The 112332-nt window shown below is 34.8% G+C and overlaps 12 protein-coding genes and 1 pseudogene across 22 annotated transcripts; 2 read left to right on the top strand and 11 right to left on the bottom strand.

The window, feature by feature from the left end:
- Positions 1-3832: 3832 nt before the first annotated feature.
- Positions 3833-15057, bottom strand: LOC144848498 (uncharacterized). 3 transcript variants are annotated; one of them, XM_078705276.1, is made up of 9 exons: positions 14845-15057; positions 13801-13956; positions 12009-12267; positions 10665-10831; positions 9135-9328; positions 7261-7572; positions 4913-5092; positions 4365-4553; positions 3833-4245 (listed from the first exon to the last, which is right to left on the bottom strand). In XM_078705276.1, the coding sequence occupies exons 2-8, from the start codon at positions 13937-13939 to the stop codon at positions 4368-4370; spliced, it is 1437 nt and encodes a 478-aa protein (XP_078561402.1). In that variant the 5' UTR covers positions 13940-13956; positions 14845-15057; the 3' UTR covers positions 3833-4245; positions 4365-4367. The 3 variants fall into 3 exon arrangements, with proteins under 3 accessions (XP_078561402.1, XP_078561401.1, XP_078561400.1); XM_078705275.1 differs by having other exon boundaries at positions 3833-4553; positions 14849-15057; XM_078705274.1 differs by having other exon boundaries at positions 3833-4553.
- A 1305-nt stretch (positions 15058-16362) lies between these two features.
- LOC144848481 (baculoviral IAP repeat-containing protein 7-like) lies at positions 16363-74243 on the top strand. 2 transcript variants are annotated; one of them, XM_078705243.1, is made up of 5 exons: positions 16363-17863; positions 18937-19142; positions 19438-19531; positions 19923-20290; positions 74229-74243. In XM_078705243.1, exons 1-5 carry the CDS (start codon positions 16717-16719, stop codon positions 74229-74231), a joined length of 1818 nt encoding a protein of 605 aa, XP_078561369.1. In that variant the 5' UTR covers positions 16363-16716; the 3' UTR covers positions 74232-74243. The 2 variants fall into 2 exon arrangements, with proteins under 2 accessions (XP_078561369.1, XP_078561368.1); XM_078705242.1 differs by lacking the exon at positions 74229-74243 and adding an exon at positions 20724-23111 and having other exon boundaries at positions 16595-17863; positions 19923-20285.
- Positions 23518-33642, bottom strand: LOC144848503 (CAAX prenyl protease 1 homolog). Its single transcript, XM_078705284.1, has 10 exons — positions 33512-33642; positions 32156-32302; positions 31565-31651; positions 30929-31045; positions 29267-29419; positions 27983-28124; positions 26489-26664; positions 25912-26034; positions 25388-25531; positions 23518-24671 (listed from the first exon to the last, which is right to left on the bottom strand). Exons 1-10 carry the CDS (start codon positions 33599-33601, stop codon positions 24453-24455), a joined length of 1398 nt encoding a protein of 465 aa, XP_078561410.1. The 5' UTR covers positions 33602-33642; the 3' UTR covers positions 23518-24452.
- Positions 34390-43466, bottom strand: LOC144848533 (transcription initiation factor IIB-like). Of its 3 annotated transcripts, none has more exons than XM_078705322.1 (10): positions 43350-43466; positions 42615-42696; positions 41778-41882; positions 40766-40952; positions 39716-39802; positions 39080-39209; positions 38714-38823; positions 37966-38060; positions 36991-37067; positions 34390-36498 (listed from the first exon to the last, which is right to left on the bottom strand). In XM_078705322.1, the coding sequence occupies exons 2-10, from the start codon at positions 42629-42631 to the stop codon at positions 36365-36367; spliced, it is 942 nt and encodes a 313-aa protein (XP_078561448.1). In that variant the 5' UTR covers positions 42632-42696; positions 43350-43466; the 3' UTR covers positions 34390-36364. The 3 variants fall into 3 exon arrangements, with proteins under 3 accessions (XP_078561448.1, XP_078561450.1, XP_078561451.1); XM_078705324.1 differs by having other exon boundaries at positions 42615-42720; XM_078705325.1 differs by having other exon boundaries at positions 42615-42727.
- On the bottom strand, positions 43760-50579 carry LOC144847856 (uncharacterized). Its single transcript, XM_078704393.1, has 9 exons — positions 50281-50579; positions 48404-48735; positions 47912-48013; positions 47548-47658; positions 47142-47258; positions 46438-46560; positions 45492-45614; positions 45112-45280; positions 43760-44664 (listed from the first exon to the last, which is right to left on the bottom strand). The coding sequence occupies exons 1-9, from the start codon at positions 50457-50459 to the stop codon at positions 44649-44651; spliced, it is 1272 nt and encodes a 423-aa protein (XP_078560519.1). The 5' UTR covers positions 50460-50579; the 3' UTR covers positions 43760-44648.
- On the bottom strand, positions 51302-55933 carry LOC144847773 (uncharacterized). Of its 3 annotated transcripts, none has more exons than XM_078704288.1 (7): positions 55658-55933; positions 55039-55331; positions 54316-54792; positions 53780-53887; positions 53366-53479; positions 52967-53126; positions 51302-51778 (listed from the first exon to the last, which is right to left on the bottom strand). In XM_078704288.1, the coding sequence occupies exons 2-7, from the start codon at positions 55235-55237 to the stop codon at positions 51757-51759; spliced, it is 1080 nt and encodes a 359-aa protein (XP_078560414.1). In that variant the 5' UTR covers positions 55238-55331; positions 55658-55933; the 3' UTR covers positions 51302-51756. The 3 variants fall into 3 exon arrangements, with proteins under 3 accessions (XP_078560414.1, XP_078560413.1, XP_078560415.1); XM_078704287.1 differs by having other exon boundaries at positions 55033-55331; XM_078704289.1 differs by lacking the exon at positions 52967-53126 and having other exon boundaries at positions 55033-55331.
- LOC144848278 (uncharacterized) lies at positions 56868-61431 on the bottom strand. Its single transcript, XM_078704990.1, has 8 exons — positions 61376-61431; positions 61161-61274; positions 60807-60930; positions 60604-60720; positions 60180-60263; positions 59307-59444; positions 58321-58437; positions 56868-57620 (listed from the first exon to the last, which is right to left on the bottom strand). The coding sequence occupies exons 2-8, from the start codon at positions 61224-61226 to the stop codon at positions 57430-57432; spliced, it is 837 nt and encodes a 278-aa protein (XP_078561116.1). The 5' UTR covers positions 61227-61274; positions 61376-61431; the 3' UTR covers positions 56868-57429.
- Positions 65032-66532, bottom strand: LOC144848279 (uncharacterized). Its single transcript, XM_078704991.1, has 3 exons — positions 66357-66532; positions 65851-66161; positions 65032-65738 (listed from the first exon to the last, which is right to left on the bottom strand). Exons 1-3 carry the CDS (start codon positions 66530-66532, stop codon positions 65245-65247), a joined length of 981 nt encoding a protein of 326 aa, XP_078561117.1. The 3' UTR covers positions 65032-65244.
- On the bottom strand, positions 70477-79529 carry LOC144848511 (uncharacterized). Its single transcript, XM_078705294.1, has 9 exons — positions 79409-79529; positions 78606-78980; positions 77257-77365; positions 76578-76727; positions 75843-75948; positions 75556-75697; positions 74198-74380; positions 73597-73684; positions 70477-71959 (listed from the first exon to the last, which is right to left on the bottom strand). Exons 2-9 carry the CDS (start codon positions 78971-78973, stop codon positions 71864-71866), a joined length of 1242 nt encoding a protein of 413 aa, XP_078561420.1. The 5' UTR covers positions 78974-78980; positions 79409-79529; the 3' UTR covers positions 70477-71863.
- Positions 79530-79630: 101 nt separating this feature from the next.
- Positions 79631-93644, bottom strand: LOC144848483 (uncharacterized). 2 transcript variants are annotated; one of them, XM_078705247.1, is made up of 15 exons: positions 93510-93630; positions 92878-92965; positions 92282-92495; positions 91917-92017; positions 91075-91140; positions 90264-90406; positions 89216-89274; positions 87950-88062; positions 87701-87793; positions 87017-87118; positions 83998-84090; positions 83179-83510; positions 82538-82599; positions 81722-81888; positions 79631-81083 (listed from the first exon to the last, which is right to left on the bottom strand). In XM_078705247.1, exons 3-15 carry the CDS (start codon positions 92479-92481, stop codon positions 80836-80838), a joined length of 1779 nt encoding a protein of 592 aa, XP_078561373.1. In that variant the 5' UTR covers positions 92482-92495; positions 92878-92965; positions 93510-93630; the 3' UTR covers positions 79631-80835. The 2 variants fall into 2 exon arrangements, with proteins under 2 accessions (XP_078561373.1, XP_078561372.1); XM_078705246.1 differs by lacking the exon at positions 92878-92965 and having other exon boundaries at positions 93510-93644.
- Positions 93645-93753: 109 nt separating this feature from the next.
- On the top strand, positions 93754-97742 carry LOC144848212 (uncharacterized). The gene is made up of 3 exons (XM_078704923.1): positions 93754-93799; positions 94330-96067; positions 96175-97742. The coding sequence occupies exons 2-3, from the start codon at positions 94336-94338 to the stop codon at positions 96774-96776; spliced, it is 2334 nt and encodes a 777-aa protein (XP_078561049.1). The 5' UTR covers positions 93754-93799; positions 94330-94335; the 3' UTR covers positions 96777-97742.
- Positions 97743-98245: 503 nt separating this feature from the next.
- LOC144848280 (uncharacterized) lies at positions 98246-106075 on the bottom strand. 2 transcript variants are annotated; one of them, XM_078704993.1, is made up of 9 exons: positions 105886-106075; positions 104394-104463; positions 103715-103786; positions 102761-102946; positions 102137-102176; positions 101338-101544; positions 100653-100755; positions 100012-100185; positions 98246-99412 (listed from the first exon to the last, which is right to left on the bottom strand). In XM_078704993.1, exons 1-9 carry the CDS (start codon positions 105957-105959, stop codon positions 99262-99264), a joined length of 1077 nt encoding a protein of 358 aa, XP_078561119.1. In that variant the 5' UTR covers positions 105960-106075; the 3' UTR covers positions 98246-99261. The 2 variants fall into 2 exon arrangements, with proteins under 2 accessions (XP_078561119.1, XP_078561118.1); XM_078704992.1 differs by having other exon boundaries at positions 100012-100188.
- Positions 106076-108727: 2652 nt separating this feature from the next.
- Positions 108728-112047, bottom strand: LOC144849006 (lysosomal proton-coupled steroid conjugate and bile acid symporter SLC46A3-like; annotated as a pseudogene). Its single transcript, XR_013613944.1, has 6 exons — positions 111958-112047; positions 111108-111915; positions 110547-110678; positions 110349-110432; positions 109833-109992; positions 108728-109721 (listed from the first exon to the last, which is right to left on the bottom strand). The product of XR_013613944.1 is annotated as a lysosomal proton-coupled steroid conjugate and bile acid symporter SLC46A3-like (transcript).
- Positions 112048-112332: the final 285 nt, after the last annotated feature.

Consider the following 112332-nt stretch of genomic DNA (forward strand, 5'->3'; position numbering starts at 1 on the left):
CAAATAAAGCGCAAGTCAAAGTTGGTGATATTGTAAATAATATTTCTTCTTTTTTAATTTGCTGATGATCACACCTTATCACATCCTATAAAAATAATGATTGTATAATGCTTCAATTAGATTATATTTAATTGCTAAATGAGCAAATGTCAACAATCTTAAAACCTTAAATCCTGTACAATGTGCCATAATATTCTCTCAAACTATTTACATACACACTGTAACTTAGTGAACATTGTCTGATTCTTGAGTAATTCCACTTGTCTTTACGTCTTTGTTACATGCATTATATAAAATATGTCTTGGTCAAGTTGAACAAAGCTCTATTACTCCTAGTGGTTAGATTGTAGTGTGGGCACCATTTGAGAAATATTATGTTTAGAGAATAAAAAGTATACAAAGGAAAACAACAAGGAGTATACAAAGGAAAACAACAAGGAAAGTGATTTTAGACACACTTGGGACATAGGGCCTACCTTATTTTTATAGTTTGAAAGTGCTAGAAATATTACCTATTGGTTGATTGATCACTTATTTCAGAATAAAAATTTCATACAACAATTTAAAAAAACCGGAAAATCACACTTTAATAGGATTTTTTCTCTCAAAACCTATTTGAAGACTCTATTGAAGACTTGTTTGAATTACATTTAAACTTTTATTAGGATTTAAGGTGTTGAAGGGTTATTTTTGGTTTTGTTGGAATTCAAAAGGCAATTCATAATTCTTCCCAGAAAGCAAATTATTATTTACGATACAACTTTCCTACTATTAACTCAGACTTGGAGGCCTATAGGATATAGGCCTAGGGCCTAGGCTAGGCCTAGTTTAGTTAGTACTTGGTTTGCCACTATCTAGCCTATACCATCCTATACTAGGGCCAGGCTACTTTAATTACTAGTCTACTATGCTATGGAGTTTCCTACACAAGTTACACATTACAAAAATCACCTATTATGGACAACATAATGGATGGCACACTACTCCAATAAAGTCCCCTATTGTGGACAAAAAGTCACCTATTTTGGACAGCCAATTATGGAAGTCACCTATTATGGACAAACAACAGCGCCCTCTAGTCCCTATTGTGGACAGAAAGTAACCTATTATGGACAGAAAAGTAACCTATTGTGGACAGATTTCACCAACCCCGCTCAACGTTTTGGCGTTCATCCAAAACGGAAATACTTTTGTACGGGGCGCCGTTCGGGACATGGTTAATTTTGCCGGCATAATGCAATTATGTGACACATATTGATTCTAATTCTATTCGGACAAAAACAATTCTGTGCAGACATAATTTTCAGTTACGCACATAGTCATGTCATCTAGGTACATAATTAATTCTGTTTAATCACAATATTAATTCTGTCCAAAAAAAAAAAATATTGACAAAACCGTACTGAAGACGTCATTTCGCAGTATGTCTTAGCAAAACCGTCTGACGGCACCGGATTTAGCACTGTCGCCATAAATTCGTATACTGTGGTAAAGTTATCGTAACTATCGTATCTCCATCGTGCGACGAGTCGTAACAGCAATTTACAACGTAGTTTTTAGTACGAATGACTACGATTGTTGTAAATTTCTAGTTGTGTTCATTCGTAGCCAAATTCGTGAATGTGGGAAAGGGGCATGTAGGGAGAGTCCTAAACAACTTGGCGATTTGTTCGCGTGAATCATCGAAAGCGTCAGCTTATACGCATGCGTATTCAAATTCCCATCTTCCAAATCCCTCTCTACTACGCATGCGTATAAGCTGACGATTATGAAAGAACCTGTGACGTTTATCATAATGCGACTGAAGCAACAAAGTATAACGATAATTTAAACCAGGAAAAAGTAAAATTATTTCACTCTTTCCTGATATAAACCAATAAAAGAAAGTGAATAAACTTCAAATATCCAGATCAGTGAAGCGTGTAATTTGTTGAATCAAAATTTATTTAGTTGCGCATGCGCATTAATGTCATACCAAAACCGACACAGACGTGCCTCCTGCTCACGGAGGCATCATTTTCAACTTTTGTCAATGATATGTTTATGTTGTTTTTTTGTTGGCAATAAAAATCAGTCAGTTAAATTTTTTCTCCCATGAGATGAAGGCGGAAATATTAATAATTCATGAGATTAATTATGACATCATAGAGGTCACTATTATTTTATTTGCATTGACAGAGATAAAATACCTAATAGAAAAAAAGAATGGTCCTCGGAGAAGATTTTGAGCATATTAGTGGTCTAACATTTCAAATATATATTAATTAGACATTTTTCAGAATAGAATTTCAGTCCTTTAAGTTGGCATTCTTATTATATAATATTTTGTTTAATCAATATATAAAATTATACATATTCTATGAAAATCTTGCATGAAACAAACAATTACAGTTATTATACAGTATAAGGAAGACTTTGTATTAGGATTTTTTAAAAGACTACTTTTTTTGTATTTCTTGAGCTTATTTTAATTACTACAAACTTCATTTAATTTGTATAAATATTTATACATTTTTAGATTATTACATAAGTAGGTCTGGAGGTCTACATTTTGGAAAACTACAAGTGATTTAATCCTGTTTCACCATACAAAAACTACAAGGGGTTAAACACAATTATTTGGCACATCTATCAGTAAAAAGTTATAAAAAAAAAAGTTGTATTCCCAACTGGTAACTCCGTGCAGGCTCACCCAAAATAGTATTTAGTATGAATTACGGCATGTTTTGGATTTTAGCAGAATTTCTGGGTTTGAAACAGTTTTATTGTTTTGGTGAAGTTGACTCTTACCATTATTTAGTCATATCATGCATCTTATCTTAGTTTTCATTATATACTATTTTTTCCTATATCATATTTTCCTTATTTGGTTTCTCAAACACAAAATTCAGTATATTTTACTTGAACATAAACTAAATCTTAAGCTCTGTCCACACTATTAAACAAAATGTGTTGTGCCCATATATGGACATGATGATGTCAAATCACTACCATATTTGGTCATATCACTACAATTATTTGGTCATATCACTACAATATTTGGTCATATCACTACCATATTTGGGCACACTTTTTTGTCAAACTAGTTTGATAGTGTAGACAGAGCTTTACTGAAGGCAATCTACATCTTCTGTACTTTGCAAAAGTTTACTTAATAAAGACAGCATTCCAATATCTAAACTAATAAATATACTTCTTTATACAGTATTATAAAAACAATTAGAAAAATAGAGAAAACATTTTGAGTTGACTGAAGAATTTTCTAAAGAAACATATAAATTGCACTGAACTTGCATTTTTGTTTTGATTGTCATAGTATTTCTATCAATAGTTTTAACAATTTAATTTAATTGTTATTATGTGGCATTTTTTAAAAACAGTAAAATATGTACGTTTATAAACATTGGAATTACATCAGTTGTGATATATGCTACCTATTTAACTTATACAAAAAATTTGAATAAAAATAATGTTTTTATTCGCCTTAACCACTAAAGAATGTTATTCAATTCTCCCTCCACTACCTAATTAAAAAAATTAAAACAATAAAGCCCATTGTATCTGAGGTGCTGTACAATGCCTAGCCTAACTAATAGAGACTAAGATACCAGAGGTGTTGTAATAACCTGTAGCGTAAGTTTAGTGACAGCTCTTCTATGGTATCAATGGTGCTGTAACAACCTGTAGCTTAAGAAAAATTTAGAGACAGTCCTTCTATGGTATTGAAGTGCTGTAACAACCCCTAGCTTAACTAAAGTAAAGTGACAGCCCCTTCTATGGTATCTGAGGTTCTGTAATAACCCATAGCTTAAGAAAAGTTTAGGGACAGCTCTTCTATGGTATCAATGGTGCTGTACAAACCGTAGCTTAACAAGAGTTTAGAGACAGCTCTTCTATGGTATCAATGGTGCTGTACAACCCATAGCTTAACAAGAGTTTAGAGACAGCTCTTCTATGGTATCAATGGTGCTGTACAACCCATAGCTTAACAAGAGTTTAGGAACAGTCCTTCTATGGTATCAATGGTGCTGTACAACCCATAGCTTAACAAGAGTTTAGAGACAGCTCTTCTATGGTATCAATGGTGCTGTACAACCCGTAGCTTGAAAAAAAGTTTAGTGACAGCTCTTCTATGGTATCAATGGTGCTGTACAACCCATAGCTTAACAAGAGTTTAGAGACAGCTCTTCTATGGTATCAATGGTGCTGTACAACCCATAGCTTAACAAGAGTTTAGGAACAGTCCTTCTATGGTATCAATGGTGCTGTACAACCCATAGCTTAACAAGAGTTTAGAGACAGCTCTTCTATGGTATCAATGGTGCTGTACAACCCGTAGCTTGAAAAAAAGTTTAGTGACAGCTCTTCTATGGTATCAATGGTGCTGTATCTCTGTTGTCTTCATTTACAGTATAAATATCATCTCCGTCTTCACTTTCTTCCTGAATAACTTGCACCTTATTTGGTATCAAATTAGTCACCAATGTCGGTGATGAAGCTTCGTGGTATTTTGTAGAATGACCTAAAGAAGTTGACCTCTGTCTCCTGGGATACTGTAAAAAATGTCATGTAAATCATCAAAATTTATCAAATTTGCTTTGCAAAAAAAAAACACTTTCAACTGTGGTTTATGTACAACATTTTGTTTAAACTCGGTCAGTTTGACTGGTATCACTTCCCGTTTATGTGGTGTTTATAATTTGGGTCAGTAGGGTGAAAAAAAAAAAAATGATTACTTGTCCCACAAATAACATAGTACAGTTTTGTCCTTCGCATATGTGTTGTTGTGATACAGTGTCGTCGAGTCATGGATTTAGGATCAAAGGTCAAGGAGGGAATTTTTTTGGAGTAGTAGGCACTATATGTACTAAAATAATGTTCTGAAATCTGTAATCAATAATTTAGAACCAACCTGTCTTGATGACTGTATCAAAGGACCCTGTGGAACTTGTACAGAATTAGCTCTAGACAGCCTAGCCCTGGCTACTTTGATTCTGTTGTGAACGTCAACATAGATATCAGTTTCATCTACGATCTCTTCCTGTAGTAGTTCTTCTAGAATGTCTTCAAGCGTTACGATACCAATGGCATCCTAAATATGAGAGATGTCATTCATGACAGATGCAAAATATATACATAAATAAAAAAGGTAAACTTTATCTAAAAATGAATTGCTTAAATTCATGTTTGCAGGAGTGAATGATTGTCAAATTGCTTTAAGTATGTTTGGAAAATCAAGAGTCAACATTATCATTCATTAAAATTTCATATTTTGAAATGTTGTCATTTTTTCACGACCAAGTTATTCTGAATACTGTACTGTTTTCAGAGCAATCCTTCACTAAGCAAATTCCTCTTTCAGTATCTCTAAACAATTTTTACTTAAAAATTTACTATTGTGAATAACATTCATAAAAACCAATCATGTATAACGATGAGCTTTACTTTTACATACACAGAACTTCCAAACAATATTGTACTGTAGCTCTGAACTTTGAACTTGATTATCACTGTACTGTATTTGTATTGCTGTTATTGGGCATACTTGCATTATTTAAATAAATACAATTGACAATAGAAACGAACTGTTGTCACGACACTAGTCTAAAAAGTACCTGGAAGTGTCAGATATATTGGATTGGACTAAACTTGTTTTAGTGGACCAAACAGAATTAAGTAAGTGTTTAATAAAGTTAATTTCTGGGTAAAATGTAGGTATCTATAATCAGAAGTAACTGTATATAATGACTGAGAACTGAAACACGAAAATCTAAAATTTACCTGACTAGAATAATTAGTTTATTCTATTTTTTAACAAACCACAACAAATTGTTGGATACACCCTTTTTACAGTCAATAGGAGTTTAATTTTCTTTTTCAATTTGTATTTATTCAGAAAAAAATGTGTGTATTTAGTCTACTAGACAGGCCCTACTTTATTAAAAAAAAAACAGATATAATATATAAATCCAAAGGCAAATTACTGAAAAAATGACAATGCTGTGGGTCTATACTAGTAGTTAGATAAAGCCTAGATTCACCAGGAAGTAAAGCTGTGTTACGAAAGAGCTTATGAATGCCAATTGTGAACATAATATAAGGCAAAAACGCATCAACCCACGGAGCATTCCCTTTCAAAAGTTATAATGTACAAATCGACCAATCAGATGCCAGTTTGAATACCAATCTCTTATTCAAGGCCACACACTACTATTTCCATGCCAAGAAAATCCGAGTGTAACATAGTGGATTATCGCCCGTATTCTTAAACCGGACTTTAGTCGTAGTTCGAAGTTCGACTTGAAAAAGTCGTAGTTCGAGCTATTACTTCAAATTCGATTCATAAACGAAGTAGTCGAAGTTTTCAGTTCGACTTAATGAAGTCGAGCTTTTAGTCGAGTTGCACACGTCTGGGTAACAAAGGCTAGAGAATTTGAGGAGCAAATTTTGCGCACTGATATCACTTTCCATTTTCTTTCAAAACTGTTTACGCATCAGGACTATATACATGAACAATAATTGTAATGGTTAATTATTAGAACAAGATCAGCATTAATTTAACAGTGCAGTACTTTTGATTAACAACAAACAAAATCTTCAAAATATATTTAGGAACCATGGCGGTACGGTAACTTTCATATTTTCTAGGCCTCCAACAAAGTATGATCGTGACGAACTACGCACTTCATAGCGTGACAAGAAAACGCTAGGCCCCCTATACATTCCATCGCATAGTGAATTTCCGCATCTCCCATTGGAGATGGCGTGACGTATTTCAAGTCGGACTTGCGCGAAGAAAATAATGTAATTTGTATATGGTTGTAAATAAAGATGATTTTCATTATTATAACTTATACCAATGTATATTTAATTAAGCTAATATAAAAATAGATATTTTATTCTTCAAAATCTGGCCAATATAACAACTCAATGACTGTTACGTTTTTCATAAACATCGTTTAAAAACCATTTAGTCGACCATTTAGCCTGCCCCCTCCAGGACTAAAAAAATTGATCAAAATCCGTCTCGATTTAGTCGAGGTTGGCCTGATTTAGTCGGCGATTTAGTTGAAGTTCGGTTTATGAATTAAAATGACGTCATTTTTAAAGTTTTAGGTTGAACTACGACTAAAGTCCGGTTTAAGAATACGGGCGTATATCTCATAAAGAAAATAAATTTTACAGAGAAAGTTTCATTGCCATTCTCATATGGAGTTAATATTCAACAAATTATCAGTATAAAAAAAAAATAGAACTCACCACTTCCAGGTCTTTATCATTCTTTGTCACATTCTGGTGACCATCAACTGACAGACGTGTTGCTGAAATTTCATTGGTTACTAAGTTCATGTGATTTCGGCCATCTTGCATTGCGTTCAGTACATCATACAGCGGCATATTAGCTGGTATCGTTTCAATTGGTCGACCTAACTTAAGGAACACTTCCTTTATTGTTAAATTTTTCTGTAAATCAACTCGGAGTAAACTTTTCGTCAGAAGAATTCCAATAATGTCTTTCTTTTCATTTGTCTCCTCAAAAATTGGTATTCTTGAATGACCTTTTCTAATAATCTGAAATGTAAAAAGATTTTCAGATGACAGAATGTAAAATCTGATGACATGTTACTTGTAGCTGTATTCTTCCGCATCAATTCTCCCAACAATGTCAACACAAAGGTGTCAACTTGAATCCAAAAGAATTAGGATATGTTCAAGCTAAGAATCATATTGAACCCCTTCCAGCAGATTTACCATCAGCTCCAAATTCTCTTATTAGGTTATTCAATGCAATTGAAAAACTGACTGCAATACAAGGAACTTTAAGATGTTATGTCGAGTCATAATCTTTGGTATGCCTAAATAGTTCATACATAAAGCTGGTCTGATTATAAGGTTTCACTGAAATGTATTTTCAGGTTTAAATCAGGTTTCACACAGAGGTTTTTCCCGTTAGAAACTGCCACCGCCAGTGTTTTATAACCGATTTTTAAGCTGATGAAAACTACGTACTGTATGTGATCTGATTGATATGTAATTTACAATGGCACCAAGAGCAAAGGGTCTCCGTGTTTGGCAGTCAAAGTGTTAAGAACTATACATCTTTCTCAAACTTTTCCCTTTGAGAAAAATGGCAGCCATTTTGAAGTACTGTATATTTACCATCTTGAATTTTTTTTTTTGAAAGTTGAACAATTTATTTGTTTTATCTCCAGTGATAGTTTCTTGAAATATATATGTTTTAATGACCGTGGTTGAACAAATATTTGCCAAAATCGGATACTAATATTTGGGTAAAATGGAGAGAAAACGGCCATTTTAATTATATGCAAATTAACAATTTTTCTTCATTTCCCTTTTTTCTTCATTTTTGATATGTTGTTCAGATTGGTCTTAGGAAGTACCTACAACAAAAATTAATTCTGTTCTAATTTTGTAGTAGTAGTTTGACTGGAATAGAAGACATATGGCTGTCATTGATGTATACATAGTATCAGTTGATTTCACTGCTGGTGGACTCAAGATCTACGTTTATACCATGCTATACAGGTTTATTTTAATTTTTGATTTATATGTTGGATAGCACAATGGAAGAATGTGCCAAGGCCAAGCGGCATAGCTATAACATCAAGGCTCATTCACTCCATGATTCTGATGGTAGAACAAGTCTTCTCTAGTGTACATAAAATGCACTTTAAAGAACCTAGTACATCTTTCAAGAAGAGTAAAGGTAACCCCGGTGTACTGGTACACACAGCCACTGTCATGGACAGAAGGAATAGCGTTGGCAGCAGTGACATGAATGTTGTTGAAAAGTGTAAAATCTAAAGTCCACAGCGCATGCCATTGAGATGACGTTGTTTGTGGTGCAATATACATTAACATTAAGAATCTAAAAGATGGCATGAAAGTGTGTTGGATAGCCAAATAGGAATCAGATTTTTGAGAATTGAGAATGCTTATGCTATTATGTTTGTTATTGCCTTATTTTTCAGAAGGAATGTCAAGTCCTTGGGGAAAAGTTAAACTTCAATTGTTTATGGTTTTTGAAAATTCATTCTAGAATATTTCAATTTTTACCGATCACTTTTTTACTTTTGACAATTGTTTTATTTGGACTGGCTCAAAATACTTACTTCATCTATTTTTGTTCGGTCTAAAATATCATCGATTGATAACATGTAAACAAACTTGAGCGGAGTAAAAACATCTTTAGCGCACTTGTCTCTCATTGTGAGGGCACCCTTTATGATGAGGATTTCATCCTTCGATAATGGATTTTCATTATCTTCAGAATCTTCACCATGTAAAGCCACCAATGCACCAAGCTCTATAAAATAAGACACCTTGAATGTAGATTATGCAAATCACATCGACATCATGTTGGGTTACAACAAGACACCTTGAATGTAGATTATGCAAATAACACAGACATTATGTCAGCAGGTTCAATTCAACATTCATCCTCTTTCTAATTTAATTATCAATTCCCACTTTAAAGATGTATTGTCCCCTGACAAAATAATTTTTGTTGTTGAATATGCCATTTTAATGTCCCATAATAGTTATCCAAGTTGACCAAAAATCGGATTGAAAAAAAAATGTATTTACCTGAAAAACTGTAATTTAAAGGGAAAATAGTGAAATTAGCTGCCACCCAGTCAATGGGTTTTTGGTTGAATTTAACCATTTATTTTGTCTTTTTCTAAGTGACAACATAATTTTTTTCCCGTTTTTTTTCTACTGATTAACTTTATTAAAACTACAAAATAACCTATTGAAAGTCTGACTTAATTTATCTTCATTTTTCATGTTTTGGGGGACAATACATCTTTAAGCAGAATATTGAAAGTAATAAATGGCCATTTTAAAGCTGCTGAACTAAAAACGAACCAGTGTCGTCATGAATTCTTTTTTATTATACATTATTGAGCAGCCTGGAATGACACATGATGCATGTATTACACTGCCACCTTGTGTTATACCTTTGAATTACTGTAAGACTAAAACAATTTGAGCTGTGTGGCCATACAATTGGCATAGGTTCAAGGCACTCCTCGACCATTGTTCTGGTGGTAGAACAAGTCTTCTTGGAGAAGGACCTAAAACTGAGAGCAGACATGTCAGATGGCAAAATGGAAGGAATGTCAGATGGCAAAATGGAAGGAATACGAGAGATGGTACGAGAGTGTTGGATAGCACAATGGAAGGAATCTAAAAAGGTCCAGTGTACACATCTGGCTTGTGTGCAGAAGCATTTCTTGTATTTTTCTTGTAAGAATCTTCTGGAAGAGTAGGAGGCTTACAAAACAGCAGAAAGAGCACTGTTTGGTAGCAACTGTATGGCAAGGAGGGACCCTTAGGATAGAAGACATGTGTCGTCCACACCTTTCAGATTCAGATAAAATTTATTCAGATAATAATGAATGAACATATACAAAATAGAAAAAAGATATTAAACTGAACATAGATAAAGCAATTTATGCCAATAGGCTGCGAGTCACAGGTTATTCCCCCACTTTTTCAAAGACTAAACATCTTGTATGTACTGTACTGTATCTTTACAGAAGAAGACCAAGACAGATCTCAAGCTACTTCTCATGCGTAATTCTGATAACAATACTATTGCACCATCGCGCTCTGTGAGAAATATATGTCATACTAACCTGCTCGTCTGAAGAAAGTTCCGTTTTCTTTTCCAAGAAGACAGTCAAGAATCTTGGCAATTGGGAATGATATCGGGAAAAGGAGCAACATGAATAGCCAGACCAAAGGTGATAAGGTGGCACCTATGGCCAGTCCATATCTGGTACAAATTGCTTGAGGAACCACTCTAAAGAACAGAAAAGAAAATGAGCCATTTAAAACATCATGGTGACGTGATCATGTGACCTTTTGGTAGAAATTGCTATACAGTATTATAACACACCTAAATATATTCATTCTTGTCATTTGATTATATGATTGTGGGTCACATCACATGATGTTTGAATAAAAAGACTATTAAACAATCATGCGATAGTACTTTTTTCATTTTTTGTAACTGCTATACAGTATATTTAACGAGGCAGATACCAGTCAATCTTTCAACTCATTGAAATGTTATGCACCATCTAACTCATTAACATTCAATATTTGTATACTGATATTAATTTATGCATATTATTAAAGATGTATTGTCCCTTGAAACACAAAAAAATGAAAGTCAAAATATTCTAAATCTAAATTGACCATATCAAAGTAATATTAAAGTTATTCTCTTTAAGTCGAAATTCGAGCCAAAAACAACAAGTTTACGTAATTAACAGGTAAATTAATTTGATTACATTTGGTCTGGAAAATCGTCGCGAGCAAAAGTAAACAAAGATTTCAAACCACGAGTATGCATTATGCATGATGCTAATTAGGATTGTTTACAGCTCGTCACGGTTGAGAAGGTGTTCTTACACAAATTGCGAGGAAGTTTTATGATTATGCATACAGAGTAGCCAAACAAGCGCGTTGCATTATGAGATATGTTTTGATCAAAAACTTTGACTGGAAGTCAAAGTTATTTTTTGAACAAAAAAACGTCTGTATTTCAGTTAAATGATTTTTTTTCCAGCTAATTTTTGTTGAAAGTTAATAACTATTATGATACTTCAAAATGACCCACTTTTTTTCGAAATATTTTATTTTTTATTTTTGGGAATTAGTCAGAGGGACAATACATCTTTAAATGTACTGTAACCACAGTACTTTTGTGTAGTGTCTCTCTCATGTTTCCTTTTTTTTTTAAAAAAAGAAGCTTAGAAACATATTTCTGTATCTGTCACTCTATTAAAGATTATTTTATTTAAAAATGTAATGATTATTTTTTAGGTCTATTTAAATATGTTTGCTTCAAACTTTTCGAAGGGAAAGAAAGCATGGGAGGGGTGTGAACTTGTATATTGACTGGTAATATAAAGACAGAGTTATACTGATGATACAGTACATCGACTGGTAAACTGCATTACATTTATACTTACTCCCCAAATATAAGGACGGCAGTTACTGATATAACAATCGCTAAAATAGGATTGGTAATCTTATCGAGAAAAATCGGCATGCTCTCCACAGCTGCGGCGTTTGCTAGAAGTAACGTTACAAGTAATAGGTGGTGTTTCTCAACGATTGGGATGATCCTCTTTGCGTAACGTTGCTCTTTAGGTTTTCCGCTGATTTCAAGAACTTTTAAACTCATGATGTCCAATGATAGAAGTCCCATTGTGAGACCAGACATCAAACCTAGATAGAAATAAAATTATTAGAGTTTTATTATGATAAGAATTTATGGACTCCTGGTAAACTGTATGTTGTTTCGAGTACCGAATAAAACAAACAAAGAAATTGTGGGTATCGCAAGTGTTCCCTTATGCGCTGCATGTTCAAATTTCTATCTACTATTTGTAATAAGTATTTAACAAACAAACAAAATTAATAATGAAATCTGTTTTAACCCAAAAACTTTATACAAAAAATAACATTCTTGAACATTATATAAATCCACTCTTACTTTTTGTTATAATTCTTTTTTTTATTGTCAAACAAACAAACAAAAACTTGGCTTTTATGAAAAAAATGTTTTTCATTTCAGGAGAAAAGATGCATCTTTAAAACAAAATACTGTAGCCATAAAGTCTCATGCAACTCTGTGAGTTTATTAATAATTATTTATCAAATATTGCTTTTACACTTAGGTCAGAACACTGCAAAAGTCTCACAATGATTTTCTGGGAATATACAAAAATGCATTTCAGTTAAATAATATTTACAAATTATTATTATACATTTTAGTAGCACACCAGTGTACTGTATAATTACACATTTCTATTGCTAAAACTAACTTGTATGTTTTACAGTAAATTTTTCAGTTTGAAAATCAGACTTGAAATCAAACAGGAAGACTTATTCATGTAAGTTTTTTATATTAAATTACATTTTAAATACTATAATCCCACAGGCCAAACAAAAAGTCAACTCAAAAAGTAAGATTAAATACTGTACAAAAAATCAACTTAAAAATGACCCTTTAGATTTGCTGTCATACAGTAGATCAGTACACTATTAATCAAGGCCTCGAACTATTAAAAATGTATGGTAACATTTATATAGTAGAACAAATTTTAAATTATATTTTGATATTTAAAGCTCTTAAATCGGGCTCCCTGATGTTGGATAAACTGAAAAAAAAACACCTGCTGTCTAAATTTCACATTGTTAGAAATTCGAAACTTAAAAAAAGTTGTGATATACTGAATAAAGAGAAAAGTACAGTTTGTCTATCTTCTTATTTATGTACAGTACCCCTTGGTTTAAAAAAAACCCCACAACATTTTGGAAAAAATGTAGCAATGGCATCATTGCCACAACCAAATGAATTTCCCCAGGGTTTGGAATAATACAGTTTTATTGAATTGAAAACCATTGGTAAAATGAGATGGTTGATTGTAAGCAACACAATTAAGGTACAATTGTGTTATTGATTATCATTATATAATACGGTACTGTATAAATTAAAGCACATGGTAAAACATTAATAATTGAGGCCAGGTCAAAGGTTGACTTTGCTTTGAAATTGTTGTTGTAATTTATCAAAAACTTTAGTAATGTTTTAATTAGAAAACTGGACTGAAAAAAAAAGCTTTAAAAAATGGTGCGAATGGGAAAAAAAAAATAATCAAGGGATTCCCGGTCAAAGGTCACATAATGGAGGTGAAAAAACCTCTATGAGTTGACTGTTTTTCAAACTTTATTGTAAACAAGAAATGGTGTATTTACCAGCAAAAAGCACAAGGCCAACATATATACCCAGGTATATGTAGAACTCCATCATAGTAATATCCTCAGAATTCTCAGAGCTGTAAATCTTTCCATTGCATTCAATGGTTGAATTATCTATTCTTGTACAGTTCAACATTTTTTTTGCAGTTTGGTCTACAGTAGAAAGAGATAAAACATGTATTTTGTTATTTAGATATCTTTCAGAATCTGGGGTCAACCATTATTACAATATTATTTCACTTGAAACTTAGTATCACCATGGAACTATAATATAAGATAGTTCCACCATGGTATCACTGGGGGTAACCCTGTCCCTACTTTACCAAATGATCGTAGGAATGAGTTTGTTTTCAACTTGAAATTCTTTTTGCGTTCTCTTCGATCTAACCTGCCCGAATCTTATCTTTTTACTTTCTTTTTTATTTTTTCTTATTTTATTTGTAGACTAATTTTATTGACAAATTTTTATGACATTTTTAAAATGTATATGATGGGTCGCTGGCTCATTTATTCGAGTTACAGTGATGAATTTTGCTTAAAGCTGTTAGTATTTTTATAATATAATAATATGGTATTTAGGCCTATATTGTATTGGTTTTATGCTGGTCGATCATGTATTTACTCCATGGATCGAATAAATAAACGAAACATATTTACTACTTATATTATAGATAGTATAGCCATGGAGGTATAGAATCATATATTTTAATGTTTATACCTCCACGGTATAGCCTAGTAGTAGGCCTAGGCTACTAATAAATAGCCTATTATATATAGGCCTATCTAGGCTATACTGTAGCCTATAGAATAGGCCTAAGACTACAGACTGTGTCTGGACACCGTCTGTAGTCGATCTCTAGTAGGCTACAGTTATAACATTTTGATAATGATAGGTACTGCTGTAATACTAATAATAGAATACCTTTTAATAGTTGATAATAAAGTCCCCTCGTTTAATTTTTGTCTTCTTTAAACAAAGGTTAGTTAGGCTGGCCTACTAGGCTAGCCTAACTATTATTATAATTCATATGCCCTACTTACTTACTCTTCCGATCGCTCGTTACTTGACACGAACCTTAATACAACTGAAATTAATAAATGATGCTATTTGTTTTGTAGTTTATGAGTACCGTCCTCGACATACTGTGTAGGCCAAGGTCTCAACAAACCACCGGCGGCAGACTGGGACACTAGCCTAGCCTACATTGGTCTCGCAAGAGTTGATGGTGCCGGGGTGACATTAAGCTGCGTCCGCCTGCGCCTAGCCTCTCTTGTTGTCGCGAAAAAACAAGCAGCAGCAGGCCCTGAAACGGTAGAGGGCAGTATCTACATTTTACGGTTTTTCCTAGCTCTGCATCAGCTCTCTCTCCCCCCGCCGGCCGGATCCCCTATAATTTCATTTCAACCGCTGGCAACAACTGGCCGTTGTCGAAATGGTTTTTATTTAATATTGGAGGAGACGTGTTTCTAATAGACAAATAAGAAAACGTAAGCAAATACTGTACAATCAAAAAGTTAGGTGGTAGGTAAAAGGCTATTATGCACACACTCTCAGTCGTTTCTAATAATAATAATAAGTATTTGAAATAGGTAGACCTATAAATTACGGTTAATACTAGTATAGTATAGGCTTTCACGTACGTAATAGACAGGATGGGTGGCAGCCATATTTATAATTTAAAAATGTTTTTTACAAATTTAAATGTAGGGGCCTGGCCCTAGGGCTAGGCTAGGCCAATAAAAAAACCAACAAGCAAGCAAAGTATAAAGTAATAATTAGCATCCCGTTTTACTACAGTATAACAAAAACAAATTGAATGGAATTAGTTTTTATTTTATGACGAATCACGGGGGTTTTACCCTCGGCTTCAATTCTCTCTGTTGACCAATCATGGCATCACAAGACATAACCAATAGCAATACAGTCCTAATATTGGGAAATTCTGTGAAACGTTTTGCAAGAAATTCAGGAGATATTCAAGTACAGTTCTGTCTATAAAAATGTTTAACTAGGGCCTAAGTAAAAATGTATAGTTTAGTAGTTTATTTAATTTTGTTTGTGTGGTTGTAACAAAATATAATTAATTTAATTCATTTGTTTTCTATTCTATTTTAAAAGTACAGTAGTTTAATGTAATGCTAGTGGTTTACAATTTGAGCTATCAGTTATCTCGCAGAAGTCATAGACTTATTAATCGTTCTTGGCAAAACAACTTCTTAAAATGTGCTGATTCAACAGTAGTAGGTGGGGTACAGTACACCAGGTAGAGACAATGGTATTAATATCAAATCTTAACATTCCTTCTGGAAAACTAAAGTATAAAATGAATTCTTTTTTTAGTATGAAAATCAACACTCCCCATAAACTTGCTCTTTCTTTTCACAAGCCTGATTGTAATATTATCCAAAATTGGAATATTTTTATATTGAAGATTATATACATTTAAAGAGCACATACAGTATGTCATGGTTCCTAATACTATTTTCTTTTCAGTTCAGAGTTACTGTATGATTGGTGTGGATAATGGTGTAATTCTTCTCTTCTTTTGCAACACTTCCTAGTGGTAGGAAGTACCACAAGAATTTGATAATAATATAATAATTCACGAAAGCGATGTTTGTATTATGTAGTCCTATTGACGAATTTCTGTCAATTTGTTTAACTGTTTGTGTTAAATTTATCATTACAATAATAGTTTATGCGTCGCTATTCACAATTCCAATAGTGAAAACAGCTGCTGTAACAAACCCTTACGCAAATGCAAAACGCTTCAGATCTTTATTCACTGAATGGACGTTAGAAAAAAAAAACTGTAAAATATTTTAAACCATTCTTTCTCAAAATTTTGTGTAAATATTACCAGGCGCTGTAATTGTTATTTGCTTACATAGAAATAGTTACATTTTTAAGTAATGGCCTATTCTGAAAAAAATCGGTCAACATCTGTAAAAGTTCGCGATTTACTTCGTCAAGTTAGATCATTAGATGAGATAGAAGATACAAATAATGTCGTAGAAGACAACAGAAATGATGGTGTTGATGAAGTGGATTCTTGTTCACTATTAAGTATTGATGGTGTCGCAGTAGCAAGTGCTGCTGAAGCAGCAGTGTATAAAGTTCAACCAGAAATAGAAAATGCAGGCAATAAAAGTTCAGACAAATTAGGACGGAATATGTCCATCGAAGTCGATCGCTTAGCAACCTACAAGAATTGGCCAAATAAATCGCCAATGAATCCAACCACTCTGGCAAAAGCTGGATTCTTCTACTCTGGTAACAAAGATATGGTTGAATGCTTTTCTTGTAATGGTAAAATCCAAGAATGGGAGTTTGGCGATTCTGCTATTGGAGAACATAAGCGATTTTTTCCAAAATGCAAGTTTGTTCAAGGAAAGGATGTTCAGAATCAACCTCTTTTGCTTAACCAGACGTCCCCACGAGAGAAACCTGAAGTAGCGGCTTCCAAAGAAGATGATCTGTTCAACCCAAAGAAAGATACTCAACCCAAGAATAGATCGGAGTTTTCTGATGAATTAAAAAGTGAATATCGTCGTCTGTTAACCTTTGAAACATGGCCAAGAGTTAATCCAATGTTACCACGATCTCTGACCAAAGCTGGGTTCTTCTACACTCAAGTAAAAGATGCGGTGAAATGTTTTGCATGTGGTGGTGAGATATCAAATTGGAAAGCTTCAGATGTTCCAATGACTCAACACACAATGCTGTTTCCAGATTGTCCTTTTGTGCAAGGTGAAGATGTTGGAAATGAGAAACTGACAACAACCGATGTCATGAACGCCCAGCATGCTTCTTTATACCAACAACCTTCGACTAGGCTACCACCTACTCAGAAGGTTGGTCTCGAGAAAGGTCAAGTGTCACAGACGGCTAAAGTGATGGATCAATCTCCATATCCTGGTCAACCCACACGCAGACAACTGACAAGAGCACAGCATCCTCAGTTTGGGATTGAAACGGAAAGATTGAAGACTTTTAAATCGTGGCCTCCTAGTGCACCTCCGTATCCACTTCTGGCAAAAGCAGGATTCTTCTATACAGGTTTGTTGTTCATTTACAGTTAACTTTAAAATAAAACATCAAATTAACTCAACCATGCTATCAAAAGTTTTCACCAAATGCAAAATTATCAGAGAATTGTTAAAACTCTGAATGTTATCCATAACAATCAAAGCCTTCTAGTAAGTTCATTAACAGGTAACTTTAAAACAAAACATCAAAGTAACTCAACCATGCTATCAAATGTGTTCACCAAATGCAAAATTATCAGAGAATTGTTAAAACTCTGAATGTTATCCATAACAATCAAAGCCTTCTAGTAAGTTCATTAACAGTTAACTTTAAAACAAAACATCAAATTAACTCAACCATGCTATCAAATGTTTTCACCAAATGCAAAATTATCAGAGAATTGTTAAAACTCTGAATGTTATCCATAACAATCAAAGCCTTCTAGTAAGTTCATTAACAGTTAACTTTAAAACAAAACATCAAAGTAACTCAACCACGCTATCAAAAGTTTTCACCAAATGCAAAATTATCAGAGAATTGTTAAAACTCTGAATGTTATCCATGACAATCAAAGCCTTCTAGTAAGTTCATTAACAGTTAACTTTAAAACAAAACATCAAAGTAACTCAACCACGCTATCAAAAGTTTTCACCAAATGCAAAATTATCAGAGAATTGTTAAAACTCTGAATGTTATCCATGACAATCAAAGCCTTCTAGTAAGTTCATTAACAGTTAACTTTAAAACAAAACATCAAAGTAACTCAACCACGCTATCAAATGTTTTCACCAAATGCAAAATTATCTTGACAATGTTATCCATGACAATCAAAGCCTTCTATTAAGTTCATCAACAGTGAGGTAACTTTCAAACAAAACATCAAAGTAACTCAACCACAAAAAATCAGAGAATTCTTAAAACTCTGAATGTTATCCATGACAATCAAAGCCTTCTACTGTATTAACAGTGAGTTAACTTTCAAACAAAACATCAAAGTAACTGTTGTCACAACCACGTTATCATGTATTTTCATCAAATGTAAACTTATCAAAGAATTGTTCAAAGTCTGCTTCTTATCCATGACTTTCTGCTTCTTCTAATAGGAGAGAATGACAATGTGAAGTGTTTTTATTGTAACGGAGGACTTCGAAACTGGGAACCCTCAGACGATCCGTGGACTGAGCATGCTAAATGGTTTCCAAAATGTGATTGGCTTCTTCAACAACGTGGAGAACCCTTCGTTCAATATGTCATTACCAATTTTCCTGTACCAAACCAGAACCTACCCTTGCCACCACCTTCACCAGCTGTAAGTTAAAAAGTGAACTTGTTGTTGTGGAATCCGTGTATTATCTATAAAGCTTTGTTCCTTCCCACTTGGAAGCGTGAGCAACGCAAGTGATTTGACCAATCATAAGTGACAGCTTGGGTGATCCATTATGTGTGATTGGTCAAATTATTTGCGTCCTTGCGTTGCATCCCAGTGGGAACCAAGATTAAGGATGTTCAACTACACTGTATCTCACCGCACTGTCTTCAATCTGGTATATCCAGATATTTGTCCAGGGATTGTCTAAATACATAGTTGTGTTTTTGTTTTCTAGATACCAAGTGGAGGTGCACATCAAGGAACAGCTAGGCCAGTGTTTAACCTCAACACTGAACAACCTCTTCACACATCAACAGGTAATCGACGAGGTAAATGCCATTTCAGAATTCTCAGTTCAATTAGATTTACAATTAAACAATGTTTTAAATGGATGGGTAAAATACTGAAAACATATTGTATTTACAGGACAATTCTAATCATTTTCATCATATTTTAGGAGTACTACTGTGCCTTTTAAGTGACTAACTTAAAGCTCCTCTTTACTTATTTCTATGCCAACTTATGAATATTCATATCTTAGAACACCAGTTATAACCAGGGATCTGATTTATCTCATTTACTTAGAAAAAAAATTGTTTTAAGTTGATGCTTTTGTTGAATCAGTTTTTAAAATAAACGATACTTTTAGTTATTTTGACGTAATCAAAAAGATTTATTAAATTGTCATCCCAAAAAAGTAAATATTTTGTTTTTTTTAAGGTATTGATGAAAGAATGCAGTCTGCTATTGTAAGGTCTGTTATCGAAATGGGATTCTCTCCGAGAAAAATACAAAGAATTATTGAAAGACAGATCAGAAACAATGAAAATGAATTTAATTCCATTCAAGCGTTCGTTGACGCTATCCTTAATGAGCCGGATGAACGAGAAGACAACGAGGAAGAACCAACCGGAAGTGGCAGTGGCAAAACTGCAGACTTTATCCCCAAGACTAAACAATTTGAAGAAGATGAACAAGCGAGGGCAGCAGATAAGACTAGAGAACTTGAAACTAAGATGTCTTCATTAAGTGTTGGTAACCCTGGACCAAATTCGGAATCTGGTTTCAAAACCCTGGAAGATGGTATGCTATATTTTTATACAAGTAGAATATTTGGTTCGTACTTTCAGTTGCAAGAATAGCCCTACTTAAAAATGTTTTGTTGTCAACCGCCCCCTTGCTCTCAAATTTATTAGACGATAGAGGTGGAGATTTTGAAAAACATTTTTGTTTAAAAAAAAGATTAACTACATGCCAAACCTGACAAGACTAAAATTTTAGTTTGGGACCAAAAAAAAGGGTGTTCAACTTAGAAAATTAAATACTGTATAAAAAGGTTTTATAAAAGCATGTTCAAACCATAGAAGGTGCTATAACTTTTTAAAAAATAGATCAAACCATAGAGGGCGCTTTAAAAAAAGATATTAGCAACTTGGCTCTGGCTTACAACTCATGACACTATTCTCCCATTCATTTTATTTATAAACATTTATGTATTAATTTAAAATTTTTTCCTGACAGAGTCTGAACTGCCGTCGTCCATCCAAGATGAGCTACGTGAACTTCGTGACAAGAGGACCTGCAAAATCTGCATGGATAACGAAATCAATGTTCTGTTTATCCCGTGCGGACATTTAGTTACGTGCGAGACTTGCTCGCGTTCAATTCAGATGTGTCCGATTTGTCGTAAACCAATCCAATCATGTATCAAAACATATCTGTCTTAAAATCCTTTCATGATGCCATGTGACTATTTAGCAATTGTGTCTAAACCTAAAGTGGTGTATCGTTTTATGTATGATGGTACTGACATGTGTAACTTTTTCTTGAAAAAATAAGAATTAATTTAGTATCGTATTGAAAATGGTATAAAAGTAAATATAAAAGTAAAAATAATAAATACTGTTTGTTTCTAAGAATTGATCTTCATAAGACTTTTAATTATAATCCAATAACTTCACATAATTTAGAATTTAATACTAGAATGTATTTGAATCTGTAGTGAAATACAATAACATAGGAATATGACCACTCCAGTGAAAATTATAGTAGTAAATTTTTCACTTATTTCTCTGAGAGTAAATTCCAAACAATATTATTCATAAATTAAAAGGCTTGTAATAATTACTAGATTCTATATCGAAATATCTTTTAAGCCAGATATGAAACCTTTTCAATGAATATTATGTATTGTTAGAATTGTTGGATTTTTTTCTCCAAGGGCTGTATGTAACTTTAACTATTATTATTATATTATATTATCTTCAATATAATATTAGAAATTAGATTGTCAGAATTGAAATGTGGTTGCCAGGATGACTCATCATGATTATGCACTATACAGATTTTCTGTTTGCCAACAAAGCTGTTTTCTTCTGGAACCTATCCCAAGTTCTGATTGGTTACACATTTTTTCCACATCCCTAAAAAGTAGATGGAAAATATGTAGCGGAAAACAGACTTATAAAGGGCACAAAACTAAGCACAAGATTTCTTATTTTGACTTTCGAGGTCCGATTCTTTTTTGCTTGCTTGCTCTATCAGTTGTCCACTTCAACATCCTCTGGAAATTGGAGTGGGAAAAAGAAAGAGCAAGACTATTAGAATTATTTAACAGAAAGAAGAAACATTTTTGATTTTGCTTTGGTTTTATTAAGTATACAGTACGTAAAAACCCCCTTTATTCAGGTTTGCTTGTAAAAGGGGAAATATGTTATGTTTTAATATAACCTAACCTCTAATCAGGGGACAACCCTATTTTGTTGGGTTTGAAGGTGTTCCTTAAAGAGGTGTGTCCTACTGTAATTTGCATAAGTGCATAATATCTAAAAGTATCAGTCCTGTCAACTAGAAATGACTGAATTAGATAACTGTTGTTTAGCAAAATGTAGAATGGTTATACAGATACCCATTCTCTGTCTGTATAAGCTACAGCTAAGTGTTATGACCATTTTGACTGACAATATTGTATATAGCAGCAGTAGTAGTAGTAGTACGGGTACGGTAATTCTTATAATGTATTTGAATGTGTATAGTAGTTTCCTTTTTTTCCCCTGTACTATTTTGTTAGGGATCATGTCAGCTGCAGTTACTACATTTTTTTCACTTCACTAACAGTATGATTTTAGTTGGTTTCTATGTAGCAGTTTATGAGGCAGTCGTCATAATAAACAGTGTATGATCGGATTACCAAAAAATTATTTCATAAACAGGTTAGTGAAAAAAAGAAAGAGTATTTTTCTGCAGTAACTGCAGTAGAATGTTAGTGTGTATGATTAACCAAAAGAAAAAGAAAATTTTTTGAGAATGAAAAGAAGCTTGTATTAAGGTAAAAGGTTACAAAGTTACTGAAGTAGAATAATTTTGACATGGTTCCTTAAAACATTTCATGCTGTGCGTATTAAAATCTAATACAGAATAACTATCCCATTATGAAGTATAATATTTACTATCATACTATGTGTATATCATATTATGTGTATAAGTACAAAATAATTACTATCGTAGTATGTGTATAGTACAAAAAGTATAATGGTGTTATACTATAGTATCATATTATATTTATGGTTGATTCAGTGTTATGTGCCGTGCATTATTTTCTTTCAGGCTCTGATTTTTTAGCACATTAGAATTTTAAATGGTAAAATTTCCTAACTTTTTGAGTTCAATTTTTCTATTTTAATAATGAGTATCAAATAAGATTTGTTAGATAATAAGGTTATTTCTATTTATCTTCTCTATTTAGTGTTACCATTGATTTTTCCAACACTTTCAACTTGCACTTATATATTACAATTTTTGATTTTGATATTTGTGTATCAAAATGCAATTTGTAAGGTATAGAGTTAAATTGTACATTTTTGCATAACAACACCAACATTGGAAATAAATGTTTAACTGTTTAATCTACTCTTGTTTGTCTGTCAAATATCTTGTAAACATAATGCTTGATATCAAACTCAAAGTCCAAAGGTCAAAATACGACCTGCCCAAGAAACGTTAATTTACGAAATGGTATCAGCCAAACAGATATGGCATCCCTGCTCTGTGTCGGCGCCTGGGTTTTCCTGACAGTGGTTCATTGTGACGTCACACGAAAATCAAAATAAACATTTAACAACAATTATGCTGCTTTTATAGCCTGATAAACGATCAGTACACTTCAAAGTTTTCCTATAAATTGGGCGCAATATACACCACTATGCCCGCATATAATGAGATATTTATTTATTGGTCATCATAAAAAAAACCTATATTCTATTTTTTTTTATGCAAAATGTAAGAATTTTACAAAGAATAACAATACTGTACTGTATTGAAAACATAATTCTGTATTTACTTTATGACTGATTAAGTTATATTATGGAAACATCAGAATTCAAATTCAGTTTCAAAGAAGACTGTTGCAATTACTGTATCGAAACAAAAAAACTATTAGTTTTATGTACTACAGAGGAAAGGTATCAAAGGGCAGATTTGTTATCCTATAGTATACAAATATACTTTGCCTTGAACATTTCTGGTTCAAACTATGGAGTGCCAGAGGTGCCTTTAAAATATATATTAATCAAACATCTACTGTGTAAAGTAAACTTTTATTCAATCTATCCACTGCTTTCATCTTCTTGTCAAAGAGACCAGGCCACGTAAACACTTAGGAATTATAGATGGTACACATACTACTATCCTAGATTAATATTTACTCTTTTTTCCAACGTACTGAAATAATAGAATCTACACTTTATCACACCTTCGACCAATCGCTAGATGTTTGAGCCATAACATAATTTCTACTCTTACTAAAAAACTGCTATTGTTGGTAAAAGGAAACAAGAATAAGAAAAACAGAATCAACTTTACTTTTCGATTAAGTATTATTGTACATTTAAACTCATTGACAGAATTCATTGCTTCTTTAAATAAATGCTGCTTTAAAAAACAAGGCTGATTTAGGCATGTGTAAGGTTGAACCAATTCCACATCACAGGCGAAATACAAACAGAAATTAAGACTAATTGTTTTAGAGGATGTTATATATGCTCTACAGGTCTTGGTCCCTTGTTTTTTTTAACTGTTTAGATGCTGAAAGTGGGTAATTTTTTTTTTTACTTGCAAGGGGAAAACTCTTCTGTCGCCAGTGCCTGAACCCAGTACACCAGTCTTGAACAGAAAAAATAGGTATAAATGATTTCTGCACATTTTCATCGGCACCTATATGCTATACGGAACAGAAGCAGTATGCAAATAAAGCTACTCTGTCTTTCCCAATGCCTTTAGCCGTTCAAGGAGCGGCGGATGAGAGTAATGCCAGGAGGAGTAGAGCCAGTCATCAACTGGAAAACCCAAGTTGTCCACGTTCAGTTTCACTAAAGCCGATTTGAGGAATTCCGTCCTCTTTAGTGCCTTGGCGAAAGCATCCGCTTGGAATTCAAATCTTCTGCTTAGCCTTGTCATCAAGAAACTCAGCAACTACAGAGAAAAGAAAGACAGGTTTAGGTATTATGGGAAAGTAAGGTATTATAGGAAAGTAAGGTATTATGGTAAAGTAAGGTATTATGAGAAAGTAAGGTATCGTGGGAAAGTAAGGTATTATGAGAAAGTAAGGTATTATAAGAAAGTAAGGCATCATGGGAAAGTAAAGGTATAATGGAAAAGTAAAGGTATTATGGGAAAGTAAAGGTACCATGGAAAAGTAAAGGTATCATGGGGAAACAAGGTATTATATGGGAAAGCAAGGTATCATGGGAAAGCAAGGTATAATAGGAAAGCAAGGTATCATGGGAAAGCAAGGTATCATGGGAAAGCAAGGTATCATGGGAAAGCAAGGCATTATGGGAAAGCAAGGTAGAGACAGTTGCTCCGTAATACAAATTCTTTTTTTCCGAGGATTATTATAATACTCTACAGTACATGAAAATAATAGAGAAGGTAATAACCCATGGATTTAGTTGACTCTCTCAATACCGAACCCTTTGAAAACCGCAAATTCTCCCTACAGGGAGGTCCTAAACGTCCCAAATATGTTCAAATACAGAAATTTACGAAAAACCAGACATATTATTCTTGCCAATGGTTGTCCGGTGTTGTCAGAATTAACTATGACACGATAATTCAAATTGAATTTACTTGTAACTATACTAATAATTTATATGATATTAAAAGAGAGGTCACCTTTCCTAACTCACCTCATTGTATGGATGAAAAATGAACTGAAAAATAATCATTAAGCCAATAAAAGTTGGACTGATGTTGTAGAATCCAAAAGCATCGTAGAGAACTTGTTTGTCCATCAGGAGACCAAATATAAAAAAGTTTAGGAATGTGTTGACCTAAGGAGTTATAGAACAAAGCAGTTACAATACTGAGGCAAATTACATGTAGGCCCACTTACAAGCCCACTCTAGTACTTTATTCCTGTTTCACTCAAGCATAATCCCACCATTAATTTATAAATCCGAGTGTAAAATAGTTGGTTTTCTCACTAAATAATGTACATTGAATGGGTTGATTATTTTTAATTGACAAGGGGTGTGGAACTGATCGTGTCGCAGCCACAGATAAACCCTTTGATCTCCGGAACTCGGCATGCTGTTCTTAGAATTGCTATGGCAATATTTACAAAAAATTAGAGGATTCAAAAATATTTCCCAACCAACAGTAAATACAAACAATCAGCACTTCACACAAGGGAACACAAACAAAACCATACCTGAAATATCAGGATATTTTTAAGAGTATGATTAAGTTTCCAATGGCCGAGCTCGTGGGCCAAAACAGCAAGCACTTCCTCGTTGTTACATCCTTTGCCCCGCGGTTTATCCTCACTAGTATTCTAAAAAAAAATACAAGAATTTCATTTTATGCTTGATTACCTTTGCAATCTAAAGCTCCGTCCACACTATCAAACTTTATGCGACAAAAAATGTGATGTGCTCTATATATATGGACACAATAATGTCATATCATTACCATATTTGGGCATATCACTACCATATTTGGGCATATCACTAACCATAATTTGGGCACATCACACTTTTTTTGATAGTGTCAACAGAGCTTAAGTGAGTATTATTTGAGATGAATACAGGTTTACACTGGTGAGAACTGGTTCACAAAATAGCCCTGTATCAGGGGGATTACCACCTATCTGAAAGGACAGTGATTAATTTACTATTGGTAGTCCTTGCCCACAATACATAAAATAAATAAAAATAGACAATTACAGTACTGTAGATAAAACTCTGTAACATGATCAAAATACTCAATACTAAGATTTGGAATCTTACTTTTTCTTCTAATAATTCCTTTTCATCATCCGTCTTTTCTTCTTCTTCATTTTCTGCTTCCTCTTGTTTCTTATCACTTGGTTCATAATTTTCTAACAGTGTGTCAAATAACACAATTCGTTTATTCTTGTAAAATCCATAAAAGTAAGCATTGCTATGAGACGACCTCTTGGAACCTAAAACATAGAAAATACAAGGGACAGTTAAACCATATACATGCACTATACCAAAGAACTTATAACACAAAGATCTCCTGTTCTTCAATTTGCAATCAAAACACAGTGTCGGAAGTTCAGGGTTAAAAGGTTGACGCCATTTCACAGCATGGAGCAGCGCCCTCTCCAAACAAGGAAGTCAAAGCTATTAATTCCTATAGAGGGCTCAGTCAATTATTCTATCCCTCCTATAGTATAGCAGATCCCCTCTACAGATTTTGCCTTTCTAATTTGATAAGGGCGCGCTGCTACTACATGGCTCACAATTTCGCCACCCATTAGCTCTATTCTATCCCACAATGCCTTTCGAAATTGTTACACGCTTTGGACGAACAGGAGATTCTTGTGTTATAAGTTCTTTGACTATACAGTAGAACCTCCATTTTACGTACGGTACGGGACCGAAAGGCGTACGTAAAACAAGGGATTCGTAAAATCAAGGTTGACCTTAAATTGACCCCCAAATACGTAGATCGTAGCTAAAAAGGCTGCCGTGTTTGCCTACAGCATGCAGGTGGTCACTAGCTTAGCTAGGCCCTCCGTAGGCCTAGACTAATCTAGGCCAGCAGGCCTAGCAAGGTGTGAGGCCTAGAAAAGTACAGTATATACAGGCTGTGCGATTTAGTTTCAATAAAGTGTTATAAATAAAATATCAATGTTCTTGTATTTTCTATCAATAAAAACAGTCGCTGCTGTAGGGGAATGCACATGAGTTCCTCACACAGCCATGGCTTTGTGCTTTGTTGTTGTTAAATTGCGCCCTCAATGTAAGAAAATGATGACGTCATCGGTCATTAAAGCGTACGTAAAATCAAGGGAACGTAAAATTAGGGTACGTAAAACGAAGGTTCTACTGTACATTGTATATAAGCAAGTCATGATAAGGGACAGTGGAATATGGCTGATACATGACATAAGCCTGTTTTCCTGTCGACATTTCCCAAGAAATGCTACAGTCTATCGTTTTATCAACAATAAAGTTATTTTATAATTTAAACTGTACAATACTGTGTTTATTTTATGAGTTATTTTCTTTTAAATATATTAAATAAATTTCCATTTTTTTTGTTGGCAATATCACAAAACTGAATATTAAATGTTATCATTATTATTATATTAATTATTATATTACCTTAAAAAATCCAAAAAAAAAAGATTGAAAAACATGGATGGCAAACAATTAGTAAAAAGCTAAACTTTTCACATGCACATATTTGCTAAAAAACGCACAGGTTGGCGAACACAACAATGAGTAGCCCTCAAGAAGAGAAGATATTACCTTCAACTACATACAGTTTATAGAGTGGAAAGTCAATGCTCTTGGCAAGTTCTTCAATTTTACATCGTAATTCCCCCTCAGGCAGAGGCGTATATTTATCAAATAACGGAGCGATGTAGTCTGCGTATACTGTCATGAAAACCTGAATTAAAAAATGATAAAATGTGTTCATCAAGTGTCGTCTTATTATCTGAAAGTTAGATATTTGGTGATGTGGGTAATAGGAACAGTAAGACCCCAGAATTACTGAAACACCTACAGGTGGTACAGTAACACTCTACTGAACACGAGGTACAGTAACACTCTACTGAACACGAGGTACAGTAACACTCTACTCATGAGGTACAGTAACACTCTACTGAACACGAGGTACAGTAACACTCTAATATCATGAGGTACAGTAACACTCTACTGAACACGAGGTACAGTAAAACTCTAATATCATGAGGTACAGTAACACTCTAATATCATGAGGTACAGTAACACTCTACTGAACACGAGGTACAGTAACACTCTACTCATGAGGTACAGTAACACTCTACTGAACACGAGGTACAGTAACACTCTACTGAACACGAGGTACAGTAACCCTCTACTCATGAGGTACAGTAACACTCTACTGAACACGAGGTACAGTAACACTCTACTTATCATGAGGTACAGTAACACTCTACTGAACACGAGGTACAGTAACACTCTACTTATCATGAGGTACAGTAATACTCTACTGAACACGAGGTACAGTAACACCCTATTGACCACGAGGTACAGTAACCCTCTACTTATCATGAGGTACAGTAACACTCTATTGAACACGAGGTACAGTAACACTCTACTCATGAGGTACAGTAACACTCTACTGAACACGAGGTACAGTAACACTCTACTGAACACGAGGTACAGTAACCCTCTACTCATGAGGTACAGTAACACTCTACTGAACACGAGGTACAGTAACACTCTACTTATCATGAGGTACAGTAACACTATACTGAACACGAGGTACAGTAACACTCTACTTATCATGAGGTACAGTAATACTCTACTGAACACGAGGTACAGTAACACTCTATTGACCACGAGGTACAGTAACCCTCTACTTATCATGAGATACAGTAACACTCTATTGAACACGAGGTACAGTAACCCTTTTTAAATCAAGATTAATAGTGTTTCCTAAATTAATCAATTATGTGTCAATTAAGACATGAAAAACAACAACCAATACAATATATCCAAATTTAACCATTCAAAATAGCTCATCAACAAACTGTGTTTACTTACCAAAGTAAAAATAACTATGAATATCCAGACATAGACGAAAAAATATTCGCCTCCCCATTTGATGATGTAGATTAAGCAAGCAATTAGTGGGATGCTGATCGCCTGCGTCAACACGAACTTCTTCACCTGATCCTTGGCATAAAAACCTGGTGTCTAAAATCACAATATATTTATCTTAATAGGTAAATTAATCATTTTTAAAGATATATTGTCCCCCTAAAAAAATATTTTTTAAAATTTTTTTGTTGAATATGTTATTTTAATGTCACATAATAGTTATTCACTCTCACAAAAAATTGGGTCTGAAAAAAAATGTATTTACCTGAGAAAAATGTAATTTAAAGCAAAAAATGGTCAAATTGTCTGGAAGACAATGAGTTTTTGGGTAATTTAACTGTTTATTTTGTCTTTTTATAGGTGAAATAATTTTTTTCCCCCGTTTTTTTTTTTATGGAAGTGAACAACTTCATTAAAACTGCAAAATGGCCTATTCAAAGTCCGATTTTAAAAATCTTTATTTTTCATGATTTTGGGGGACAATACATCTTTAAATAATAATAATAAAATAATAACAACAATATTAAAGAAATTTATAAAGCTTTAAACAATGTATCAAAGGCACTGGTTTTTTTAACTTGCGTTATTGGTAATCCCATATTTATTCACAATCCCAATTTTACAACATCATCCAACAGTACACCAAAAAAAGAAGCGAGTACTTGTCATTTTGGTGACTATTTATTTCAATACATCTACATGTACTGTACATACAACATAAAAAAAAAATTATGTACAAAAAAAAATAAATAAAAAAACATTGGTCGGCCACGACCGGTCAGCACCTCCGGTGGGGCACTCATTGTGGAGAACGGGGAAAATTTCCCTCTACTTTAATAGTGACCACCACAGGTGAGGTATAAAAGGACAAAAAACAGGATGAACCCTGTTTGTTCCCCGGAAGCACTATGCCGATCGTGAGCGACTCAGTAGGCGTATAATAGACTTAATGTTTTTGTTTATTTTCTCCTCTTTTCTTTTCAGTATGTACTCAATATCATTTCTTTAGTTAAGGTTTTCTATAGTATTGTAACAAGGCCATACCAGCATCAACTAGACCTGTTCAATCAAGATTTAGTAATATTACTGGTTACTACTGTATACCAATAAATAACATTTTGTCCCGACAGTTATTATTAGGCGGATATTTCTCGAACCTTTCTCACTGGATTGTTAAACTGTAATCCCTGGGTATATTCCCGATCCCTGGGTATATTCCCGATCCCTGGGTATATTCCCGGGACGATAAGAATAGATGCCGGTGAGGATGCAGGTGGCGCTATTATAAATATTCTTGAAAATGTAACTGTATATTTTTGTTTATAAACCCGGAAGTAGCCTCATACAGTATACAATGTATATTGTAACTAAGGCACTAAGGGCTTTTTTTTTCTGAAGATTAAAAACATTTCTATCACTACACCAACAACAGAAAAGAAGATATGTATACAATCTTTCTTTATGTATTTTGCATACAGTATCTGTATTGTAGGGGCCCTCATGAGACAAGCTATTGCTTCTAGTGCGGGCCCCAGTTATTATTGTTAAAAATAACAAATGTGTGTATGAATAGTTCTTTTTTATTTATAAAAAAAAATATATTACTTGTTTATTAAATCCATGGCGTTCCTCTATTACAAAGGTACTGTACACAGACCATGGGAGACTGCTGAATGTGGAGTATACAGACGCCAGTAATAAAAACATACATGTTTGAGTAATCTGAAAAAAAAAATGAATTGAATCATAAATTTGCATAGCTTAATATATACTTACTGTATTAGTGTACAACAGGTTAGAGGGCGCTATTAAAAGAGTGGGAAAGTACTCAGAGTACCGAGAACCTCCTATTGTGGGACATCATTTCATATATTGCCAACACTCCCGTTTTGGCCGGGAGACTCCCGTTTTTGCCGGGAGACTCACATATTTTTGGCTCCCGGCCAAATATTGAGCTCCCGTTTTTCCTTATTTTCTCCCGTATTACAAAGATAACTGAATTTTGATTTATATGTGTGGTTTTTCTATATTAAAATATAACAAAAAGGCAAAAATGTACGATATTTAAGGAATGTACGACCATATCGAGTCTTGACAATAGATAGAGGGCGCTGTTCACCTTACAAATTACCATCTCCCGTTTTTAAACTTCAGATGTATGTCATTTATACATCGCTATGAGCTAACTTGTAATATTTTATTAATAAATTGTACATTACACTATCATTCATATTGTTTTACCTCATACTCCGGTGAATAGCCAAGACGGGCAGTAGCGTTACCGGCGGTGTTCCACAACCAAGGAATGCCACCAAGCACTAGAATCAGCTGGGTGTTTACAAAGAAAGAGGTTAAAAATAGTTTTTACACAAAAAAAAGTTAGCGAGAATGTTAGATTTTCATAGAATATGTTCACATTTATACATAAAGACACAATTAAGGTTAGAAATATATATTTCTGTTTAATATCAACATAGTTTTAGGCACCTGATCTTTATGACATTTTTAATTTAATCAATTTAAAAAAAAAGTTATTATGCTCATGCTAAATTGTTATTCATTCAAAGTATGTGTAATTTTTATTTTTTAACATTTAAAAAAATTGTTTTTCTGAATTTTTGTATTGGCATATGGCTACTATTTAACTTTTATTTTGTTTCTGTTTGGTATTTAGAACCGAACAAAATCACTTTTTATTTCATATGCATCCAACAGCGAGTAACTCGTGAGTCACAACCCTGGCACTAGGTCAGGATTGAACCCCGGACCTTGGGATAGGAAGGCAAGCATGTAAACCACCAAGCTACAGCTCCACAACCTAAGATAGCTTACAGTAGTTTCAATTTGTGAGTATATCCCAGACCACATTCCAAAGTTGCTTTTATCCAATTGGTATAGACGAGCTTTCTCAAATGTCTCCTTCTTCAGGATTCCCGCAAGCGGCGCAGGAACTGTAGTTGCGGTTTTGTATACATTTATCTATATATAAAATGATTCAATAATATATATTTATTTCAAAATAATAAAACCAATTTCATAATATAACACAATTATAATTAATTTATACACAAAGGGATAGGCTTAGCCTAGTAGTAGTAGGCTAGGCCTAGTAATTTATTTATTATAAATGTTATGCGCGATTTGAACGATTTGCGCAATTTGAATTGAAACATCTGTTTCAAATTGCGCAAGCAACGTATTAAATTGCGCAAGTAATCTGCAAATTGCGCAAGGTTTTTCGACAGATTGTGAAATCATGCACACCCATATTTTTATAGTAATTTCTAAGAATGATTAAAAATTAAAGATAATATCGCATTCCCTTATTTTAATAGTGAAAATGTTGTTATTGTTAGCATACCAACGAAGACCCGACAAAGGAAAACGAAGCGGTGGTGTTCCCCGGCGGGCGGCTATACTACTCTAGCCTACTACTGGCTATGTTTTGATAGCAAGTCTAAATGGTGGTGGCGGTAGACTATGTTGTGTATTACTGCCTTAATTTTTGTTATTTTTACATTCATTTTGATTTATTTCAAGTTACAATGAGTGATAATATTATTTAATTGTGTATGCCATTTATGTTGTGTATTATACACATGTTATCTTCGCATTTATTATGTTTCATTTTGAGTTATAGTTTCCAATAAATTATTATTGTTAACCAATCGTCGACGTTAGCACGCATTCTGGTAGAATTCTGTTGCGCAATTTGACAATTTTACAAATTGTGCAGCGCAATTTAATATTGCGCAAGGATTTTCTTGCGCAATTTCAAATTGCGCAAGAATTCTTTGCGCAATTTCAAATTGCGCAAGGAATTTTTTGCGCAATTTCAAATTGCGCAAATCGTTCAAATCGCGAATAACATAAATATTAATTGATTAATAATGTATTTGATTGACACACCCAGCCACGCACTCTCTTAGACCTCTAGCCTAGTCTTTTTTATAATTTTATTTATAGATTATAGGTCCACACATACTGCCGATCTAAGTTTGTAACCTGTAGGCCCCCAAATGCCTGGCGGCCGAAATGATCAGACACCGCCTCGGCCTACCAACCAACCCCTGCTGCTGCTGAGTCCGCTGAGTCGGAGAGACACTTTTTTCTCTTTTGGTGCCGCCTAACTAGAACGTCATAATGTTTTGCAATAAACATAAATCTACAGAAAATATTTATATTTACCTGTCGAAAGGAAAGATATGTTTCCCATATATACGCTAACCATATAAATGCAACTATTGAATTAAATAGAGATTCTGGTGAAATATCCATTCTGATTTCCTAGGCTCTTGCGCTCTGCATGTGCTGCTTTTCGAATCCTGCATGTGCGGGAGGTGTCCAAAATATACCAAATTGGTAGTTTGAGTAGGGTCGATTTTCAACCACATTGCGTCTGTAGGAAAGGCTACACGGCGGCGGCGTACTATGAAGGCCAATACTGCCTTCAATAAATATACATCCATAATATTTTACTATAACAGTTTTGTTTTCTCTTGTTTCTTCTCTTTTATTCTTTGTAACATTGTTATGTAGCTTTTTTCAGTGATATTTATGTACCACAATATTTCACGTAAGCAAAAAAGAAATTTCACTTACAGTGGGCCTATTACATGAAATTTGTTATCATCCAAGGAACTTGTAACAGGCCCTACCATGTTTTGGGTTGATTGATTGATTGATTTTATTCGATATTCATACACAAAAGTTAAAATATACAATGTACAAAAAGAATACCAGGATAACCCATTAAGTCGACAAATAAAAAGTAAACTTATTTCCAATGGGGTCCAATCCGTATGGTAACTGAAAAAGTGAGTGGTTGGGCCTAGTACAATATATAATTATCATTAAGTTGGACGCAGTAAAAATGGAAAAACAAGAAAATACATATAAGACAAGACAAGATAACATTACTACTCAATTGATTATTGTTGTTTAGAAAATGCATCGTTCTAAAGTTGAAGTGCATCTAGAATAAATAATTCATCATTGACGATTACATTAAAAGTTTTTGTGAAATACTTGCATTTTACACAATAAAAAATAAACAAAATAGAGAATTCTGTTTGTGCAGCACTATTTATTAATAAATACATATACAAAAACAATAATAAAGTTTATTGCCAGAGATTGCCAAGAATAAAAATCAATAACAAATATATTTGTTGATCAATTTTTGAATGTTAAAAACATACATTTTCAAGTTTTTTTCAAGACAAGGCATTACAGTATTTGAATCTCCTGATAGTAACCCGGAAACAATTTTTGAATCAGTGGGGTATTTATAGAATAAGGTGCAATCATTAATTCTAGTCAATTTGGTAGTCTAATTAAAATCTACTGTACACTCAACCTATTCTCTGTACTGTATCTCTACATATAGCATTATTGTCCAGTATTCATAAGGCTTATGATCTATGATACGGGCATCACATGTGATACATATGTGACACTGTATTACAAAATTTGCCTTGATACTTTACAAATTATAGCTACAGTACCGAGAATCAGCTAACACACTAAATTATACCAATACAAACTGTGTACTAATTTTTTGTATTTAGAAATCTGAGTTGTTAATTATAATAAACAGAATTTTTGTTTAAATCAATGGAAAACCTTTTTTTCTTACTTTATCAATTAAAATTGCATGGTAATAAAATGACTTCATACTATATAGGAAGACATTTATTATTATTTTTATATTTTGTTGGCGCTCCAACTTTCAAATAATGAAAAAAAGTTACAACAAAAAAACACCTGATTTAATAGCATGTAATCCAATATTATATTAAATATTATATTTAGGCAGCTAAAATCAATTGACCACTAATTCCAAAGCGCTCCATACTAATTAGCGTTCCTTGAGCCGTATAGAGTTCTGCGGTGCTGATGTCACGACGGTAGGTGGACCTGCCTGAGTGACTCTCAGCTTACCAATGGTTTGGAATAGGCTTATTGAAGTAGTCATTTTAAAACTTAATAATTTTCAATAAAAACAAACTAAAATTTTAAAAGATCACTAAATATTTGTTTTTAATAATCTATTTATTCTTCAACTACAGTTTAAGTTTAAAAAAATCAAGCTAAGATACATAATTTGATAGAAATACAGATCTATACAGTTTATCAACATAGTAGCGTTGAACGTATTTTTTGGTTGGCTAGCAACCATGCAGCGCCCTCTATCGTTGTGACGTCACACCGCAGAACTCTATTGAATATCTTCATTCATCTACACTACATTATTATATTAGAATGTTGCAAGTTATTATTCTTTACTTTATATTCATATCCGTAAGTTATATTCTTAACAAAAAATTTTAAAAACTGCATTAAAAATTTAATTTACTTTCTAAGCGTTCATACACCCACAATTCAGTGGCCATTGGACGAGACAACAAAAAATTGAAAATATATATATAGCACTCTCTACGTTATATAATAATAACTCTATATAGCGTGCTATGTGTAATAATTGTGAAATAGAGAATCCTCTATGTTAATTTTAATATTGGATATAGTGCCTTTTGTACACAATTTCACCGATAAAAATACAGATGTTGACATTTTGTTTAGGAGAAGTATTAGAACGTACGACGCATGATAGACGGAATTCCACATAGAGCGCCCTCTATATTTTTTTCTGACCACTTATATGAGCGCCATGCGTCAGACCTAATAAATGATCCTTCATACATGAGTTGGCAGATATGGCACATTCTTTTGTATGATCTGAGATTGGTTTTGAGATTGGTTTTACGATTGGTTTTGAGATTGGTTTAGAGATTTGTTTTAAGATTGGTTTTGAGATTGGTTTGGAGATTGGTTTGGAGATTGGTTTGGAGATTGATTTTTGAGATTGGTTTTTGAGATTGGTATTGAGATTGGTTTTGAGATTGGTATTGATATTGGTATTAAGATTGGTTTTGAGATTAGTATTAAGATTGGTATTGAGATTGGCATGACAAAAGTGAGATTATTTTTAGGCATAGTTTAACTCAATTATTATTACTTGTAAAAAAAAGCGTTTAGTTATAGTTGGGGAAGCGACGTAATTGGTGAATGGAATTTAAAGTCTGCTGGAAAAAGGTCAGCTGCTTTTGGGTACATGAGACGATATGACTGTCGTATAGTTACGTCCGCAACTCCGGCTATTTCACCAATATCTGAAGTAATAAAATATCAAATCATCTTTAAAAGTCTCCTTTTAACCTCAAAGCTCTGTCTACACTATCAAACTAGTTGACAAAAAAGTGTGATGTGCACAAATATGGTAGTAATATGACTAAATATGGTAGTGATCATTATCATGTCCATATATGGGCACATCACATTTTTTTGTCACATAAAGTTTGATAGTGTAGACAGAGCTTAAGTCTCTTTTTAACCGTAAAGCTCTGTATACACTATCAAAGTAGTTTTGACAAAAATAATTTTTTATCACATATTATTAATAATTGAGGCAACAAACAAATAGAGGGCAGCAGACAAATATTATCACAAAATATTAAATCACATTTCCAAAAAGTGTATTTACTTTATTGAGAAAAAAACAAAAAATTATCTAGTTGGTGTGGGGTATGTAGATAGCGGGGAGGGGGATTCAGTGTGGGTGTAGGAGGGAGGGTGTGTAGCTGATTTTAAATTTAAAAAGTTACCTTTCTGAGATTTTTTGTCCACTGAGCATTGTGATGCCATGTATATAGCTGCTGCAGCCACTGAAATAGGGCTACGACTGAAAAAAAAAATGATTTACTTTATATCAACAAATATATATCAACACATAATAGTTATTCACTTAGTAGACCAAAAAAAAACGCGGCGATCGACCTCTCGTGGACGGTCTTAGGCCTAGCCTAGCTAGGCTTAGTTTTGTAGGCCTAGCTGGAAAACATCGGTAACGTACGAACATCGTACGCTAGCTATATACCTAGCCTGACGTTGTATAGTTGCTGCATTAATTGTCTTTCTATTTTTGCCAGACTCCGTTGATACAAATTGGGGAAAACCCGGTATTTTCGCTGAAAAGTTAAGAGTCTTCAATTTGTTTTGGCCTCACGATCGATCGAAAAGTGGGCGAATTACAGGTGAAAAACAAAAATATCAATCCGCGCGCAATGCATTTTGGGATTTATAGCGGGCCGCTATAATTATTAGAATCGACTTATTTTTCACATTTTTAACCGTTTAAAGACGAAAAAAGTTATCGCAATAGGACCATATAGTATTATTTTTACATTAAATATAGTTTGTGATCTTAAATTAGATCTAAAAAACGTAGGGAAGGGGGCTTTAAATATTAAAACCAATGGTGCAAAAAGTCCGATTTTATTAATCTTCATTTTTCATGTTTTTATCCCATCATTAACCCATATCATCCTTCAGTAAATTGGTGCAACAAAATGTATGCATATTTTAAGCACTGTCTACATTATCAAACTTTATGTGATGTGCCCAAATATGGACATGATGTCACATAATATAATATCTTTGGGCATACCACTACCACATTTGGGCACATCAAATTTTTTTGTCAAACTAGTTTGATAGTGTAGACAGAGCTTACCAACAAAGTCAAAGAATATAAATAAAAGAGAAAAGAGATTTTTTTTTGTAGAAGCGGTAATTCTTACCCTGCTACGAGGTCAAGGTCCATTGCCTTCTTGGCAATATGCGTAGCCGCTTTCTGAACTGCTGACGGTAAGAAGAGATTTGAACAAAATCGAGACTGAAAAACAAAGAAAACAATGAATTATTGATCATTCAATAGTCTAATAAATAAACAATTGAGATACAATCAATATTATAGCAATATAATCAATCAATAATTGAGTATCAATAATAATCAATAACAATCAATCAATAATTGAGTATCAATAATAATCAATAACAATCAATCAATAATTGAGTATCAATAATAATAATCAATAACAATCAATCAATAATTGAGTATCAATAATAATCAATAACAATCAATAATAATTGAGTATCAAAAATAACAATCAGCAATAATCAATAATTGAGTATCAATAATAATCAATATCAATTAGTAATTGCCAATCATGGTAGCAAAATCAATGTTTATACCAGGTAGCATGTTGGGGTGTCATATTTCTCATTTTTCTAGATCTAGAAATCAATTTTTACCCTTTTTTTAAAGTTTAAATATAGAATCATAATGGCTTTTATATTATCAAACTTATTAGTGGACCCTATGGTATGAAATATGCCTTTTTTAAAGACACCTCAGCCATTGGAGTACTAGTATTACAAGTTTATATTTTGGTAAACACATTCTGAATTAAATATGTATATTTAATACATCTAAAAACCTACAGCAAATCTATTTTTGTGAAATAATAATTTTTATTTAAATCTTACCATAAAATCTCCAGTAGTTATGATATCAACATTTGTTTCAAGGGCCCGCAGTATCAACTTAAAACACCGACCAATTTCTTTTTTGCTAACTCTAGATATCGCACAAATTTCTGTAAAATAAAGAGACGTACAGTATGACCACTATAATTCATTTTATTGTACTTATTGTAAATATTTGTAAAACTTAATTGTCACATTACACTTATTATTCTAAAGCTTTGACTACATGTGCCCATATATGGACATCATGATGTCATATCACTTCCATATTTAAGCATATCACTACCATATTTGGGCACATCACATTTTTTTGTCAAACTAGTTTCGACAGTGTAGACAGAGCTTAAGACAAACAGGTGACTTTACCTTTAAATGTGCGAGGAACGCCTTCTTGTCTACACGCAATGTAAAGACATGCTGCTGCTATGGCATCATTGCTTCGGCCTTTTAATGTCCCTTGATCGTGTACTTGTTTAAATAATGTTTGTGTACGATCCTGAAATAGGTAACGCAAGAAAGTGAATATTTTACTGTTTAACTTTAAATGTAAAATAAAGGCCTAGATAAGTGAGCACACATTGCTAGGCCTAGATAAGTGAGCACACAGTGCTAGGCCTAGATAAGTGAGCATGCAGTGCTAGGCCTAGATAAGTGAGCACACAGTGCAAGGCCTAGATAAGTGAGCACACAGTGCTAGGCCTAAATAAGTGAGCACACAGTGCTAGGCCTAGATACTGTAAGTGAGCACACAGTTCTAGGCCTAGATAAGTGAGCACAGTGATTATTATTATTGACCAAATGTATATTTAGATTGTAGGCCTAAAGTAGACTATGCTAGGCCTATATTACAGACTGAAACATAAGTCCTTCCTAGGCCTTGATGAAATCACTCTATCCTTCCTAACTTTTCCTACTAGTAAGCTAGCTATGGTGTACTCGGTTTGTGGGTTACTCTTTTAACCTAAAGCTCTCAAACAAGATTACAAAACCTAATAGACTTACTACAAGATTTCTAGGTAAATTAATACGATCAGCCATGTTTGTTATTTCTCGAAATGCTGTAAGGAGTGCTCTATCAGAACTGTTCATCTGCAAAATAAAGTTATTTTACTGTCATTTTGTTTAATAAAGTATGAATATAGCATCATGGCTTTCAAGTTGTACAGTATTAAACTATTATATTACACCAAATACCCCTTTCACACCAAAAGCAAAAAACTCCGGAGTTGACGCCTCGGTGTTTTGGTGTGAAAGGCAAAATCAAAACAACTTCGGAGTTCAAAACAGCGGAGTTGAACAGCTGAACGTTCTCCAGAGGGCGAACTGCGGGGACACACCAGTGTTTGGTGTGAAAGGTAAAATAAAACAACTCCGGAGTTCAAAACAGCGGGGTTGAACAGCTGAACATTCTCCGGAGAGCAAACTGCGGGGACACCCCAGTGTTTTGGTGTGAAAGGTGCCAACATCAAACTCCAGAGTTTTTAGGTCAAAAGATCATCCTCACATGATCAATCATTGCTTTAGTATTATTTCAAAATACCTTAAGTATGTGTACAAAATATATAGCGGGTCTAAAAAATAATAAATAGTATAAATAAAATATTATATTACTTCTGAGACTTTAAAAATAATTATTAAATTAAAAATATTATCAATCAAAATGATTCTAATGATCGTCGCTATGTAAACAAACAAAATAGAGGGCGGTATTTACGATTTTATTTTTAAAACCCTGGTGTTGCTAGGGTTGGTGTTAATATATATATATATCTCCAGAGTTTCTTGACGTTTAGAATGGTAACAAACCCCGGAGTTTTGGTGTCAAAGTCATTGCTGGCCCAACACTCTGATGAGAAAGGGGTAACCACATCTAAAGTGTAATCAATAGACCACAGAATTTAATATTCAGCTGTAGATTTGTATTGCCCTTATCGTTTATAGCCGATTTTTATTACTGACTAGCTTTCCCGGTGTAAAAACAATATTGGGTAGCCCATGGAACTGTATGCTAGACATTATATATGTTGGGTTAGTACATACTACTATACTTACATTACGTTTTTGTGAATATTTAGCTCCACCAGAATCATCGAATCCTGCAGACCCTGAGGGCGCACCGATCACGGTTGATAAGTCACTGCCGCTTAACAGGGGGTTTTCAGCAGCGCCAACACGAGAGGGATCGCTCACGGACTTCTCGTTGTTGAACGTTCTCCACTCAGAGCCAACATCTATTACTCTACAAAAAAAAAAGTTAAATAATTCGTATCAGATCTTATAATACAGCTATGGTTGATGGTTAATTCCTACAGCAAGACTTTGAATTAATCATATCAATGTTGTGCTGTAAAAAAAACAAAAGAAAATGCAGTAGGCCTTAAATAGCCCATGGCTGTACAAATTGTATAACACAGTCAACTGGGATGGCCTAATTTGTCAGGTTTTATGGAAAGTCTGGTATTCGGAGTGTGTTTATGGTAAAAATGAATTTTGGACATTTTGAAACTCAGGAAAAGTTTTGGAGAGCTACCGGTTTTCAGAGAGTCTGGTATTGGGAGAGTTGACTGTACTATACAATTTGTACAGCCATGGACTATTTAAGGCGCGTGCTGCATGTTTTTGTATTGACTGTACAAGCCTTGATGAACAGTGCACAAAAAGAGGGCTAGCCAACAGCTACGATGTGAAAATTGTAGAGCTGTACATCATGGCCATGGAGAATTTTATTTAAGACTGAAACAGAATAAGTTATGTTTTCATCTTCATGAGTTCCTACAAGCATCATGTTGATTTATTACGGAACTATAGTTGCTATGGTGTTAATATTCACAGCTGATTTTGGTTAATGATTGTTTGGATTTATTTCTTATATTATTTTTTTTATTTATCTTTTCTTTTTTTTTTTATTATTATTTTTCTTTTATGCTTTTTATTTTATTTTTACAAGGAGGGTGGGGGGGGGGGTTGGGAGTGACTCGAGTTGACAGGGTTGTTATGCCCGAATTTAGATGCACTATCTAAACCTCTGCCTAAAAATTTAGTAGCTGTCCAGAAAGTAGCTTACCTGTCTGCTACTACAAGACCACATTCTGGGCAAATCAAATCACCGGCGTGATAGTCCTCTATTAAGTTGCTGTCTGGATGATGAGGGCATACTACAGTTGGCTTTCTATGGATAGAAATAAAGGACGTAATTCTGTTATTATTTAACTATTTATCACTTAGGTTTATGATCAACCTACCTGGATCTACTTGGATTTTAAGACTTAAAGCATTAATGCTTCTGTGCCCCTCGTGATCAGAACATATTCTTCTTATATGGGCTGTATTTTAACGGGTGGTTAGACCAGTGCTTTGTTAGTGCGGTTTTAAATTAGTTTAAATTTTGAGATTCAATCACATTTTTTGGCAAAAAGTTCCAACAATTTATAGTTCTTATATAGAACATATTCTGTCTTGCTTTCGATTTTGGTTTGTGTATTGTTAGCTGATGACCGCTTGTACTGGACACTGATGTTCTGTACGACCACGGTTTCAGCCAGTGGCTTCTTATTCTTCTTATATTTTAAATAAAGATATACCAAGATAATAATAATATTGGTCAGTATCACAGGCATGTGACAGTACAGTAGGATAATATACAGTAGTTTGCTGAGGGTGAACTGCCACAAAGTTTGTCCGCACTGATGTTCTCCAAATATTTATATCAAGTTCTGGACAATTAAGTTAGGTTAAATAATAAAAATGATATTGTAAGAATTGTATCTAAATACAAAACAATGTGTAAAATGTTTTGTATGCCTAGGCCAGGTGACGCAACCATACCTAGAAACCATAAAAGAAATATAGACACATTGATAAGGAAGTAATATAACGTATTCTGAAAATAAACTTAACATACCGACTTGACGATGCCATGTTCAAACTTGGACGTTCTTTGATGAATATCTTTCTAGACTAGGCAACAGCTACCAACACTCCCACTGTAGCAGTAAAAAAGTTACGCTCTATTTACTATTAGTTGGAAAACAACAAAAAATATTCAGTTAGGGGCCTGGGCCTAGGCCTAGTATGTAAAAAAGTATGGCATGATTAAAACAATTTGTGTGAAATATGAAATGGATTTCCAGAAAGAAGTACCACAATTTGTTTCATACCTGGCCATGAGTGGGAAAAGCCTAATGATCTAATGTTAAATTATTATTATTAAAATTATATTATTGGCCTAGGCCTAGGCTAGTCTAGGCCTAGGTTTTATCAATATCATTAATAATTAATATTGAAAAATATCTGCTGGGGCTCAGAGTTTGGTTTCAAGAATCAAATTGCGTACGTAATTGCTCAGTTAGTCTAACCCAAAAAGTCTGCCTGGCCAGCCAACATAAAGCTTTTTTTTGTTAACCTAAGTTAAAATAACTACCACCACCACTGCCGGGTTTTTAGGCCTAGGCCTAGACTAAACTAGCCTCGCGACCTAGCCCTCGAGTTTTAGTTAGCAGGCTGGGCCTGCCTGGCTTAGGCCTACGGTTGTCCCGTTGTTAACACATGTGGACTTCTGCTAAAAAATACACTCGTTCCATTCGATTTAATATATGATAAAGAAATAAAACAAAATCAGAAAATATATAAAGTTTACCTTCAAAAGTCCAGGACAGAATCAGATATAGAAAAGTAATTCTCTGCCTTTATATAGAGTTACGACGGTCGGAATTTCCACTTTTGCACATCAAAGATAGTACATGACATCACACTTTATTTTTGATCGACTGCTGCTTCTTTTTTATACACTGCCCTCTCTCTCCATGTCTGGGTTTTTTAAATTAAGATGCAATATGCGCATGTCTATAAACATTCAACCAATCATATCAATTTAATTTTGATTTAATGATAGAGAGGCGCGCTAGATTTGATGACAGAGGTGCAATTAAGGATAACTATAAGCAAACATTTACTACCCTTGTTAAAGGTGTTCACAGACAAACATTTAACACAATATGCTCTACATAAACAGGAGTGGATCTGTTGGTTGGGGTGTTTCATGTTGACATCTGATCTGACGGGATTTGTACACGGAACCCTGGGATTGGTATCCAACATTCTTAATAACCCTGCTACAAACTTTAGTAATAAAACAAACCAGAATTCTGTCCAATAGGTGTTATGTGCTTCTATTTTTAGGTGCATACTATATACAATTGCTTCACATTCATTTATATTGAATCGAATGAATTCATTCATTGTAATTTAAATTTTTAATTATTTAAAGATTTATTGTTCCCCTGAAAAATATTTTTATACAATTTTAGTTGTTGAATATGCCATTTTAATGTCACATAATAGTTATTGACTTCGACCAAAAATTGGATCGAAAAAAAAATTATTTACCTGAAAAAACTGGAATTTAAAGCAAAAAACAGTCAATGGATTTTTGGTCTAATTTATTTAACCATTTATCATGTGAAAACATTATTTTTTCCCGTTTTTTTTTTCTACGAAAGTGATTCACTTTATTAAAACTACAAAATAACCTATTCAAAGTCTGATTTAAGTAATCTTCATTTTTCATGTTTTTGGGGGATAATACATCTTTAAACATGTTAATTTCTATGTTCTAAATTCAAATAATTCGTATTAACGACAAAATGTAGCCTACCTATAACATAATAACTACGTGTGTTACGGTATATTTACATTGAAACTTTAAATTTGCAACAAACGACACGCAGCATTTCACGCATGCGCACAATGAATTGAATAAAATGTGTTCCTTGATCGTTGGACGAATCCGAAGCTCCCTACAAAATGTTGTTGTAAAACTTTATTGTCCTCAGAAGAGCATTAATGAACTTTAAAAAAGACATTATCATTACATTATCGTCTGTTTCATGTTTCTCTTCTCAAATTTCATCTTCTTGCTTTTACCACAGTTATTATACTATTCGGCATTAAACCTTAAAGAAAAAAAAATGTTCTTTCAATTGTGGTTGAAGAAATTTCATTACATTTTACAACTATTACTTTTCCGTTCAAATGGACCGAGCGCCATCTAATCAGTGAATTGATCGGACACCCTCTCTTCACCTGATTTCTTATGGTAAATTTGGTAAATCTTTTCAATTTAAAATAACAATACTGATAGATACTGTAGCGAAGTGCGAATCAATCACATAATGCTAAAAATGAAGTTTTAAATAAAGTATTAATATTATTATTATATTACAGACAAAGTAAGGCCAACTCAGACTGCTCGTACGATGAGGGCCAACGAGTCTTCTTGCTGTCTCTGAGTGGCAGCGCCACGAGACGAGTCGTCTTGAGATAGCGCCGGGTACAGTTGTTAGGGACGAGACAACTCGTCGGGCTCATCGTACAAACGCTGTCTGAGTTGGCCTTTTTACCTGACAAAAGAAGCATCTTTATCTATGTAACGTCTTGATCTGACTCGGATAATATAAGCAACAAGAATAACGATTATAGCTATCAGCGCAATGGTAACTCCGATGAATGACGCATGTACATTGTTGGAGTTTGATTGGCTACCACCAGTACCAACTACTGCTGACGTTTCTGTAAAAAGTAAATTTAATGAATTATTCATTAGATGAAATCGCGCATGCGCATATTAATATTTTGTAAGAAAATGGCATCTCCCCGCCCCAACTGGAGAGAATGCTGTATTGTGGTGAGAGTTGGTTGAAGTTCGATACGTATTTTGTGTAGTAAGAGATTTAAGAGAATTGAAATTGGTTGTAAGGATGTGCAGACGATAATAACCTACCGGTACGTTTCTGTAGTTCACAATTAGTTCCGAAGTAGGTGGACGGGCACAGGCAACTAGTTTTATTCAAGCGGTCATTAGTTACACACGAGCCTCCGTTCAGGCATGGGTTACTCAGGCAATCTGCATAACGGAAAAACATTCACGCTCATTAACATATCCCGATTCGTTATTGGAACGGTTGGTCTACACACTTTAACAAAATCCTTTACCAATTGAGGAAACATTAGTAAGAAATTGGATTTGGACACGACTAATGTTAAAAATATTTGTGTAATGCACATAAAAGTAACCATTAGCCTAGAATTAAACCATGATTGATAAATATTAAAGATGTATTGTCCCCCTGAAAAAATAATTTTTGTTGAATATGCCATTTTAATGTAACATAATAGTTATCCACTTTGACCAAAAATTAGATTAAAAAAATGTATTTACCTGACAAAACTGTAATTTAAAGCAAAAAATGGTCAAATTGGCTGCCAGCCAATGGGTTTTTGGTTGAATTTAACCATTTATTTTGTCATTTTATAAGCGAAAACAATATTTGTTTTTTTTTCTACTGAAGTGATTAACTTTGTTAAAACAACAGAATAACATATTAAAAGTCTGATTTATTAATCTTCATTTTTCATGTTTTTGGGGGACAATACATCTTTAAAGAGTGAAATACTTGGCAAAATAGATACCGGCAGAGGGCGCGCTATTTAATATTTCGATCTATTGGAAAACACAAAAAAACTCGAGATTTTAATAAGCATTTGTGACGTCATCAATATTTCGAATTTCATAAAATCAAACCCAAACATTCAAGACGATATCTTAAAAATAGTGGACCCTATCGTTCCAACAGCAAACAAAACAAGAAAATAGCACCTTATAAGTAGGCCTACTTTTTTGTTCGTACCTGGTAATTAAATAGAGGTAGGAGGAATGAATTACTTACCGTAACTAGTTGCTGTACAATTGATGCCCACGTATGGAGGCTTACACTGGCACACGTAAAAAGGTGACACTGAGATGGAATGACAAGTGGCTTCATTTTGACACGGTTCATCTTGACAATGTCCTAACAAGTCAAAATCAGATGTTACCGTCTTAGTGTAGTGTATTAACAAAAGAAACATCAATGGGACTATGTCAACAACATAGCAGTTACTGCATTACATATTTAGCAAGTATTTTTGGCGGAATCATGGGTCAACACATTGCGTTGCAGCAATCTAACAACAGGATTCTGAGCTCCGTTAGATAAAAGATTTTATGTGTGGTTGCGACACGATCAGTTCCATGTCCCTGAACAGAAACCGGGAATGATGTACTGGGTCAACTATGAATTTGTCGCAGCCACAGCCAAAACTGTTACAAGTTCCTCTCTTGGCAAGGCAAGCTCAGCATCCTGTTGTTAGATTGAATTGATTACAGTAACTGCATCATAAACTCCAATTTATTTATCATTTATGTAAACATTTTGGAATAAAAAGGGTATTAGGCCTACTACAAAACGAGCGACATTAGAAAAAAGAGAAAATCAGGTTCTTCACAGAAAAATACTAAGTATATTGAATAATACTGGCAATTATTGTATTATTATATATTGGGTCGACGTGTATTATTATTGGTGTATAGGCTAATATATGCTTTGTATACCAATATACGTCTGACAGGTTACTCCAGTATAATCTTCTGGGCATGTGCATATGAATATTGACTTGTTCGGATGTTTCATGCAATTTCCATCATTCAAGCAAGGGAACTGCATACAACCTGTAAGAGCAAATGACGTTGAAAATTAATAATCAACAACAACATAAATAATACTTGCGACCTGCAACACTCGCCCTGTTAGGCCTACTCATTATGCTACTACCCATGCTTTCTGCTGCTACACTGTCGTTTCTGCAACTCTCGAATCAAGTCTCGATTCTAGCATTCTCACATCCTGCACTATCACTACCCTCGACTCTGCCACAATCAACACCTACCACTGTTGGCCCGCTCATACTCGATCCTATCGCTACAATTATGCTACTCTTGAACCCGCTATGTAATATACCTTTATATATTTCGCAATTAGTTCCTGTAAAACCATCGACACATTTGCAAGAGTAACTGTGATCTTTATTTTCGCACGTTCCTCCATTCTGACACGGGTTACTTGAACAACCTGTTAAATGATAAAATTTGATTTGATAGAATTCTAATAAGATTTGGATACCAAGACAGAGTGAACCCATATACTACGTTGTGCACATCAGACGAATATCTAAATCGTATCATTAATAAAATTTAAGATGCCAACGTATTATTCTTTATGTGTGTGTGTGTTTTTATAATGGTATATTAAAATGACCCATAATATTTACACATTGGAACAACCTTAAAAGACTTTCTAATATTTCACAATATAGAATAATTACCATTATACCAGGAACAGTCTATACATGCATACGGTGTCGGACATTCACAGCTAGTCCCAACAAGTTTACCGCCATTTTGACAATCTCTACTATATCTTATCACTGAAAATAACGAACACATTATTACATTTTTCGAAATGATTTTCTATAAAGTGATGGACATTCACTTCATGGAAGTTTACCGCCATTTTGACAATCTCTACTATATCTTATCACTGAAAATACCAAATAAATTATAACATTTTTTGAAATGATTTTCTATAAAGTGATGGACTTTCACAGGAAGTTTTTTACAATCTTCATTATCACTTACTAAACATTTTGGCGGGTTTTCTTCTTTCTCCAGCAGGAAAAGGGTTGATTTATTGATGAGCAATCTGACGCTGCGCTGCTTGCAACAACATTGTAGCTATGAGTAGTGTCGATCATAATCTAGGACACAGTACGGGCTATGCCGTATGGATTCTAACTATAAATACAAATTCCACTTACGTTCCCCCGGTTCTATGAGACAATTGGCAGCCTTTACTTTGCAAATAAACGGCACGCCACCAGTTTGGACCCAGTCAGCATCGTCCCATTGTTGTGGAAAACGTTCATTCCACATAGTGCCAAATTTTTGGTGAGACGGATCAGGTTGATTCGGGGCCCATCTACTATAGTCAAACGGTGTTCCATCTGTCCAATGCCATGTCCTCTGTCCTTCGTCTACTTTGTGATACAATCCCAGGAAGATGGTACGGCGAGGTGGTACGAGACTATACACGAACGTGTTTTCAGCAAGGCTGTGTATTGAGACTAATTCGCTGTGGATGTTATCACCGCTGCATATCAAGTACAAATATTGAAAATTATATTTTTAAAAATGTAAAAGAAAATGTTGTATTGATAACAACTATAATGGCTGTTTTTAAATATAATATACAGCACAATGATGGAATACATTATCACAGATCACAGTTACGCTTAGAGCACACTTTTCTAAAAAATAAATCTTCTATCTACTAAAAGTCATGAACCATTGTCACCATCAGAGTGACGTCACCATCAGAGTGACTTCACCCTCAGAGTGACGTCACCATCAGAGTGACGTTTTCATCATAGGCATACTTTCTACAAGTTGGGAACACTTGAGTCGCGGCTAAAGACTGTTGCAGTATACTATTCTATATTTTGATTCGACATGTTGCTACTATCCTACCTTTGAGTCGTGGCAAACGAATACAACTGTATTTACAGTACTACCTTCTTATCTTTTAGTCGTAGCCAAAGAGAAAAACTGTTTCTACTATTTTAATTTACCACCAAACTGTTTCTACAATCTTACCTTTGAGTCGCGTCTAAAGAGTAAAACTGTTTTACTATCTTACCTTTGAGTCGCGTCCAAAGAGTAAAACTGTTTCTACAATCTTACCTTTGAGTCGCGTCCAAAGAGTAAAACTGTTTCTACTATCTTACATTTGAGTCGCGTCCAAAGAGTAAAACTGTTTCTACTATCTTATCTTTGAGTCGCGTCTAAAGAGTAAAACTGTTTTACTATCTTACCTTTGAGTCGCGTCCAAAGAGTGAAACTGTTTTACAATCTTACCTTTGAGTCGCGTCCAAAGAGTAAAACTGTTTCTACAATCTTACGTTTGAGTCGCGTCAAAAGAGTAAAACTGTTTCTACTATCTTACCTTTGAGTCGCGTCCAAAGAGTAAAACTGTTTCTACTATCTTACCTTTGAATCGCGTCCAAATAGTAAAACTGTTTCTACTATCTTACTTTTGAGTCGCGTCAAAAGAGTAAAACTGTTTCTACTATCTTACATTTGAGTCGCGTCCAAAGAGTAAAACTGTTTTACTATCTTACCTTTGAGTCACGGCCGAAGAGTAAAACTATTTCTAGTAACCTTTGAGTCGCGTCCAAAAAGTAAAACTGTTTTACTATATTACGTTTGAGTCGCGTCCAAAGAGTAAACTGTTTCTACTATCTTACTTTTGAGTCACGGCCGAAGAGTAAAACTATTTCTACTATCTTACTTTTGAGTCACGGCCGAAGAGTAAAACTATTTCTACTATCTTACTTTTGAGTCACGGCCGAAGAGTAAAACTATTTCTAGGCTTACTTTTGAGTCGCGTCCAAAGAGTTAGACTGTTTCTACTATCTTACTTTTGAGTCACGACCGAAGAGTAAAACTATTTCTAGTATCTTACCTTTGAGTTGCGTCCAAAAAGTAAAACTGTTTTACTATATTACGTTTGAGTCGCGTCCAAAGAGTAAACTGTTTCTACTATCTTACTTTTGAGTCACGGCCGAAGAGTAAAACTATTTCTAATATCTTACTTTTGAGTCACGGCCGAAGAGTAAAACTATTTCTAGTATCTTACCTTTGAGTCGCGTCCAAAGAGTCAAACTGTTGCTGTCGGCAAAAGTTTGAAGCATCCCAAAACAGTTTTGATTGAGGAAAATATTTGTAACAATTAGACCGGTAGCTCTTCCACTGAGACGGACATCTTAGTGACGATGCAACGGATAAGTACAACACTACAAAAAGTACTGACTTCATTTTGCAAATTTACCGTGCTTTATCGCTAGACCTATATTTATTAACTCTAGTCTTACTGCTTCTACTGATAATGTTTTTATATGTGATACACCAAGTATTTATATGAGTTTATTCACTCTGGTATTATCCGGCGGAAGAAATTAAACTCATCTTCCAAAACAAACTTTACCATATGATTTGAAAATAATTCCAGGAAAAAAAACGAAAAAGCAGACGACCATGACTTGTAAGTGTCACGGCAATTTGTTTTTAAAAGTTACGGCAACTTATAAAAAAGCCACGGAAATTTCATTTCTAATTTGTGGTGGTGTTCATTTTTAATTTGCCGTGGTGTTTCATTTTTAAGTTGCCGTGGTATTTTTGTTAAATTGCCGTGATGTTTTATTTTTAATTTGCCGTAGATTTTTTCAAATTACCGTGGCTTTTTCCAATTGCTGTGGCTTTTTCAAATTGCCGTGGGATTTTTTGAAAATTGTCGTGGCTTTTTTGTAAATTGTCGTGAATTTTTTTGTAAATTGCCGTGACACTTACAGGCCACAGTACATACCTCAATCACTCTCTGTCTTGCGACTGATAAATTTATTTCACAATGTACTATAGTACAAATAAGGATATTATGTTTATAAGTACTCAGGAAGTGCGCGTTTGCTGAAGTGGACTGATGGTTTAATTACTATTATTTCCTTTAGTAGATGCAATAATGTGACACTAAAACCCCTGGAAGTTTAATAACCTTTGAAAGATCCAATAGGGAACAGAATTGTCGTACCTGGCACCAAAACTCTTCTTAATTTACGTTAGTGATAGAAGTATAAAACAACAAAACACATGTGTTTGAGAGAATATCTTTAATTCATCGAAATGTGACACAATCTTTAAACAATTTTTTAAACTAATAAAATACGTCATTAGTATACTAAAGTTGTGTTCCTACTCTGGTAACGGTTGAAACTAGCTCTCAATACCTTGTGCGCATGCAGTGATAAATTCCTTGTGCGCATGTAGTGACCAATTAATTCATTGCGCGTATAATGGGGTGACCTCATCACTCGATTGCTCGGCATTCCAGAATCATACGTATGAAACGCAAAATATGTAAAATGTTTTATTCTTTTACCAAATAATTCAAATCGTCGTCTAGCGCAAGAGACAACCAACGGCAATTAGTGTGCCGCCGCAAACAAAAAGATCTCGATTTTCCCGTTCATTCGATCTTTTGTAGCAGTTGATTTTTCATTTCTAACGGAAGATGATTCGTTAAACTTTCTCCCAATTACATTTGTCACTCCTTTTTGTATTACTCTTCTAGTTCTTTCAACCTTAAATAAAATATATTTATTATATATATAAATCCAAAGGCAAATTACTGAACAATACTGTGGGTATCAGAGGCTGGATCACAATGAAGATAGGCCTACAAAACAAAATAAAGAAGGTCGCTAATGTACTCGCACAAAGCGCCATAAGGGGGACACCGGCGCTATACAAGTTTTCATCTATTATTATTATTATTATTATTTTAAACCATCACGACTGTAGGTGAGCGAAGTGCACAATCAATAGGCAAGAACTCAAGTTAGGGGGTGCCACAGCCCTCCCCCAGGCAAGGCAAAAAGGTCTGTGTAGTCGAATGGACTAGACTATGGACTTTGCATGTCGATGTATGGGGTTTGAATCCCATGACCAACTTCTTTTTACTTTATAGTAAGAGATAGTAGTAGTAATAGTGAGAGATATTATTTAGAGGGTTAAGTTTAGTTATATTTAGGAAGTAGTTCGGCTATCTTTCACGTATCTTTCAGAGAAAGTCTGTGGGAACAAATTTACGCGGCCTGGGCCTTAGTTCCGCATTAACAATTTTTGCACACCCTCCAGACAGCAACCAGCCTACGCTTCTGGTTAGGTCATCCGTCGTACATTGTACAATAGGGACTTTACGAAACACGACGGTTAGGGGAGGACGACGAATATCCTGTGTTCGCTAGAGCGTAAAATCCTATACAGTAAACATAGCCGTTTTAATAGTTACGCACCTTTGCCCGAAGACGACAGTATCTCTCTCCCTCTCCCCTGTCTCACGGCGTGGAACCCTTCTGGTGGAACAGCATAGGCCTAGCCTTCCTAGCTAGGAGCCTCGCATTCAAACACCGCGCAGAATGTATTGCTTTTAACACAGCCATTTTAAACCAATAAAAACGTTATATCGTTAAACAATAAAATTAGAAGTTAAAATATTATTTAGAGTTATGAAATTTCCACGTTTAAGTGTAATTTGAACTGTATATTTAAGGTTATATGTACATTACTTCTATTCGTTCTCTGTAAACGGGAAAATGGCAACTATATCGTCCTCAAAAATTCAACGGAATTTCACGCTAAGCTCCGCCCACTTTGTTAAAGCTCATGCATACATTATTCATGAGCACCTTTCTGTGGCTTCCCGTCATGTTTCGTGAAGTCCCTATTATTTGTGAACGAAATAAATATTCAGTGTGCAACATAATTACCCGACAAATGGAGAATCTTTGTTGATATTACGTCTTGATCCAAATCGAATATAAGCAACAAGCAATATGATTATACCTGTTAACACCACGGTAACCGCGACGAACATAGCAACAAGGCCTGAGTTCGCCGCCGATTTGCCTCCAATTACCGATGAAGATTCTGATTGGAAAAAAGAATGATAAAAACAAAAAGTAGGCCTATTATCATTTTCAACTCAATCGATTAAGAGATGTTCGATATTACTTGGTGGTTAATGTAGGATTAGTCAAGTAAAGAAACATTTTTTAAGTTAAACCAAATATATTTCTTTTGTAACAAAAATTGTCAAAATTAATTGGATTTGTGTTCTTTTATTTGGAATTATAATAAACATTAGTATTTGACTTAAGGTAACGTACCTCTAACAATATCACAATTGTTCCGAAATCCCGTAGGGTATTCACAAAAATACATTTCATCCTCTTCGTCGTTCACACACGTACCACCTGGTCCACAAGGATTACTTTGACAAGCTAGGTATAGCAGAACAAAATGAATACATATAGTTATAGGTAGGCTAACTGATCGAAAGACTTGGAAGGTGATTGTGATACCGAAAGAGGAACGGAAGCTGAGACAAGAACATCGGATAATTGAGCCCGCAAGAAATGAAAATAGACAGCTATTGTCTGCCAGAAGAGACTGTAAAAATCAGAATTTACCCACAAATTCAATCAGTTTTATGCGGTGTTTGCTAACTCAGAAAGCGTCGTACGAGTTGGCCTCAGTATGCGGATCAATGTTTTTTGCAAAGACTTCGTCTCAAGACTTACCATTATAAAGAGAACAGTCTACACAAGAAAAATCCGGTGGACAAAAACATTGTCCGTTCTCATGGCATGCTCCTTTCGTGCAGTCATCGTCAACCCTGCATATATAAGCTAAAGAGAGGAGATAAGTATAAAAGCTGCTGTTAAGACTTATAGACCACGAATTATTGTACTTCCGCCAAGGAGGTATGTAATCGCTCGTTTTTCCTGCATTGTAAACGCTTTTAAAAGTCTCTATTAAAATAGAAACTTATCATTTTTACGACGTGCCAATACCAACTCGACAATGCAGCTTTCCAGTGGAATTATGTTCACAAACCTGTTAAATCAATGGCCATAATCTTGAAAGAGGAATAACTTTAATCCTGGACCAAACCAATATTACTATCTTGAACTGTGTCTATCTTTAGTCCAGGACTAATGTTAAATAAGTCAGGAGTAGGGCCACCTAGGTTTCCAATTATTGCAATGTCGCAATAATACTGCATTACAAAAAAAAAAGAATAATTGGCTTAGTATTTATTGTGTAAATACAATACCATTTTCATTGCCGACTTGTGCTTCGATAGAGTATTCTCGTTTTTGCACGCCATCATTGATGTTGATTACCTGGCCAGGTACCAAACCTGTATGCAGATGACCACCAACCCATCTAACATTATATCTTTCTCCTCCGTTGTTGTACGTTATCACACTGTCTTCAAATGACCATCCGATCATATCACCAGGCTCTACGGCTATGCGTTCGGCTTGAGGTACTACATAACTAAGTTTTCCGTTGTATGTACTAGGTGGGATGTCGTTGTAACCGACAACTTTAAACTGAGTGTTAGAACCTTCCATTTGCCTGAATATCACGGCTCGGAAATAGTTCATTTTTCTGGAATAATATGTCCACTTCGTAACTTGACCACTACAAGAGAAACTTTGTTCTGGAGAAACCATTGTCCAACCACTGCTGTCAACATGCGTACGATCTATGATTGGCCAGCCTCTTCTACAACCATTTCCACCTTCTGTAAAGTAAATTGTTTAAAAAGGTGAAATGTTATAAATGTCCGAGTGAGACACCGAAAGGCGTAGGCCTACTAAATGCAAACTTCTCGCTATGAGACATACAGTTATAAACTGGATCAATGGCATTGAGATAGGCCTAACTTTATTGGTATCCAGCCTACTTTATTCACAGTTTGGTTAGTCAGGTATACGTCTACCGTATACATTTAAAATGGAAGGAAAGAATTATGTGTACCTACCCTCACCAACTAATTGGAGACACTTATCTGCACCAGTCTTGCAGACAAACGCTAGTGCTTTGTCAGCTTCATTATCCCAGACTGATCCAGTATTAACCACCACGTGTTGTCCATTTGACTCAGGCTGGTTTGGCGCCCAATTCTCATAATCAATGTTCGTGCCGTCTACCCATTTGAAATCATCGTTCCTGTCCTCACGATACATACCAATGAAAAACGGCTTGGAAGGCTCCAAAGAAAATAAAAATGCATTTTCTGAGGAACTGTGAACTGATGCTAATTCACTAGTTGTTTCAATTCTAAATAAAAAGATTGTTCATGTCATACTTAACATGCATTTGACGACTAATAAATGACGTGAAATAGAATAATAGTAGCCGTTTTAAAGTTCTCGCGCCTCTAATGGTACGCTAGGCGCTCCTACACAGCCTTACAGTAGCAGCCACGTGTATATGCACTAAGTTCAAATTTACCGCCGTCATATTTTTTGGGTGGATCAAAATGAACGACTAGCTAAATTATCAGCATCAGATTATATTTTTTAAAAAACATTTTACGGAATCGATTTGGAATTATTTTACGATACCGCATGTTAAGCTCATCTTGTTTCAAAGTGGTCACTTACCCTTCACTGGTGGTGAACTTTTGCTCTTGACAATATGCTGAAGCATCCCAGAAATGTTTTTTTTAAATTCTGACTACTGTACATGTAGCAGTTACTTTCAAACAATTTCCAATTCGTCGGACATCGCAACGACGAAACTTGTAGAGTGGACACAGCCAGAACAAGACACACTTCCAGGCACCTCATATTGATAATGGTAGGCCTAGCCTAGACACTTTTTTTTTTTACCTTATGCACTGTGGTACCTGTTATTGGCGATCGACGGAAACAATAAAGGCTGTTTGTCAGGAAACTTTAATTCTCATCATACGACAGTTTTGTTTGTGGTGAACTATTCCTCGTATAATCAAGGAAGCCATGTTGCAAAATGATTTAAACTTAACACCACTTTACTTGGTTTTGGTTTTATACCAATAATGATTTTATCAGATGTTTCTGCCTACTCTGATGCACTGTATTTTCCAGGGAAGAGTTAGTAATTTAACTCTTCCCTGGTATTTTCAGTACACTTTGCCAAAAAATTACATAATTTTCTCCTTCATTATTATTACTAACCTGACCTCTAGCCTAGCAAGTGAAATGAAGCAGTGGGTACAGTACTGCAACAACATGACCTGATTCGGCAACTGTCAGTAAATAGAGTCTAACTGACGATCGCAAGTCATCTAGACACGAACCTGACTGATTATAACTTCTAATATATCTCTGACAGTAGGTTCATACTGTATCTACAGATAAGGTAAACAGTAACGTGATATTTGTATGCACTTTTTTTTAGCAATACCAAATTATGTTTAATCTTAAAAATTATGACATACTGATAAATAAAATACATTATATACAAAAAACCTTAACAAGGTAATAATGAATTAGGCGGCGTATAATAATATGGAATTAGCGTCACTTCTTTCATTCTGTTACTTTGGCGTATACTGTGGCTCAGTCCCAACAGGATTACTTTACGCCATCCGCGTCCAGAAGTAGGGAGTCAATCAGTCATCAGTCAGCCAACACCCGCTGAGGACGGAGAATGGTTTCTCCGAAAATATTACAGAAATTCAATTTGTAGTGAGTGTCGTAGAATAGTATTAAACCTTATTTTAATGTTTTCGACCAATATGTATAAATCTCTTCATTCTAGGATTACTTTAATTGCAATTATACTTTTTATTTTCTAGCAAAGATGTGTTTATATTTAAGGTGTCGATTGTGCACATGTCCAAGGTTCTTAAGGAAGCTCTAAGCTCTGTCTACACTATCAAACTAGTTTGACAAAAAAAAAGTGTGATGTGCCCAAATATTGTAGTGATATGCCCAGATATGGTAGTGATATGACATCATCATGTCTACATTATGGGCAAATCATATTTTTTTGTCACATAAAGCTTGATAGTGTAGACAGAGCTTTAGGTTTAAGAAGAATTGAAGACTGATACAACCACAACAAACCCAAACTATTACTTTTTTTCTCACGTCTCAGACGATTGCAATTTACGTACAAGAACAGCCAGCCCAAGCTAATATAAACATACATTTTAAAGTGTTCTATCATCTCCGTTTAAGGTGTCGATTGCGTACATCTCCAATGTGCTTAAAATAAGCTTTAGGAGAAGAAGAAGAAGAAGAATTGAAGGGTAATAACACCGCAAAAAAACCCAAACTATTACTACTTTTTTCTCGTTTCAGACGCTTGCAATTTACGTACAAGAAGAACAATAGCACAAGCTAATATAAACATAACAGAATTCTATAGTTTTTTTTTCATCGCCGTTTTATAAGTTGTTGGTATTTCCATTAGGTTTCTGGTACATCTGATGAGCTCGCCGTTTACGTCGAGACATCAATAAGAATAAGACCACAGCAACGATTATTATCAATATGATTAAAGGCACCAAAATGTAGACAGCTATTAAGTTGGAATTCTCAGAATCATCTGAATCATCGCCAGAAATATCGATCGTATCTGAAAAACAATTTATAACTATAATGAATATAGTGAATAAAATACTGAAAGATGAGGGCGTATCAATTTGATCTCTGGTGCGCGTGCGTGCAACTGAGGGACTAGTGCTGTTCCGCCGTACCACGCCGAGATCGTTACAAAGTCGCTATCCAATCGAGTTTGAACAAATTCCCAGTTGTCTAATGGTTAGGACATCTGCATATTAAGCAGAAAGTTCCGGGTTCGAATCTCGGTTTGGGCGACTGAGAACAATTTTATACCCGTAAGGGTGTGTGGCGCAATGTGTTGGGCATTGGACTACTGATCATGAGATCGCGGTTTGAATCCAACTCTGCCGCATTGTTTGTATCCTCCTTATGCAAGATACTTTACTTACGTTTGCCTCTCTCCACCCAGGTGTATAAATGGGTACCCTGTTAGATCAAGACACAACTTTGCGCTATTACTAGCTGCATTATGGGAGTATGTTTCCATACGTGTTTGATGCAAAAAATGACTGGGGTAATCATGTTCAACGCTTAGAGGTTTCACAACATAAGGCGCTATATAAATCCAGGATATTATTATTAATATACGCCTATACCTATGAACAGATTCACAGCGGGTCCGGTTATTGTGTGCTTCGGTCATCTGCTTAACTACTCTCACTTAGTCAATAGAAAGCAGTCTGTTTCCGGATTATGGTAAGGAAACTACTTACATTTTTCCAGGTTACAGATGGTTCCTGTGAATGCATTTGGACATAAACATTCAAACGTCTCATATTCTTTGTTATTGTAACATTCAGCCCCATTCATACAAGGGTTACTCAGACACCCTAAAAGAGATAAAAATGGTACGACATGTAATAAGTGAGGGATATATATGGCTGACTCCTGTCGTAAACGACAATGTCAAATTGTCTTAGGCGTAGGCCTACATTCATCTGAATGATGACTAAGCCAGGACTGTTTAAAGCACCTTTGGCTGGTCCCAACATTGACCAAGGGCTTCTCTCGTCCACCTTAACCAGAGGAGAGGAATAAGCCAATACGTCTGAGGCAGATACTAAATGCAGGGGCTGCCATAAAAGTCAGCAGTGCTGATTTCAAATGCCTAATGGGATCCCAGATCCATATACAGAACCCGGTATTCCCAGATGGTCTCCCATCCAAGCTTTAACCGGGCCCAACGTTGCTTAACTTCGGTGATCTGACGAGAACCGGTGTTTCAACGTGGTGGTAAGGCCGTAGGAGGGAACTTATGTGCATAATTGGATAGTTATAATTAGGCCTAGGTTGATTTTCTGACCCAAAGGCCGAAACCCCTTGCTCGATCCTGGCTACGGCCATGATCATCTTGATGAATACTCTAACATGGCCCACAACTATACGACAGATGCGGTACTGCAACCATTGTTGGCAAATAGGAAATATTTCTTGGAAGTATTCCCGACTTTGTTCAACTTTAACTTGGGTGGTGGGCGGGTGGTCTAGGCCCTCCATTTGAGTCTTGATTTGGAGGTGATGATGTGCATAGCATTTGTTGTTTTCTGTCGTCTTTTTTATGATGATGATCATAAAACGATGTGGTGTTGATGATGGCGATGATTATATGATAAAAACATAACATAATCCCCATAAAGATAGATAACGATGAAGATGATAAAATATTGTTGTTTATGCCCGAATTCTATTGTGTATTTACCATCATAGACTTGGCACTGACTTCCATAATAAGGTGATTCGCATTTACACAGGTGATACGGTGGATCACTGATTGCATAACAAGTTCCATTGATGCACGGGTTATCCGAACAAGCCGAAGAATAAGCAGAAAAGGGCTCTGAAAACAAAATCGTCACAATTGCTAACAACTGCTTAGGCCTATGGTACGGTAAAGTAAAGCTTGTTTCCTACTAGGACGTAAGCGCAACGCAACCGAATTGACCAATCCAAGTTCGGTTAATCCATCGCTTGTGATTGGTTCTTGTTCCTAGTGGCAAACAAGCTTTACATCCACACTCATTGTCTCCATATATGGGCACATCACATTTTTTGTTGATAGTGTAGAAAGAGATTTAGCCTACGTTTGTAACAACGCTCTCATTGTGCCTACGAAATGTTCTAAATCTATTATCATTTGTTAAGAAAAGCATTTCACGAAAAACTTCTTATTATTTGATGTCAGGTTTACTATTGAGCGAGCGTACTGTATGCCTAGTCTACTAATCGTAAATGAAATTAGTAATATTATTGACTTGACACAGCCACATACGCATAAAGCTAAAGGGCAGTGTGCCATATATTTCACTAAAGAATTTAAAGGCATATACAGAAATAATAAATAATACTAAAATAAAATAATCATAAAAAGACACACAGAAATATTATACATAATTTGTATATGCTTATTAATGATTATTACTTGTTCTTCCGCACATTAATTATACTGTGTTTATACAAGGCTATGATAAACACACACACATTAACAACATGTCCGGCCGATCAACCAATCGACCAACACACGACAGAGAAACAAAAACACTAATAATAGCTAATTTTGACTTTCGTTTCTTACCGCTGTTATCAATTATATTTGCAGGAATAATTCGATTAGTAGGCCAAACTGTAGACTCCTGTATTGGCGATGATAGGACAAGAGCTGAAATTAAACAGAATTTTACTTTGACAGAAGAGTATAAAGAATATAAATAAATGTTAACTTAAAAGAAACAAAAGTATTATTTATTATTATTAGTATATAAGTACTCTATTGGTATGTCATGGTATTTTAAGGCAGTTTGCCGATTTATTAAAATTCCTCACACTTTTTATTTTAAGCAGAAAGTTTGGTGGTATCATACATGATTTATCTAAAAAAAAAAGTAAAAGTAACATTTCTTGTCTGTCTGAACATTTTTCTCAATCCTATTGCACGAGCGTAAAACATCATTTGAGCGACATAGAATAATGAAACATCAAAAGTAAAGGTTTTTGTTTACCGTCAACATTTTCGAATTCACACAATGTTCCTGAGAATCCGTCTTGACAATCACAAGTAAACAGACTATCTTCATTGGAACAACTTCCGCCATTTAAACACGGGTTACTCAAGCATCCTAGTAAAAAGTCAAAACATGATTTCAAATAATTGTACGGCATCGTTAATTTGTAATATACCAACAGAAACATGTTTGTGCGTAACTTACCGTCGTACACGTCACAGGTTTCACCTGTCCATGGCCATACGCAAGCGCATGCGTAGAACGGTTCTTGCGCTGTTGGATGACATGTTCCTGAATTCTGACAAGGAGTGTTACGGCATCCATCTATTAAATTAATGAAACAATTTCAATAACGATTCTAGAACTAAATCGATTCTATACTTTTAAAAGAATAAAACAGACAATATTCACATGGGAACAGAATCATTTTACAAAAGGCAGACGGCGCATGCGTGGAGGTAAATTAATGCATTGATGTGTAAAGGCACCGTATCTAAACGTTTTTTTCAATCAGCTACACTTACATATTCCTATTTAAATTGCGAAAAACTTACCTGGGACAATTTCACAATTTGATCCAGAAAAACCAGTTGGACAATCACAAGAATATTCTCCACCATCTTGACTTACACAAGTTCCACCGGACAAACATGGGCTGTTTTGACAAACTGAAAAAAATAATAACAAGCGATTACAAAGAGTTATGTATTTACAATTATTTCGAATAAAAGCGAGTAACTCTTCTTAACTTATACAAATAAACAATTACCATCAATTATTTCACACAATGTTCCTGAGAATCCGTCTTGACAATCACAAGTAAACAGACTATCTTCATTGGAACAACTTCCGCCATTTAAACAAGGGTTACTTGAGCAACCTACAAAAATGGACGATTTCAAAATACAGGTTATTTAAAAAAGAATTAAAGAAAACTGACTTATAAACCGATTATTTAACACATGAAAGAAGAAAACGATTCGTTTTTAAAAAACAAAATAAGAGATCTACTTTGCAGTTTTGAAAAACTTGAGTTTACGCGCGTAACTTACCGTCGTACACGTCACAATTTTCGTCTGTCCATGACCACGCGCATGCGCATAAGTAGAATGGTTCCTGGGTTGTCGATAGACACGTTCCTGAATTCTGACAAGGAGTGTTACTGCATTTATCTATTAAATTAATGAGATAGCCAATTGTCATGAATTATATGTTTAAATAATCATATACATTTACTGGCATAACTTCTGCACAGTAATATACTGCAATTTTAAAATGAATATGAATGAATTATATAATACAGCCTGGACGTACCTGGAACAATTTCACAATTGGATCCGGAAAAACCAGTTGGACAATCGCAAGAATATTCTCCACCATCTTGACTTACACAAGTTCCACCGGATAAACATAGGCTGTTTTGACAAACTGAAGAAAAAATTATTACAAACAATTGGATCCTACAATTTAGAATAACGATTAGTAACTCTTAATTTAATATACAAATAAAACAATTACCATCAAGTATTTCACAAAATATTCCTGAGAATCCGTCTTGACAATCACAAGTAAACAGACTATCTTCATTGGAACAACTTCCGCCATTTAAACAAGGGTTACTTGAGCAACCTACAAAAATGGAAAATTTCAAAATTCAGGTTATTTAAAAAAGAAGAAAAATAATTAAAGAAAACTGACTTATAAACCGATTATTTAACACATGAAAGAAGAAAAGGATTCGTTTTTAAAAAACAAAATGAAAGAGATCTACTTTGCAGTTTTGAAAAACTTGAGTTTTCGCTTACCGTCGTACACGTCACAATTTTCGTCTGTCCATGACCACGCGCATGCGCATACGTAGAATGGTTCCTGGGTTGTTGATACACACGTTCCTGAATTCTGACAAGGAGTATTACTGCATTCATCTATTATATTAATGAGATAGCCAATTGTTGCGAATTATATGTTTTAATAATCATATACATTTACTGGCATAGAAGAACTTCTAATAATATATAACGGCGTACCTGGGACAATTTCACAATTGGATCCAGAAAAACCGGTTGGACAATCGCAAGAATATTCTCCACCATCTTGACTTACACAGGTTCCACCGGATAAACATGGACTGTTTTGACAAACTGTAGGAAAATAACAGCCAAGAATTACAAACAGTTGGATCGGTATAATTTAGAATAAAGATGAGCACTCGTAACTTATACAAATAAAACAATTACCATCAATTATTTCACAAAATGTTCCAGAAAATCCGTCTTGACAATCACAAGTAAACAGACTATCTCCATTGGAGCAACTTCCGCCATTTAAACAAGGGTTACTTGAACATCCTAGAAAACGGGAAAATATTTCAAAATGACTAATACGCTGATTCTCTAACACAAAAGATTATTTAAAACGCTTTTAATATTATGAGTTTATGAGCGTAACTTACCAGCGTACTCTTCACAAGTTGCGTTTGTCCACGGCCATACGCAAGAGCATGCGTAGAACGGGTCTTGAGTTGTTGGATAACAAGTTCCTGTGTTTTGGCATGGAGCACTGTTACAACCATCTAAAAATAATATTAAATTAAATGATCTGACTTATAGTTCAATTTAAAATAAAAACTCATTAACTTCTTAAGCTCTATCTACACTATCAAACTAGTTTGACAAAGTGTGTTATGCCCAAATATGGTAGCAGGCCCGTAGCCAGGGGGGTTTTTGGGGGTTCGGGCTAACCCCCCACCCCCCCTTTTGCGCGAACCCCCCTTTTACCAGCGAACCCCAACTTGAAAAACCAAGGCCCCACTTCGAAAATCGTGCAATTAATTATCAATTATAGAATACTGTAGTGTCCTATATAACTCATAACTATATAACTGCGTAACTCAGATTTTAGTAGGTAAAAAATGTTTCTGTAAGCTGATGATTAAAACAACCGAAATTGCTCTGAGAGCCACACAAAACAATTGGTGTCAAGAAAACCCCCCTCTGATGCATTCTGGCAACGGGCCTGGGTAGTAATATGACATCATCATGTCACATGGGCACATCATACACAGTATATATTTGTTCACATAGTTTGAGTGTAGACAGATAAAATGGATCCAAAATGTCAGTCAAATCAGGTGACTAGTATTTTTCTTTGTTACTTACTTCACAGAAAGAAGCTAAACCCATACTGTATGTTTCTTATTTCTTTGTAACATTATCGCATATTATACATGAATTTGTATCATGCATTTTTAACATGAATCAAAAGCGCACCATACCTGTAATTATTTCGCAATTGCTTCCATAAAATCCCTCAGGGCAGTCACATGAATACATCATATCTTCCTCATTATTTACACATGTACCTCCTGACTGACAAGGATTACTTTGGCATGCTGTAACAGATACCAAGACACTTGTTAAAGTATTGAGTGACAGTCCGATCGTCATCAATGAGTTTGGAAGAGGGAAAGAAATCTTTAATGATAATTCAGATCAAGTTTGATATTTTTTATTTTATTTGTATTCATTTGGTTGGCACAGGAGTTGCAATAACAGGAAAGCCACTGTTGTTTCCTGAAGGACGTGCGGCTCCTTAGATAAGTGGCTGTGCCTGACAGTGACTGTGTGTGTACTAGTACACCGGGGTAACCCCCTACTCGTCTCGAAAGATGTACTAAGGTTCTTTAAATTGCACATGAGCCAGATGTGTACACTGGACCTACGGTTTATAGTCCGTATCCGCGGAGAAGACTCGTTCTACCACCAGAACCACGGAGCGAGTGAGCCTCGAACACTACGGTTCTCACTGCCTTAACCACCTTGCCACTCCTCGCCACTAAAGCGTGGTTACCGTTCCCACTAAAACGCAACGCAGCGACGTATTGACGCAAAGTGATGTATTGCGTAATCACAAGTGGGAACCGACAACGCAACAGTGCTTGAAAAGTTTGATTTCACGCAGGCGGGGGCAAACACAGTTATTGGAAGGGCTTATGTTGCGTAGGTTGCGTCGCTAGTGGGAACCAAGCTTAACATAGTGATAAGAAAACGTTACGTTGAAAACTAGTGCTTAACAGTAACTCACCGTTATAGAGAGAACAATCAACACAGGAGTAGTCTGAAGGACAGACGCAATTTCCGTTGTCGTTACACGTTCCTTTGACACAGTCTTCATCGACTCTGCATAAAAAGACTAAAAAGAATATCAAGTTAGAGAAAGTCAACAGTTCTTTTCAGAACTATACGTGATGTACCGCAAACTTTATATCAAATACTGTCAGCCTGGATAGAATCATATCCAGTAGCTCGCGCCAGAGAGTCTTTAATCTACCTTACTCTGAATTTTACTGTACACAGTTGTAAAACAATTTGTATATTTGTAAGTATAATTCGCGAGAATTTGTTCTAAAAGTGTTTCCTCAGTACAAGTACAATTACATCAAAGCTGGGCAAAACATCTGACCATGGAGGTTCCTTTTACTTCATCCACGATCTGACCAAACATATCCAGGAAAAAGTTTAGCATAGGCCTAATTACAAATCATCACAATAATTTTCCCTCTGAATAATCAGAAAGAAGCACATTGATGCAACAATAAAGAGACATGAGGATGTTGGAAAGGAAAAATGTTATACTTTATTATTTAAAAAAAAACAACTTCCTACCATTTTCATCACCGACTTGTGCTTCGATGGAGTACTCTCGACCGTCAACACCGGTATTAATGTCAATTGTCTGGCCAGTTGTCAAGCCTGCATACAAACTGCCTCCAACCCACCGGACCTTCACATCTCCTGCAATGTTGTAGGTTATAACGCTTTCTCCAAATGACCATCCAATCACATCCCCTGGCTCAACTGTAATGCGTTCACTTTCAGGTACTATGTAAGTGACCTCTGTGTCAGATTTACTGGATGGGATGTCATTGATACCGATAATTTTAAATTCGGTTTCAGAACCATCTATCTGCCTAAACACTATAGCTCTGAACGATGCAGTACTTTTGGAGTAATATGTCCACTTCGTAACTTGACCACTACAGGAGAACTTTTGATCTGGTGATACCATTGTCCAGCCACTGCTGTCAGGATTGCCACGATCTTTAATTGGCCAGCCTCTTCTACAGCCATTACCTTTAAAGGAAACAGAACAGAACATTAGTGTAGTGTTGATATCCAAACTACTCAGTTCCTATGTTTCGTAGGAAGTGTACGGACTTTACATATTTTTTGTAGGCCTACGAACCTTCACCAACCGACTGAAGACATTTGTCCGCGCCAGTCTTGCACACAAACGACAGTGAAGTTGTGTCTGCTTGATTATCCCAGAGTGTTTTAGTATAATCCCACATAACTGCCACGTGTTGTGAATTTGAATCTGGTTGGTTTGGCGCCCAACTCACATAATCCTTCTTTGTGCCATCGAGCCATTTGAAGTCATCATTTTTGCTCTCACGATACATTCCAATATAGAAGGTCTTTGAAGGCTCCAACGAAAACAAGAATGCGTTTTCAGAGGAGCTGTGAACTGATGTCAATTCGCTGGACGATTCAATCCTAATTAGGAGAAATAATTACTATAACATAAACATCATTATTACAGTCGTGTGTTTGCTCTGTGAATAACTATAGGCACTTTTCATCAGTAAAGACGACTTAAGTACTATAACCTACTAACATGCCAAGGAGCGTCTTGAATTACTACGGAAAAACCCTAAAATTAAAACCAACAAAACTTGATGTAAATCTTACCCTTCGCTGGCAGTAAACTGTTGCGCTTGACAATATTCAGAAGCATCCCAAAAGGTTTTCTCCTGAGTACTGTACATGTAGCAGTTGTTTTCAAACAATTTCCAATTTGTTGGACATCGCAAGGAAGAAACCTCTAGCGTAAAAAGCGCCAGGCATACGGCTACCAGACACCTCATGATGCTTCGAACCTCAGAGTGAGAATGGGACTAGCAAGCTTAACTTTGCGCGACATGTAGGCCTACCTTCGATTTAGCCGGGCACTGGGGATTATATAAATCAAACTACGCATGCGCCAACAATGTAAATTCGCCATGGTATAAACCCTGCAGTCGGTTTATGGCGTGCATCAATTTAATTATACTTTTATTACGTAACTCTCTCGTAAACAATTTTCTTATATAAATAATATGTAATCCAAATCAATTATGTATACAAGGACAGCAAACGTCAACATTGTGCCGTGTTGTTTTTATGTAAACAAGGCTAACAGTGTTTGAGAAAAAGACTCACTCAAAGTAACATACAACAATATACAAAATTAATATCATCCGAAGCTACAAGGATAATCGTAATATACCGGTAGGCATAGAAATAACAATTGGATATAGCTAACTCCGTTGTGTATCCGAGCTTTAAATCCTCATCCATATTTCTGAAATCTTTTGTTTGGAAACTTTGAGTTTGCCAGTAATTGGAAAAGTTTGAGGTGGTGCCTGTCTACACTACCAAACAACGGAGGCTTCATTTTTCCAATCTGCAGAATAACATGACTTATTTAATTTATTTAATTTGATTTGCTTAACTTCTGCAAACTACGGTAGTTTTCTGCAGCTTGCTGAACTGGTTTACACAAACTAGCAAAAACTTGTAATTTTGCCAAATTCTGGGTTTGTAGTATGAACCACACAGAAGGTTGATTGAAGGACAATTAATACTCCATCACTGTATCTTCTTAAAGATACTATTAGGCCCTACTAGGCGCACAAAAGGGATAAATTGCTTTCAAACATCAAACGGACCGAAACATACAGTTTACAGTATTTTTATCATCTTGTACTTGTAGGCCTACTGGTAGTATAAACAACTCGCTCTAATGCAGTAATCGCGGTTATACACTAATTGTAGAAAGTGAAATTCAGTTAAAAATTATTTTATTTTATAATTCGTACAATAAAGAAAGATTTCGTTTACATTTTAAAAGAGCAAATGTTTTATCCTTTATTTTAACAACATCGGAAAAAAGACATACTTTTACGCGCCTGTGTACACATTGAAAAACATTGATAATTTCCGGCTTTTGCATGCGCATGCGTAAACATTTCGTCTCTCCGTGACATTGAAACAACATGATTAAATCCTAATATATTTGAAATATAGATATTATATAGATATTTTGAAACTTCTATAAAAACTTCCAACAATAATCTTATCTAAACCTACAACTTTACCTGATAGATTGCAAAAATGTCAACACTTATATATTGCAAATACACAATTGTTTCTCTATTTAATAAAGCAACATTAAATTCAATAATTTTGGAAAGATTTGAAAATATTAAAAGAAATATGAAGCATTTTATGCTAGAATAAAATATGGATAAAAACTATATTAACATTAAAATCAAATTTATACGTTAGGCATATAAGATAAGAACCAGTAATGTAAATTTAGCGGTAGACAATACACAAAATGAAATAAAGTAAAGTTGAGAAAGACATAAGTCGACATTTTAGTTGTTGTGTACAACCGTCTATTTCGTGAAAACGAAACATTGAGGCTTGATTTTATTTTCCGGAGCCGGACAGGAGCCGAGGTGTGAAAGACCCTGCTAGGCAAGGAATTCCTAAACTTTACTTGTTTAGCATTTGGGCTACTCTAGAAGACGGTTGTAGCATAACAAAACCAAAACCTAACTTTATTTTATTTCTTTAAGCCGATTTTCCACTAGGCGAATCGATCGAAAGCGTCAGCTTATACGCATGCGTATTCATGTTTCCATCTTCCAAATCCCTCTCTACGCATGCGTTTACACAAATTCACCTAGCGCAAATTAGTGATTGGGCTTTACACATCGTGTACCAAACTTTAAAGATGTATTGTCCCCCAAAAACATGAAAAATGAAGATTAATTAAATCAGACTTTGAAGAGGTTATTAATTTTGTAATTTTGATAAAGTTAACCCCCTTCCGTTAAAAAAAAAGAGAAAACAATAATGTTTTCTCATATAAAATGACAAAATAAATGGTTAAATTCAACCAAAAACCCATTGGCTGGCAGCCAATTTAACTATTTTTTGCTTTAAATTACATTTTTTTTCAGGTAAATAACATTTTATTCGATCTAATTTTTGTTCAAAGTGGATAACTATTATGTGACATTAAAATGGCATATTCAACAACAATAATTGTAAAAATTATTTTTTCAGGGGGACAATACATCTTTAAGACAATTTTACATTACCGAAAATATTCGCACGCATGGAACGGAACATCCTTGAGTTTTGATTGATGGTTGTGCATTTTTGTTCTCGCGGCGTCACACAGTAGATAAAAACAATACGCATGCGTTATTAGTCAACGCTTTCGAATCACGTGAATAAATTCAACTAATGGAAAACGGGCTTTACTTTACTGATGAATACATTTTACCTTTGCGACAATGATAAAGGTACACCGCCTACAGTGATAATATCAAATACCAGTAAACACATATAATCTAAACTACAGTAGGCTATAATAAAACGCCTACACAAAAACATCTGGAATGAATTGAAAATTGCAATACAATTAAATAATACAATATATATATAATTAAATAAAAGATAATTCACACTGATAAACACAAACCTATATGTTAATTTAACTTCTCTCAAATAGAAACCTTAGACCCTGCAGGTGGTCTGGTTTAAAAGCAATTGTGTTCATCAATATTTAGTTTTTATCCTAATTTCAATGCATTACCCTTAAAGCTTGGTTCCCACTAGCGACGCAACGTAACGCAACCTACGCAACGTAACGCAACCTACGCAACATAAGCAAATGCCCTTCTAATAATTGTGTTTGCCCCCGCCTGCGTGAAATCAAATCTGCGATGTTTGCAGCACTGTTGCTTCGTCGGTTCCCACTTGTGATTACGCAATACAGCACTTTGCGTCAATACGTCGTTGCGTTCTAGTGGGAACCACGCTTTAGAATACATATCTAAACAAATGTATATAATATCATAATGCACCGTTCTTAAAAAAACTTTTTGCTTCAAAGCAGTTGATATGACTATTCTAGTGTACCGTTTTTTCGTTTCGTATCTAAAGCGTGGTTCACACTAGAACGCAACGCAGCGACGTATCGACGCAAAGTGTTGTATTGCGTAATCACAAGTGGGAACTGACGACGCAATAGTCCTGCAATCATCACAGGTTTGATTTCACGCAGGCGGGGGCAAACACAATTATTAGAAGGGCATTTGCTTACGTTGCGACGTAGATGGCGTTACGTTACGTCGGTAGTGGGAACCACGCTTTAATGCGGTAATCATGTAGTTATTTATTATTTTTTTATTTATGTCTTTAGGCAATGTGGCCAAGAATTACCAATAGTGAATTAATCACTGTCCTATCAGATAGGTGGTAATCCCCCTGATACAAGTAGTTTACCTCACTCATCATTCATGAGGTGCTATTGCCGCCAAAATTGTTCATAAATATAAAGTATGACTATATATCGTATCGTTTATCCATTAGCTCGTCTGGAGTTTGTATTAAATACTATAACGCCATTAAAATATGGAACATTTATAAAGTTATGATTTATGATACTCGATTTATATGCGACATTAATATAGAGCTTACCTTTCCATGCAATTAAAATATGGAAAACTTACAAAGTTATAATTTATGATGTACCCGAATTATATTTGACATTGATATAACGCTTCCCAAAATTACTGTTTTGTTTTGATACTGCCCGATTTGAAATTCGCTATTTAACACATTCACAAGAGCTAAGAAAGATTTGCCTTGAATGTGGAGACTGGTACTACCATCAAATAATGAAATAACAGTTAATGTGAAGTACAATTAAAATAAATTAAATAGAATTCATGGTTAGGTACCGAAGGTCTTTAAAGTATGCTTATCAATTTGACAACTTTATTACAGTTCTCTGTATCATATGCAAATACGGTAATACAGCATCACATATGTATCACATGTTTTATCATTTTACCATGAAAGGTTGGGTTATGGTTAGCATATGAACCTATCATACAGGATCACACATGATGCTGTAACATCAATGATGCTGGACAAAGTGTAAATACATTCTAATGATTGCAAGTCATCATGTTACAAAATTTCCAAAAGTGGGGACATCATTTCACCATTTGTGTAACTTCCATTTTAAATTGATGGTAAAATTTAAGTTGTAGTATTATCTATTATAAGAGAGTAATTAGTACAGTTGTGAGGGGTCAAGGGGCAAGGGGTCGAGCCTAACTCGCTCCATGGTTCTGATGGTAGAACGAGTCTTCTCGGATAAGGACTATAAACCGTGGTTCCAGTGTACACATCTGGCGCACTTTAAAGAACCTAGTACATCACAAATAGTGGGTTACCCCGGTGTACTAGGACTGTATACACAGCCACTGTCACACATCAAGGGGCTCCTTGATTGTCAGCATACGCTGTTTAGGGTCACCCTCTATAAAGTAGGTGTAAAAAAAAAAAGTTGCTCGTTAATTTTCCTACTGCATACATCCATACACACAGGGTATCAAAATGACCGCAATTTCAACATTATCTTGTATGCAAAATAGCGGCCAAAATGGGGTCTAATTATCTCTACTTTTCTCCATTTGTTGGAAGATGTTTGTTCGTTATACAGATTTTTGTTATTGCACGCATCCATAAATATGGCATGAAAATGGCTAGAATTGTACTGGGAAACATTTCGAAAATATCTCCGGGTGAAGAGAAAAAAGTGGAGGTGGAGCTGGGGGATATTGGGGTATTAAAATGACACAACTGGGAACTATATTTAGGAGGGCGGTTGGGTTTAATGGGGTTTCAAAATGACCAGGAATGTATCTGGGAATGTTTTAAACTACATTTGAAAACCGACACGGAGTGGTTTCAGGTTGGAAAGCCTTGATAGAGAACTGACACAGGTTCTTCATTTGGCAGTATAAATACCTGTACATGCAGCCTCTGTAAAGCCTGTTTTCGTTATCGTTAACAATAATCGGCGATCTTCTACGTAAACATTGAAATGTTAGCGATTTACAGGAAAAGGTACTTGCTATCGTTATCATTTCAACTTGATTGTTTTCAAACGATCGTCGTTGAACTTTAACGATCAACGACGATAGCGTCGAATAACGTCGACAGGAAAACAGGCTTAAGTTTTATGTTACTTAATAATTAGATGCGAAAAGGAATTTTATACAGACTTGTTTTTAGCCGAGTAGTGTGAATGGGGTAATTGACGTTTTTTGACAGCCAACGTGATTTTACGTTATTTTGTTGATCTCATGCACTGCTTTGTCATTCACTTCCCGTCCTCTTTTTAAAATATCTTTTGGCATCAAACGCATCAACGTGGAAACCTACAAAAAAAAGATAATAATTATAATAAATAATGTATCATGTATTTTTTGTTTTGTTTATTTGACCAACGTAATTACAAATAATAAACAAATAATTAATAATAATATAATAATATAACAATTTATATAGCTCTCATATCCACTAAAAGTGCTATAACAATTTATATAGCTCTCATATCCACTAAAAGTGCTATAACAATTTATATAGCTCTCATATCCACTAAAAGTGTTCAAGGCATAAGACATACAAATAGAAAATGCTGGAAAGGGGTAGCCGACACTAAGACACAATGCAATTACGTAGACGCAACGAATGCAATCTGACCAATCAGAAACAAAGAACTATCTGAACTGTTGCTTGTGATTGGTTACATTAATTATTAAGTTGCGCACACGTCCCAACCGTGCTTTAGGCAAAGAACACTGATGTAACTCAAATGAGCCAGCTATCCATTGTATTAAATATAAAATAATGAAATAAAATTAATTTAATTAATAGAATTATACTTTGTTACAGCAGATGGTAATAAAAAACCCAAAAAATAATCACAAGCCCCAAAATTCATTTTAAAAGAATTTGATGTGGATAAACAAATTTTTATGTAAGCAAACATGCAATAGAAATATTTTTTTAATATAAACTCAAATAAAATATTTTTTTATGTAAACACACCCCAAATTGTTTTCTGTTATTGTAATATACTTCAGGGTCATGTACAGTATCTGACATTGCTTTGTTTTATAAATACTATTAATAGAATTATTTGATGGTATTACTATATTATCCTATTACATAATAAAAACCAAGGTTTAAATCAACAGCCTTGGTTGTCTCAAGTTGTGAAAATATAAATATGTATTTATATATTATATACAGGTACTGTGGGCCTCTGCCAATAAGTTGGATTTAAAGATATATTGTCACCCCTGAAAAATGAATTTTTAAAATTTTTTTGGTTGAATATGCCGTTTTAATGTCACATAATAGTTGTTGATATAAGTTTGCGGTACACCACGTATATTAGTTCTGAAAAGAATTGTTGTGTTTCTCGACGATTCGATCAATATGCTTTGATTGTCCTCAGGAGTGAGAACATAATAGTTATTCAATTGGATACAAAACAAAAATTATTTACCTGAAGAAACTGTAATTTAAAGCAAAAAATTGTTAAATTCACTGGAATGGGTTTATGGTTGAATTTAACCTTTTATTTGTTTTTTATAAGTGACAATTTTTTTCTGCAAAAGTGATTACCTTTATTAAAACTGCAAAATGACCTATTAAAAGTTTTTTTTATTAACCTTCATTATTCATGTTTTTAGGAGACATTACATCTATATTCATTGCATTGGTAAAAACTTTACTTTAATAATGTATAAGTTTAGTTTATTTCAATGTAGAAGGCTTTAGAGAAAAAGTGTGATGTGCCCAAACATGGTAGTGATATGACATTATCATGTCCTTTGGGCACATCACACTTTTTTTGTCAAACTAGTTTGACAGTGTAGGCAGAGCTTTTGAGAGATGGAAATATATTGAAAACACAATTTCTCAGTACTCTATTAAGGTAAAGTGTTATAGTGTAAGTATGCTCTTACTTAAAGTATTAAACCAAAATTAAAACAAATTGTTAAACCTTTTCAACCGGTCCCAAATCTTGAAAATTATCTGGCAATCTGCGTTTTAACTTTTTGTTCACTTTTAAAATTTCTTCAATTACTATTCTGAAAAGAAAATCATACAGTATATAAATTATAGTTATTTTATGAATCACCCCAGGGACGTATCGTAATTTCAACACAACATATTACATTGGTGACGCGATGCTTAGTGTCGTACCCAAAGGATAGTGTGGTATCAACTGGGGGATATTACATTACATATTGTTTGGGAGGGAGAATTTACCCATAGTCGAGTTCTATGCACATTTATCCATAATCCTATGCCCATTTACCCATAATTCTATGCACATTTACCCATAATCCATGCACATTTACCCATAGTCCTATGCACATTTACCCATAATTCTATGCACATTTACCCATAGTCCTCTGCACATTTACCCATAATCCTATGCATATTTACCCATAGTCCTCTGCACATTTACCCATAATCCTATGCACATTTACCCATAGTCCTATGCACATTTACCCATAATCCTATACACATTTACCCATAATCCTATGCACATTTACCCATAATCCTATGCACATTTACCCATAATCCTATGCACTTACTCATAGTTCCCAGAGTTCATGACCTGACTACTAACTGCCATCGTCACGTCATCGTTGTAAGCTTGATGGAACCATCCCGTCGGAATAATAAGCATTTCACCCGGATGCTGATCAAACTCTATCGCCCTCGCTTTTTTAAATAATGGATACTTTTTGTAATCTGGATTAAATGTGTCTATAGGACTACAAGAAAAAAAACACACCTTTACTAAAGACCAAATATAAAAACATCGTCATAACAAAATCAAAGATCAATGAAATGTTATTGGTCCACTTAAAATGAAAATTCATTTTGCTTGGCAAAATTAAAACAATAAAGACAATAAAACAAGAAAAATACAACTAATTGCACAAACGTTAAATACGGCTAATAGGCCAATGTTAAAATGCTTTTAAAACGATTAAATTAAGATTAAAATTCAAAACAAAAAATAGATTCAGAACATTCTTGGTGCTATTCATTCACCCATGACAGAAACATTATTTTCATTTTTGGAAATTTTTATACGAAATAGAAAAAAAGGCCTACAGAGTGTAAAACTCCTATCTACAGGCTGGGAATCACTGTACAATATGAACTCCTAGCTACAGGCTGGGAATCACTGTACAATATATATTTAAAAACTGAAAAACAATTCCAAAACAAGGAAATTCTGCATATAATAAATGTATAACAGACTACAATGTATATTAACAGCCTTATGGTTTACAATGTTCTGGATTACCTAAACAGGAAATAGAGCTTATAGTACAGTATATCATTTTCACATACTGTAATAACAGCTTAAATTGAATAGAAAAATATCAAAGGTCTGTTGTGGTTTCGATCTTGTATATATAATTCTAAGAAGTTAAGGTAGACAGCATATGGCAGGGTTAATTTTAACCAGGTTAAATAAGCTCTGTCTACACTATCAAATTTTATGTGACAAAAAAATGTGATGTGCCTATATATGGATGTGATGATGTCATATCAATACCATATTCGGGCATATCACTACCATATTTAGGCACCTCACATTTTATACTATCATAATGATTATTATTCCATGATTTGAAAGGTGATTTCTAGTTAGGCCTTCGGCCATCACAAATCGAAAACTAAAAGGGGAATTTGGAATACACAAAACGTATATGATGTGCAATGGAAGGTCAAAGTTCAATTAGATTACTGAAGTGTACTACCAACCTATAAATATGCCTACTACTATATTTAAGGCAAATTCTAGGTAGGCCTATAAATTTAAATAAACTTTCTTAAAAAGGGCATATTTTTCTAAATGTTCTTCAAAAAACATGGTAAAGAATAAAAAAACGATGACATGAAAATAATTATTATTGTAATACAATATAATTACCTATTATACTTATTGCAGTTGAGAGGGAATTCTGATTTTCGATCTGGGTAAACGTACAAATACTGATCCTGGCCTGGTTCAAAGAGTTTCCATTTTTTGAGACCCATAAAAACTGCATTTGTTCCAGTCCAATTATATGGATCTGTTAAAAAAACATAAAATTGTAACTATTACATATTTATTTCATACACATACAAAGTAACTCGCCAATATGATACACATGAGATGCTGTATTACAGGACTTGCCATGATACTGGACAAATATTGTCATAGGGTGGGGTACTCACCAATGTGTAAAGATGATCGTGAAAATCGAGTACCCCAGAGGAGCATTGCATTCCACGGTCGAATCTCGGGTGGAAACATCTGGAAATAATCCTCCTGTAAATACACCTAAAAATAAAAGTACTTTTAAGTGTTACTTCGTAAAGTATTAGGGACTTTACGAAACACAACGGTTAGGGGAGGACGACGAATATCCTGTATTCGCTAGAGCGAAAAATCATATACAGTCAACATAGCCGTTTTATTAGTTACGCACTCTTGCGCGAAGACGATGACGACCACCAGTATCTCTCTCCCTCCCCTGTCTCACGGCACGGCTTCTGAATCGCTTGGCTCTTCTGGTACAGCAGGTCTAGCTTGCAAGCTAGGGGCCCTGCATTCAAACGGCGCGCAAAACATATTGCTTTTAAGCCAAGTTTTCCATAAACGAGAAAATGGCAACTTTATCGTCCTCAAAAAGTTAAGGACAGAATTTCACGCTAAGCTCCGCCCAATTTGTTATAGCATAAATTATTCATAAGCACCATCATGTGGTTTCCCGTCGTGTTTTGTAAAGTCCCTATTGTTACAAAAATACACCAGAAAATAGTCTGTACTGGGTATATTAAAACATGGTATTAATAATTGGCTAACTTGAGTTTTTATGGTGGTAGTTACTTCATCCGAGAACATAGAAAAATGGTGAACTAATAATATTATGAATGGTACATGCTCTGGTGGATTCGTTGATAACTCACAGGTGTGATGATGTCTTCCTTCAGCTTCGGTCTTTGTTCTAGAAAGATCTCATCTTCTAAATATGTCCAGGTGTCCGGAGTGCCTTCATTAATATGGCTGAGATAAAGTTTTAATGGTAGTGCAAATGACTCGCCCTTATTCAACGAGCCCTGTAACAAACAAAAAAGAAAATTACAGTAATTGTTAAAAATGACTTAATAGAAATATTTATTGAACCGTCTGTACTAAGTTTAGTTTTCTATTTTACAGCTGTCCTGTCAAAAAATGTAATATAAACGATTGTGTACCCTGCACTGTTTGTGCATATCCAAGCCATTTATGAATTGTGAAAATGGTCTTAAGGTGTTCTATTGTAAACAATTTGTCAATTTGTTAAAATTGTAAAGCACGTGCGTATTAAATGCGCTACGCATATTTTCAATTCTCATATGAGCACAAAATATGATGTAGTTCTGATGACCGGTTGTGAAGATATAAAACTAAACGCATGATTTTAGAAATTGATGTAGAGTAAAGCTCTGTCAAACTAGTTTGTGATGTACCCAAATATGGTAGTGATATGCTTAAATATGGTAGTGATTTGACATCATCATGTCCATATATAGGCACATCACATAAAGTTTGATAGTGTAGACAGAGCTTAACAGTGAAATGGGAAGGTAAAAGTAATCAACATACTCGGACAGCCTTCATTGTTATTCTGTCCTCTCCATACGAATTTAAAAAGAACTCTGTCGTCCAGTTGATGGCTGGCCATCGCTGCATGACATCTGTGATAAGTACTGGCCTGAAATAATATGATGAATAACATATCTAAAGCTCTGTCTACACTATCAAACTAGTTTGACAAAAAAAGTGTGAAGTACCCAATATGGTAGTGATATGGTTAAAATATGGTATCAGTTTTTTGTCACATAAAGTTTGATAGTGTAGACAGAGCTTAAGAGGTCATTTTCAATATTTATGATTATGTAATAATAAATAATAATAAATGAAAACCTACATAGCACCGGTATCCTCCACCCATGTGGAGCTCATGGCGCTTTGTTAATCATAATAGGTGGGATGGTATTAAAAAATAAAATTGAAAAATAATATTTTAAGTGAAATTTATCAAAATTTGAATAAAAACAGGCATGAACCAAAGACCTCAGAATGCACTCATCTCATAAAGCATAAAACATCAGACATCCACCAGAATTTCTATCATTCCAATAGCCCTTACGTAAATTAATATTTACAATAATAGTAATAAAACTAATTCTGGTAAAGAATATTGATTTTTCTCATACCAATTGTGAAATAGAACAATTAAAATCAATATTTGAACAACTCGCTAACACATATGATTCTAAATATGACAAATAATAAAATTAATTTTGGCTTACGACATCGACAAAAAATAACATTAACAATCGATTGAAATAACATCTGGTTTTTATAATCAAATCCAACTTTTTTTTTTCATTTTTCAACAAACCGAATTATAACACATTCTACTAGATCTACCTGGAAGCAGCAGAATTAAAAGTTTTGTGTTATAAAACAAATAAAATGTTGTATGGAGAGAATATTTCATTGATAACAAATTGATTGCTGTATTTTCAACTTAGCTCTTTGTTAAAGATGCATTGTCCCCCTGAAAAAACAATTCTTAATTATTTTTTTTTGTTGAATATGCCATTTTTAATGTCACATAATAGTTCTCCATTTTGACTAAAAAAAATGAATAAAAAATGTATTTACCTGAAAAAACTGCGATTTAAAGCAAAAATTAGTCAAATTGGCTGCCAGCCAATTAATTTTTGGTTGAATATATAATTTTATAAGTAAAAACATTTTTTTTTCTGTATAAACTTTATTAAAATTACAAACTTTACGGTAGGTGTGTTGAAGCAAATAATGAATGTTTTGACAGAATATTTCATATAACTACATTTTCAAATCGGCTCTTTGTTAAAAACAGAGCAGTCAATTTTTCAACTAATTATTTGTAAAATATTCATTAAAAGAACTTTGTGATGTACCATTTCCCATCGTAAACAGCTTGGAATTCGTCTAAGCTCAAGTTAGCTCGTCTATGAATGGTTTCCATTTTTTGGATTTGCTCAAACAAAGGCACATTCTTCTCTTCTTCACTTGTGGTGTTTTTGGTTTTAAAAACATCCAAATTTATACTTTTAGAAGATACATTACAATACAAAGCAGTGAATAAGAATAGGAATGAAACAAATGTAATGCAGACAAGGTAGATATAAGTACTTCGATTTCGACTTGTGATGTCGTCTGGTTTGTCGGTGTTATTTCCATTTTTGGGTATATTTGCCTGCAACTCGCTTTTCTTTTTCTGAGATTCACTCTTTGAAGGGATTTTCCTTTTCTTTGGTTTTGTCATATTCTCTCTGAAACACAAACAGATTTTTAACAGTAGAATAGGGTTGCAATTTCAAAATCGCTTTATTTGGTCAACCATGGAGGTACTAGGCCTAGGCTAGGTAGGAGTCAACACAACACAAGGACGTAAGAGCGCAACACAAGGACGTAAGCGCAACACAAGGACGTAAGCGCAACGCAAGTGAGTTGACCAAATCACAAGCGAAAGTTAGGATAATACATCGCCTGTGGTTGGTCACATTGCTTGAGTTGCACTTACTGGCCTCTATACAGTCCAAGCTTAATCAACTGCCAGCTATATTGGCTAGACTAGGTACTGACCGGCCTACCAAAGTGTCGCCAATTATTTTGTTAAATACTATAACTGCATATTTGTGAATTTCACGGTATACCACTCAATTAATTAAATATAAATATTACCACAAATTCTACTCACGGATATATTTTTTCGCGGACGAATTCCTAAAGAAACGTGTAACAAAACGACACCGACATCGGATTGTTTATGTTTTTCAATCGTGTGTAAAATAATTATTATTTAAAGCACGCCCTCAACATGTACGACAAACCCAGAGATGGTTGGCCCAAAAACTTAAAGGGGAACTCCGGCAATTTCTCTGGCCTGTTTGGAAATGTCACTCTAAAAAAACAACGACCATTTCACTTTTATATTTATTTAAAAACAAATTAATTAATAAAAACTTGTGATATTTTTAAATATCACCAGCAACATAATGCATTTGTTTACAAAGTGCTGCATTTAATGAAAACAACATGATTACAACACAATCGTTATCAAGTCTTTGACCTCCATTTTCGGGTACACAATTAATTTTAAAAATTGAATAATAATTCAATAATTGTTTTAAAACTCATGTAATTAAAATTATAATACCTTTATTATATGTCTGTATTATTTTATTAAATTTTGTTGACACTAAAGCTCTGTCTACAATATCAAACTAGTTCGACAAAAAAAGTGGGATGTGCCTAAATATGGTAGTGATAATATGACATTATTATGTCCATATGTGGGCATATTACATTTTTGTGTAGGATAGTGTAGACAGAGCTTTAGCCCTAATTCCTAATACAATTGTCAAACAAATTTTTTTAAATAGTTAAAATGTAATACTGTATTTTAATTAAAACATGATTTGTTTTCATTCTTATTCACACCAGGAATTATTCGGTCAAATTGACCAAGGGGTTCAGCCAGGTCACTATTGGTCATTTGGACTATGGTCAGATTAAGAGTTTTTAATCAACTAAGGGTGGTATATGATGACCTATATATGGTATATGGTGACCTATATAACACATTAAGAATAAAAAATTAAGATACAATTTTTGATGGATAAAAAAATACATTAAACAAATTTGTCAATAATTAAATTAAAAACTAATACAGTGTACATATATAAAAATAAGTAATTTTGGGTAAAAAAATTACTGAATTATACTAATAATACAATAAGAATAAAACTTATTTACATTCACATTCAGTAATTAAGTAAGATTTTACGATAACAACGTAAGAATTTAATAAATAATTTGATAGATACTAATTTTTTTCTCTGCAGGTCTTTAGGCCATCATTACAAAAAAAAATAATTCCACTGTATTTAAAATAATATGCGAGGTCACAAACAAACTTCAACAAATCTACGAATTGTTTATTTAAAAAAATGAATAGTGTAACTAAACATTTTATATTTGTTATGTATTTTGTAGCATATGTAAAATGTGGATCTTCTCAAAACATCAAAATGTTAATATCTTATGATCTGTTGAGCTGATCCCTATTTGGAATCTACCATAATTAAACAGCAATCATTTAACTGATTTTCTTCTTTGTGTCTATTATTCTAAAATATCTAGTATGCACGGCCGTCTTCGCCTCGTGCTTGTAGACTGTTCACTGTCACTGACAGGGGAAGCTTCATGGTTGACTGATTGTGGGAGTGACTTTAACATACTGTCCATACAAATTCCAGTATTAGTATCCTTTGCATTTGATTGACAGCTTCCAGGTGGGTAATCTGAATAATCGGTTGTCTCTAAATCCTCTTCATATGTAAATTTATCAGGTGTTACATTTTGGGTAAAATCTGTAAACGATAAAAATGTTATGTACAGGCAACTCTCCTAAATCCAGATACAATTGGAAAAGTAAAGTTCCAGGAAAAATTTCACACAAACTTTTTCTATTTAAAAAGAACTGTCACTATTTTGACATGGGATTGAACCAGGATTTTTTCCGAAATTTAGCATACATTTAATTACCTATTATAGCAAAAATACGTCAGATCACCGAAGTTAAGCAACGTTGGGCCCGTTTAAAGCTTGGATGGGACACCATCTGGGAATAACAGCCTCTGCATCTAGTATCTGCCTCAGACGTATTGGCTTATGCATCTCCTCTGGTTAAGGTAGGCACTGGACGAGAGAAGCCCTTGGTCAATGTTGGGACCAACCAAAGGTGCTTTCAACAGTCCTGGCTTAGTCATCATTCAGTTGAATGTAAGATTAATTGACATTGTCGTTTACGACAGAAGTCGGCCATATAAATATAATACATAGCAAAAATACCACTGCCACTTTGCTGGAAAAACTTTTTCAGACGAACAATGTAGTGAAGAAAAATGAACTACTATACTAATCTAAATTTGCTGCCATCTCTTGGTCAAACACTGTAGTGGAGAAAACATATACAAATAAACAAATACATAGTTAATGAATAGCTTACTTGGTGGGGTTTTTATTCCCATTTCTTCATGGTCCAAACCCAGTTGCATTATCGTGGAGTATGCTAGATGTGCAGTCACATATTCTCCCATTACTGTGTTATGTTGCAAATATTCTGATACACGTATAATACTGTCTATATTCTTAAAGATCATGTCAGCATAATTTCTGAAAATGTAATACATAAATTAGTAGTAAAAGTGTAACTGCTTGGTAATTGCAGGTGGTAATCACAGGTGGTAATCGCAGGTGGGGTAATCGCAGGTGGGGTAATCGCAGGTGGGGTAATCACAGGTGGGGTATTCACCGGTGGGGTAATCACTGGTGGGGTAATCACAGTTGGTAATCGCAGTTGGTAATCGCAGGTGGTAATCACATGTGCTAATCACAGGTGGTTATCACAAGTACTAATCGCAGGTGGTGGTCACAGGTGGTTATCACAGGTGGTAATCTCAAATGGTAATCACAAATGGTAATCACAGGTGCTAATCACAAGTGCTATTAAATCACAGGTGGTAATTGCAGGGGGTAAGTGCAGGTGCTAATCACAGGTGATAATAACAGGTGGTAATCACAGGTGGTAAGTGCAGTTGGTAATCACAGGTGGTAATCACAGGTAGCAATTACAGCTGGTGATAATTTAAAGTGAGAATTGTGGGATTTACAGGTGATCGTCTCTTTCCTATTTCTACTTCGGCGTCCAAGCTGTCTTTGATCCCTGTTCCATGCATAAGAGTATTGTAGTAGTAAAATTGAGGTTTTGTAATTTCAGGTTTCGTAATTGAGGGGTTTTACTGTGTATTAATTTATTTCTTACCTTTTTTTACCTAATTTACACGATAGTGGATGAAATGCTAAAAAAGCATTCATCAACTCCACCTATTAAATGAAATGTAAACAAAGTATTACAAAAATAAACAAAGTAATCTAAGGACAGAAAATAGTGAAAAAAGATTTGCATCTAGATTTTTATGTTAAATGTTTTCCAGGATGAATCAAGGACCTCCCTCGGACAACAAACCATGAGTTAAAACTTCAACTTTATTTATTCATGGAGGCCCAGATTAACACATGGTTGTTTTTCTATGGGGCCATGCACATACAAAATACATTTATAAAATACAGGTACAAAACATATTTATGGCAATATTAATATTATGTGAAAATTACTGTACCACCCAGAAAAGGGGGGAGGGAATTTAACTAGTGGGATAGTACAGTCAACTCTTTTATCGTCAGTCACCTTTGGGCAGGCCTAATATGTCTGGTTTTCTGGAAAGTCTGGTATTCAGAATGTGCTTGCAGTGTTATGACGTCTGACACTGGCACTCATGTCAGAGAGCAAACGGCAAAATGTTAATGAACAAGTGCTCAAATTTGCCAGTTGCAATATATCATAAAAATGACGTAATAGGGTAGCAGTCGACATGAAAATCTAAAAGTCTCTAATATATTTACCTCTGACGTTGATTTGTTTATGTTATCGAGATGAATTCCGTATTTAGGTAGCTTAGGTAGTAGTGGCTTGCGTTGAATTACCTCTAACTGCGCAGACAGCTGCTTCGTATTACCAAACCTGCCTTTGGTGTCCTTCGTTCTACTATTGTTTCTGTGATATTCTTTGTCCTTTGTTTTCCTTTTTGAAATCTGTTTATCCCCTCTTTTGTCTGTATTTTTTCTACCTTCATATTCTTGAGCATTTTGAGTACCGTTAAATGAATTTTCAGATATATTTTCACTACTAACATTTTCCGAAATGTGGGATTCTAAAAATAAGTTTGGTACAATTTCTGTAAAAAAAAGTGTTAAGGTAGTAGTGTTTATTATTATTTTATTTAGCCAGAATCTAAAATAGCAAATAAATCAATTCTAATAATTTTAGCGGCCCGCTATAAATCCCCAGATGCATTGCGCGCGGATTGATATTTTCATATTGTGATGTAATGCACCCACTTCGACCGATCGCGTGAAAGGCTAAACAAATAAAAGAACGGTAACTTTTCAGCGAAAATATCAGGTCTTCCTATGACTGAGATCTAGTGTCTTCAACAGATAAACATCAACCTTATCAGTTATTCAATTCATTATTTTGCTTCGGATGAGTCAATAAAAAATAAATTCGTATAAATTAACGAATTAAAGGTGGTTTAGTACAACATTATATGATGTCGTCTCAGAATACAATATACTGTAGTAATAGGAATACACAGCTATCCTTTTTAATGAACTTGATAAGCAGCAGAAATAGTAATGTAATATAAACTTAAATTTTCTTACCTGGCCTCTTTTCTTTTTCGCCATTTTGAAACTTTTCATCAACACTCTGTGAACTAGGTCTTAAAGAACTCTCAGTGGTATTTTGTGTTCTGTCTAAAATAATTAAAAAAAAATATTATTCAGTCACAAATTAATTGTGATGTGATTATAGGAATTGGTTGAATAGTGTACAAATTTTGTATAGTTTATTTTACAGGCTTCTCCATAGACCTACAGCAAGGAGCAGCCAATCCCGCTCTGACACCTTAATCGAATCCTCCCTCGCACCAGCCACCGTAGTCTGCAACTGTTGGCATCCTGGTCAGGAAAACGAGTGCCCTTATCACTTGATGTAGGTACAATTTGTAATTTCCTGTCTCATTTATGTGACAAAGGTCTGGCACCAGGAACAATTTTCTCAGATATGTCGGCAATCTCGTTCGTACACAAGTTAGTGGGCCTACCGGATCTTAGCGGGTTTTTCCTCGTTCAAAAAATTACCTGCGGAATTCATTCTAGGGCGGCCAAAGTGGACTCTTGGCTTCCCATAACAAAAGGGATCTTGATTAAGCTACTCGATGCATTGCAGTTTATAGAACCATTACTAACCCATCGTTGTTACTTGAAAAATTATTTCTTACAGCGTTTCAGGGGGTTTTTTTTTCGGCTCGGAGAATTTGCATCAAAAGCCAAAGATTCGCACGTAATACAGCGCAACGATTTAACTCTGAAACAGGGGCCTAATTATAATACGGCACCACAAAACTGGAGTTGGAAAACACCCGTTTCGGTATCATTTGCACCATGGGTTAAGTGGCCGCACTAACCAACTACCTTGCACATTGCCAACAGTCCACAGGTCCCTTTCAGCACCTTGATGGCAAGGCGGTTACACAACAATTTGTAGCGTGCCAGCTCAAAGCGGCAGTGTCTGGGGCAGCAACACATGCTGCGTCATTAGGCATGAGACTAGAGCTCTGGAATATTACCAACATAACCCCAATACCAAAGTCTGGCGACCGAAGTAATCCAGAAAACTATAGAGAGATCAGCTTAACATCCATCATCGGCAAGACCTTCAACCGAATGATATTAAATCGTATTAGAGACCATATAGATCCTCTTCTAAGGTCAACAAAAATGGCTTTCAGACAAGGAAGAGGAACGGCTGGTCAAATTCTGGCTCTTCGTCGCCTTCTAGAAGGGGTTCAAGCCCGGAAACTACCTGCAGTTGTGACCTTTGTTGACTTTCGTAAGGCCTTTGACAGCATTCACAGAGTTGAAATGTGTAAAATACTGGCATCTTATTACTGGTATCCCAGAGAAGATTGTCTCAACCATCAGCAACATGTATAACACCACTAGGGCTAAGATCATCTCTCCAGATGAGGAAACAAAAGTATTTGATATCCAGGCAGGTGTGCTACAGGGTGACACACTTGCTCCTTTCCTGTTCATCACTGTTCTAGACCACTGTCTCCGCCAAGCCATACCAGAGGACAAGGTTCAAGATCTTGGATTTACCATCACACCAAGACAGTCTAGGAGAATTCAAAAACAAACTATAACAGACCTTGGATTTGCAGATGACTTAGCACAACTATCTGATACAGTGGATCAAGCTCAGGAACTTCTGTTAGCCTTGGAAAGACAAGCAGCAAGGATTGGGCTTCATATTAATGCCAAAAAACCCAGTATATGAGTTTCAACCAGTCATCTGATGTACCAGTATCCACCCTGAATGGCAGCAAACTTCAACTAGTCCATGACTCTAAATATCTTGGTGCATGGATTGCATCGACAAGCCAGGATATTCATGTCAGAAAGGGACTTGCTTGGAAATCCATCAATAAACTGCAAAATATCTGGAAATCTGACTTACCTAAACATCTTCCAAACACTGGTCGAACCAGTACTTCTTTATGGTTCAGAAACATGGACATTGACAAAACAATTGGAAAAAAGTTTGGACGGATGCTATACTCAGAGCAGCACTAAATATCAGTTGGATGGACAAAATACCAAACACGGAGCAGTATGGCGACATTCCAAAAGTCACCTTTAAAATAAGACACCGCAGATTGAGTGCTGCCGGCCATTTTTATCGTCACACAGAAGAAGCAGCAAGCAGATTTCTGCTCTGGGAACCCAAACATGGATCATCAGGTGCATGAAACAAAACATACGTCAAGGTCCTTCTTGAGGATACCAGCTTAGGAAATACATCTGAACTTGCTTGTGTCATGGAGGACCGCAAAACTTGGAAATCTAGCTATGCTGATGTCTGATTGATGAGGATGGTCGACTGCGGTCGATATATGATATAATTAGGCATGTCAGATAGCCTCATTCAACAATTTGGGAGATGGAAATCTCATGTTTTCGTATTTCATCGTTCAGTTCATAAGGGTCAGGTTCGTGGTTTTTGTTTGGTCTGTGTGGGAACCCATCCAAGGCTGGGTTTTTGGTGCTGACACCCAGACTCATGTCTTATCTACAGCCAATTTCCTATTTGATTGTATTTTAATCAGAACTCAAGTAGATTTATAGATGTATATATTTGATGCTTAAGTCAAATTTGTTAACCTAATATTAAGTACTGTTTAGTAAGTAGAGTTTAATACTTTGATTTATACTTTGTTTTAAAATAGTCTAATTACTGATATCCGTTATGCAGTATTTGATTTATGGTTTCAGATGACATAACGTATAGGGCGTAACCCATTTTATATTATGTAATATAATTAAGTTTTAGACTATGATTTGTGTTAATATATGTCATCTATGTTTTACCAATATACACGTTTTAATATTCGTCATTATAATAAATGACATTTCCATCCAAAGATGGTTTATCTGTGTTTGTTTGTTGTCCAGTCCGGTCGCTAGCGTGACACAAAAGTGGCTTATAGTACAACATCATATGATGTTATCTCAGAATGCAATATACTGTAGTAATAGGAATATATAGCTATCCCTTTTAATGAACTTAATAAGCAGCTGTGAAATAGTAATGTAATATAAACTTCACTTTTCTTACCTGACTTCTTTTTTTTTCCGCCATTTTGAAACTTTTCATCAACACTCTGTGAACTAGGTCTTAAAGAACTTGAAGAACTCTCAGTGATATTTTTTGTTCTGTCTAAAATATTCAAAAAAATATCTTTCAGTCACAAATTAATTGTGATGTGATTAGAGGAATTGGTTGAATAGTATACAAATAATTACTGTTTATAAGTTGGATAGTGAAAATATTTCTTGAGTTGAAAAATTGACTGCTCTATTTAACAAGACAGAAATTCATTATAACACACCTACTGTTATAAACTAAACTTTTATTCAGTTAATGTCTTGAATCGTTGTCCAATGCTAGGCCGGGAAGGCAGGTTATTAAAAGGCAGCTTACACTACATGTGTCAACAGCCTCGGCAAAAAATATCAACAGTTTTACAAATAGATAAACTTTAAATGTAAAGAAGGCCAATTTACGAGCGGTAACGGTGATGGGAAAACCGCTTAGCTTGTCCCATGTATACATTTGTATCTATCCTGAGCAGAAACCGCCCGTCCGTTCTGCATCGTGTATAAATGGTGATAAGGAATAACAGATTCTATATTTATACCGTTACCGCTCGTCTGTGTAAATTGGCACATGGTGCGCAATGCACCAATCAAATGCCAAGAATGCAAGTAGCTGTGTTATAATAATGTAAAATTGTCTTACCTTGCTTCTTTTCATTCTCGCCATTTTGTAAATTTTCATCAATGCTCTGTGAATCAGGTTTTGAAGCACCCATAGTGATATTTTTCGTTCTAGCTAAATATTACCAAAAAATATCTTTCAACCACAAATTATAAATAAAAAATATAAATAAAAAACTTTTTAAATACACTATTTTACTATTATTATACATTAAATTCATTGAATTTATTATAACATTTTTTAATATAATTATTGAGGTTACAGTCTTACACTTTTCTTCTGCTGGGCTTACTCTTATTGTTGCTCCAATCACAGAACTTCCGTCATATTTAGTTATAATTTTTTCAGCTTCCACAATGGATGCAAATCGATAAAAATAGAGCCTGAAATAGAGAATACTAAAACTCTATGTGATGTGCCCATTTATGGACATGATGATGTTATATCATCACCATATTTGGGAATATCACTACCATATTTAAGAATATCACTACCATATTTGGGCACATCACACTTTGTTTGTCAGACTAGTTTGATAGTGTACACTGAATTTAAAGATAACAAATTAATAAAAAGGGATTTTTTTTTAAATAAATTTTAATAACACAATTTTACTGACCATCAATTATTTTAACACATTTTTTCCAACAATTGGGAAGTTACACAGTTCCTTTTTTTAAAAAAAATGTGTAATTATTACAGTTTGATAAGAAGCAATAAACATTTTTAATATCAATATTTATTAAATATATTTATTTATTTTATATACATAGCCATACTGCGTTGAAACACCGGTTCTCGTCAGATCAGCAAAGTTAAGCAACGCTGGGCCCAGTTGCGTTCTGGATGGGAGACCGTCTAGAAATAGCGGCGGGTGCTGTATATACACCAGAGAGTGATGGTGAAATGATAATATCAGACTAGCATGTGGTTTGAGGTTATCTGTACCATACTAATTGCATCCTTAGGCAAGATGCTTTACTCTCATTGCCTCGTCCTTGGGATGGGATGTAAAGCCGTTGGTCCCGTGTACTTAACAGTGCACGTTAAAGAACTTGGTACACTATTAAAAAATAGTAAGGGATCGTCTCCCGGTGTGCTGATCTGGTAGGCGCTGCACTGCTGGCTGCCGTGGGTCCGTGGAGGGCCTAATCCGAATTTCCTCAGTTTCCAGTTAAACTTGAGGACCAGAAATAATACATTTAAACATTTTTAACATTTAAATAGAAAATCAGAAATGCTTAAAATCGTAGAATGCTTATTTTATAGAACAGACATTTCAAAACAAGCGCTTGAACTTAAGCTCTGTTTACACAATAAAACTAGTTTGACAAAAAACTATGTTCCCAAATATGGTAGTGATATGCTTAAATATGGTAGTGATATGACATCATCATGTCTATATATGGGCACACATCACATTATTTTTATCACATACAATTTGATAGTGTAGACAGAGTTTTAAACTTCCAGTTATTTGATTATTTGTAGTTTCTTCTTTTGGTAAACAAAATATAATGCAAACACAACTATTACCTGCTGCATGCACTTTGACTAACAATTGGAGCTTCAGTTGAAAATAACCTGTAAACCTCCTTAAAAAAAAAACAATTATTGGATTTTTTGTATTAGTTTGTTAGCATCAGTGATTTGTAATAGCCGAAGGGTGGATGGCATTCTATAGTGTTAATCGCAGTTAAAAAAGTGTTTCTCCATGGAGAAGGAACCAACAAGATGGCGGCTGCAATCGACCAATCAGATATATCCCTACGCAGTACGCACTACTACGCCTGTGTTGAGCCTATCTGTGTGAGAACGATAAGCGTATAAACGTGAACGCATTCAATATGATCCTTGTATACAAAAAATGCTAGATTACCAAGAAATTATTCATTCTATTGCGATTAACAATAATTATATTTAATTTTATAAAAACTCACTGTGCTTTGACAAGAATATGTGTTGTAATTTATGTAGTCTTAATGTATTATATTAGATTATTATTTTTTATATTGTTTTTGAACACATTTACGGCCGCCATCTTGTTGGTACTCCTCCTGTTGGAATCACTTTTCAGTCTGAAGTACGCCCTCTAGCCTTCGGATTTACCTCACTGGTTAGCATTCACTTCACTGAACACATACTGTAGTCACTTGGCCTACAGTGTGAGGTTACTACTGCTACACACTGAGTTAGTGGCCGAGCGTTAGGGCAGTGGAACCGTAATAACGTAGCCATAACATCAGCAAGGATTTGAGGCTCACTCGCTCCATGGTTCTGGTGTTAGAACGAGTCTTCTCGGATAAGGACTATATAGCTCATGTGCACTTTAAAGAACCTAGTACATCTTTCGAGACGAGTAGGGGATTGCCCCGGTGTACTTGTACATCACAGCCACTGATCAATCGGTACTGAGCCCTCTGGGAGACCAGTACTTGACTGAAGAGGTCACCCAGTATAAATAAATAACAACAAACATACATCCATCTGGGGTCTATTCGTTCCTTATTATAAGTTTTCATATACCAGACAAAGGATTCTTTAATTTGGAGGGGTATTTTGGGTCAAAGGTTATGTTACTTACATGTGCTGTGTTTAAATCTTTAATACCCTTTACAACAATAGCATACAATCCTTTCTGATTTGCAACTAAATTCGGAAATTTCTTTGAATCAGATGAAACAAAATTACTTCTAGTTGACAAATTTTTGTTTACGTTTTTACCATCTGGAAAACAAAAACAATAAAACCTTTTTTCGTAATCGTAGGATCGTATTTTAAGTAGTACTACTCTTTTTACGGTATCTGTCTTTCTTCTGAAATACCATAAATCGTAACCCTTAGGGTGGGTTATTATTAGAAAGGGGGTTACTATTAGAGTAGTGGGTTACTATTACTAATTTTAAATTAGGCACCTGAAAATAGTTACCCACCCCCAACTTTTCCCAACTCATAGCAAAATAATAAAACAGTACGAATAAACAAATTTGGTTGAGATCAACATGCATTATCTTCTTATTTTTCAAAATACGGCTGCATCATAAACGATCATTTTGTCAATAGTTTTTGTGACTCTTATAGTAACCCCCATGGGTTAATATTATAGATTGACTTATAAGGTGGGTTACTAGTAGAAGGCGGGTTACTATTAGAAGGGGGGTTACTATTAGAAGGGGGGTTACTATTAGAAGGGGGGTTACTATTAGAGTATGGGTTACTATTAGAGTATGGGTTACTATTAGAAGATTTACACTACGATAAAATCATCAAAAGTTTGTTATAAAGTTATTTTGTTCGGACTATAATAAATAATTTACCATTCTAGTTGCCAGGTTCATTTCAAATATCATCCAAAATTAGTAAAATAAAAAGAAACTTTCTGCAATTTAAAATACCTTTGTACACTTTTTTGTGCGATTTATTCATTTTTCGTTGACTTCTGTGTGTCTTTTCTTCAGTAACTAAAAAAGCATAAAATGTGAAATAATATTGACTTTAAAGAGACAGTGAATATTTCTTTAAAACATTTTTTTTAATAGTTTAATAAAGATTAAAATGCATATATCTCCCTCTTAAAATAATATTATGTATACAGTTAACTTTATAATTGAAAAAAATTCATATACTAAATACTTATATTGTGGAAGTAGGACTCTAATGTTTGGAAGTACGACTATTTGGGAAAACTGCAAGACTCATATTTTGGAATTAGATTCCATATGTGGTAGTAGGACTTCCATATTTGGGAGTAGGACTACAAGATGTGGTAGTAGGACTTTTATATTTGGGATTAGGACATCCATATTTGGAATTAGATTCCATATGTGGTAGTAGGACTTTCATATTTAGGAGAAGCACTACAAGATGTGGTAGTAGGACTTCCATATTTGGGAGTAGGACTACAAGATGTGGTAGTAGGACTTTTATATTTGGGATTAGGACATTCATATTTGGAATTATATTCCATATGTGGTAGTAGGACTTTCATATTTGGGAGAAGCACTACAAGATGTGGTAGTAGGACTTTTATATTTGGGATTAGGACATCCATATTTGGAAGTAGGACTTCAATATGTGGTAGTATGACTTCAATATTTGGTAGCAGGACTGCCATATTTGGAAGTAGACTTTATATTTCAGATTTAGAACATTCATATTTGGAAGTAGACTTTATATTTGACATCCATATTTGTAAGTTGGACTCCCAAATATGGAAGTAGGACTCCTACATTTTTACCTGCAACTGGATACTGTGCAGCAATTGCCGGTCCACTCATAAATGATGTCTCATCCCCAATACCGAGCAAAGTACACGTTTCTAAATTATCTCCAATTATCCTACAATAGCAATTGCGTTTAAGTAAGTTTTAATCTACAACACAAGATCACTTCAAGAATAAAGTCACATAAAAGCCTGCTTTTTTTCCCAAAAAAGGTCATAGGTCAAATATTTTAAAATTAGGTTATTATCCAAGTTTCATTTTTATAAACAACATTTTTAAACTGAAATATGCACAAAATAACAAAAAGTGGTATTACTATTAGCAACTGCATTGCCCATGTGTATGGTTTGGAAAATATGCCAAAAGGTATTAACCTCACCTTACAACATCTGGCATCGCTTGCATACAAGTCAGAAGTGAGCTGAAACCCAAACTTCGCATTGGGAAGTTTTCACCTATTAATTTATTATAGTCTGACGGAAATCGTTTCAGCGATACTCCGCCTATTTGAGACAGCAACACTGCCCTCACATATTTCTTAACAGCTTCTGGAATGAAAATGCTAGATGCTTCAGCCATCTTTTTCCAGCAATCTACAAAAAATATAAAATATTCAAACTTTAAATTTGAAATGATGACAAATCATGAATAATAGTTAATACTATTTAACAAGTTTGACTAAAAAAGTGTGATGTGCCCAAATATGGTAGTGATATCCCCAAATATGGTAGTGATATCCCCAAGTATGGCAGTGATATGACATCATCATGTCTTTATATGGGAAATGGAGATGAATACGGATATACAGTACTGACATGACAAACACGCTAATAATAACTCGGCCTAAATTTGGATAATATAATAATCATTAATATTAATTATGTTCAAATTAATTAAATGCCATATCATAATAGAATTAAATGCCATATCATAATAGCATGCAGAATACCCTTGATTTTATCAGCAACCACTCACCACTAAAACAAACGCATAAAAATATGCAGCTTCTCTGTCGAGTCAAAAAGTCATTTTGTGCATGCTTATCCTGTTTGTGTATTTTTTACTAAAAAATAGTGACTGAATTTAATTTTAATTAATTATGTAGGCCTAGCAGGAACTCTGCCTTTTTATATAATGAATAAGTGATGATTGATTTTTGCTGTGTGTACGTATATACATCATAGTGTTCAGTTTAGTTAGCTAGGGCCTAGCTAGACTAGAGGAAGGCTTGCCCAGTTTAGTAGAGTAGGATAGTAGGATTAGGCCTAGGCCTCTAGGCAAAGTTGAGCCAACCGATCATTTGGCCTAACTAGCTAGCTATCATATAGTATATGCCATAGAGAGGAGAACTATTAGATAGTGGGTTTCACCTGGCTGGTTAGATCCCTCCTAGGGGCTTCCCTCTTGATCCAAGCTAAGCTAGCTAGGCATACTATTACTAGGCCCTATGCCTAGGCCTAGTAGCCAAGGCTAGGCTAGTAGGCCTATAATAGCCGGCCTACCTACCTAGCCTAGCCTAGCTAGGCCTAGAGAAGAGGAGGTAAAGTCCAGGTTTTATGAGAGCACATCAAATAACACAACCACAAATATCATAAAGCCAAAATTACCTTTCAAATATATTTCTTGATCTTGTTAATACTAAGCCTATTATTAAATTTTCTTGTCGTTACATTTATTAGCCCGTTTTTTTTTAAAAAGGTGCACACCACTTTTTATACCACCACCACACTTCACAAGTTGGAAAACGACATGCGCTTCTTGTTTTTTTAATGAAACATTTAAAAACATGTTTAGCGCCACCTATGTTCGAGGATCTTCTAAAAATTGATTGTGTTTCTCTCTCTCGTCGTCGACCCATCCATCTGCTCTCACAAACAAAGACTAGACACAATAACAGGTAAAATGTTCGTCAAATGTGCTTTGTTCGTATTTTAATTTCGGTTTTGTTTCCATAAAATTATCGACAAATTGTGTTTTAATTTGTCTGCTTTAAAAGTAAGAAATTACGTTCCTGTAGTAATTTATATTTTATACATACAAAATGCGTACATATCATCACACTTGCACGGTATATGCATATAATTTTCTGTCAAATTACCGGATGAAACCATTGTTTATCGAGGGTGGGACTGTATATGAGAAACAATTATGTAAAACATACTAGGCCTAGCAAGTACCTGGATTTGTATTGTGTTTAGTGCGTATTTACTCACTAACTTTATGACCATGTAGTATACTTGTTATGACTTGGCCTATATACATTATTAAACAGTATTTCAAAAGGTGATGTAATTTTTTTTTTTAATGTCAAAGAATTAATGACCAATCATCAATGGACTTAAGCAATAATCAATGTATTCTCTAATGACATTAACCTTGTTAAATTCTAACCTTATTTTGTTTTTTCCCCCTTTTTCTTGTACTTAGAAAAATATGGATAGTGAGAGTAGCGATTCAGACTGCGGCGAATTTAGCTTTACTTGCGATGAGTGTCCATTTGTAACGAAAGATCTACACGAAATTAAAAAGCACACACGTGAACACAAGAAAAAAAACAAAAGTTTGGCTAAAGGCAAGGTTAAACTTGAATTAAACAACGGAAAATCAAAAATAAGTAAGAAAAAAGCAGAAATTAAGAAAGAAAACCAGCGTACAAATAAAGAAAAGCACAACAATTTTGATGAAATTGAGAGCTCAACAAATTACAAAAACATTAATATTGATGATTCAAATAAAAAGGAGACTTACCAGATTTCCGAAGAAATTAATGTTCATTTTCTTGAATCTAACATAGATCCAGAAATTTATGAAAATTATCTTCAGGATTCTCCTCCTGATTTTTTTCATGATGATGATGAGAGTCTCATAGAAAGTCCCAAGTCTAACGAAGATAATAATGTCACAGAAAATATAAAGTACGAGGGTAAACATGTGAAGCAGTACAAAACCCGAACCAGTAGCAGACAAAGAATTCCTAAAGAAAATAACGATACAGAGTTTTCTTATTATTCAGATATGATTGATGATAGTTCTATAGAGGGCGATAAACAAAGCGAAAATGCTGATTTATTCAAGTGTACAGAATGTACATTTTCAGCGAGTTCAAGTCCACTGCTAAAACGACATCAGCGAATTCATCAACACGCAAAAGTGCCGGTAGATCGTATAACATGCGAGGAATGCGAAGTGGATTTTAAAGTGAAGAAAGATCTTGTTCTTCACGAATTTGAAATTCATAATAAACCTGTCCCGCAAGCTTATAATTACCTAATCACCCCAAGCAAATGTAAAATTCTTCCCGACCGTTACAAATGCTCGTATAATTCTTGCGATTTTTCCTGTAAATTTCTCTACATATTAACGAATCACAAAAAGAAAAAGCATCGGCTGTCTGCGCCGAAACCTAAACCATGTAGGAAGGTCAAAGTTGAGCCGATTGAGGGTAAAGAAGACCGCTATCATTGCTCAACTTGCGGGTTTGTTTGCAAGTTTAAAAAATTATTACAGAAGCATAACCAAGAGGAGCATAAGAAGACAAAAGGGCCGAAGATTGGTAAACGAGGTTCGGTTCCCGGAAAACATTGCGAGTACTGTAAAGAGTACATCATAGGAAGTAACAATCATTATCTACGACACTTGTGTACGCACACCGGCGAAAAGCCGTTTTCTTGTGACGAATGCGGGAAATGTTACACGGAAAAAGCGAGTTTAAACCAACATAAACTGACTCACAGTGATGCTAACGATTACCTTTGTGAAGATTGCGGAAAAGCGTTTAAACGTGCAATTAATTTAAGAATGCATAAACGGATCCACCTGAAAAACAAACCGCACGAATGTTCTTTATGTGACTACAAGTGTCGGAGGCGAGATTCGCTCGGTTTACATATGAAACGGAAACATCTGAGAGAAAAAAGACATTTATGTGATCATTGCGGAAAGGGATTTTTTAGCGATCAAGAACGCAACCAGCATCTGAAACGAAAGCACCTTCCCCGCCCTATGCCATTCGTTTGCCCCCTCTGTCAGGAACCGTTTAAATTTGAGTACAATATGCGTGCTCACTTGAAGACCCATCCAAATTATAAACCAAATAAATGTTCGTATTGTGATTTTGAAACACGTACCAAAGCAGCGTTAAAGGACCATATTAAAAAACATACAGGTACAGATTGTTGCGATTTTTTATTTTTGTTTATTATGATTGCGCAACCCTAAAGCAATAGATCGTTTGCACTTTATTTACTAACTAATCATTTATTTATTTCCTAGGTGAGAAGACCAAATCATGTGACCTCTGCGATTACGTGACCTCGACCAGTAGCAATCTTTACAAGCATCGTAAACGTACACACGGCATAAACAGTATTCGACCATTATCTAAGCTGAGCAATGACCAATGCGCAACGGTGGTGATCGAATTAAGTGACCAAACTCAAGTAATGGACAATACTGAGGCTATAATACCACTTAGTACAATTAAAGAAGTGATGAACATGAATAACACACCAGACAAGGAGAATAAATACACTAGTAACGTTATTTCCCAAGCCCTGGCTGAAGCCCGTATTGCTCAATCAGACGTGTACGATAACATTGTGCCGATGGCGTGTTCTCCCCCACCTGTTAGATCATCACAAGTTCAAATGCTACCTCAAAACTTCCTCTCTTCTCTCTTACCGATGAGTCCTGGTACAACGCTGTCTCTCGGTTCTTCTAATCTTCCCATCATTCCTAGCACGAACATTCCGTGCACGATGAATTCTATGTTTTCTGAAAGTGTTGTTTCTCCTGGGTTGACGGCTAATCTAGTCGTGGCTGCACCAACAACCAATTATTATACTAATCTAACGACATACCAACATTTACAGTGAATAATAGGCAGGTTTCGCAACCTTACGAATGCGATAACGTCACATAATTGTGAAACTTTTGAGCTGATCCCAATTTCATATTCGTAAATTTGGTACTAACATAATATATAATAGCTGAACCGAATAAAATTTCTCATTATAAGCATAACAGTATTCATTAAATTATAGTTACATGAAAATATTTCAAATATATAAAGGACACAAACGGGGACACAAAGTTGAGATGTACAGTAATCTTAATTGTAAACTGTTGTTAGTTACCGTAGTGTTATCCAGTATTTGTCATAATTGTGCAATAAATGCAATATTAATAACCCAGTTGAGACCAAACCGTATTGAAGTAGTAATGTTAAGTATACCATTTTGTAGTGGTATTCATTCAGCTTTTAGTGTGGTAAATTCTAACTATATCAGGGTTAGATCCATATTTTTTAAACAGGGTAGCGCTAACATAGTATAAACAGTCTGTCTAAAATAAATATCAAACACTAGTACATAATTTCATTTTAGCTGTCAAAGCGATGCACTCCTAAATCTGCCCCTATATACCGCTCATTGAAAATCATGGAATTTTACAAAAATAAAATGTATTACACCAGTGTTTTCATCGCAAGTTTTCCACTTGGTGAATGAAACATTCCTGAACTCCGGTTGCAAAAAGTAGAAAAAGATGCTTTTAAATCCGCCTAGTGGAAAACGGGCTCAAGCAGTTTGAATAAATAATTATATCTAGAGCTTTGATCGTGTTTGGTACGTCAATGGCAGAGGTCCTTGCAAGTAAAACAATTCTTATTAATAGATTATGTATCTAGATAACTGTGACGATATTAGTGCTGTATAGGTAACTACTGTTAGATAATTGTAGTTAATGTGTTGTATATTAGTATCAGGGGCTGCATAAGTTATTTGTTAAATTACTGTACATTTATGTTCTTCTCGTTGTAATAATTATTGTATTTATGAAAATACATAACTGTGCATGTGAATAAAAAAATAGTAATATTTACATTTCATTTGACTTAAATTGATTATATAGTCTGTTGAAAACAGCATAATTTTATTTTTAAAAAAGCAATCTTTGGTTGTTTTAATCACGGAAGAGTAAAATTTCAATCTTCCCTGATTGAAAAAAAAAAATTAAGATTGATTTTTAATGCTTTTTGTTTTCATTTTAAACTTATTGTTTTAATAAATCTTAATTTGGTTTGTATCAATCAATCATTCAAAATTCAATCCAGGATGATTGAAATTTCAATCTTCCCTGATTAAAACAAATCCAAATTTAGACGAGAAGTTTGCAAATTGTCAAAGGAAAATTAGCTGTGACTGTAACCCTCTCAATGGTTTGGCATTTTCGCGATGTGCCTGTTGAGTCAAAAAGTCATTCTTCGAACGCTAAAAAACATAGCATGCTCAGAACAAAAGAATTTGTACGCTTATGTGCAACACGTTATACAACAAAAACAAGTATATTTAATGCCATTACAATACTATTATACTTGATTCTACATTCACATAAAATTCATATAATATACTCTATTCAATTTTTAAAAAAATGCTAAAAATTCACATTCTTACTACACATTATTATATCTACTACTTTTATAATATCAGTTCACTTAAAACAAAGAATTATGTAATAAAAAATATGCAATCTATTTACAAATATTATACATTCACATTACATGAAAATTCATAAAGAAATGAATCATAAAAACAACCCTGTATACATATATTTATATTACAGTATTAATTTCTCTCGTTGACTAAAATCATCTATAGATAGGAAAGGAACTTTCCATATAATTTATGTAGAAAGATAACCCCCTTTCACACTGACAAGACAAACACCTCTCTCAAATTAGTTTATACTCCATAAAGTAGTTTAAAACGCATTTTATATTTTTACCAATTAAAACTGTTATGCATTCAATTTACAAACATTACATTGAGAGCTATTGTTTTACAGTGATATATTATTTTATATTGCAGCAAAAAAAACCCCATTGAGATATATTAGAGTATGTTGCGTTTGCCTATGGATCCACTATACACAGAAACGACTCATAAATCCATCCAAGTACAGTACAAACATTTTAAAGAGATATTACCTTGTTATATACTGCAATTTCCATTAAAATATGCAGTTCAGTTGATCTGAACATATAAATAGCATATAAAATAGGGACTTTTAATGATATATGTGTGTGCACAGCACCTGTTGTTGTAAGCCGAGTTGTAAGCCGCTGTGCAACCAGAAGGGAAGATAAAAACTGTCCACACTAGTAGCCTACAAGTTCCAGTTTCTACATTTACATTCAACTCTGGTGCAGAGAGGCTATATTACATATTTAAAACAACTGAAAAGTATTAAATATATTAACTTATGTACGGCAACAACTACTTTACCCCTGGTTTTTTAGGCATACAAACACCGTTCTTTTCACAATGCTGTACCCACTGACATAGGCCCTTTGTAGAGTGATCATTGAGGCCCACTTCGATTGTCAGGGTCAGGGCCTACAGCTAGATTCTCTTTGCCGTTGATAAGTTGTTTATCTTGACCTGTGACATACTCTTTATTGGCACCTTTTCTCAAAGCTGGATCTTGCCCGGTTTCCGACACATATTTATCACTAGAAAAAGTTTTAAAAGAATGAAAATGAATAAAAATTAACATACCATACAAATGATATAACACGATGAAGGGCTAGTGCTGCCCGAAAGCTCTGCTAATTTTTCTGGCTGTTTCTGTTTTGATTTAGCTTTTTGCTTATTTTATTTTGTATCCCCATTTAGATCCAGCCACTGATACCCACAGCATTGTCATTTTTTTCAGTGCTTACTTTATTTTGTATCTCCATTGAGAATGAGATACAGCCACTGATACCCACATCATTGTCATTTTTTTCAGTGCTTATTTTATTTTGTATCTCCAATGAGATCCAGCCACTGATACCCACAGCATTGTCATTATTTTCAGTAATTTGCCTTTGGATATATAATATGGGGCGTATCAATTTGGTAGCTGTTGTGCACGCACACAATTAGGAACTAGTGCTGTTCCATCGTACCACACAGAGGGTTGCTATCCAATTGAATTTTAACAATACCATGAAAGCCCCAGTGGTCTAATGGTTAGGACATCTGCATATCAAGCAAAGGGTTCCGAGTTTGAATCTCAGTTGGGGTGGCTTTTTCTCATTCTCACAGATTTCCTCTTAGTTTTACTTACATGAGCAGTTCAACGTTGTGACCCTTAATAAGGCTAGGATCCGCTCCAACCGCCAGGTGAGAGTTGAACGTTTTAGTTTGTGATTTAATCACAACTGGAGCAAACTTCATTCTACTGTCAGCCAGTTTGGATTTCTTGGGACTGCTTTTCTTCGGTTCCTGCTTTGGTCGGGTACTACTACATAAATAATTGAATGTTAAAGATGTATTGTTCCCAAAAAAAACAAACAAAGATTAATTTAAAAAATGTATTATTCAGCAAAAAAAAATTGAAAAAAAATTTTTTTTTCAGGGGGACAATACATCTTTAAGCTCTCTCTACACTATCAAACTTTATGTGACAAAAAAATGTGATGTGCCCATACTGTATATGGACATGATGATGTCATATCACAACCATATTTGGGCACATCACACTTTTTTGTCAAACTATAGTTTGATAGTGTAGACGAAGCTTCACCTCAAAACAACATAACATTTTTACAATAGAATAAGCTGAAATTACAACCAAGCAAAATGAGGAAAAAAGAAGTAAAATGGTTATTTTTTTATCGTTTCATTTATAAAATGATACCAAATGTCCAATTATTTATAATTAAACAGAGTGTCCAATTTATTTATAAATAAAGTGTTTTTATTTACCTAGCTGGTTGAGGTGTTGATGATGTACTGGAAACAGACGGACCTGAAACATTAGAGAGTGAGACTTCAAAGCTGACTGCACTGGGCGAAAGTCCACGAGTTACTAATACGTTTACAGAAACAAACAACAGCAAGAATGAAAAAAAAAAAGAAAGAAAGAACAAAATATAGGTACTATTCTAACACACATAATAATAGTACATACATAAAAATATTTTTATTTAGGCCTTAATATCTATCAGGTGGACTGGGGGTTGTGAAGCTGGTAAGTGAACATGGAAAAGAAATGGCCACTCTACCACATAAATGCTAAAGCTCTGTCTACACTATCAAACTTTATGTGAAAAAGTGATGTGCCCATATATGGACATGATGATGTCATATCACTACCATATTTGGGCACATCACACTAGTTTGATAGTGTAGACAGAGCTTTAGGCAATAGAACAATGAGATCCTATCAGCTCATTCCCATACATTCAAACTACTAGAATTTATTGCAGAAAGGGATTCGGACGACAATAAATATGAATATGCATGTGAGTAAGTCAACGCTTTTGATTCGCCACGAATAAATTCACTTTTTGGGAAAAAGGGCTCACTATAAAACCAAAGAAAATCTTGAATGGTTTTAAAAACCAGATCCCTGCGGGGAGCTGCGGCATCATAATATTCAAATACACACCTGATGAACCAGCAGAAAGGGTCGTTTCTTTCTTTGGTGAACTTTTTGCTTTTGCAGTTTCCTTTTTAGGCCGCGGTCGTTCATCGTCTTCTGCCATCATCTTGAGGACGTTAGAAGCTTTTGTGAAGTCGCAGTTTGTAGTTTCAATGGCCATATCAATCAACAAACTGGATACTTTAGGATATAGTTGCGTTAACTTCCTCTTCACTAAAATTAATAAGAGTAAATGATTGTCTTCCGGTGTGTTGATTATTGTTGTAAATTATCTTTTAAATCATTGCAATTCAGTATTACTTAAAGATATATTGCCCCCGTAAAAATTTAATTTTTTTCAAATTGTTTGTTGAATATGCCATTTAAATGCCAGGTAATAGTTATTCACTTTGACCAAAACTGGATCGAAAAAAAAATTATTTACCTGAAAAAAATGTAATTTAAAGCAAAAAAATAAATTTTCTTTCAGACAATGGTTTTTTATTAAAATTAACCGTTTCTTTAGTCTTTTTGTAAGTGAAACAATGATTTTTTTGGCTTTTTTTTTACAGAAGTGAATAACTTTATTAAAACTGCAAAATGGCCTATTTAAAGTATGATTCTTCATTTTTCATGTTTTTGGGGGACAAAAACAAGATGATTTTAATAAATATATCATTATGAATGAATGAAAAGTAGACACATCGCTGCGGTAAAAGTGTTGGCCCCTATTTCAAAATCCATCAATTTCCAGTTAAACAGAGGACAATTGATAGTAATACATTTAATTTACTTTTTGCGAGAGGTTAAAAAGCGCAATACTCACCATCTCTTTTCATTGCTTCTGTTGGTTTCGCTGGAACTTTCTGAGATATAAAAAAAGTAGTTTAATCCGTTAAGGTCAACTTATAATTTCAACGGTTGAGGCAAAGAGATTGTAGCCCATTCAAAAAAAAGGAAACTCCTACTATATTGAGATTAAATCTATAAAGCTCTGCCTACACTCTAAAACTAGCTTGACAAAAAAATGTGGTGTGCCCAAATATGGTAGTGATATGACATCATCATGTCCATATATGGGCACATCACATTTTTTTGTCACATACACTTTGATAGTGTAGACAGAGCTTAGGATAAAGGTTTCAAATAGAAAAAAAGCATACATTTGCAAGATCAATGCATGCATGTATAGTACTATCCAAAAGATCACAAGACAACTACTAGTTTGTTGTGAAACAACCTACTGTTCAGTTGATGACAAAATAGATAAAAAAGGTCAAATTCCATAGATAACATGTTATGTTAAGGAACATCAAAACTACTTCTACTGCAGTTACTGCAGTACTGTAACTACATTTCGTTTAGCAAGAGTTTTTGAATACATTGTTTATTGCAGTGACTGCCTTATAAACTTTTACAGTGTTAACTTTATTTACAGAAACAAACTTACAGCAGCTTCGGCCTTGCGACGATTTTCCTCCGCTTTTATTCTCGCCGCTTCTTCTCGTCTCTTTTTGGCCGCTTCCTCATGTCTCTTTTTCTCTACCTCTTGCCTTTCTCTGGCAAGCCTAGCTGCTGCTTCTCGTTCCTTCTTTTTATTTGTACAAGATGTACAGGTATCACCAGCTTTAGCAACCTTAAAAAAGAATTAAGAGCCATAAGGAATTAGTCTTGTGTGGTTAAGACCTAATTGTAGTTACAGTACATGTAGTTAATAGGGAGGTTTCGCAACCTTACGAATACGAAAACGGATACGTCACACATTTGTGAAACTTTTGGGCTGATCCCCATTTCCTATTCGTAAAGCATATCCGTGTTGACGAATATCACCAGTCATATTGTAACTACAAAACGAGTATAGTTTTTTATCTATTTTGCATTTGAATCAGGAATGATTCATGATTATCATATAATTATAGATTTATTGAAAGTAATTTACTAAAGTAAATTACTAAAATGTTGATAAATAGCAGTTTTTAAAGTCCTCACTCACTTTGATGTTACACTAGGCCTAGGCAGCCAAGCACCAAGCAACGTACCTGCGCTTTGCTCAAATTTACCGCAGTCATATTTTAGACGGCGCCCTCAATATTATCAGTACCATGCGAAACAGATTTTTACTGGCTTACGAAAACGAATAAAAACCCAATCAAATGATGTCATGATCAAAAACAATAAAATCATCACGATATTATTGCTTTTACTAATCATGACATCATTTTAGATTGGACGTGTGAAAATATTATTTTCATCAAAGGAAGCATAGATTGTTATGCTAGAAAAAACTTTTCTTATGCGTTTCTTTCATTTTATTTAAGAAAAAATGTGTGTTTATCTATTTATCGTCCTAGTGTAAATGTTTAGAACTGTTAGAATTGTAATGTACACAAATTAAAAGTCTTACTTCAACGGTACGGCATGTTGCGCACTTGGGTTTTACCATTACTGTCATAGGAATGCTTTGAGCCATCCTTTGCTGTAACGAGAAAACCAATTACAATAACAATTTAATCAAAATTGGATAACAATAAGGCAATAAATGAGGCCAGCTATGATTTATTCAATATTTCAATGTTAAAAACTATTTATATATACTGTATGTAAGTAATTGAATTTAAAACATAACAACATGCAAACAAAAAACCTACATTTTTTAGATCTAATTTAAGGTCACAAACTACATTTAATGTAAAAATAATCCTATTGAGATAACTTTTTTGTCTTTATACGGTTAAAAATGTGAAAAATAAGTTGATTCTAGTAATTTTAGCGGCCTGCTATAAATCCCAAAATGCATTGCGCGCAGATTGATATTTTTGTTTTTCTTCTGTAATTCACCCACTTTTCGATCGATCGTAAGGCCAAAACAAATGGAAGACTCTTAACTTTTCAGCGAAAATACCGGGTTTTCCCCAATTTGTATTAACGGAGTCTGGCAAAAATAGAAATACAATTAATGCAGCAACTAACCCAATTGTAGGGAAGAGGTCTTTAAACACACACACTAAGACAATAAGACAAAAATATGTATTATTTGATTTATTTATCTAGATTGATTAAATATAAAAAAATGAACAACTCACCTGATTGGCATAATAATCGGGTCGTGGATCATTCCATTGTGTAGAACGGGTGGCATGGTTTACATAAAAGCTGTGAAAATTGACAATTTAAACAAATAATATAATATTTTCCACTACTGTACCGTCTGTGCATTTAGATGGCTGGGTAGGTGTACTGTAGTAATTATAAAATCATAGGAATTTTTTTCAGGAAGATTTGCTAGTATGGTTGCTTCAATCATTGATGATTGTTAAATTAAAGACCCCTTCCCTGCAATTTTGGACGTTTTTTGGAAAATAATACATATATATCACTTTAAAAACATTAAACCATGTCATTCCTTGTCTTAAATGTACGTTTTATGGTAAATTATGATAAAAAGTGAGAAACAATGCACTACATAAGTAGCTCGCGGCGATCGACCTCTCGTGGACGGTCTTAGGCCTAGCCTAGCTAGGCTTAGTTTTGTAGGCCTAGCTGGTAAACATCGGTAACGTACGAACATTGTACGCTAGCTATATACCTAGCCTGACGTTGTATAGTTGCTGCATTAATTGTCTTTCTATTTTTGCCAGACTCCGTTGATACAAATTGGGGAAAACCCGGTATTTTCGCTGAAAAGTTAGGAGTCTTCCATTTGTTTTGGCCTCACGATCGATCGAAAAGTGGGCGAATTACAGGTGAAAAACAAAAATATCAATCCGCGCGCAATGCATTTTGGGATTTATAGCGGGCCGCTATAATTATTAGAATCGACTTATTTTTCACATTTTTAACCGTTTAAAGACGAAAAAAGTTATCGCAATAGGACCATATAGTATTATTTTTACATTAAATATAGTTTGTGATCTTAAATTAGATCTAAAAAACGTAGGGAAGGGGGCTTTAATGGTTATAAAATAAATGGTTAGGCCTATATATGTTTTGAGTTGGAGAAGGAAGTTAAATTCGGGTTAGTGCGAAACAGCAGTAGTGCCGACTCTAAAACTAAAACTAGCCTAAAACTAAAACAAAACTAAAACTTGGCATAAGACTTCATAGTTATGTACCATCACCGCCGCGCAGCGGGTGAATATTTTTAAATTGGGTAAGCTTGAGAGTGCATTTTTAGCACCGAATCTGCTGGGTGTGTGACACAGCATTACAGGTATAGTAGGCTCCTCCTGAGTTTAGTCCTTATTTACTTTATATGCCTAGCCTAGAGGCTTACTAGGCTAGGCCTACTAGTTAGCACTATTCTAGCTAAAGTTACTTAACAAATTTTGAGACGAAATAAATGCCTAGGCCTAGTAGTAGTAGGCCTAACTTAAGCTAGGCCTAGAGTAGGTAGACAGGCTAGGGCCTAACTACTAGTATAGGCTATAAGGTAGCCTAGGCCTACTACTAGGCTAGACTAGGCTAGTTATTAGGCCTCCTAGGCCTATGCCTAGTACTAGTAGTAGTAGGCCTAGGCCTAGATAGAATGTAGGCCTACTACTAGCCTAGGCCTAGCTAGGCTAGGCCTTTACTTACTAACGACCAAGACCTGGATCGTATTTTGCTTCCCAATTGGGAGGAAGTGGACGATGCTGCCACGATTGATCCATTATAACTTTATTGTTGAAAGAAACGAAATACAAAATTAGATTGTTTTTATAACATTTGTAAACAAAACGAAGAGGTGGAGAGAGCGAGCTGATGCTGCACTGGAGAACTGCTGCACCGATTTCGATCCAAGTCGGCCCTAAACCGTCTCGGCCAAAGTCAAGTCGGCCCCAGGTCAACTCGGCCCCAAGTCAACTCGGCCCCAAGTCAACTCGGCCCCACGTCAACTCGGCCCCAAGTCAACTCAGCCTCAACTCGGCCCCATTAAAGTATGGAACGCAAAAAGTGCAAAGGAAGGGGATTGATATTTCTTCACATTTTTTTTACCTATGAATAATTCTGACTTTTAATGAATATTAATATTTAGACAATGATACATTTAGCAACAAAAATAAGAATGATAAGCAATCATTATTACTTATTACAATGAACATTTGGATAATAAATAGGAACACATTGTAGGCCCAATAATGATGATTTAGTTGATATGGGGTTTAAAAAGGCATAGCCTAAACTTTCCCATTATAACTAAACTAAACTATGTTCGTTCGTGCGTCAAAATTCAATCATGTCCGATATGCGAGGACATGAACTATTATAGGTGTAGTAATTAGATTGTTTGGTTGAATCATTGAGGTATAAAATATTAATGTTAACTATATCATATGGTTGAATCACGCGTAGATTTTTTCAGTGTATGCATATCCATTTGATTAGGCGACAACATCTGAAACCAATTCGTAGCTGCGCCTCCCTGCGCCTTTGTTTGGTAGCTATTTCGATATCTACAACTGCTACGTGTTTTCGCTGACCGGGGGATTCCCCTTTTTTAAAAACGCAAATCATGGACAAAAACGAGGCACGCCAAAACGATGTACGATCATGTTTTCTATGGCCAAATGGTGGAACGTAGGCCTACGTCTTCGATTTACTTAAATGCTGTACCTGCACGTGTTTTTGTAACACGCGGGTACTTCTATTCATATCGGCAATGAGATCATTTTTTATATGAGTATTTTTCTTATTTCTTCATTTTTTTTAAAGCGTGGATAGTAATAATCATAATAATATTAAGCACTTTTTGCGTTCCATACTTTATTGTGGCCGAGTTGACCGATTAGTTTTTGGCCGAGTTGACGTGAGGCCGAGTTGACTTGAGGTCGAGTTGACTTGAGGCCGACTTGACGTGGGGCCGACTTGAGCCGAACTTGGGGCCGACCCCGTTATAGAGGGGGCTCTATTAAATTTTGTTTTTAATATTAATTATCGTATCCACTTTTTTCTTAGAAATAAAGAGTATTTTATAAAAAACATCACCTTACCTGTATTGTCACCTGAACAAATAATTGTTTTAAATGTTTTTGTTGAATATGCCAATTAATTGGCAAAACATTCGATCGAAAAAAAATAAACCAAAGGGGTTTTGGTTGAATTTAACTGTTTATTTTGTCATTTTATAAGCGAAAAGCTCTATGAATCTTCATTTTTATGTTTTTGGAGGACAATACATTTTTAATTATATCTATATCAAAGAAAATTAAATCAAAAGCAACTCGATATATTTTACATTGACCAATTGAAATAAAAAACCGTAATTATTTTTTAAGTCAACAGGACCTGCAAAAAGCACACGTGTAACGACACACTACAAATATGCCACAGTCAACATGTCACTATTATGTTCAGTCAACATGTTTTTAGGTACGTGTTTAGCGTTGCGTGCCACACATGGCAAATTAAACACGTATAAAACCTAAACGTGTCTTTATATTGCTCCACATGTTGAACAATCGACACGTCACTGATATGTTAAGTTGGATACAGACTACATGTTTAGAATGTATTTATTCATATCTAAACATGCTTTGTGTGGAAAAAGTGGGTACAAATAGATGTTACAGTATGTAGGCCGGTGTGGAGTCGATCCAAGCAACGCATAGGCAGGCCATAGTACTGTATTTAATCATCCAGCAACGTGAATCTTGCTGGCTTTTCTTGCCTTTTTGCAAATACAAGGTGTCTATTGCGTTGGCGAGAGTCGTCCTGTGTCTCGCGGATTCGTCAATGCAGACCATACCATAATGTGTGATTGGCCGATTGGCCAAATCAAGGCAATCCATAGTTTCTCACCTAAACCCGAATTGCGGAACTTGAAAAATAGTTCTGTGTTTGATTCCAATGGGACTGACAAGATACGCTTTTATATCTTTAAAATATGTTTTAAGTCATTAAGCTCTGTCTACACTATCAACCACCTGTATGTGACAAAAAATGTGGACATGATGATGTCATACTACATTTGAGCATATCATTACCATATTTGGGCACTCACACTTTTTTGTCAAACTAGTTTGATAGTGTAGACATAGCTTTACGACACACTTACCAAGTAATATTAAGGGCGATTAATCAGATAATGCTCCAGATTCTCGGATTTATCTACGAGTCTACATACGTTTGTAAAGTATCAGGTATATTCCGTAATATAGCACGTGTGTGCGTCACATGTGACTGTAGTGTATCATGGAAGGTTATGTCATGGATTATGAGTCAGACAATGTGACAGGCCTACACATGTGACGATGTGTCACGGAATTTGCCATAATACAGGACGAATCGGTTGGTAAATCGTTAAAAACTAAAATAATTGTTCATCAAATCAAACTGATCTGGAACGACCTTTATTTATATATAAAATATATAATTCTAACAAACAAGATAAAATAGTTGTAGTACTAAAAGTTGTATCCATTCATTATAATAAATAATGTCTTTTGCACTAAGCTAAAATCCAGGACTCTTCTTTATACAATACAATTATATAAAGGATAGATTAAATAATAATATATATTCGTACTAACATGTATATATATTTATATAAGTAAAAAAAAAAAGAGAAAAGGGAAAGGAACGAAAAGAAGAAGAAAAGGGAGAAAGAAAATAAAGGGAGAAAGAAAAGTGAAAGGAGAAGTAAGGGAAAAAAGAAAGAGGGAAAGAAGGAAGAAAGAAAAAAGAAAGAGAAAAGGGAGGAAGAAGGAAAGAAGAAAGAAAAGAAATAGAAAGAAAGGGAAAAAGAAATAATAATAATAATAATAATAATAATAATAATAATAATAATAATAATAATAATAATAATTATAAATAAATAAGAGAGTCAGTTTCACACAACCAAATACTGTAGAGCTAGCAAAACAGAGTTCACATCTGAAGTTGGCTCCAAATACGAAGAAGAAGATAGTGACAAATAACCTCTATTCATTCCCTGTTGGCAATTACGGTAAAGACTTAAGCTTGGTTCCCACTAGCGACGCAACGTAACGCAATCTACGCAACGAAAGAAAATGCCCTTACGATAATTGTGTTTGCCCCCGCCTGCGTGAAATCAAACCTGCGATGTTTGCAGCACTGATGCGTCGTCGTTTCCCACTTGTGATTGCGCAATACAGTACTTTGCGTCGCTACGTCGCTGCGTTGCGGGAACCACGCTTCAGGTATTCATACAGCCTGCTTCCACTAGGCAAATCTAGAATTACTCTACAGCATAACAACGCTTCGATAATAGCGCGAGTAAACATTGTTTCTTGCGAATAAATTCGACCAATAGAAAGTAGGCTTTTCCCGCGCGTATGCTCAGTTATTGATGATCCATCGAATCGTCTGCACGAGCGTTTTCATCATCATCATCCTCCGCTTGAATAGTATTATCAGACGAATCTAGTCGTGTATAGTATGATCCATGACGTAATTCTAAATATTTCAATACGCTTAATTAAGAGTAAGAACAAAATTGTAATTAGTAACGTAGTGAGCAAATTGGAACTTCTTCCTTTTACGCCTATTACTTTTTCTACAACTTGCTGTTTGGGCCTACTTACCAAACTAAGCATACGCTTATCAGCAATATCCCAGTCATGGTGATAAACACAGTTGCAGGATACGTCTCAACAGTCATCTTGTACAGACTACCAAGGATTATGGTGGGGCCTAGAAACAATCCCAGGCCTTCCAATGCGCCGACAAATGCAAACAACGTACCTGCGTGCAAAAATGACCATCGTTAATATTGGCGAAAAGTCGTTACAATGACGTTAACATGCGTATACACTATTATAAAATAAGGCATAGCCTATGTTTTTGTGTTATTATGCTAAATTTTTCCAAATAAATGCTGAATTGGACGCAACAGAACGACGTAGGCCAACGCAAGTGAGTTGACCAATCACAAGCGACAGCTCGGGTGATCTATCGCGTCAAAATTCCACAAATTACTTACGGTGCGCTTACGTCATGGATCCTATCTATATAAACGTACAAATACACCAAGTCCTTTAATAGACAAAATCCTAGCTATCTCTAGAAACGTAAAAATACACCTTGTTCTTTGGTCTTACCTTGTTCTTTGTCATCAACCGTCTTAGAAAGTAATGCCATTAAAACAGCAAACGGAATATTTCGAAGAGCTCCGATTCCAGCCACTACGAATTAAATAAGAGAAAGGCTAGAGAGACATCGATACGCAATTGCATGGAATAATATAGTATCTAGTGTATAGGCTTAAGATATCCTAGGATAACTGCCCTCTTCCTTACCAATAAACAGCTCTTCAGTCGTGGTGGCAATTCCGACTCCAATCATTAACAGGATACCTGAGAACAGGCCTACGATTATCATTCCATAGTCTCCTAGGCACTGTTTTAAGATATTACCACCACAAAGCAGACCTAATGAAGATAAAAGTTGTTAATCAGAGTTTTATTTGCGTGAATGTCTCGATCGCTATGTAGTTTTTTGTCATCCGGGTTAGCTGCCACTTTCATGCAAGGAAAGTAATTTGACCAATCACAAGCGGTTTGTTGATTGTTCAAAATATTTACGTTAATAGTTCGCGGTACGTACTTCCGTAACGAGAGCACCAAGCTGCATCGTGATACGGCAATTACACGTACAATTAACTAGACTATCTTTCTATCATCCAAGTATCTTGACTCATATTAAATGAATACAATTGCACATAATGGCCCGTTCTAGCTTAGTTATTTAGCCGGCTAAATTGGTTGCCTACCCACCGATAATTGGCTCATGAAACCAACAATAACTAATTCTGAACGTTCCCCACAATGGCCTTGAAAAGGCAAGCACACAGTTCTTACCAATTCCTGCAAATATCGGCTGTGACGCAGAGTAGTAGCCAATCAAAACGGAGTTCCAGCAAAACGGTTTTGAAAGCACCTTCAAATACACGACAGGCATGAAGTATATGACGGTAGTAAACACAAGAAAATGACAAAGAAACAGCAAAATAATCTTAATTCGTCTCCGAGATTTGTTGGAAGTAAACAATATTTTCACAGAAGAAAAGAACTTGGTAAGGCCAAAGCAAATAGATTGTTTTGTTGTGACCGTTTCTGGTATAATGAATATTATGTATGGAACAACTATCATAAAGAGGCCAGCTGCAAGACAATATGGCGGAATAAATCCTGTAGCATCAACCAACTATCCGACCCCAACTTGTACAAGGCCAGAGCCACACATTATTAACGTGTGTAGTTTTATAAATTTCATAGTGCGTTGGCGCTTTTTGGCAGTGTCAGCCACAATGGCTAAAGACACGGAAAAGAACAACTGGTATCCACCGAAACAGTTCCAGATAAAGTTTCCGATCACCAGATATGTCAATGGCAAGGACAAATATGCCACAGTTATAACAGTCAGACATTGGGCAATTATTCCAAAATTTGATATTAATAGAGGTATTTTTCGTCCGATGGTATCACTAATAGTGGCGAATATTGTTGTTGAAATTAGTATAGGTAACGCGCCACATGCTCCGTATGCTAGGCTCCATGCTTGGTCCTGTAGTGAACTATCATTGGCATCATCTGAATCGTTCAAACAATTCGATTTGCTTGTCTCCGATGTCAGGTTGTATTTCTGACGTACTCGATGGTTAACATACTATATTGTGATTGGCGCAGTTAGCCCAACACCGATCATTACAAGAAGCATAGCTGGTTCGATAAAGACACGACGTGGTCGATTGGCACCAGGTCTTCTGACAATTGGCGGTTCTTTTTCTGTCGTATCCATAATTGAAGTTCCTGCAAGAAACAAACTGACAATACAAATAGTGTATTAGCGTAAGCGCTAGGCCGGCCAGGTCATAGCATGAAATCAGCACCGGGCTCAAGACTCTCCTCGACCATGTCCATAATATGCTGGTGGTAGGTCTTCTTTATAAAGGACATAAACAGACTGGAGGTCGAATGTGCCTTAAAGAACCCAGCTTTCGGAATAGTATGGGTTATCTCAGTGTAGACGAATGAGCGCCGTTTACTTGACAGCACGAAACGAATAACCATTTTGGCAACGAGA

The sequence above is a fragment of the Antedon bifida genome, chromosome 7 (assembly GCF_963402885.1).
Source record: "Antedon bifida chromosome 7, ecAntBifi1.1, whole genome shotgun sequence".
NCBI lineage: Eukaryota > Metazoa > Echinodermata > Crinoidea > Comatulida > Antedonidae > Antedon > Antedon bifida.

Coding starts and splice junctions, on each gene's coding strand:
- LOC144848279 (XM_078704991.1), bottom strand. CDS start 66,532: ATGAGGTGTCTGGTAGCCGTATGCCTGGCGCTTTTTACGCTAGAGGTT. Junction 66,162..66,356: donor CAGTTTACTGCCAGCGAAGG/GTAAGATTTACA, acceptor TCTCCTAATTAG/GATTGAATCGTCCAGCGAAT. Junction 65,739..65,850: donor TCTTCAGTCGGTTGGTGAAG/GTTCGTAGGCCT, acceptor TTTCCTTTAAAG/GTAATGGCTGTAGAAGAGGC.
- LOC144848212 (XM_078704923.1), top strand. CDS start 94,336: ATGGATAGTGAGAGTAGCGATTCAGACTGCGGCGAATTTAGCTTTACT. Junction 96,068..96,174: donor CCATATTAAAAAACATACAG/GTACAGATTGTT, acceptor TTTATTTCCTAG/GTGAGAAGACCAAATCATGT.
- LOC144848278 (XM_078704990.1), bottom strand. CDS start 61,226: ATGGTGGAGAATATTCTTGTGATTGTCCAACTGGTTTTTCTGGATCAA. Junction 60,931..61,160: donor AAATTGTGAAATTGTCCCAG/GTAAGTTTTTCG, acceptor TTAATTTAATAG/ATGGATGCCGTAACACTCCT. Junction 60,264..60,603: donor TGAATTCGAAAATGTTGACG/GTAAACAAAAAC, acceptor GTTTAATTTCAG/CTCTTGTCCTATCATCGCCA.
- LOC144848481 (XM_078705242.1), top strand. CDS start 16,717: ATGGCCTATTCTGAAAAAAATCGGTCAACATCTGTAAAAGTTCGCGAT. Junction 17,864..18,936: donor AGCAGGATTCTTCTATACAG/GTTTGTTGTTCA, acceptor TTCTTCTAATAG/GAGAGAATGACAATGTGAAG. Junction 20,286..20,723: donor TTTCAAAACCCTGGAAGATG/GTATGCTATATT, acceptor TTTTCCTGACAG/AGTCTGAACTGCCGTCGTCC.
- LOC144847856 (XM_078704393.1), bottom strand. CDS start 50,459: ATGAAGTCAGTACTTTTTGTAGTGTTGTACTTATCCGTTGCATCGTCA. Junction 48,736..50,280: donor TCTTTGGACGCGACTCAAAG/GTAAGATACTAG, acceptor CTTGATATGCAG/CGGTGATAACATCCACAGCG. Junction 45,615..46,437: donor TTGTACAGCAACTAGTTACG/GTAAGTAATTCA, acceptor TCCGTTATGCAG/ATTGCCTGAGTAACCCATGC.
- LOC144848498 (XM_078705275.1), bottom strand. CDS start 13,939: ATGTTGAACTGTACAAGAATAGATAATTCAACCATTGAATGCAATGGA. Junction 10,832..12,008: donor GCCGTCCTTATATTTGGGGA/GTAAGTATAAAT, acceptor TCTGTTCTTTAG/AGTGGTTCCTCAAGCAATTT. Junction 7,573..9,134: donor ACCGAACAAAAATAGATGAA/GTAAGTATTTTG, acceptor TTTACATTTCAG/ATTATTAGAAAAGGTCATTC.
- LOC144848533 (XM_078705322.1), bottom strand. Junction 39,803..40,765: donor AATATTCACAAAAACGTAAT/GTAAGTATAGTA, acceptor TTTATTTTGCAG/ATGAACAGTTCTGATAGAGC. Junction 39,210..39,715: donor ATTTACCTAGAAATCTTGTA/GTAAGTCTATTA, acceptor TACCTATTTCAG/GATCGTACACAAACATTATT.
- LOC144847773 (XM_078704287.1), bottom strand. CDS start 55,237: ATGTATCGTGAGGACAGGAACGATGATTTCAAATGGGTAGACGGCACG. Junction 54,793..55,032: donor TCTCCAATTAGTTGGTGAGG/GTAGGTACACAT, acceptor TTTACTTTACAG/AAGGTGGAAATGGTTGTAGA. Junction 53,127..53,365: donor CAATTGTGATATTGTTAGAG/GTACGTTACCTT, acceptor TTTTCCAATCAG/AATCTTCATCGGTAATTGGA.
- LOC144848511 (XM_078705294.1), bottom strand. CDS start 78,973: ATGACAAAACCAAAGAAAAGGAAAATCCCTTCAAAGAGTGAATCTCAG. Junction 75,949..76,577: donor AGGAAGACATCATCACACCT/GTGAGTTATCAA, acceptor TTTTATTTTTAG/GTGTATTTACAGGAGGATTA. Junction 71,960..73,596: donor ATTTGGGACCGGTTGAAAAG/GTTTAACAATTT, acceptor TTTTTTTTGTAG/GTTTCCACGTTGATGCGTTT.
- LOC144848503 (XM_078705284.1), bottom strand. CDS start 33,601: ATGGATATTTCACCAGAATCTCTATTTAATTCAATAGTTGCATTTATA. Junction 28,125..29,266: donor TCATAGTTATTTTTACTTTG/GTAAGTAAACAC, acceptor TTTTTAATTCAG/GTTTTCATGACAGTATACGC. Junction 24,672..25,387: donor TTTTTCATCCATACAATGAG/GTGAGTTAGGAA, acceptor TTTTCTCTGTAG/TTGCTGAGTTTCTTGATGAC.
- LOC144848280 (XM_078704992.1), bottom strand. CDS start 105,959: ATGGATCAATCGTGGCAGCATCGTCCACTTCCTCCCAATTGGGAAGCA. Junction 102,947..103,714: donor CAACATGCCGTACCGTTGAA/GTAAGACTTTTA, acceptor TTCTTTTTTAAG/GTTGCTAAAGCTGGTGATAC. Junction 99,413..100,011: donor CACAACGTTGAACTGCTCAT/GTAAGTAAAACT, acceptor AACTTTTTCTAG/TGATAAATATGTGTCGGAAA.
- LOC144848483 (XM_078705246.1), bottom strand. CDS start 92,481: ATGGCTGAAGCATCTAGCATTTTCATTCCAGAAGCTGTTAAGAAATAT. Junction 88,063..89,215: donor AGTCAAAGTGCATGCAGCAG/GTAATAGTTGTG, acceptor TCTCTATTTCAG/GCTCTATTTTTATCGATTTG. Junction 83,511..83,997: donor CGAAAAAGAAAAGAGGCCAG/GTAAGAAAATTT, acceptor TTTTTTTTACAG/AAATTGTACCAAACTTATTT.